At 47.4% G+C, this 133,412-nt stretch overlaps 1 protein-coding gene across 1 annotated transcript; it reads left to right on the top strand.

The window, feature by feature from the left end:
* The first annotated feature begins 17,245 nt into the window (after positions 1-17,245).
* LOC149457608 (uncharacterized) lies at positions 17,246-68,295 on the top strand. The gene is made up of 5 exons (XM_089683461.1): positions 17,246-17,398; positions 22,267-22,554; positions 23,385-23,609; positions 51,107-51,126; positions 67,223-68,295. The coding sequence occupies exons 2-5, from the start codon at positions 22,287-22,289 to the stop codon at positions 67,400-67,402; spliced, it is 693 nt and encodes a 230-aa protein (XP_089539587.1). The 5' UTR covers positions 17,246-17,398; positions 22,267-22,286; the 3' UTR covers positions 67,403-68,295.
* Positions 68,296-133,412: the final 65,117 nt, after the last annotated feature.

Raw genomic sequence — 133,412 nt, 5'->3', positions numbered from 1 at the left:
GCAGTCCTCTCGTCGGGATTCACTAATTCCCCCTCTATTTTTACTGCATTCTCTCGGGCCCTTAGTAATGAGGGGTCCTTCAGTTGTTCAGTGACAAAATTTTCCCTGTGTAGTTCTAAGTCAAACACTAGGGGTGGCTGTTCCACTTCTGAGGATGTAGGCTCCTCCCTAGGCCCTGTTTCCCCAGCAAATACTGTAAAAGGAAATTTCGGGGAATCCTCACCCACAAAGGACTCCCTATGAGAACCTTCAGGTTCTGAAACACTGTTCAACTCTGGGCCATTCCAGAGCTCCCAGAATTTTGGGAAATCCCTTCCCACAATGGCGTCATGCGGTGGTTGGGGCACCCATCCGACCTGATGGCACAGGTTACCCAGGGAGGTCTCAAAGGACACTGTTGCCACCGGATACTCTCAAGTGTCCCCATGAATGCAAATGACTGCCAGTTTTCTAGGGTGCATGGTTTTCCCCCTTACCAGTTCAGTTTTTACTAAGGTAACCAGGCTACCTGAGTCCAACAATACCACAACATTTTTACCCTCAATCCACATTTGGCAAAAAGGTTTCTCCTTTCCCTTTTCAGCAGTGCAAGTAACTGCTGCAAAGAGGGACTGCGGTCTCTCTGTAAGAAAGTCACAGTGCATTGGTTCATCTGTACTTGGGCAATCCGCCGCTACATGTCCCTCTTCCCGGCAGCGGTAACAGATTATCCTTCTGCTCCCCTTTGGTGGGTTGGGCCTTCCAGACCGCTCGCGCCAGATATTGGAAACAGTCCCAAAAGTACCTTTCATTCCCCCTTTTCCATTCTCTCCACCCCCATCCCTTGATGCAATCTTACCCACAGCCGGGGATGGTCTGGTCTTGGGGTGGAAAGTCTGTGAGTCCTTGAGGGAAGATGTAAGAGTTTCAGTCGCTAAATATCTCTCCACAAGGTCCACAAGTTTGTCTGCTGTTTCCGGATCTCCATGACTCACCCATTTCTGTAAGGTAGTAGGGAGAGACCTCAGAAACTTGTCCATCACCGCCCTTTCCACAATCTTTGGTCCAGACAGTGTATCTGGCTGCAGCCATTTCCTGGTCAAATGAATGAGGCCATACATTTGGGATCGAGGTGGTTTTCCCAGTCGATAACTCCAGTTGTGTACCCGATGAGCACGGACAGCCAGGGTTACGCCCAGCCGCGCCAAAATTTCCATTTTTAAACGATCATAGTCCTTGGCTTCCTCAGGCTCAAGGTCAAAATAAGCCTTTTGGGACTCACCGGATAGTAGGGGGGCCACTAGTCCAGCCCACTACTCTTTAGGCCAACTTTCTTTTGCAGCTGTCCTCTCAAAAGTGGTGAGAAACATCTCAGGGTCCTCATCTGTAGTCATCTTTGGCAGCAGATGACTTACACGGAAAGATGGTATGATAGTAGAATCACTCCCAGCCTCCGTCTGCTGCCTCTGCTGAAGCTGTTTTGTGATGGATGCCATTTGCTGTTGATGTATCTGTTCCTGCTGTTCCAACGATTCCCTATGGCGGGCCTCCGCCTGTTCCAGGGCTTGCTGCTGGGCTGCAAGGCTCTGTTGCAAAACTTGCTGCTGAGTTGCAAGGCTCTGTTGCAAAACTTGCTGTTGGGCTACAAGGCTCTGTTGCAAACTTGCATTTGTTTTCTGCTGATTTGCATTTGCTAAAGCAAGCTGTCTTAGTATCTCCTCCATGCTGGCCTTACTTCACATGCCCGCATCCTCCACCATATGTGAGGGATTAGCTCACTAGCGGGTTGTGCTTGTCCCCCCTGGATGGGTCAGAACACCATAAAAAGAGGTTCAGCACGATAGCAGGTACTTAATGAATACGTTTTGTGCGTTTATTTACAAAGTCCAGTGAACACATGGTGCATAAAAAAAACAGCAAAACAAACAAAACAGAAAATAAAGCCTGGCCACACTGGGCTACTAACTACAACACACAGCTTTCCTATCTAGCGGTCTGTATGCAGCCTACCACTGCTCAGACCCAGGGTGTTCACACAGTTCCAAAATCACAGAGATTGTTTCTCACCATAGGTTGGTTTGGTTGCTCCCCAGTCTGTCTTACACAGCCAACTGGTTCCAGGGTGGAGCATTCTCCCTATGCAGCCTGGGAGTTTTATAGAGCCCAGAGCCCTTAATGCACTACACCTGAGCTCCTTAACTGATGAGTGAGCCACACAGGATCACTACACAGCACAACAGGAAAAATAGTCCGTGTAGAGCAGGAACCTGGGGCAAATATATCTCCCATCCTGAACACATCCCCTAGTTCTTCCTGACCTCCTGTCACTATATATATATATATATATATATATATATATATATATATATATATATGAGGAGCCAGGGGAGTGTGTCATCCTTAATAGCCACCCACAGATATTAACCCCTCTGTAGCTAAACAGCTTTAAAACTAAATAGAAAATGTATTAAAAACATAGATAAAGTATTTGCACAATAATAAATAAAATCATATATCAAGTGAGCTTACTACTTACTAAGCAAAAAAAATAAGAAAAGAGAAGATAACTACACAAAAGGAAAAACACATGAAGGTAATGAATACATGCAAGCAGTAGCAAAGAAAAAAATATTATAAGAAAAGATAATAGCAGATGGACACGTAAATTTGGAAATACATAAAAGTACGCATCTCAATTAAATGCATATCAAAATAAAAAGTGCATGTACATTGAAGAGGTAATGTAATTTAATATGGTTAACCCCTGTTAAGGCGTGTTCACTAAATTTATAACTCATAAAAAACGCCTCTATAGCGTTAGACAGGCATTAATGTGATATCATAAAGCGCATTTCCATGTGCTCTGAGGTGAGAGTTCTGTGAGCACTGAGGTGGCACTATATGTTATGTGAGCTTTTTCACTTGATGGTGTTTGGGATATCAGCATAAGAAGAAAACTCATGAATTATGGAAGAATCTTTATTACAAACTGATTTTACATATATGGACTCTTTATGGATGTTTTATTCAGTTATGTTACTCTTTTATTTTTTGTAGCTATTATTTAGCAGCGCTACATCACTTATTTATTTTTAATTTCACAGGCCTTAATATCCATTGTTCTAAGAAGCATTCAATTAACTGTAGGGCTTTAGTGTAGCTTTCTAAGGTATGCATGGAATGAATCCTATATCTAACTTGTCCTTTGCCCATACCTGTGGGTTTATATCATCCAGTTCACCAGCTGCTAGGAAGCAATAAGGTGATTCCGTGTGTCTGTCATCATTAGGGTCTATCTCAATTCTACTCACTAATTTGCCTAATAAGTCCCTTCCAAGTAAATTTACAGGGCAGTCTGGAATAATTCTGAAAGAATGATGTAAAATGTTACCCTTACTATAAAGATTGTTTACCTCAAGGGGTGGGCTCTCCCAGGTACAAGTTAGTACCCCATTTATTCTCACAGAAGGTTCACACTCTGACAGGTACCCTTCATATGATTCTGATTGTATAGTAGTAGACCGGGTTGCTCCCTTGTCAATGATAAAATGGAGGATTATACCATCTATTATTAAAGGTTTTGTTGGATGATCGGAATATTGAGAGGATATCTGAGGGAGCAGGAGGGGACTACCTTCTGGGCAACCCTATTGTGCCAATGTAATGGGTATTTAATGGTCGGCTGCTCTTACCCTGGAGTTGCTGTCTTTGTTAGGGTAGTTTCCAGGATTAAATCCTGAAGTACCATCCTTGGACTGTGGGCATTGGTTCCTCCAGTGTTCTAATTCTCCACAATTAAAGCATCTGTTATTTCTATCTCCTAAACCTCCTCTTCTATTTCATGTATATCCTCCCCTACCTCTGTATCCCCCTCTGTTCCCGTATCGGGAATTCACAAAATTTCCTGGGCTATGCTGAAGCTCTGGAATTGTGCCTTTGATGAGGTTTTGGGAATATCAACACAACCTGCTGAATCCTTTAACATAATTTCCCTCTCAAATCCCTCTATATCCAGCTCAGGCCAATTAGCAACTAGCTGCTTAATCAAGAGGGAAACGTCTGGTTTAAATGCCTGCATAATAGTCTGTGTATATATCATACCTATACTGTATCACCTTCAGTAGTCATTCCCGATTCTTCCTTCCACACCTTTTTCAACTGACTCTTTAGGACCTTGCTTATAGGCTATGGCTGTGGAAATTGATTTTTTAACCTTCCATAATCTTTCATTTCTGCCTCAACTTGATAATCTGCTGCTCTTCCTCTTGGTACTATTAGGTCTAATGTATCTACATTATCCCATCTCCATCCTGATTCCATATCATATCCCAATATGCCATCTATGATTAGTCTATAGTCTTCTATAGAACACTGCCTACCCTTTGTAGCTCTTTTTAAATAGTTTATGGTAGCTGAAGGATATTTTCTAGGATCTGGGGATTTTTTGATAATGTCCATGCAGTATTGCCTCCTCCGCAACCTGAACCCGGCCCCTCTCCACTCTGCAGCTGACCGTCTGTACGACAGTATCCTTCCACTGTCATGCCCTGACCTGGCCACTACTGCGTACAAAGACTCGCTGTCAGCTGCCTTAGACTCCTTAGCACCCCTAACCACACGTAGCATTAGACCCCAAACGCTTCAACCCTGGCAGAACGACCACACTAAAAATCTTAAACGATGCAGTTGTGCGCTGGAGCGATTATGGCGCAAAACCAGATCGTCTCGAGCGTTCTCCCTCTACAAATCCGCCTTCCTCACCTACACCTCCTCCCTCCATGCTGCCAAACAAGCCTACTTCGTAACCCTCATCAACATCCTCTCCACCTGTCCCCGCCGGCTCTTCTCCACTTTCAACTCCCTACTCTCTCCCCACCCAGTACTTCACTCACTGACCACGAAATTGCCAATCACTTCCAAAATAAGACTGACGCAATACGTAAGGACATCGCCAATGCTCAACCTACCTTCCCACCTAGCCTCCCTCCCACCATAACCCCACCAACTCTCCCCTCCTCTGACCTCGCAACCGCCCTACCCCCACCACACCTAACGTCCCGCACACTATAACCTCCCCAACACTCTGCTCCTTCAGCCTTGCTACCACTGAGGAGGTCACTAAGGTCTTCTCAGAAGCCTGCCTCACCACTTGCCCCTTGACCCTGTTCCCACACAGCTCCTCCGTTCACCCTCCCCCTCTATCCTACACTCCCTCACCCACATCTTCAATCTCTCTTTCTCTACTCCCGCATTCCCCTCCCCCCTAAAGCACGCACACATCACCCCCATACTCAAAAAACCCTCCCTGGACCCCACCGACCTGAACAAACTTAGACCCATCTCCCTGCTGCCATTTACTTCCAAACTCCTCAAGCGCTTAGTCTACAATCACCTAAGCTCTCACCTCAACGACAACAACCTCCACGATCCACTACAGTCTGGCTTCCGTCCCCTACACTCCACTGAAATCGCCCTCCTCAAAATCACTAATGACCTGCTAACCGCTAAAGCTAATGGCCACTACTCAGTCCTCTTACTCCTCGACCTTTCCGCGGCCTTCGACACAGTCGACCACCCCCTCCTCCTTAACAAACTACACTCCCTCGGCATCAGAGACTCCGCTCTCTCCTGGCTCTCCTCCTATCTATCCCAACGCTCCTTCAGTGTTACCTATAACGCTACCACCTCCCCCTCTCTCCCCCTCTCTGTTGGGGTCCCCCAAGGCTCGGTCCTTGGGCCCCTTCTCTTCTCCATCTACACCTCCTCCCTCGGCAAACTGATACACTCCCATGGCTTCAACTATCACCTCTACGCCGATGACATGCAAATTTACCTCTCCACCCCTCGCCTCACCCCTTCAGTCTCCGCCCATGTCACCCACCTACTGAACGACAAATCAGACTGGATGTCGCTCCATTTCCTCAAATTGAACCTTTCCAAAACCGAGCTCCTGATTTTCCCCCCCGCCCGTGCCCCCCTCCCCCCCACCCTCTCCATCATGGACAACAACGCCACCATCAGTCCCACCCCACAAGCCAAAGTCCTGGGTGTCACTCTAGACTCAAACCTGTCCTTCCAACCTCATGTCCACTCGTTGGCAAACTCATGCAGGCTGCATCTCCGCAACATCTCCAAAATACGTTTGTTCCTAACCCCAGACACTACTAAACAACTTGTTCACTCCCTTATTATCTCACGTCTGGACTACTGCAACTCCCTCCTCACCAGCCTCCCTCATCACAGACTATCCCCGCTTCAGTCTATCCTGAACTCAGCGGCCAGACTCATCCACCTTACCAACCGCTCCGCTTCTGCCTCCCCCCTCTGTCATTCCCTCCACTAGCTCCCGATTGCCCAACGCATTAAATTCAAACTACTAACACAGACATACAAAGCCATTCATAACGCCGCCCCAAACTACCTCACGACCTGTTACCCAAATACCACCCTACCCGTTATCTTCGCTCCTCACAAGACCTCCTACTTTCTAGCTCCCTGGTCTCCACCTCCCACGCCCGACTGCAGGACTTCTCCAGGACATCCCCCATCCTCTGGAACTCACTACCCCAATCCATCAGACTGTCACCTACCCTCCTCACCTTTAGGCACACCCTGAAAACCCATCTCTTCAGGGAAGCCTACCCCGCCCTCACCTAACAGCCGATCTCCTCCACTCCTCCTACCACTCCATTCTCCACAGCCACTTCCTCCTGTACCTCTATCCCCTACCTCCTAGATTGTAAGCTCGAAAGAGCAGGGCCCTTGTCCCCCTTGTGTATTGTATTGTTACTGTATTGTCTCATGTTCTGTCCCCCATTATAATGTACAGCGCTGAGCATAGCTCAGCGCTATATAAATACTGTATAATAATAATACTGCATGTCCATTGGTTTAACCATAACATCATTACCAACTAAGGTGCTGTTAAATCTGCAGATGGGAAACGGCATACAATGGGGGAAGAGGTACTGGGCCCAGCGATAGGAGGCACTGGGTCTAATCAAAGTACCACTTCTCAAAGTACTAGGAAATGTTAAGGGAACCTGACTAACAAATCCCCCTTCTGTGCTAGCTGCTGCTCCTCCTACCTCCTCAGTAGAGGATGATACCTCCTTGGGCTCCCCCACTTTGTTTATGCCTCACCCTAGGGGCAACAGCTCCTGCAAAACTATCTGCCTGAACTGGTTGTTGGGGAACCCCATCCCTGCCATCCCGCTGTACTGGCAGGGTCCTGGAATCCCGAGGCCGAGGATGATTTGCATGCAGTCTAAAAACTGCTGCATCCTCATCTTCTGCTATTAACTGTGATGTTAGAGGTAATTGTGGGTATATCTGTGTATAATTAGGTGGGTCTGGGAGCATCACCTTACCTTGGAAATTTCCCATCCTATAGATACAAAAGAGCGGCTGCCATCCACACAATCCTCCCTCTGTCCTGAGGCTCCTGGGCTGAGCAACCTACCGTTGGGTGCAGGATCATGTGTGATCCTCCAGCTTCTGGGAATATACAGGTGAAACTCGAAAAATTAGAATATCGTGCAAAAGTTAATTTATTACAGTGCAGCAACTTAAAAGGTGAAACTAATATATGAGATAGACTCATTCCATGCAAAGCAAGATAGTTCAAGCCGTGATTTGTCATCATTGTGATGATTATGGCTTACAGCTCATGAAAACCCCAAATCCACAATCTCAGAAAATGAGAATATTGTGAAAAGGTGGAATGTTCTCGGCTCAAAGTGTCCCACTCTAATCAGATAATTAAGCCATAACACCTGCAAAGGGTTCCTGAGCCTTTAAATGGTCTCTCAGTCTGGTTCAGTAGGAATCACAATCATGGGAAAGACTGCTGACCTGACACCATCACTGATACCCTCCATAAGGAGGGAAAGCCTCAAAAGGTTATTGCAAAAGAAGTTGGATGTTCCCAAAGTGTTGTATCAAAGCACATTAATAGAAAGTTATGTGGAAGGGAAAAGTGTGGAAGAAAAAGGTGCACAAGCAGCAGGGATGACCACAGCCTGGAGAGGATTGTCAGGAAAAGGCCATTCAAAAGTGTTGGGGACTTTCACAAGGAGCGGACTGGGGCTGGAGTCAGTGCATCAAGAGCCACCACACACAAATGGATCCTGGACATGTGCTTTAAATGTCGTATTCCTCTTTTCAAGCTGCTCCTGAACAACAAACAATGTCAGAAGCGTCTTACCTGGGCTAAAGAAAAACAGACCTGGTCTGTTGCTCAGTGGTCCAAAGTCCTCTTTTCTGATGAGAGCAACTTTTGCATCTCATTTGGAAACCAAGGACTCCGCGCATGGAGTAAGAATGGAGAGGCCCAAGGACCCCGAGTATGGAGGAAGAATGGAGAGGCCCAAGGACCCCGAGTATGGAGGAAGAATGGAGAGGCCCAAGGACCCCGAGTATGGAGGAAGAATGGAGAGGCCCAAAGACCTCGAGTATGGAGGAAGAATGGAGAGGCCGAAGGACCCCGAGTATGGAGGAAGAATGGAGAGGCCCAAGGACCCCGAGTATGGAGGAAGAATGGAGAGGCACAAGGACCCCGAGTATGGAGGAAGAATGGAGAGGCACAAGGACCCCGAGTATGGAGGAAGAATGGAGAGGCACACACTGCAAGATGCTTGAAGCCCAGTGTGAAGTTTCCACAGTCTGTGTTGATTTGGGGAGCCATGTCATCTGCTGGTGTCGGTCCACTGTGCTTCATTAAGTCCAGGGTCAACGCAGCCGTCTACCAGGAGATTTTGTAGCACTTCATGCTTCCTTCTGCAGACCAGCTTTATGGGGATGCTGACTTCATTTTCCAGCAGGACTTGGCACCTCCCACACTGCCAAAAGCACCAAAACCTGGTTCAATGACCGTGGGATTACTGTGCTTGATTGGCCAGCAAACTCCCCTGACCTGAACCCGATAGAGAATCTATGGGGCATTGCTAAGAGAAAGATGAGAGACATGAGATCGAACAATGTAGAAGAGCTGAAGGCCGCTATTGAAGCATCCTGGTCTTCCATAACACCTCAGCAGTGCCACAGGCTGATAGCTTCCATGCCACACCGCATTGAGGCAGTAATTGCTGCAAAAGGGGCCTAAACCAAGTACTGAGTACATATGCAGCTTCTACTTTTCAGAGGTCCGTTATTGTTCTATGTACAATCCGTGTTTTATTGATTGCATGGAATATTCTCATTTTCTGAGATTGTGGATTTGGGGTTTTCATGAGCTGTAAGCCATAATCATCACAATGATGACAAATCACAGCTTGAACTATCTTGCTTTGCATGGAATGAGTCTATCTCATATATTAGTTTCACCTTTTACGTTGCTGCACTGAAATAAATCAACTTTTGCACCATATTCTAATTTTTCGAGTTTTACCTGTATGTCTCTCCTCTCCACTGGCTTAACGATGTATGAATCTGGACACTCCTACATGTCATGTTTTTGAACTCAACATTAAAGTGTATTTTGATTTTAGCTGTTCCTGAATTTGTGACTCTATTGACTTCCACAGGGTTGGGAACGCTCCTTTATTTGTTGTTTTGTGCTCAGGTCTCATTGCTGGTCAGATGATTTGTTGGAGCTGCCCATACTGTGGTTATCTACATATCCCCTGTAACCTCATCACGCTTGGTGTTTGCACCTTATCTCATTTCCATTAAGTTGTCCCCCAACTTTTAACCAAGCTAGGGGTTGATCAGGCTCCTTCCACTTTCTGAATGACTCAATGTATGGGTCTACATTCTGGAGACTAAACCTCCCTTCCCCTCTTTTAAAATTTCCAGGTCAGAAAGCTGACAAAATGTACTCAAGGGATTACTAAGGTTATCTTTCATATGACATCCACACGCATTTCACCCCTGTGGGTAGTCCTTGGCCATAGTGGACCATTGAAAAGAGGCTGGGGTGCCCTCAGGTGAAGGGTCTCTCCTAATGTGTACACTTGTGCCACGTCCTAATTTATACTAGTCAGAACAAACAAGGATAATACAAATGGACTTTATAGGCACAGAGACTACATACACGTGTTAATAAAAATTAGTATTGCTTTATTTAACATTATGTCACATATAAACCATAGTGTTAAAAGACTTGTTCAGTGATATCCTCACAATGAATGTCCCAAAGCCCACCATATACAGTGAGGAACAGAAGTATTTGAACCCCCTGCGATTTTGCAAGTTCTCCCACTTAGAAATCATGGAGGGGTCTGACATTCACATTGTAGTCGCATTCCCACTCTGAGAGACAGACTTAAAAAAAAAAATTCAGGAAATCCCATTGTATGATTTGTAAAGAATGTATTTGTCTCGCACTGCTGAACAGAAGTATTTGAACCCCTGAGAAGATCCGTGTTAATATTTGGCACAGAAGCCTTTGTTTGCAATTACAGAGGTCAGACGTTTCCTGTAGTTCTTGACCAGGTTTGCACTGCAACAGGGATTTTGGCCGACTCCTCCACACCGATCTCCTCTAGATCTGTCAGGTTTCGGGGCTGTCACTGAGCAACACGGAGTTTCAGCTCCCTCCAAAGATGTTCTATTGGATTTAGGTCTGGAGACTGGCTAGGCCACTCCAGAACCTTGATATGCTTCTTACGGAGCCACTCCTTGGTTCTCCTGGCTGTGTGCTTCGGGTCGTTGTCATGTTGGAAGACCCAGCCACAACCCATCTTCAATGCTCTGACTGAGGGAAGGAGGTTGTTGCTGAAAATCTCACAATAAATGGCCCCATTCATCCTCTCCTTAATACAGTGCAGTCGTCATGTCCCCTTCGCAGAAAAGCACCCCCAAAGCATGATGTTACCACCCCCATGCTACACAGTAGGAATGGTGTTCTTGGGATCCAACTCATTCTTCTTTTTCCTCCAAACACGACGAGTGAAGTTTAGACCAAAAAGTTCTACTTTGGTCTCATCTGACCACATGACTTTCTCCCATCCCTCCTCTGGATCATCCAGATGGTCATTGGGAACCTTCAGACGGGCCTGGACATGTGATGACTTGAGCAGGGGAACCTCCCGTTCAATGCATGAACTGAAACCATGATGGCGTAGTGTTCTACCGACAGTGACCTTTGAAATTCTGGTCCCAGCTCTCTTCATGTCATTGACCAGCTCCTCCCTTGTAGTTCTGGGCTGATTCCTCACCTTTCTTATCATCAGTGATACCCCACGAGGTGACATCTTGCATGGAGCCCCAGTCCGAGGGAGACTGACAGTCGTCTTTAGCCTCTTCCATTTTCTAACAATTGCTCCAACAGTTGATCTATTTTCACCAAGCTGCTTGGCAATTGCCCCATAGCTCTTTCCAGCCTTGTGGAGGTTCACCATTTTGTCTCTGGTGTCTTTTGACAGCTCTTTGGTCTTGCCCATGGTAGTAGTTGGCGTCTGACTGACTGTGGGGTGGACAGGTGTCTTTAAAGAGCTCAGACAGGTACTACTAAGTTAGATTGAGTGGAGTAGAGGTGGACTTTTTAAAGGCGCAGTAACAGGTCTTTGAGAGCCAGAATTCTTGCTGTTTCTTAGGTGTTCAAATACTTACAGTTATGTTCAAAATAATAGCAGTCAGACATCACTAACCGGATCAATCTCTGTTTTTGGTAGAAATTATATTTCTACATGGCAAAAAATTTCCTAGCAGGTGTAGTAGAGTAATAAAAATCCAACAGACCCAACAGTCATGACATGCATGCTGCTGATTCTGTGTCATTGAATCACTCATTGAAAGGGGCGTGTTCAAAATAATAGCAGTGTGGAGTTCTATTAGTGAGGTCATTCATTCTTTGAAGAACTGGTGGCAATGACTGCCCTTATTTAAGGAAGGAAGGCAGCAAATGTTGTACTCGCTGGTTACAGTGCATTTCTCTCTGAAATTAGGAGGAAAATGGGTCGTTCCAGACATTGTTCAGAAAAACAGCGTACCTTGATTAAAAAGTTGATTGGAGAGAGGAAAACATATAAAGAAGTGCAGAAAATGATCGGCTGCTCAGCTAAAATGATCACAAATGCTTTAAAATGGCAACCAAAACCCGAAAGACGTGAAAGAAAGCCAAAAACTACCATTGGAATGTATAGAAGAATAGCCAAAATGGGGCGGACTCAGCCAACAATCAGCTCCAGGAAGATGAAAGAAGGTGTGACGTTCCCTGTGAGGACTGTTACAATTAGAAGACGCCGATGTGAAGCCAAGCTATCTGCAAGAAGTCCCCGCAAAGTCCCACTGTTGGGGGAAAGACGTGTGCTGAAGAGGTTACAATCTGCCAAAGAGCACATTGACTGGCCTAAAGAGAAATGGTGCAACATTTTGTGGACTGGTGAAAGTAAGATTGTTCTTTTTGGGTCTAGTGGGCGGAGACAGTTTGTCAGACGACCCCCAAACACTGAATTCAAGCCACAGTACACTGTGAGGATAGTGAAGCATGGTGGTGCAAGCATCATGATATGGGGATTAGAGATGAGCGAATCGAACCAGGCGAACCGGAATTCGATACAAATTTCAGGAAAAATTTGATTCGCGTCGAATCCGAATATTTGCCTACTTCGGGTGCGCGAATCGGATTTTTCCCGATCAGCCGGCAAAAGTGTCCCTGCAGAGAGCTCCGCTATTTCTGACAGTTCTCTGACAGAAGGAACACATGTACAGCGGTTGAAACATTGTATCTATTTGTTTCCATTTAGGATACAGATGTTTTTATTCGGAAACAGATGTTTCAACCGCTGTACATGTGAAGGAGCTGTCAGAGAACTGTCAGAAATAGAGGAACTCTGCACATACACTTTTTGCCGGTTTGGAATTCTTATTTTCATCCTACTTCTTCTTCATCCTCATCCTCAGAAGAAGAAGAAGAGGATGAGGATGAAGAAGAAGAAGAAGTAGGATGAAAATAAGAATAATTCCAAGCCGGCAAAAAGTGTATCTGCAGAGCTCCTCTAAGTGTATCTGCAGAATAGAGGAGCTCTGCAGATACACTTTTTGCCGGCTTGGAATTATTCTTATTTTCATCCTACTTCTTCTTTTTCTTCTTCTTCTTCTTCTTCTTCCTCTTCATCCTCATCCTCATCCTCTTCTTCTTCTTCTGAGGATGAAGAAGAAGAAGAAGTAGGATGAAAATAAGAATAATTCCAAGCTGGCAAAAAGTGTATCTGCAGAGCTCCTCTATTCTGCAGATACACTTAGAGGAGCTCTGCAGATACACTTTTTGCCGGCTTGGAATTATTCTTATTTTCATCCTACTTCTTCTTCTTATTATTCATCCTCATCCTCATCCTCAGAAGAAGAGGATGAGGATGAGGATGAAGAAGAAGAAGAAGTAGGATGAAAATAAGAATAATTTTAAGCCGGCAAAAAGTGTATCTGCAGAGCTCCTCTATTTCTGACAGTTCTGTGACATTCACTCCATACAGCTGTTGAAACATTTAATCTATTTGTTTCCATAAATGGATCCATTTATGGAAACAAATAGATACAATGTTTCAACCGCTGTATGGAGTGAATGTCACAGAACTGTCAGAAATAGCCTAAGAAATAGCGGAGCTCTGCAGATACACTTTTTGCCGGCTTGGAATTCTCCTTCTTCTCATCCTTCTTCTTCTCATCCTTCTTCTTCTTCTCATCCTTCTTCTTCTTCTCATCCTTCTTCTTCTTCTCATCCTTCTTCTTCTTCTCATCCTTCTTCTTCTTCTCATCCTTCTTCTTCTTCTCATCCTTCTTCTTCTTCTCATCCTTCTTCTTCTTCTCATCCTTCTCCTTCTTCTCATCCTTCTCCTTCTTCTCATCCTTCTCCTTCTTCTCATCCTCCTTCTTCTTCTCATCCTCCTTCTTCTTCTCATCCTTCTCCTTCTTCTTCTCATCCTTCTCCTTCTTCTCCTTCTTCTCATCCTTCTTCTTCTTCTCATCCTTCTCCTTCTTCTCATCCTTCTCCTTTTTCTCATCCTTCTCCTTCTCCTTCTTCTCATCCTTCTCCTTCTTCTCATCCTTCTCCTTCTTCTCATCCTTCTCCTTCTCCTTCTTCTCATCCTTCTCCTTCTCATCCTTCTTCTCATCCTTCTTCTCATCCTTCTCCTTCTTCTCATCCTTCTTCTCATCCTTCTTCTCATCCTTCTCCTTCTTCTCATCCTTCTCCTTCTCCTTCTTCTCATCCTTCTCCTTCTCCTTCTTCTCATCCTTCTCCTTCTCCTTCTCATCCTTCTCCTTCTTCTCATCCTTCTCCTTCTCCTTCTCATCCTTCTCCTTCTCCTTCTTCTCATCCTTCTCCTTCTCCTTCTTCTCATCCTTCTCCTTCTCCTTCTTCTCATCCTTCTCCTTCTCCTTCTTCTCATCCTTCTCCTTCTCCTTCTTCTCATCCTTCTCCTTCTCCTTCTTCTCATCCTTCTCCTTCTCCTTCTTCTCATCCTTCTCCTTCTCCATCTTCTCATCCTTCTCCTTCTCCTTCTTCTCATCCTTCTCCTTCTCATCCTTCTCCTTCTCCTTCTTCTCATCCTTCTCCTTCTTCTCATCCTTCTCCTTCTTCTCATCCTTCTCCTTCTTCTCAACCTTCTCCTTCTCCTTCTTCTCAACCTTCTCCTTCTCCTTCCTCATCTCCAAGGGCATTTAAATTAAAGGTACAGTGTTCTGCACTAATTTAAAGGCTCTCTGAAGCCTAGAAACCCTTTTTATAAGTTAACTTCGTAGCGAATAAATTCGCATCGAATCGAATTTCTTCCTGAAATTCGGCGAATCAGCCGAATCGAATTTTTGAATAATTCGCTCATCTCTAATGGGGATGTTTCTCATACTACGGTGTTGGGCCTATTTATCGCATACCAGGGATCATGGATCAGTTTGAATCCATCAGAATACTTGAAGAGGTCATGCTGCCTTATGCTGAAGAGGAAATGCCCTTGAAATGGGTGTTTCAACGAAACAATGATCCCAAACACACCAGTTAAAGTGCAACATCTTGGTTCCAGACCAACAAGATGGACGTTATGGAGTGGCCAGCCCAATCCCCGGATCTTCATCCAATAGAAAACTTGTGGGGTGACATCAAAAATGCCGTTTCTGAGGCAAAACCAAGAAATAGAGAAGAACTGTGGAATGTGGTCCAATCATCCTGGGCTGGAATACCTGATCACAGGGGCCAGAAGTTGGGGGACTCCATGCAACACAGATGTACAGCAGTTCTCAGAAACAGTGCGACTACAACCAAATATTCATGAAGTCATTCAAAGGAAAGCAAAATCTTCAAACATTTCTCAGTTTATATAGTGAATGTTGGAGTTTGTAAAGAAGAATACAAACACGGCCATTTTTTTGAACCGTCTAATATTCACTTTTCTTCCATTTTTGTTTAGAGGAACAACACAAATTTGATGTATTTTTCTTCATGTTGTGATTTGGAATAGAATGTGTCGTGTTCCCAATGCATTTGTGTGGATGGAAATAAAAGCTATTAGAAGGATTTTGAGCTTAATTCACTTTTTTCAACACACTGCTATTATTTTGAACACAACTGTATGTTCAGCAGTGCAAGACAAATAAATTCTTTAAAAATCATACTATGTGATTTCCTGATTTTTTTTTTTTTTTTTTTTTTTAATTCTGTCTCTCAGAGTGGGAATACACCTACAATGTGAATTTCAGACCCCTCCATGATTTCTAAGTGGGAGAACTTGCAAAATCGCAGGGGGTTCAAATACTTCTGTTCCTCACTGTAACAGAAGGAACACAACCAGTGATGAGGCATGGAAAGACCACCTGGATGATCCTATAGGGGGGTGAGGGACATTTTAGTGCTGCAGTTTGTCCAACATGTTGCGCAATAGTACCCAATGGGGCGGAAACCATTCAGGGGGCCAGGTATGGGGGCGCAAAAAGGCATGGCAGGCCAGCAACCAAAAGTACCTCAAATGGCTGAATTCCAAATACAAGGGAATAATGAGGGGCCATAAAGAACCTGTTTTCCACCCCATTGGAGGCCTTCTCTCAATGACTGGAGAGGCCGTGACTGTCTGGTGCATAATGATATTTTATGTAAGTGTATTACATACTTTATAAGCCCTGTATTATGTCTGTATTATCTTTTGTTTTGTTGTGTTTATTTAAGTCTTTGTATCTCTTTTAGATATACAATTAGCCATTGAGGAAGCTGTCGTAAAACATGTCGGGCAAACTCTCCAGCGCTAGAATGTCCCTCACCCCCCCCCCCATAGGATCATCCTGGTGGTCTTTCCATGCCTCATCACTGGTTGTGTTCCTTCTATTATATGGTGGGCTTTGGGACATTCATTGTGAGGATATCACTGAACAAGTCTTTAACACTATGGTTTATATGTGACGTAATGTTAAATAAAGCAATACTGATTTTATTGACACGTGTATGTAGTCTCTGTGCCTAGAACGTCCATTTGTATTATCCTTGTTTCTTCTGACTAGCATAGTGGACTAATGGTTGCCTACGGGAGTCGGTCACTGTTAGATGTAAAAAACAAATAGGAGTTTGTTGACTTTTACTCAGTAGGCCATGGGGGGAGGGTTAGGGCACCCATGGACCAGCAGACTGGAAAAGTACCCCTTTTTAGTCATTCACCAAAAACAAGATATGACCGGTTCATTCGCAGATCCACCGAACTGTGAACAGGCTGGCTTCGGATCAAACAACCGGATAAATACCATAGACCTATAATTCCTTCCGGAGGAAAACAAAGTGACATCTATGAGATGGCGGGACAGGATGGCAGCCAATAGTTCTCTCCCAGCCAGGGGCGGACTGACAACTCATGGGGTCCCCGGGCAATAGGGGATCATGGGGCCCCTGTGTCCTTGCCCACACCCAAAAAAGCCTAAGAAAACGCCAATGAAAGGTACCAGAGGCATCTCATGGGGTCCCCTACTGAACTCGGGCCCTCGAGCAGTGCCCTAGTGCTCGAATGGTCAGTCCTAAACCCTTTCTGTTCCGATAATGTCCAGGCCCTACAGCTTCAGCGCCCTACAGCTTCAGCGCCCTACAGCCCCAGTGCCCTACAGCCCCAGGCCCTACAGCTCCAGGGCCCTACAGCTCCAGCGCTCTACAGCTCCAGGCCCTACAGCTCCAGCGCTCTACAGCTCCAGGCCCTACAGCTCCAGCGCCCTACAGCTCCAGGCCCTACAGCTCCAGCGCCCTACAGCTCCAGGCCCTACAGCTCGAGCGCCCTACAGCTCCAGGCCCTACAGCTCCAGCCATCCATGGTCCTGGATTCTCGGTTACATAAAGCACATTACAGAACTTGTGTCCTCGGAGTAGGACGTCCCTTCATATAGCAGCTCGGCAGGTTTTCTGGAAGGGCCGCGTCTCCTTTCACTTTGTACAGAGTTGGGCGACGCCTCAATATTATTCTACAAGGAAGACAATCTCCAGCAAAAGGCAACCCGACCACAGACTACACGGGAGGTAAGTCGGGATATGCAACGCTGAATATCAGCTCCTGTCCATGTGACTGACATGTATTATACAGGGGATGGAAATGTTACATTGTAGTAGTGTGTATAATACAGAGAGAGGGAATGTTACATTGTAGTAGTGTGTATAATACAGAGAGAGGGAAATGTTACATTGTAGCGGTGTGTATAATACAGAGGGAGGGAATGTTACATTGTAGCAGTGTGTATAATACAGAGGGAGGAAATGTTACATTGTAGTAGTGTGTATAATACAGAGGCAGGAAATGTTACATTGTAGCGGTGTGTATAATACAGAGGGAGGAAATGGTACATTGTAGCAGTTTGTATAATACAGAGGGAGGACATGTTACATTGTAGCAGTGTGTATAATACAGAGGGAGGACATGTTACATTGTAGCGGTGTGTATAATACAGAGGGAGGACATGTTACATTGTAGCGGTGTGTATAATACAGGGAGGACATGTTACATTGTAGCGGTGTGTATAATACAGGGGGGACATGTTACATTGTAGCGGTGTGTATAATACAGAGGGAGGACATGTTACATTGTAGCGGTGTGTATAATACAGAGGGAGGACGTGTTACATTGTAGTAGTGTGTATAATACAGAGGGAGGACGTGTTACATTGTAGTGGTGTGTATAATACAGAGGGAGGACGTGTTACATTGTAGCGGTGTGTATAATACAGAGGGAGGACGTGTTACATTGTAGTAGTGTGTGTAATACAGAGGGAGGACATGTTACATTGTAGCAGTGTGTATAATACAGGGGGGACATGTTACATTGTAGCAGTGTGTATAATACAGAGGGTGGACGTGTTACATTGTAGTAGTGTATATAATACAGAGGGAGGACGTGTTACATTGTAGCAGTGTGTATAATACAGGGAGGACATGTTACATTGTATCAGTGTGTATAATACAGGGAGAACATGTTACATTGTAGTGGTGTGTATAATACAGAGGGAGGACGTGTTACATTGTAGTAGTGTGTATAATACAGAGGGAGGACATGTTACATTGTAGTAGTGTGTATAATACAGAGGGAGGACATGTTACATTGTAGCAGTGTGTATAATACAGAGGGAGGACGTGTTACATTGTAGCAGTGTGTATAATACAGAGGGAGGACATGTTACATTGTAGCAGTGTGTATAATACAGAGGGAGGACATGTTACATTGTAGCAGTGTGTATAATACAGAGGGAGGACATGTTACATTGTAGCAGTGTGTATAATACAGGGGGGACATGTTACATTGTAGCAGTGTATATAATACAGAGGGAGGACATGTTACATTGTATCAGTGTGTATAATACAGAGGGAGGACATGTTACATTGTAGTAGTGTGTATAATACAGAGGGAGGACGTGTTACATTGTAGTAGTGTGTATAATACAGAGGGAGGACATGTTACATTGTAGCAGTGTGTATAATACAGGGGGGACATGTTACATTGCAGTAGTGTGTATAATACAGAGGGAGGACATGTTACAATGTAGTATTTGCTCCTTTGTGCTCTGACAGATGGGCCGGCCCCCGTATACTGTAGTTTCAGGACAATGCTGGTATACTCTAATTTCAGGTATTAACCCCAAATACTTTCCACAATACAATATTTGTAGCTGCTGGTTTGCTTTGATATTTCAGGGGGGGGCGCTGTGCCGCGAAGGGGGAGTTGGCGTAGAAGGAGGGCGTTTCATAAGTTTACGTTTTTGTTTGGTTCTGAATTGTGATAGTGTGGGGGGAGGGGGGAGAAGGTCCCCGGCTCACTGTCTTGGGGTTGAGGGGAGTGCGGTCAGGTGACACGTGTTCCACCCTACACACGGGTTTAACATGTAACATGGTGATAAGGTGAACTTATTCTTTAAGGACAAACATGGATTTCTTTCTTGAAATTTCTTTCTTGAAATCTCTAAGATCTTAGGCAAAAAAAGTAAAAAAAAAAAAAAATTAAAAATACACTTTTTTTCCCAGTGTAAGTTTTAAAAAATAGTTTTACAATAAATAACATTTTATTTTGTTATTTGTCCTGTTTGAAACAACAGTAAAATGATTATTCCGGTACAAAGCATTGCAAAGCGGCAAAAGAAATACCGAGGTTTTTTTTGCAACCTTGCACTTTTTTTTTTTTTAAAGTCACTCAATTGACAAAACAAATAAAAGTAAAAAAAAAAGAAAATCATCAGGAAAATAATATCTGAAGGGAGAAGAAGTTAGAGTAAGCGAAGGGTTAAAAGAGAAAATCAGGAATGTAGAATAACAAACAACTGTACTCATCTAGGTGGATGCTGCATCTGTCCCGCACCTCCTCTAAGACTGAGAACTGAGTGATCAAACACTGCTGATCGCTCAGGCCTCCGTCTTCAGTGAGCAGAGGGCCGGTGACTGTCAAACAATCAGCCAGGACCGGGACAAGGGGCGGCAGGAGTGCCCTGGGAACTGCTGTAATACAGTCAGGTCCATAAATATTGGGACATGGACACAATTCTAACATTTTTGGCTCTATACACCACCACAATGGATTTGAAATGAAACGAACAAGATGTGCTTTAACTGCAGACTGTCAGCTTTAATTTGAGGGTATTTACATCTAAATCAGGTGACCGGTGTAGGAATTACAACAGTTTGCATATGTGCCTCCCACTTGTTAAGGGACCAAAAATAATGGGACAGAATAATAATCATAAATCAAACTTTCACTTTTTAATACTTGGTTGCAAATCCTTTGCAGTCAATTACAGCCTGCAGTCTGGAACGCATAGACATCACCAGACGCTGGGTTTCATCCCTGGTGATGCTCTGCCAGGCCTCTACTGCAACTGTCTTCAGTTCCTGCTTGTTCTTGGGGCGTTTTCCCTTCAGTTTTGTCTTCAGCAAGTGAAATGCTCAATCGGATTCAGGTCAGGTGATGGACTTGGACATTGCAGAACATTCCACTTCTTTGGTTGCTTTTGCAGTCTGCTTTGGGTCATTGTCCATCTGCACTGTGAAGCGTCCAATGAGTTGTGAAGCATTTGGCTGAATATGAGCCGATAATATTCCCGAAACACTTCACAATTCATCCGGCTGCTTCTGTCAGCCGTCACATCATCAATAAATACAAGAGAAGCAGTTCCATTGGCAGCCATACATGCCCACGCCATGACACTACCACCACCATGCTTCACAGATGAGGTGGTATCTTAGGATCATGAGCAGTTCCTTTCCTTCTCCATACTCTTCTCTTCCCATCACTCTGGTACAAGTTGATGTCGGTCTCATCTGTCCATAGGATGTTGTTCCAGAACTGTGAAGGCTTTTTTACATGTCGTTCGCAAACTTTAATCTGGCCTTCCTGTGTTTGAGGCTCACCAATGGTTTCCATCTTGTGGTGAACCCTCTGTATTCACTCTGGTGAAGTCTTCTCTTGATTGGTGACTTTGACACACATACACCTACCTCCTGGAGAGTGTTCTTGATCCGGCCAACTGTTGTGAAGGGTGTTTTCTTCACCAGGGAAAGAATTCTTCGGTCACCACAGTTGTTTTCCGTGGTCTTCGGGGTCTTTTGGTGTTGCTGAGCTCACCGATGCATTCCTTCTTTTTAAGAATGTTCCAAACAGTTGTTTTGGCCACGCCTAATGTTTTTGCTATCTCTCTGATGGGTTTGTTTTGTTTTTTCAGCCTAATGATGGCTTCACTGATAGTGACAGCTCTTTGGATCTCATCTTGAGAGTTGACAGCAACAGATTCCAAATGCAAATAGCACACTTGAAATGAACTCTGGACCTTTTATCTGCTCATTGTAATTGGGATAATGAGGGAATAACACACACCTGGCCATGGAACAGCTGAGAAGCCAATTGTCCCATTACTTTTGGTCCCTTAACAAGTGGGAAGCACATATGCAAACTGTTGTAATTCCTACACCGTTCACCTGATTTGGATGTAAATACCCTCAAATTAAAGCTGACAGTCTGCAGTTAAAGCACATCTTGTTCCTGTCATTTCAAATCCATTGTGGTGGTGTATAGAGCCAAAAATGTTAGAATTGTGTCCATGTCCCAATATTTATGGACCTGACTGTATGTGAGGTAGAGGGGAGCCATAAGGAGATTGGAAGAGGGGATTTGTGGGAGGAGTGATTTTGGAGGCGGTAGAGGGTAAGAATTGTTCTAGGAGGGGAAATTTGGGGGGTGCTAGGAATAGTAGTTTGGGGGAATTTGTGTTGGAAGGGGGGATGGGGAAGGTGATTTGTGTTAGGAGGGGGGGATTTGTGCTAGGAGGGGAAATTCTATTTGGGGGTTTGTGCTAGTAGGAATGATTGGGGGGTATTTGTGCTAGGAGGGGGATTGGAGGGGGGAATTTGTGCTGTGAGGGGGAGGGGGATTTTGAGTTTTGAGAATTTGTGCATGGAGGGAATATTTGAGGGGTAGAGGATTTGTGCTAGGAGGGGTGATTTTTTTTTTGGGGGGCATTCATGCTGCAGGGTTTGACCTCTGAGGGGGGGAAAGATTTGTTCTGGGAGGGAGGGCTTCCAGAAGGGGGGGTTGATTTGTTCTGGGAGGAGGGGACATTTATGTGTAGGGGGTAAGCAGATTAGTGCTCGTTTGTTATTTTTCATAGGGGGCGCAGTTTGGCACATTCACCCTGGGCTCCAGATGGCCTTGTCTCGGCACTGCAGTCAGCTTCCAGGATTTTTTTTGGCATAGCTTAATTGGACAAATTGAAGTTAGATGCTGATTGGCTAACATGCACAGCTGCACCAGATTTTGAGTGCTCCAGTGTTAGTAAATCTCCCCCCTTATGTAGGTTGGATGATAATGTAATTTTCCATTACCAATTTTGGGGTTGATGCTGAACTCTATGTTTCAGGAAGTCTCTTTGGACTGAAGATGTGTGATGAGAAGGGCATGCTGGGAATCTTCTCCAGAGATGACCGAAGCTGCTATCAGTGGTTAAGTCAGTCTTTGCAGGATTCTTCACTACTGCAATCTGTGAATCATTGTTATATATCTAACGACTTTTCAGAATTCCAAAAGAAGGTCAGAAATTGCACATTTGCCATCTTGTACCACACCAAAAATCGTGGAAGATTGAATCTCATCGGTGTCACTGACTCTTTGTATGATAAGGAACTATTGTATCTCCATCAAATGTTAGGTGAGATAAACCTCATACTTACTGCTTGTAACACATTACGCTTTGAGTGTATGTATTTATTTACTGATAGTTTAGGCCTAAGAAAAAATGATGTGGATGCCTGAACCATCACACCCACGTTTGTTACCAAAAGAATCTAGCCCCCCCCCCCACACACAAAACCACCACCACCTCCGAATGGGTTCAGGTGTTCCCAGTGAGGGTGTTGTTACTGCAGCATGAACGTCATTGTTGCTAACCGTGGTCTTCCAACCTTGGGGTACCAGTTTGGTGGAGACTCTTTTCTGTTCCACCATAACGATGCTCCTGTGTACAAAGCCAACTCCATAAAGATATAGTTTGGCCTCGGTGTGAAGGAACTCAAGTGTCCTCTACAGAGCTGTGCCCTACTGAACACCTTTGTGATGAATTGGAATGCTGATTGTGAGCCTGGTCTTTTATCCAACATTAGTACCTGAACTCGCAAATGGGACAAATTCCCACAGACACCCTTCAATATCTTGTGGAAATTCTTCCCAGAAGAGAAGAGGCCATTGTACCAGCAAGGACTGAGGAAGGGCAGGTTGGAATGGATGTCCACCATATCATATCGGTGTGATGGTCAGGTGTCCACACACTTTTAGCTACATAGCATATCATTCCCTACTGTGTGTTTAGCTGTTTCTTTAGATTTCATTTTCATATCTTGGAGCCAAGTTGACATCTGCAGGAAAAAGAAACTCAGTTTTATAGCTTCATGACCATTTATTTTACAATTACTGCATTTCATAATGTAATCATAAATTAACAATATATGTTTTTTTTTTCATGGACTTCCTTTTTTTTCTCAGGAAAGAGCAATGTCATTGTGGTGATTGATAATGTGGATGACCCCGAAGATGCAAAGAGCCAAATCCTGGAACAACAGCCCAGTATTCTCAAACTGGCCGACGCCTTGTTCTTGTTCAGTGACAACGATAATAGGACCTATAACAGTGGAGATATTGAGAATTCTCCTCTTCTGACTTCCAGTAACAAGGAAAGAAAGCTTGAACAGATTTTTACAAAAGTTCAAGGTAAGGGCACTAAAAAATGCCACTGGAGTGGTAAGGGGTTAGTCTCTGTCAGGTTTTATCTGATGTCACACTATGAAGGATATTTATTATCCATTCGTCCTGATAACTGGTGTCACTAGGACAGAAAATGTGGGAAAATCCAAAACTTTGGAGTTGTTGTCAAAAGAATAGGGTACATTTTCCATTGGGGACCCCTGGTCTGGTGACAGATGTCTAAGAAGGGTTTTCCCTCACTTTGTAGACTTTTCCTCTAACATCCTTTTTCATCTACAGAAGAGGAAGTGAAGGGAAATCTCCTTATTAGGAAACAGATGGAAAAAAAACTCATAGGGATTGTAATATCCCTTTCCCTATCCAAAGTGAAGACAAGCATTTAGCCTTTAGATATACACTCACTGGCCACTTAATGAGGCACACCTTGCTAGTCCCGGGTTGGACCCCTTTTTGCCTTCATTCTTCATGGCATGGATTCAACAAGGTGTCGGAAACATTCCACAGATTTTGGTCCATATTGACATGAGTTACTGTTGCCTTTCTATCATCTTGAACCAGTCTACCCACTCTTTTCTGACCTGGCATTTTCCTCCACACAACTGCCGCTCACTGGATATTTTCCCTTTTTTGGACCATTCTCTGTAAACCCTAGAGATGGTTGTGCGTGAATATCCCAGTAGATCAGCAGTTTTTAAAATACTCAGATCAGTCCTGCCACGTTCAAAGTCACTTAAATCCCCTTCCTTCCCCACTCTAATGCTCGGTTTGAACTTCATCAAGTTGTCCTCACCGTGCCAAGATGCCTAAATGCATTGATTTCCTTCCATGTGATTGGCTGATTAACAATTTGTGTTACCAATCAATTGAACAGGTGGACCTAATAAAGTTGCCAGTGAGTGTATTGTAAGCCCCTAAGTGAGCAAATGTACCACCCCACACACATATCGCCCTCCATCTCCCAGCCATTAAAAAAACTCCTCTTCTTTAACCACTTGCTGACCGCAGATAGCCAAATGATGGCTTCACTGCAGCCGGCCAGTTCTGGGAGGGCATCATATGATGTCCTCCCAGAACACATCCTACAGACACAGCTGATTATGTGATGTGGTAAAGGGCCAATCACAGCGGCCTTTTACCACGTGATCAGTTGTGTCCAATGACACAGCAGATAACCGGGAAATGCAGTTGCCGGTTATCGGCTGCACTTTCCTTGCGCTACTGCCGATAACTGGCAATTGTCAGAGGAGGGATCAGCACCGATCATCAGGACACTGATGATCAGTGCCCTAATGATCAGTGCCCAGCAGTGCCACCTACAAGTGCCCATCAGTGCCACCCACCTGTGCCCATCAGTGCTGCACAGCAATGCCACCCATCAGTGCCACCCAGCAGTGCCCTGCAGTGCCACCAGTCAGTGCCACCAGTCAGTGTCACCCATCAATGCTGCCTATCAGTGCCCATAATCAGTGCCGCCTATCAGTGCCCATAATTAGAGATGAGCGAAGTATTCAAAAATTTGATTCGACTGATTCGGCGAATTCGTGAAAAAAATTTGATTTGAGTAGAATATATTCGCTGCGATTTTAACTTATAAAAAGGGTGTTTCTAGGCTTCAGAAAGCCTTTATATTAGTGCAGAACACTGTACCTTTAATTTAAATGCCCTTGGAGTCTGCTGGGGAAGAGAAATAATACTGTCAGTCAGTATGACATGCAGAGGAGTGCCGTCGATCTTAGAATCACCGCACACTTCACTCATTTGGCCAGTCACGAGGCCAAAACCAGAGTGTGGAGCCACAGTGTGGCGGTGGAGGCAGCAGCAATGGGAGGCCATACAGCACCCTATGACAAAATGGAACCCACCAGCAGTGTGAGGAGACCTGAAAGTGGCACATGGCAGAGTGTGGCGATGGAGACAGCAGCAATGGGAGGCCGTACAGGGACCCACGCTGCTGGTGGAGCTGCCACTGCTCCTACCACCCCACCCCTCCCCTGCTGCCATGGCAGCGGAACGCGAGCGCACAGGGCCCACAGTGTCTGAGGATGGACGTTGGCGCAGAAAGGCAGAGACCAACTGACTACATAGGTGGTTTTTATAGTACGTAATTTTGGCCTCCCTCTCAGCAGGTGTGAAAAAGGCCACCATTTTGGAACGGTAGCGAGGGTCCAACAAGGTGGACAGCCAAAAGTCATCCCTCTGTCTGATGGTTATTATTCGGCTGTCGCTACGCAAGCAACCGAGCATGCTATGGGCCATTTGTGCCAAGGAATGCGAGGGACTCCCTGCCTCCATCTCCACAGCATACTGCCACGGTGCGTCTGGGTCCTCTGTCTCCTCCTCCTCTACCAGATGCTCCTGCTCCTCCACTCCTGTCCGCTGAGTGGAAAAACCACCCATTTCACTCAATAATTCCTGAGCACCAATGTCCTCCTCTACCTCCTCCTCTTCTTCCTGTCCTGCCCCCACAGGGGTCATGTGGCGTTGAGATCTGTGCGCCACGTCTACCGCACCCTGACCAGCCATTGTTAACAGCATTTGTTCCAGGACGTGCAACAGAGGAATGACGTCGTTCATCCCATAGTCCTGCCGACTCACGAATAGCGTGGCCTCCTCAAAGGGCCTGAGCAAGCGGCAGGTGTCACGCATGAGCTGCCAATGGCTGACATCTAAGTTACACAGGGGAGTACCTTTATCCGCTTGTAACAATAGGAAATCGGTGATGGCCTTTCGCTGTTCGTAAAGGCGGTCTAACATATGTAGGGTTGAATTCCACCTTGTTGCAACGTCACAGCATGAGTCGGTACAGGGGCCCATGGCAGATTAGGGGCCTGGCCGCAGCAATGTGAGGCCCGTAATCTGCCAGCACCCTATGACAAAATGGAACCCAGCAGCAGTGTGAGGACACCTGAAAGTGGCACATGGCAGAGTGTGGCGATGGAGACAGCAGCAATGGGAGGCCGTACAGGGACCCATGAGACACTGTGGACCTGGCAGCAGCGTGAGGAGGCGGTACAGGGGCCCATGGCAGATTAGGGGCCTGGCCGCAGCAATGTGAGGCCCGTAATCTGCCAGCACCCTATGACAAAATGGAACCCAGCAGCAGTGTGAGGACACCTGAAAGTGGCACATGGCATGACACACTGTGGACCTGGCAGCAGCATGAGGAGGCGGTACAGGGGCCCATGGCAGATTAGGGGCCTGGCAGCAGCTATGGGAGGCCCATAATCTGCCAGCACCCTATGACAAAATGGAACACACCAGCAGTGTGAGGAGACCTGAAAGTGGCACATGGCAGAGTGTGGCGACGGAGACAGCAGCAATGGGAGGCCGTACAGGGACCCATGAGACACTGTGGACCTGGCAGCAGCGTGAGGAGGCGGTACAGGGGCCCATGGCAGATTAGGGGCCTGGCAGCAGCTATGGGAGGCCCGTAATCTGCCAGCATCCTATGACAAAATGGAACCCAGCAGCAGTGTGAGGACACCTGAAAGTGGCACATGGCATGACACACTGTGGACCTGGCAGCAGCATGAGGAGGCGGTAAAGGGGCCCATGGCAGATTAGGGGCCTGGCCGCAGCAATGTGAGGCCCGTAATCTGTCAGCATCCTATGACAAAATGAAATCCAGCAGGAGTGTGAGGAGACCTGAAAGTGGCACATGGCAGAGTGTGGCGATGGAGACAGCAGCAATGGGAGGCGGTACAGGGACCCATGACACACTGTGGACCTGGCAGCAGCGTGAGGAGGCGATACAGGGGCCCATGGCACATTAGGGGCCTGGCCGCAGCAATGGGAGGCACGTAATCTGCCAGCATCCTATGACAAAATGGAACCCAGCAGGAGTGTGAGGAGAACTTAAAGGGGCACATGGCAGAGTGTGGCGATGGAGACAGCAGCAATGGGAGGCGGTACAGGGACCCATGACACACTGTGGACCTGGCAGCAGCGTGAGGAGGCGATACAGGGGCCCATGGCACATTAGGGGCCTGGCCGCAGCAATGTGAGGCCCGTAATCTGCCAGCATCCTATGACAAAATGGAATCCAGCAGGAGTGTGAGGAGACCTGAAAGTGGCACATGGCATGACACACTGTGGACCTGGCAGCAGCATGAGGAGGCGGTACAGGGGCCCATGGCACATTAGAGGCATGGCCGCAGCAATGGGAGACGCCCGTAATCTGCCAGCATCCTATGACAAAATGGAATCCAGCAGGAGTGTGAGGAGACCTGAAAGTGGCACATGGCATGACACACTGTGGACCTGGCAGCAGCATGAGGAGGCGGTACAGGGGCCCATGGCACATTAGGGGCCTGGCCACAGCAATGGGAGACGCCCGTAATCTGCCAGCATCCTGTGACAAAATGGAATCCAGCAGGAGTGTGAGGAGACCTGAAAGTGGCACATGGCAGAGTGTGGCGATGGAGACAGCAGCAATGGGAGGCGGTACAGGGACCCATGACACACTGTGGACCTGGCAGCAGCGTGAGGAGGCGGTACAGGGGCCCATGGCAGATTAGGGGCCTGGCCGCAGCAATGGGAGGCACGTAATCTGCCAGCATCCTGTGACAAAATGGAACCCAGCAGGAGTGTGAGGAGACCTGAAAGTGGCACATGGCAGAGTGTGGCGATGGAGACAGCAGCAATGGGAGGCCGTACAGGGACCCATGACACACTGTGGACCTGGCAGCAGCGTGAGGAGGCAGTACAGGGGCCCATGGCAGATTAGGGGCCTGGCCGCAGCAATGTGAGTCCCGTAATATGCCAGCACTCTATGACAAAATGGAACACAGCAGCAGTGTGAGGAGACCTGAAAGTGGCACATGGCATGACACACTGTGGACCTGGCAGCAGCATGAGGAGGCGGTACAGGGGCCCATGGCACATTAGGGGAATGGCCGCAGCAATGGGAGACGCCCGTAATCTGCCAGCATCCTATGACAAAATAGAATCTAGCAGGAGTGTGAGGACACCTGAAAGTGGCACATGGCATGACACACTGTGGACCTGGCAGCAGCATGAGGAGGCGGTACAGGGGCCCATGGCACATTAGGGGCCTGGCCGCAGCAATGGGAGACGCCCGTAATCTGCCAGCATCCTATGAAAAAATGGAATCCAGCAGGAGTGTGAGGACACCTGAAAGTGGCACATGGCATGACACACTGTGGACCTGGCAGCAGCATGAGGAGGCGGTACAGGGGCCCATGGCACATTAGGGGCCTGGCCGCAGCAATGGGAGACGCCCGTAATCTGCCAGCATCCTATGACAAAATGGAATCCAGCAGGAGTGTGAGGACACCTGAAAGTGGCACATGGCATGACACACTGTGGACCTGGCAGCAGCATGAGGAGGCGGTACAGGGGCCCATGGCACATTAGGGGCCTGGCCGCAGCAATGGGAGACGCCCGTAATCTGCCAGCATCCTATGACAAAATGGAATCCAGCAGGAGTGTGAGGACACCTGAAAGTGGCACATGGCATGACACACTGTGGACCTGGCAGCAGCATGAGGAGGCGGTACAGAGGCCCATGGCACATTAGGGGCCTGGCCGCAGCAATGGGAGACGCCCGTAATCTGCCAGCATCCTATGACAAAATGGAATCCAGCAGGAGTGTGAGGACACCTGAAAGTGGCACATGGCATGACACACTGTGGACCTGGCAGCAGCGTGAGGAGGCGGTACAGGGGCCCATGGCAGATTAGGGGCCTGGCAGCAGCTATGGGAGGCCTGTAATCTGCCAGCATCCTATGACAAAATGGAACCCAGCAGGAGTGTGAGGAGACCTGAAAGTGGCACATGGCAGAGTGTGGCGATGGAGACAGCAGCAATGGGAGGCCGTACAGGGACCCATGACACACTGTGGACCTTGCAGCAGCGTGAGGAGGCGGTACAGGGGCCCATGGCAGATTAGGGGCCTGGCAGCAGCTATGGGAGGCCCGTAATCTGCCAGCACCCTATGACAAAATGGAACACACCAGCAGTGTGAGGAGACCTGAAAGTGGCACATGGCAGAGTGTGGCATTGGAGACAGCAGCAATGGGAGGCCGTACAGGGACCCATGACACACTGTGGACCTGGCAGCAGCGTGAGGAGGCAGTACAGGGGCCCATGGCAGATTAGGGGCCTGGCCGCAGCAATGTGAGTCCCGTAATATGCCAGCACTCTATGACAAAATGGAACACAGCAGCAGTGTGAGGAGACCTGAAAGTGGCACATGGCATGACACTGTGGACCTGGCAGTAGCGTGGGGAGGCGGTACGGGGGCCCATGGCAGATTAGGGGCCTGGCAGCAGCTATGGGAGGCCCGTAATCTGCCAGCACCCTATGACAAAATGGAACACACCAGCAGTGTGAGGAGACCTGAAAGTGGCACATGGCAGAGTGTGGCGTTGGAGACAGCAGCAATGGGAGGCCGTACAGGGACCCATGACACACTGTGGACCTGGCAGCAGTGTGAGGAGGCGGTACAGGGGCCCATGGCAGATTAGGGGCCTGGCAGCAGCTATGGGAGGCCCGTAATCTGCCAGCACCCTATGACAAAATGGAACACACCAGCAGTGTGAGGAGACCTGAAAGTGGCACATGGCATGACACTGTGGACCTGGCAGTAGCGTGAGGAGGCGGTACGGGGGCCCATGGCAGATTAGGGGCCTGGCAGCAGCTATGGGAGGCCCGTAATCTGCCAGCACCCTATGACAAAATGGAACACACCAGCAGTGTGAGGAGACCTGAAAGTGGCACATGGCATGACACTGTGGACCTGGCAGTAGCGTGAGGAGGCGGTACGGGGGCCCATGGCAGATTAGGGGCCTGGCAGCAGCTATGGGAGGCCCGTAATCTGCCAGCACCCTATGACAAAATGGAACACACCAGCAGTGTGAGGAGACCTGAAAGTGGCACATGGCAGAGTGTGGCGTTGGAGACAGCAGCAATGGGAGGCGGTACAGGGACCCAGGACACACTGTGGACCTGGCAGCAGCGTGAGGAGGCGGTACAGGGGCCCATGGCAGATTAGGGGCCTGGCCGCAGCAATGTGAGGCCCGTAATCTGCCAGCATCCTATGACAAAATGAAACACACCAGCAGTGTGAGGAGACCTGAAAGTGGCACATGGCAGAGTGTGGCGTTGGAGACAGCAGCAATGGGAGGCGGTACAGGGACCCATGACACACTGTGGACCTGTCAGCAGCGTGAGGAGGCGGTACAGGGGCCCATGGCAGATTAGGGGCCTGGCCGCAGCAATGTGAGGCCCGTAATCTGCCAGCACCCTATGACAAAATGGAACACAGCAGCAGTGTGAGGAGACCTGAAAGTGGCACATGGCATGACACTGTGGACCTGGCAGTAGCGTGAGGAGGCGGTACGGGGGCCCATGGCAGATTAGGGGCCTGGCAACAGCTATGGGAGGCCCGTAATCTGCCAGCACCCTATGACAAAATGGAACACACCAGCAGTGTGAGGAGACCTGAAAGTGGCACATGGCAGAGTGTGGCGTTGGAGACAGCAGCAATGGGAGGCGGTACAGGGACCCATGACACACTGTGGACCTGGCAGCAGCGTGAGGAGGCGGTACAGGGGCCCATGGCAGATTAGGGGCCTGGCCGCAGCAATGTGAGGCCCGTAATCTGCCAGCATCCTATGACAAAATGGAACACACCAGCAGTGTGAGGAGACCTGAAAGTGGCACATGGCATGACACACTGTGGACCTGGCAGTAGCGTGAGGAGGCGGTACGGGGGCCCATGGCAGATTAGGGGCCTGGCTGCAGCTATGGGAGGCCCGTAATCTGCCAGCACCCTATGACAAAATGGAACACAGCAGCAGTGTGAGGAGACCTGAAAGTGGCACATGTTTGGGGCATGATTCATGGCCGATTTAGTCAGTTGTGTCAGGAACTGGTGGTTTGAAATCCAGACTAATCCACGCCTGATTCATTTTCACAAACGTGAGTCTCTCCACACTTTGGGTGGACAGTCGTGTCCTCCGCGGAGTTACAATACCTCCTGCCGCACTAAACACGCGTTCCGATGCCACGCTGCTGGCCGGGCATGACAGCCTTTCAAGGGCAAATTCAGCTAGTTGGGGCCAAAGGTCAAGTTTTGTTGCCCAGTAGTCAAGGGGATTGTCTACCTCGGTTGGCAGGGTGCTGTCCAAGTAGGTCCAAGCCTGTTGTTTGAGCTCCTGCTCCAGGTCCACCTGATGCTGCTGCTGCTGCTGCTGCTGCGGCTGGTTAGTAGTTTCCTCACTGCGCTGGTGAAGAAAGCTACTCATCATCGACTGCAGACTGAGGCAGCCGCTGCTGGTGGAGCTGCCACTGCTCCTACCACCCCACCCCTCCCCTGCTGCCATGGCAGCGGAACACGAGCGCACAGGGCCCACAGTGTCTGAGGATGGACGTTGGCGCAGAAAGGCAGAGACCAATTGACTACATAGGTGGTTTTTATAGTACGTAATTTTGGCCTCCCTCTCAGCAGGTGTGAAAAAGGCCACCATTTTGGAACGGTAGCGAGGGTCCAACAAGGTGGACAGCCAAAAGTCATCCCTCTGTCTGATGGTTATTATTCGGCTGTCGCTACACAAGCAACCGAGCATGCTATGGGCCATTTGTGCCAAGGAATGCGAGGGACTCCCTGCCTCCATCTCCACAGCATACTGCCACGGTGCGTCTGGGTCCTCTGTCTCCTCCTCCTCCTCCTCTACCAGATGCTCCTGCTCCTCCACTCCTGTCCGCTGAGTGGAAAAACCACCCATTTCACTCAATAATTCCTGAGCACAAATGTCCTCCTCTACCTCCTCCTCTTCTTCCTGTCCTGCCCCCACAGGGGTCATGTGGCGTTGAGATCTGTGCGCCACGTCTACCGCACCCTGACCAGCCATTGTTAACAACATTTGTTCCAGGACGTGCAACAGAGGAATGACGTCGTTCATCCCATAGTCCTGCCGACTCACGAATAGCGTGGCCTCCTCAAAGGGCCTGAGCAAGCGGCAGGTGTCACGCATGAGCTGCCAATGGCTGACATCGAAGTTACACAGGGGAGTACCTTTATCCGCTTGTAACATCAGGAAATCGGTGATGGCCTTTCGCTGTTCGTAAAGGCGGTCTAACATGTGTAGGGTTGAATTCCACCTTGTTGCAACGTCGCAGATCAGGCGATGCTGTGGAATTCCGTTCTGCCGCTGCAGCTCAATGAGGGTGTGCTTTGCGGTGTAGGAATGGCTGAAATGCATGCAAAGTTTACGTGACATTTTAAGGATGTCTTGCAGTGGGATGGTGGATTTTAGGAACCGCTTGACAACCAGATTGAACACGTGAGCCATGCATGGCGCATGGCAAAACCTTCCTTGACGCAGAGCAGACACCATGTTCTTTCCGTTGTCGGTCAACATGGTTCCGATTTTCAGTTTGCGCGGAGACAGCCATCTGTCGATTTCTCTGTTCATTACACTCAGAAGTTGCTCCCCTGTGTGACTACGTTCGCCAAGGCATACCAGGTGCAGCACAGCGTGACACCGTTGCGCCCTGCACATGTGATATGCCGGTCGGGTAATGGGACTTGGCACGGGGGTGGCGGCTGAGGACACGGCGGAAGAAGAGGTGGTAGAGGCGGACATGTTTGCTGGACCAAGGACGTGCAAACGTGGAGGCAAAAGCGTCGTGACCTGTCCAAGTTGCTGGTGCGGCTGTGCCGGCACCACGTTCACCCAGTGGGCCGTAAATGACATGTACTGTCCCTGACCGTAGTTACAGCTCCACACGTCGGTGCTGCCGTGCACTTTGGCAGAGACTGACATGCTCAAAGACTGGCCCACCATCTCTTCTACATGTGAATGCAGGGCTGGCACTGCCTTTTTGGCGAAGAAATGCCGGCTTGGCACTCTCCACCGCGGCGCGGCACAAGCCATCATTTCTCGGAAAGGTGCTGAGTCCACCAGTTGGAAAGGGAGGGACTGCAGCACCAGCAACTTGGACAGGAGGACGTTCAGCTTTTGCACCGTCGGGTGCGTGCTCGCAAACTGTTGTCTCTTGGAAACATATTCCAAAAAAGACTGCTGACGGAATCCGTGAAGAGGAGTAGCAGGAGAAGGAGCATCTGAACGAGCGGAACAACTCCCCTCAGCAGAGGTGTTGGAGCCTTGACTGGCTGATAGAGGGCGATTGACGTCGGGTGACGGAGCAAGTAACGGAGCGGGTGATGGAGCGGGGGCTGGGGCAGGCAGAACCGCCGTATCTTTATCACGGTTTTCCCAGGCCACCAAATGGCGACGCTGCATATGCTGACGCAACGCTGTAGTCCCAACATGGGCCCCCTGGCCACGCTTGACTTTCTGGCCACATAGTCGACATACGGCTGCGTTTACTTCCTCGGGCGGATTGACGAAAAATTGCCACACCGCCGAGTAGGAAACTTTGCCCCCGCTACTCCTCACTGGCTGACTGCTACTTCCTCCGTGCACACCGGCACCACTACTGGCCGTGGTGGTAGGCTGCAGTGGAGCTGGTGCTCTACTCTGTGGCCGTTTGCCTCCACTGACACTGCTGCGACCCTGCTGCCTCCTGGGCAACCCACCGACTGTTTTGCTCGCTGCCAAGCTGGCACCCTCTTCTCCTGATGATGCGGAAGAAATTGCCTGATGACGACGAGGCTGCCAAGTGCGATCAACCTCCTCATCATCAAGTAGGGTCTCCGCCTCACTACTAGCCCCCTCGGCTGCGTCTGGGTCAGGAGACAGACCTGTCTCTAGAACGGCTACCGAGCCACTCTCCTCGCCAGTACTTCTTCGCCTGGCTGCTGAAGAGGCGGATGTCTCCCCCCGTTCCTGACCTCCCTCTGTTAGCTCTTCCTCACTGTACAGTGGGGCTGAGCCCACAGCATGCAATACTTCGCTTGGTGAGGGAACAGCAAAGGACAGGGGCAGGTAGAGGACACGTGATTTCAGTGGGCTTGTTCCCGGGCAATGCCAACTAACGGTTGTGTCTGACGTACACACCAACCGTTGGCTGTAGGTGTCAGAGGTGACCTGGGAAGAGGAAGATGACCGAGCCAACCAATCGATGACGGCAGGGTTGTCGGTGGAGACACGACCGCTGGATGACACCGGGAGCACTGGCCTCTGGCTGCGACTAGTGCTGCCTCGACCCCTTCCTCTACTGCCACGTCTGCTCGCTCCTAAAACATTGCCTCCTCTGCCACTCCTCTGCATGTTGTCTGACATACTCTTTAATTCAACGATTATGTGTCCCTGAGTAACAATTCTGTGTCCCTGAGTAACAATTCTGTGTCTGTCCCTGAGTAACAATTCTGTGTCCCTGAGTAACAATTATGTGTCCCTCAGTAACACTTCTGTGTCCCTCAGTAACAATTCTGTGTCCCTCAGTAACAATTCTGTGTCCCTCAGTAAAAATTCTGTGTCTGTCTCTGAGTAACAATTCTGTGTCTGTCCCTGAGTAACAATTCTGTGTCCCTCAGTAACAATTCTGTGTCCCTGAGTAACAATTCTGTGTCCCTCAGTAACAATTCTGTGTCTGTCCCTGAGTAACAATGCTGTGTCCCTGAGTAACAATGCTGTGTCCCTGAGTAACAATGCTGTGTCCCTCAGTAACAATTCTGTGTCCCTCAGTAACAATTCTGTGTCCCTCAGTAACAATTCTGTGTCTGTCCCTGAGTAACAGTTCTGTGTCCCTGAGTAACAGTTCTGTGTCCCTGAGTAACAGTTCTGTGTCCCTCAGTAACAATTCTGTGTCTGTCCCTGAGTAACAATTCTGTGTCCCTCAGTAACAATTCTGTGTCCCTCAGTAACAATTCTGTGTCCCTGAGTAACAGTTATGTGTCCCTGAGTAACAGTTCTGTGTCCCTCAGTAACAATTCTGTGTCTGTCCCTGAGCAACAATTCTGTGTCTGTCCCTGAGTAACAGTTCTGTGTCCCTGAGTAACAATTCTGTGTCTGTCCCTGAGTAACAATTCTGTGTCCCTCAGTAACAATTCTGTGTCTGTCCCTGAGTAACAATTCTGTGTCCCTGAGTAACAATTCTGTGTCCCTGAGTAACAATCCTGTGTCCCTCAGTAACAATTCTGTGTCCCTCAGTAACAATTTTGTGTCTGTCCCTGAGTAACAATTCTGTGTCCCTCAGTAACAATTCTGTGTCTGTCCCTGAGTAACAATTCTGTGTCCCTGAGTATCAATTCTGTGTCCCTGAGTAACAATTCTGTGTCCCTCAGAAATTCTGTGTCCCTGAGTAACAATTCTGTGTCCCTGAGTAACAATTCTGTGTCGCTGAGTAACAATTCTGTGTCCCTGAGTAACAATTCTGTGTCCCTCAGTAACAATTCTGTGTCTGTCCCTGAGTAACAATTCTGTGTCTGTCCCTGAGTAACAATTCTGTGTCCCTCAGTAACAATTCTGTGTCTGTCCCTGAGTAACAGTTCTGTGTCCCTGAGTAACAGTTCTGTGTCCCTGAGTAACAGTTCTGTGTCCCTCAGTAACAATTCTGTGTCCCTCAGTAACAATGCTGTGTCTGTCCCTGAGTAACAATTCTGTGTCTGTCTCTGAGTAACAATTCTGTGTCCCTAAGTAACGGTTCTGTGGCCCTCAGTAACAATTCTGTGTCCCTGAGTAACGTTTCTGTGGCCCTAAGTAACGGTTCTGTGTCCCTGAGTAACAATTCTGGGTCCCTCAGTAACAATTCTGTGTCCCTCAGTAACAATTATGTGTCCCTGAGTAACAGTTATGTGTCCCTGAGTAACAGTTCTGTGTCCCTCAGTAACAATTCTGTGTCTGTCCCTGAGTAACAATTCTGTGTCTGTCCCTCAGTAACAATTCTGTGTCCCTCAGTAACAATTCTGTGTCTGTCCCTGAGTAACAATTCTGTGTCCCTCAGTAACAATTCTGTGTCCCTGAGTAACAGTTCTGTGTCCCTGAGTAACAATTCTTTGTCTGTCCCTGAGTAACAATTATGTGTCCCTCAGTAACAATTCTGTGTCTGTCCCTGAGTAACAATTCTGTGTCCCTGAGTAACAATTCTGTGTCCCTGAGTAACAATTATGTGTCCCTGAGTAACAATCCTGTGTCCCTCAGTAACAATTATGTGTCCCTCAGTAACAATTATGTGTCTGTCCCTGAGTAACAATTATGTGTCCCTGAGTAACAATTCTGTGTCCCTCAGTAACAATTATGTGTCCCTCAGTAACAATTATGTGTCTGTCCCTGAGTAACAATTATGTGTCCCTGAGTAACAATTCTGTGTCCCTCAGTAACAATTATGTGTCCCTGAGTAACAATTCTGTGTCCCTCAGTAACAATTCTGTGTCCCTCAGTAACAATTCTGTGTCTGTCCCTGAGTAACAATTCTGTGTCTGTCCCTGAGTAACAATTCTGTGTCCCTCAGTAACAATTCTGTGTCTGTCCCTGAGTAACAGTTCTGTGTCCCTGAGTAACAGTTCTGTGTCCCTCAGTAACAATTCTGTGTCCCTCAGTAACAATTCTGTGTCTCTCCCTGAGTAACAATTCTGTGTCTGTCTCTGAGTAACAATTCTGTGTCCCTAAGTAACGGTTCTGTGGCCCTCAGTAACAATTCTGTGTCCCTGAGTAACGTTTCTGTGGCCCTAAGTAACGGTTCTGTGGCCCTCAGTAACAATTCTGTGTCTGTCCCTGAGTAACAATTCTGGGTCCCTCAGTAACAATTCTGTGTCCCTCAGTAACAATTCTGTGTCCTTGAGTAACAGTTCTGTGTCCCTGAGTAACAGTTCTGTGTCCCTCAGTAACAATTCTGTGTCTGTCCCTGAGTAACAATTCTGTGTCTGTCCCTCAGTAACAATTCTGTGTCCCTCAGTAACAATTCTGTGTCTGTCCCTGAGTAACAATTCTGTGTCCCTCAGTAACAATTCTGTGTCCCTGAGTAACAGTTCTGTGTCCCTGAGTAACAATTCTGTGTCTGTCCCTGAGTAACAATTCTGTGTCCCTCAGTAACAATTCTGTGTCCCTGAGTAACAATTCTGTGTCCCTGAGTAACAATTCTGTGTCCCTGAGTAACAATTCTGTGTCCCTCAGTAATTCTGTGTCCCTGAGTAACAATTCTGTGTCCCTGAGTAACAATTCTGTGTCCCTCAGTAACAATTCTGTGTCCCTCAGTAACAATTTTGTGTCTGTCCCTGAGTAACAATTATGTGTCCCTGAGTAACAATTCTGTGTCCCTGAGTAACAATTCTGTGTCCCTCAGTAACAATTCTGTGTCTGTCCCTGAGTAAAAATTCTGTGTCCCTGAGTAACAATTCTGTGTCCCTGAGTAACAATTCTGTGTCCCTGAGTAACAATTCTGTGTCCCTCAGTAATTCTGTGTCCCTGAGTAACAATTCTGTGTCCCTGAGTAACAATTCTGTGTCCCTGAGTAACAATTCTGTGTCCCTCAGTAACAATTCTGTGTCTGTCCCTGAGTAACAGTTCTGTGTCCCTGAGTAACAATTCTGTGTCCCTGAGTAACAGTTCTGTGTCCCTGAGTAACAGTTCTGTGTCCCTCAGTAACAATTCTGTGTCCCTCAGTAACAATTCTGTGTCCCTCAGTAACAATTCTGTGTCTGTCACTGAGTAACAATTCTGTGTCTGTCCCTGAGTAACAATTCTGTGTCCCTCAGTAACAATTCTGTGTCTGTCCCTGAGTAACAATTCTGTGTCCCTGAGTAACAATTCTGTGTCCCTGAGTAACAATTCTGTGTCCCTCAGTAATTATGTGTCCCTGAGTAACAATTCTGTGTCCCTGAGTAACAATTCTGTGTCCCTCAGTAACAATTGTGTGTCCCTCAGTAACAATTATGTGTCCCTGAGTAACAATTCTGTGTCCCTGAGTAACAATTCTGTGTCTGTCCCTGAGTAACAATTCTGTGTCTGTCCCTGAGTAACAATTCTGTGTCCCTCAGTAACAATTCTGTGTCCCTCAGTAACAATTCTGTGTCTGTCCCTGAGTAACAGTTCTGTGTCCCTGAGTAACAGTTCTGTGTCCCTCAGTAACAATTCTGTGTCCCTCAGTAACAATTCTGTGTCTGTCCCTCAGTAACAATTCTGTGTCCCTCAGTAATAATTTTATGTCCCTCAGTAACAATTCTGTGTCTGTCCCTGAGTAACAGTTCTGTGTCCCTGAGTAACAGTTCTGTGTCCCTGAGTAACAGTTCTGTGTCCCTCAGTAACAATTATGTGTCCCTCAGTAACAATTCTGTGTCCCCCAGTAACAATTCTGTGTCTGTCCCTGAGTAACAATTCTGTGTCTGTCTCTGAGTAACAATTCTGTGTCCCTCAGTAACAATTCTGTGTCCCTCAGTAACAATTCTGTGTCTGTCCCTGAGTAACAGTTCTGTGTCCCTGAGTAACAGTTCTGTGTCCCTGAGTAACAGTTCTGTGTCCCTGAGTAACAGTTCTGTGTCCCTCAGTAACAATTCTGTGTCTGTCCCTGAGTAACAATTCTGTGTCCCTGAGTAACAATTCTGTGTCCCTCAGTAACAATTCTGTGTCCCTCAGTAACAATTCTGTGTCTGTCCCTGAGTAACAGTTCTGTGTCCATGAGTAACAGTTCTGTGTCCCTGAGTAACAGTTCTGTGTCCCTGAGTAACAGTTCTGTGTCCCTCAGTAACAATTCTGTGTCCCTCAGTAACAATTCTGTGTCCCTCAGTAACAATTCTGTCTGTCCCTGAGTAACAATTCTGTGTCTGTCCCTGAGTAACAATTCTGTGTCCCTCAGTAACAATTCTGTGTCCCTCAGTAACAATTCTGTGTCTGTCCCTGAGTAACAATTCTGTGTCTGTCCCTGAGTAACGTTTCTGTGGCCCTAAGTAACGGTTCTGTGGCCCTAAGTAACGTTTCTGTGGCCCTAAGTAACGTTTCTGTGGCCCTAAGTAATGATTCTGTGGCCCTAAGTAACGTTTCTGTGGCCCTAAGTAACGTTTCTGTGGCCCTAAGTAACGATTCTGTGGCCCTAAGTAACGTTTCTGTGGCCCTAAGTAACGATTCTGTGGCCCTAAGTAACGATTCTGTGGCCCTAAGTAACGTTTCTGTGGCCCTAAGTAACGTTTCTCTGGCCCTAAGTAACGTTTCTCTGTCCCTAAGTAACGTTTCTCTGGCCCTAAGTAACGTTTCTCTGGCCCTAAGTAATGTTTCTCTGTCCCTAAGTAACGTTTCTGTGGCCCTAAGTAACGTTTCTCTGTCCCTAAGTAACGTTTCTGTGGCCCTAAGTAACGTTTCTCTGTCCCTAAGTAATGTTTCTGTGGCCCTAAGTAACCTTTCTCTGTCCCCAAGTAACTTTTCTGTGTCCCTAACTCTGTCCCTAATACAGAGAGGTCTGCCTCTCTTGAATGACTGGAGGCAAATGGAGAATTCTAAAATGGCCGCCATTTATAGCTCGACCATTACACAGTGCTGGCTGGCTGGCTGGCTGCTGATTGGCTAATGCGATCACATGTCATTAATGAATGCATTATGGGTCAGCGCGCCTTGTCTGCGCGCCTTCCCAGACATCCCCGCTCCGTCGCCGCACATGTCGCCGCCATTTTAGGAAAAATTTTGATTCACGCATCCGAAGTATGCTAATTTTCGGATTCGGCGCGAATCGAAATTTTGCTATTATTCGAAACGAATTCCACTTTGCCTACTTCGATTCGCTCATCTCTACCCATAATCAGTGCCACCTCATCAGTGCCGCCTATCAGTGCCCATCAGTGCTGCCTCTCTGTGCCACCTCATCAGTGCCACCTATCAGTGCCAATTAGTGCCACCTATCAGTGACCATAAGTGCTATCAGTGTAGCCTCATAAACGCATATCAGCGAAGGAGAAAAATTACCTGTTTGCAAAATTTTATAATAGAAAAAATCAAACTTTTTTTTCAAATGTTTTGCTTTTTTTTTGTTTATAGTGCAAAAAATAAAACACACAGAGGCAAGTACATACCACCAAAGGAAATCTCTATTTGTGTGAAAAAAATGATAAAACTTTCATTTGGATACAGTGTTGCATGACCGTGCAATTGTCATTCAAAGTACGAAAGCTCTGAAAGATGAGAATTGGCCTGGGTAGGAAGGGGGTATAAGTGTCCAGAAGGCAAGTGGGTAGGGGTTCTTTCTTGTAGTATTCCATTTACTGTCTAAAAGATGGTTTTCTTGACTTTGGAAAGATTTCCTTTCACAGAACAGGAACATGAAGGAATGGGACAGAAAGTGAAGGGAAAGCCTCTCAGTGGAAGGGAAAACTTGCCCTGAAAGGAGTCTTAACTCTTTCCTACTCAATAAAAACTAAATACAACATGTTGGCTTTAAATATATTTTAATGAAGAACCTTGTCGTATCCGAAATCTCCATACTGTTCCAGTCAGGCAACTAATTATTTTCAAAAAGGGTCAACAGCAGCAGAAGTGATACCTATTTTATGACATTTATACAGTAATAAGGAACATTTTGAAGGTAATTTTTGTCTAGGAGACAAAGTAAACATTATAAACAAATATATATATACATGGATATGCCTTTCCTCTTCACTCTGAAAATCAGTTCTCTGCATGGCTTAAAGAATGTTATTTTAAAACCCATGTCCTTGTCCACTACCCTATAACCCCCTACCACCCTCTAACTGATCCGTGGACTTAGAAGACTCCAGCAGTGTGATAACATCCCAACATATGGCAGGTCTTTGTCAAGCCCTGACTGCAGTGTAGGATCACCAGTCTTTGTTCCCAGAAGAGGCGTTTTGGAGGGTCATGTGATGGAGAAACTGCAAACGTAACCACTTGCCTACAGGGCACTTCTACCCCCTTCCTGCCTACAGGGCACTTCTACCCCCTTCCTGCCTACAGGGCACTTCTACCCCCTTCCTGCATACAGGGCACTTCTACCCCCTTCCTGACTACAGGGCACTTCTACCCCCTTCCTGCCTACATGGCACTTCTACCCCCTTCCTGCCTACAGGGTACTTCTACCCCCTTCCTGCCTACAGGACACTTCTACCCCCTTCCTGCCTACCGGGCACTTCTACCCCCTTCCTGCCTACAGGGCACTTCTACCCCCTTCCTGCCTACCGGGCACTTCTACCCCCTTCCTGCCTACAGGACACTTCTACCCCCTTCCTGCCTACCGGGCACTTCTACCCCCTTCCTGCCTACCGGGCACTTCTACCCCCTTCCTGCCTACAGGGCACTTCTACCCCCTTCCTGCCTACAGGACACTTCTACCCCCTTCCTGCCTACAGGACACTTCTACCCCCTTCCTGCCTACAGGGCACTTCTATCCCCTTCCTGCCTACCGGACACTTCTACCCCCTTCCTGCCTACCGGGCACTTCTACCCCCTTCCTGCCTACAGGACACTTCTACCCCCTTCCTGCCTACCGGGCACTTCTACCCCCTTCCTGCCTACCGGGCACTTCTACCCCCTTCCTGCCTACCGGGCACTTCTACCCCCTTCCTGCCTACAGGGCACTTCTACCCCCTTCCTGCCTACCGGGCACTTCTACCCCCTTCCTGCCTACAGGACACTTCTACCCCCTTCCTGCCTACCGGGCACTTCTACCCCCTTCCTGCCTACCGGGCACTTCTACCCCCTTCCTGCCTACAGGGCACTTCTACCCCCTTCCTGCCTACAGGACACTTCTACCCCCTTCCTGCCTACAGGACACTTCTACCCCCTTCCTGCCTACAGGGCACTTCTATCCCCTTCCTGCCTACCGGGCACTTCTACCCCCTTCCTGCCTACAGGACACTTCTACCCCCTTCCTGCCTACCGGGCACTTCTACCCCCTTCCTGCCTACCGGGCACTTCTACCCCCTTCCTGCCTACCGGGCACTTCTACCCCCTTCCTGCCTACAGGGCACTTCTACCCCCTTCCTGCCTACCGGGCACTTCTACCCCCTTCCTGCCTACAGGACACTTCTACCCCCTTCCTGCCTACCGGGCACTTCTACCCCCTTCCTGCCTACCGGGCACTTCTACCCCCTTCCTGCCTACAGGGCACTTCTACCCCCTTCCTGCCTACCGGCACTTCTACCCCCTTCCTGCCTGCAGGGCACTTCTACCCCCTTCCTGCCTGCAGGGCACTTCTACCCCCTTCCTGCCTACCGGGCACTTCTACCCCCTTCCTGCCTACAGGGCACTTCTACCCCCTTCCTATCCAGGCCAATTTTCAGCTTTCAGTGCTGTCACACTTTGAATGACAATTGCGCGGTCATGCAACACTGTACCTGACGGGGAAACCCAAAACTCATGGGTTTCAGTAACATTTTGACTGCTGAAGCCGGATTGAAAAGTAGATGTTTATTATACAAGCATGTAGCTAGACCTCCATGCAGGGAGAGCAGAACAATACATGGTGTTGGATTCAAAGAAATGCTCTATCTAACTAGGGCTTTCTAATACAATTTATATGCTCTACAGTGGGTGGTACCCAGCTATCTGATCTTTCTTTGAAGAGTCATCTGTGTCTTTGGTGTAACTCATTGAGATGAGAATAGTTATCCAAATGTTATTGTTACTTCCATTGTCCTTTGGGTTTGACAGGTCTTCAAAGGCTGTGATAATAATCTTGTAAACAATAGGTGATGTGAATGCTAAGGAACTGGAAGTAGAAATGCCAAATGTTGAGCCAGCAGGAGAGGGAAATAGGTTGTTAGGCCATCTAATTCAATACCAATGTATTTCATATTTATATCTAGAAATGGCTGCTCCATTTTCCCTTACAAATATGAAACCAAAATGAAGAATACGGGGACATGACCTCAAACGGACAGGAGGAAAGTTCAAAACTAATCTTAGAAAGTATTATTTTACTGAAGAGGTAGTTGATGCTTGGAATAGGCTTCCAGCAGAGGTAGTGAGCCAGTCAACAGTAAATGGCTTCAAACATGTAAACACCGACAAAAAAAAAAAGTAACAAAAAAAAAAAAAGAAAGAAAAACCTAAAACATAAATAAGTTAAAAAAAAAAGAAAAGAAAACACGGGGAGACTGGACGGACCACTTGGTCTTTTTTCTGCTGTCACTTTCCTATGTTTCTATCTTAACTCAACCAGGGAGCTAAGCAATGTGTGACGTCACTTGTTCAGATCTGTACATTACATTTACCAGTTTATTAGCCTTTCTTGCAAATAACTCTAAAAAGGAACAGTCCCATGTTAAAACAGTTTACCGAGGACAACTCTTTGTTCAGAGGTTAGGTGCACTGCAAACCCCAGTTGGTGCCCCAATCCAAATGCACGGAAAACCTAAAGTGATTCATTTTTGTTCTTTTTGATGCTTAACCCCTTCATGCCTGAGGGTAAAACAAATATTAAAGCCTAAGTCAAATTGTACAACTTTGACACGTGTTAGTAAAACCGTTCATCCCATTACAGCTACTGTGTACATTCAGGTGAATTAAACCTTGTTTTTTTCAGGATAAATTGGGCTTTCATTTGGTGGTGAAAGGTAATGGATATCTTTTGACTTTTTTTATTATCAAAGGAAAACTGCCCCAAAATAGTATTTTTTTTTTATTTAGCTGCGTGTTTCTTGTTACTACCATTACTTACCACCAAAGAACAACCCAAAAAAAAAAGGTCCAGCTCTTGACGATCGCAGCGATACCATATATGTGTATGTTATTTGTTGTTTATTACTACAGCCCAGAAACAATAGTGCGCATTTAGTTTTTTTTACCTAAAGCACATTGACACTGACACTAAGTGACACTCATGCCCTGACCTTTGACCTTGACCTTTGATTCTGACCTTGACCCAAACACTAACCCTGGCACTGAACTAGATCAGACCTTGATCTAGTTATTTTTTTCTTTATTTTTTATTTTATTTTTTAATATTTATTTATTTATCTTTTTGTTTTACAAACAGTTGTTTATTTTTTTTTCTTTCTGCCAGGAGAGAGAGAGATACAATGTATTCAGAGAGAAAAAAAACAAGGGGGGTGGGCTTCATAGTGACTGATCCCTGTGAAAACCAATCAGAGGCTATCTCAGCAATCATGTCACCCAGAATAAGGAGTCTTGGCTCCCGATCATTAGAATGCGACCTGGGGCTCTCAGTGTCACCCCGGTCAGTACGGCGCGCTCCCAGCACACAGACAGGTAAGCAAATATGCATCCCCATGGAAAAAATCCCAGTTCTGTGAGGTCACATATCTGTGTGATGGCGGCGTGAAGGGATTAGGCCTACTATGGACCATAGGTCATAGATCATGTTTGAGCAGACTGAATGTACTTGAGCTGATCGATCGATCAACTTGGGTACAACCAGCCTGTCAAATTTTATGTGCGATTATTTCCCCCCCTGCGGGAGAACACAATGGCTCCTGCTACCAGTGGTTGCAGGAAAGATAATGTCTCCATCTCTGTCCGGCTTTAGTGTTTGATTAATGCTCACATGAGAACTGAGCGGGGTGTTGGTGATGATGCCGTTATTGAACCTCCATGAATTATACAATTATAACCGATTATTGTGACCAGCATGCATGACCAGCCCAGCATTGCTGAATATGCCCGGGATCTCTTCCTCTTCAGCTCTACACGTAAGACAAATTCACCAAAGAACCAGAAAAATCTACGAGAGATCCAACGCATCTTAGAAGGTAATTAAGGGTAAAGCAAACTCAGCTGATCATTGGAGTTTTATTGGGCCGTCATTTCAGATCAAGGCACATTTTTTACCTGCTTGCTGCTTATTATTTCTCGATACATGTCATGTATAAGTGTCGGTTCACATCACTGCGACCTGAAAGTAGCGCGACTTACAGTGCGACTTTGTCAGGCAACTGGAGTACTATTTTAAAGTGACTTTGAAGAAGCTCTGAAGCAACAGCACAGGGGCTAAATGGTTAGCGCTTCGCCTGGCAGTATTAGTATCATTGGTTCAAATCTGTACCACCTGCCTGGAGGTTGCATGTTCTCCCTGTGCCCATGTGGGTTTCCTCCCACACTCCAAATACTACATGCTGAGAGGTTAACCACTTGCCCTCCAGAGGATTTCCCAACCAGGCCATTTTTTGCATTACAGTGCTGCGTTATTTTAACCAACAATTGCGCGGTCATGCAATGCTGCATCCAAATAAAATTTACATATTTTTTCCCACAAATTGAGCTTTCTTTCAGTGGTATTTGATTGCCTGTGCATTTTAAAAAAATTTTTGCGCTATAAAAAAAAAAACTATTTTGAGTAAAAAACAATATTTTTGACTTTTTGCTATTAAACATGTTCAGTAAAAAAAAATTTAAAAATCCAATTTTCGTCATAAATTTAGGCCGATTTGTATTCTGTGAAATGTCTTTGCTAAAAAAAAAAAATGTCAATACGTGTAAATGAATTGGTTTACGCGAAGGTTATAGTGTTTACGTTTGGCAGTATATATACTGGAATCTTTTTTTTTAAAACTAGTAATGGCGGTGATCAGAGACTTATAGTGGGACTGCAGCGGGTATTCTGACACTGGGGGGGAACTGACATCCCCAGTGACACCAATACAGTGATCAGTGCTAAAAAAAAGTACTGACGCTGTACTAATGGCACTGGGGAGGAAGGGGTTAACATCTGGGGCCATCAAAGGGTTACCTGTGTGCTTGGAATGTTTTACTAGGGTGCGGGGTCTGTGTGCTTCACTGTAATCACACTGCTCTGGATGGCTGTGCTGTGCAATGTGCCCGATCTGACAGGGAAGAGGAATGTTAGTAAACAAAACACTCCTCCTCCCCATTGGAGAACCTCAGTAATCACCGGGTGCTGGTGGGTAATCACCAGCCAGGATTTGGTGAACGACAGCCGTGGCCGCGATGGCGGCATGCGCATGCATGCAAAATCACGTAATATATATATATATATATGTGATTTTGCGCACCCCTACTGCCCTGTTGCAGTATATCTGCTATAGGACGGCGGGGAAGCGGTTCATTGGATCCTGCTTGTATTGTCCCTAGTATGTGTATGTATGGATGTAAGTTAGGGACCTTAGACTGTACGCCCCTTGAGGGTTAGGGACTGATGTAAATGTACAATATACAGTTGTGTCCAAAATTATTCAACCCCCACTGAAATTGAGTGTTTTGGCCAGTTTGACATTGCTTTTGATCATTCAGTCATCTTGCTTACATTTACATTAAAGAGGCACTTGTAGGTCAGACAAATATAACATAACAGTTATAATGAAATAACCACAAATGTCTTTTCTGTGCTCACAGCATTATCAGTTTTATTCAACCCCCAAGTGACATTCAATCTTAGTACTTAGTACAGCATCCTTTTACAGTTATAACAGCTTTTAAACGTGAAGCATAGCTTGACACAAGTGTCTTGCAGCGATCTACGGGTATCTTCGCCCATTCTTCATGGGCAAAGGCCTCCAGTTCAGTCACATTCTTAGGCTTGCGCACTGCAACTGCTTTCTTTAAGTCCCACCAGAGGTTCTCAATCGGATTTAAGTCTGGTGACTGCGATGGCCACTCCAAAATGTTCCAGCCTTTCCTCTGCAACCATGCTCTAGTGGACTTGGAGGTATGCTTGGGATCATTGTCCTGTTGAAAGGTCCAACGTCTCCCAAGCCTCAGGTGTGTGACGGACTGCATCACGTTTCCATCCAATATCTCCTGGTACTGAAGAGAATTCATGGTACCTTGCACACGCTGAAGCTTCCCTGTACCTGCAGAAGCAAAACAGCCCCAAAGCATGATTGACCCTCCACCATGCTTCACAGTAGGCAAGGTGTTCTTTTCATCATAGGCCTTGTTCTTCCTCCTCCAAACATAGCGTTGATCCATGGGCCCAAACAGTTCTAATTTTGTTTCATCAGTCCACAGAACACTATCCCACAACTTTTGTGGTTTGTCCACATGGCTTTTGGCATACTGCAGTCGACTCTTCTTATTCTTTGGAGACAGCAAGGGGGTACGCCTGGGAGTTCTGGCACGGAGGCCTTCATTACGCAGTGTGCGTCTTATTGTCTGGGCTGAAACTTCTGTACCCACATCTGACAAATCTTTTCTCAGTTCCTCAGCAGTCACACGGGGACTTCTCTCCACTCTACGCTTCAGGTAGCGCACAGCAGTCGAAGTCAGCATCTTCTTTCTGCCACGACCAGGTAGCGTTTCAACAGTGCCCTTTGCCTTGAATTTGCGAATGATGCTTCCTAAGGTGTCTCTTGGTATGTTTAACATCTTTGCAATCTTCTTATAGCCATTGCCCTTCCTGTGAAGAGAAATCACCTCTTCTCTTGTCTTCCTGGACCATTCTCTTGCCTTCACCATGTTTGTAACCACACCAGTAAATGTCTAGAAGGAGCTGAGTATCACAGTCATTTTAAAGCTGCCTAATTGGTGCTTATTATGCTTGATTGCTGCTCGGTGACATCCACAGGTGTTTTCAATACCTGATGGAAAGCACCTGTATGAACCTCTGTTCTTCAGAGTGGTAGTCTTTAAGGGGTTGAATAATTGTGGCAATGAAGAAACCACATAAGAACCATTTACTACTGTATTACATAAACAATTGATGTCATTTTAGTTGCATTTGGGTAGTTACAACGTCCTTGTAGGATTTGATTCTGAATACAATTCCAAATGTACACTATAGTCCCTAAACCCCTTTACAGCATTGGGGGTTGAATAATTTTGGACACAACTGTATATGTAAAGCACTGCAAAAATTGACAGCTCTATATAAGTACCTGAAATAAATAAATAAATAACAACTCTGAAGCAACTTTCAGGGAAGGCCTGGACAATCTTCCTGCAATGTTGGATCCAAATCACATCAATGTAGATGAGGATCCATCTTGGAGGTGACTTCCATTAAAGTCTATGGGCACACGTTGGATAGAAGTCGTCTTTAAGTAGTACGGGAACCTTTTCCAAAGTCGGAGCGACTTCAGTGGTGCTGATTAGGACGGCTCTCATTGACTAACATGGGATTTCACATGTCATGTGACAAGTCGGATCCCAAGTCGCAGCGGTGTGAACCGAGCCTGAAGCCCTATTAAATTTGCAGTTTACATTAGTTTAATACATTCCAGGGGCCTCAAAACAAAAGGTGTGCCAAATATTAACATTGTTTTGTTTTCAAAAAGCAGCCTCATCTTTTGTATGAAATCCTGGTCCTTCCCCAGACACTGAACCCTTCCTCACTGTGTGGAAACAGTAGTCTCTCTGCAGAGGTCTGACTCGTTGGGGGTTTCTTTTCAGCAGGCAACTATTGAGCTTTGCTGATTGGAGAGCTCTGGCTCTGACTCATCAGGTATCATGTCAGATCTTTGCAGAGATACCTCTGCTTACACAGATAGCAAGGATCCTTCATGCTGCATGCTGTTAGGGGACAAGCTTCTCTACCTAGCAATCCTCTGATCCTCATTTTTCCTAAAATGCCTGACTACAGTAAAACAGTCTGCTCAGGTACAGTGGAGTATTTAGGTTTCGTGCTGCCCTAGGAAACACAAAAATCAGACACCCCAAGGTGCGGACTGACCATTTGGAAACTTGGGCACTGCCTGAAACAACAGTTGGACTCTGCATGCAACATCAAGCAGCTTGAAGCCTCTCTCGAATCCCACCTGGTTCCCATTCCATAGATGTCCTTCTTCCAGGGGGCAGTGCTGCCCCCCTAAATAATACCGCCCTAGGCAAATGCCTTGCTTGCCTTGTGGTAAATACACCCCTACTCAGGTATTTCTCATTCTAGATACAGTGAGGAACAGAAGTATTTGAACCCCCTGCGATTTTGCAAGTTCTCCCACTTAGAAATCATGGAGGGGTCTGAAATTCACATTGGAGGACATTCCCACTCTGAGGACAGAATTCAGGAGATCACATTGTATGATTTGTAAAGAATGTATTTGTCTCGCACGGCTGAACAGAAGTATTTGAACACCTAAGAAACAGCAAGAATTCTGGCTCTCAGAGACCTGTTACTGTGCCTTTAAAAAGTCCCCCTCTACTCCACTCATTCATCTAACCTAATAGCACCTGTCTTAGCTCTTTAAAGACACCTGTCCACCCCACAGTCAGTCAGACGCCAACTACTACCATGGGCAAGACCAAAGAGCTGTCAAAAGACACCAGAGACAAAATTGTGGACCTCTACAAGGGTGGAAAGGGCTACGGGGCAATTGCCAAGCAGCTTGGTGAAGATAGATCAACTGTTGGAGCAATTGTTAGAAAATGGAAGAGGCTAAAGAGGACTGTCAGTCTCCCTCAGACTGGGGCTCCATGCAAGATGTCACCTCGTGGGGTATCACTGATGAGAAGAAAGGTGAGGAATCAGCCCAGAACTACAAGGGAGGAGCTGGTCAATGACATGAAGAGAGCTGGGACCACAGTTTCAAAGGTCACTGTCGGTAGAACACTACGCTGCCATGGTTTCAAATCATGCATTGCACGGAAGGTTCCCCTGCTCAAGTCATCACATGTCCAGGCCCGTCTGAAGGTTCCCCTGCTCCAGTCATCACATGTCCAGGCCCGTCTGAAGGTTCCCAATGACCATCTGGATGATGCAGAGGAGGCATGGGAGAAAGTCATGTGGTCAGATGACACCAAAGTAGAACTTTTTGGTCTAAACTTCACTCGCCGTGTTTGGAGGAAAAACAAGAATGAGTTGCATCCCAAGAACACCATCCCTACTGTGAAGCATGGGGGTGGTAACATCATGCTTTGGGGGTGCTTTTCTGCGAAGGAGACAGGACGACTGCACTGTATTAAGGAGAGGATGAATGGGGCCATTTATTGTGAGATTTTGAGCAATAACCTCCTTCCCTCAGTCAGAGCATTGAAGATGGGTCGTGGCTGGGTCTTCCAACATGACAACGACCCGAAGCACAGAGCCAGGAGAACCAAGGAGTGGCTCCGTAAGAAGCATATCGAGGTTCTGGAGTGGCCTAGCCAGTCTCCACACCTAAATCCAATAACCTCTTTGGAGGGAGCTGAATCTCTGTGTTGCTCAGCGACAGCCCTGAAACCTGACAGATCTAGAGGAGATCGGTGTGGAGGAGTCGGCCAAAATCCCTGTTGCAGTGCAAACCTGGCCAAGGACTACAGGAAACGTCTGACCTCTGTAATTGCAGACAAAGACTTCTGTACCAAATATTAACACGGATCTTCTCAGGGGTTCAAATACTTCTGTTCAGCCGTGCGAGACAAATACATTCTTTACAAATCATACAATGTGATTTCCTGAATTTTTTTAAAATTCTGTCTCTCAGAGTGGGAATGCACCTACAATGTGAATGTTAGACCCCGCCATGATTTCTAAGTGGGAGAACTTGCAAAATCGCAGGGGGTTCAAATACTTCTGTTCCTCACTGTACATATGGAAGGTAAAAGACATTTATCTTAGTTGAGGTATTGTGGTTTTTCTGGCATTTAACATAATACTATATTATGGGTTAGGGACTGATGTGAATGTACAATATATATGTAAAGCGCTGCGTAAACTGACGGCGCTATATAAGTACCTGAAATAAATAAATACTAAATATTTTGTGATACAGACTTGTAATTGTCTGTTTTTGTTTCTTACAGCTCACAATAGAAGCCTCCTGGTAAGTACATCCAAATATACAAGGTGTGCACTTTAAAGCAGAACTCCAGGAATGTTTTTTCTTTTTTGTTATCATGCAGTGGGGCTGTGCCCTCACTGCATGGATTATTTCTAGGGGGGAGTGGAAAGCCTATACTCACCTTACCCACCAATGCACCGGAAAACTGCACTCCCCCACGGTCCAGCAGTGGACTGTTCCTGTCTGTGGAGCAATCCAATGCCACTGGACTGTGAAGTGTGTGTGTGTGGGGGGGGGCAGAAACTGAAAAGGACTGGTCCTGTGCTGAGTGCAGGTGAGTATATTTTCAGGTTCCTCTCCCCTAGAGCAAAACAAGCATTTAACCTATGCAGTGCCGCCAAAAAAAAAAAAAAAAAAATTCTGCTTTAAAGCAGAGAGAACCATGACTGAGTCGCTCACACACTCCACTAGGGGGACCATTTCAGAACAGGGCTGAATAAGGCCTAAACAAACCAGCCAATGGCAGTCCACGGCCCACAAAGGCCACCTTTCTGCCAAGTTTGCATGAAAAGCGAGTTCTAAACCTTTTATTGATCATTCTCCTGGTCACCATTAGCAATGATCCACCTATGGCTGGGGATACTGCTTGTGAAAGGCCTTACATCTTCTCCATGGTTACAGGATAGACTTCTGATAGTCCAACTAACACCTGAGGCCCATGTGATAAAGGGGGTCCAGATCACTTGCCTTGTGCTACATAGAGGAGATCAGCTCATTGCCAGCAAGAGGGTGGCTTCATCACCTATCAAGCACCAGCTCCAACCCAACCAGATTTGAACTAGTGTAATCTCCCTTCAGGATCCTGTATCCAGCAATGTATACCTTCCATGAGATATCCACTGCTGGGTCCTCACAATGTGCAGTCACAACTCACACTCTCACAGATAGAAGGCATCCACTTGATTCACCAATATTCAGCCAGAGGCTCAGTACGTTTCCATTTTGTTTGTACTTGAGGTAGTCAATCAGTAACAGTCTTTAGTAATGATTAATCCCCAACACAGTGATACAGAACAGGTCCTCTTTAAGTAGGCAATGTACCTTCCATCACTCCGTATTGGGGGTTCCCATCCTTTGGTTCCAATAAATTGGTTTTAGTTCTTCAGTGCATCTCTCTAATCAGGCATCTCCATTTCCATCAGCCTACTCCTCTAACCAAGGTCCCCCTAGACCAGGTATCACTAAATGGTGGACCGCAGTCCAAAAACTGACCGCATGACAGTCAATTCCTGGACCGCTGCTCCACTCCTTCCTCCACCCCTCTGCTCCATCACCCCGCTGCCCCATTGCCCCTCCACCACCTTCATCTCCAAACAGCAGGTAGAAGGAAGAAGGTGCAGCATGTCTGGACGGAGGACAGAAGCTGCCCAAGTTAACAAATATGTGATCTATTGCTAGGGGCAGCCCTAGCAACCAATCATCTGCCTGTTAACATAAAAGGTTGGGCAGCTCCCGCCCTCTGCCCGGACATGCTGCACCTTCTGCCTTCTACCTGCTGTGTAAGGGGGATTGAAGGATTGTGACTGACAGGAGAAAATGTGATGTAAGGGAGGGGGCATTCACATAAAGGGGACCGGGTTGCAAAGAAGGAAGGGGGCTGTGAAAAGGACCAGGATACAAGAAAGGGGGGCTGTGAAGGGGACTGGGATTCAAATAAGTGGGGCTGGGAGGGGGACTGGGGTGCAAAGAAGGGGGACTATGAAGGGGACTGGAGTGCAAAGAAGGGGGGCTGGGAGGGGGACTGGGGTGCAAAGAAGGGGGACTATGAAGTGGACTGGAGTGCAAAGAAGGGGGGCTGTGAAGGGGCCTGGGGTGCAAGGAGGGGGGGATGTGAAGGAGACTCAGGTGCAAGTAAGGGGGGGGGTGGGGGGCTGTGAAGGGGTTTGAGATACAAGAAAGCAGGGCTGTGAGGGGGCTGGGGTGCAAGTTAGGGGGGGTGTAAAGGGGGCTGTGATGCAAGGAGGGAAAGCTGTGAAGGAAACTGGGATTCAAGGAAGGGTATTGTTAAGGGGACATGGATGCATGGCGGGGGCGACTGTGAAGAAGTCACAGAGGACACTGATGAGAAGGGGAGGGGATTGTGAGGTAAGGAGGGGAGCGGTGATGTGAAGAGGGGATTGAGGGAATTTATGTAAATGGGGGGCTGTGATGTAAATTGGGGGCACTTGGATGCAAAGGGGTCTGTAATGTAAAGGGGGGCTGTATTGTAAAGGGAGAACTGATGACACTGCTGTAAAGAGGAAACTGTCATGTAAGGGGGTGGGGCTGTGACATGAAGGATCCGAGTCATAAATTTGAATTCAATACCCCGCCTGAATTCTATACTATTCTTTTCTATTCTGTTCTGTTTGAAATTAAATTTCAGAAGACAGTTATATTCTTTCTATTTTATTATTTTTCAATCTATTCTATTCTTTTATATTGTATTCTATTCTATTGTTCTATTCTGTTCTAGTCTTTTATGTTCTATTCTTTTCATATTAAAATGTTTGTCAAATTCAATTTTAAATCAAAGTTGATGCGAATTTCATGCGAGTTTAATTTCATTATTTCAGATTTGTTACTTCTCATAATTTTATTACGTAACTCGGACATTTGGATACATCTGAATTACGAAAAAGTTCTTTGAATTTTGAAATAGAAACAAACTACACATGTTCACCCATTACCAAATATCTTGTTCCTTCCTTGGAATCCGCCTTCATTTGTGTCTCATGCTCCCCCTCCCAGACACTGCAGCTCACAGTGGGAGGCAGTGCTGTCATCCCAGAGATCAGTGGGTGGGACTAGGAGTGGCCAGGTGCTGAGTGACAACCATGCCCCTTGTAACATTTGTCCGTTCTGTATTTGTATAATCAGAGTTTTCCATATACAATTGCAAGAAAAAGTATGTGAACCCCTTGGGATTCCGTGGAGTTTTTCATGAATTGGGCATAAAATGTGCTCTGAACGTCATCTAAGTCACAACAATAGAAGAACACAGTCTGCTGAACATAATACTACACAAACATTAGATGTTGCCATGGTTTAATTGCACATAACATGTAAACATTCACAGTGCAGGGAGGAAAAAGTATGTGAGGCCCTAGCTTAATGACTTCTCCCAGAGCTAATTGGAGCCAGGAGTGAGCCCACCTTGACTCCAATCAGTGTGATGATATTGGATGTGTTGCTGACAGCTGTCCTGCCCTTAAAAAACACACACCTGTTTTGGGTTTACTGGTTTCAAGAAGCACTGTCTGATGTGAACCATACCTCGCAGAAAAGAGCTCTCAGAAGACCTACGATCAAGAATTGTTGACTTGCATGAAGCTTGAAAGGGTTACAAAAGTATCTCCAAAAGCCTTGATGTTCATGTGTCCATGGTAAGACAGACTGTCTACAAATGGAGAAGGTTTAGCACTGTTGCTACTCTCCCTAGGCGTGGTCGTCCTGTAAAAATGACTGCAAGAGCACAGCGCAGAATGCTGCATGAGGTAAAGAAGAATCCCAGAGTGTCAGCTAAAGACCTACAGAAATCTCTGGCACATGCTAACATTTTTGTTGACACATCTACAATAAGGAAAACATGAAACAAGAATGGAGTACATGGGAGGACACCACGGAGGAAGCCATTGCTGTCCAAAAAGAATATTGCAGCACGTTTGAAGTTTGCAAAAGAGCACCTGGATGTTCCACAGCACTACTGGCAAAATATACTGTGGACAGATGAAACCAAGATTGAGTTGTTTGGGAAGAACACACAACACTATGTGTGGAGAAAAAAAGGCACAGCACACCAACATCAAAACCTCATCCCCACTGTGAAACATGGCGGAGGGAGCATCATGGTTTGGGGCTGCTTTGCTGCCTCAGGGCCTGGACGGATTGTTGTCATTGATGGGAAAATGAATTCCAGAGTTTATCAAGACATTTTGCAGGAAAACGTACGACCATCTGTCCGCCAACTGAAGCTCCGCAGAGGATGGGTGATGCAACAGGACAATGACCCAAAGCATACAAGTAATTCAACAAAACAATGGCTGCAACAGCACAGAATACGCCTTCTGGAGTGGCCCAGTCAGAGTCCTGACCTCAACCCGATTGAAATGCTGTGGCATGACCTTAAGAGAGCGATTCACACCAGACATCCCAAGAATATTGCTACACTGAAACAGTTTTGCGAAGAGGAGTGGTCCAAAATGACTCCACATCGTTGTGCAGGTCTGATCTGCAACTACAGGAAACGTTTGGTTGAGGTTATTGCTGCCCCAAAGGAGGGTCAACCAGTTATTAAGTCCAAAGGTTCACATACTTTTTCCTCCCTGCACTGTGAATGTTTACATGTTATGTGCAATTAAACCATGGCAACATCTAATGTTTGTGTAGTATTATGTTCAGCAGACTGTGTTCTTCTATTGTTGTGACTTAGATGACGTTCAGAGCACATGTTATGCCCAATTCATGCAAAACTCCACGTAATCCCAAGGGGTTCACATACTTTTTCTTGCAACTGTATATTGTACATTCACATCAGTCCCCGCCCTCAAGGAGTGTACAGTATAAGGTCCCTAACTCACATTCATACATAATAGGGCTACTTATCTACCAACATGTCTTTGGGGTGTGGAAGGAAACTAGAGAATTTGTAGGAAACCCACACAGGCAAAGGGAGAGCATGCAAACTCCAGGCAGGTAGTGCCATAATTGGGATTCAAACCAACAACTCTGATACTGCCAGCCTGAAGTACTGGTCACTAAGCAACCATGCTGTCCATCAGTGGCATCCCTAGGGGTGTGCGGGGGGGTGCAGGTTGCACCTGGTGACACCATTATAGGGGGTGCAGGAGCAGGATGCCAGCACAGTGACAGCTGCCCCCTCCCCAATGTAGCGGTAAAATGAGTATCCCTTGAAGAAACTGTGCATTTGCCGGTTTCAGGCCAAAGAAGCCGATCACTGGCTCTGTGCTAAAGTTGGAGATCAGCTTCTTCGGCCTGAAACCGGCAAATGCGCAGTTTCTTCAAGGGATACTCATTTTACAGCTACACCGGCACCGCTCCTTCCTCTCTGGAGGGGTGACACCACGTGTTACCGCACCGGGTGACACCAACCCTAGGAATGCCACTGCTGCCTATACAGCTCTGTTCTGAATTTAGAAGCAGTGCAGCATCGTTGCCACCAAATCACAGAAAGCTGTAAGGTGGGCTTCAATGACAGGATCAACAAGTAATCATGGGACATGGTAATGAAAGGCCATAGCTTTAATTTAATTTAACATTGACCTATTATAATTAGAGATGAGCGAAGTATTCAAAAATTCGATTCGACTGATTCGGCGAATTCGTGGAAAATATTTGATTCGAGTCGAATATATTCGCGGTGAATTTAACTTAAAAAAGGGTGTTTCTAGGCTTCAGAGAGACATAATATTAGTGCAGAACACTGTACCTTTAATTTAAATGCCCTTGGAGTCTGCTGGGGAAGAGAAATAATACTGTCAGTCAGTATGACATGCAGATGAGTGCCGTCGATCTTAGAATCACCGCACACTTCACTCATTTGGCCAGTCACGGGGCCAAAACCAGTGTTTGGAGCCACAGTGTGGCGGTGGAGGCAGCAGCAATGGGAGGCCATACAGCAACCTATGACAAAATGGAAACCAGCAGGAGTGTGAGGAGACCTGAAAGTGGCACATGGCAGAGTGGGAGCAATGGGAGGCGGTACAGGGACCCAGGTCACACTGTGGGCCCAGCAGCAGCGTGACCAGGCAGTACGGGGGCCCATGGCCGATTTGGGGCCTGGCAGCACCTATGGGAGGCCTGTAACCTGCCAGCAACCTATGACAAAATGGAAAACCGCAGGAGTGTGAGGAGACCTCAAAGTGGCACATGGTAGAGTGGGAGCAATGGGAGGCGGTACAGGGACCCAGGTCACACTGTGGGCTCAGCAGCAGCGTGACCAGGCGGTACGGGGGCCCATGGCCGATTTGGGGCCTGGCGGCACCTATGGGAGGCCTTTAATCTGCCAGCAACCTATGACAAAATGGAAAACCGCAGGAGTGTGAGGAGACCTCAAAGTGGCACATGGTAGAGTGGGAGCAATGGGAGGCGGTACAGGGACCCAGGTCACACTGTGGGCTCAGCAGCAGCGTGACCAGGCGGTACGGGGGCCCATGGCCGATTTGGGGCCTGGCGGCACCTATGGGTGGCCTTTAATCTGCCAGCAACCTATGACAAAATGGAAAACCGCAGGAGTGTGAGGAGACCTCAAAGTGGCACATGGTAGAGTGGGAGCAATGGGAGGCGGTACAGGGACCCAGGTCACACTGTGGGCTCAGCAGCAGCGTGACCAGGCGGTACGGGGGCCCATGGCAGATTACAGGCCTGGCAGCACCTATGGGAGGCCCGTAATCTGTCAGCACCCTATGACAAAAAATGGAACACACCAGCAGTGTGTGAGGAGACCTGAAAGTGGCACATGGCAGAGTGTGGCGATGGAGACAGCAGCAATGGGAGGCCGTACAGGGACCCATGAGAGACTCTGGACCTGGCAGCAACATGAGGAGGCGGTATAGGGGCCCATGGCAGATTAAGGCCTGGCAGCAGCAATGGGATGCCCGTAATCTGCCAGCACCCTATGACAAAATGGAACCCTGGGCTGGGGCAGGCAGAACCGCCGTATCTTTATCACGGTTTTTCCAGGCCACCGAATGGCGACGCTGCATATGCTGACGCAACGCTGTAGTCCCAACATGGGCCCCCTGGCCACGCTTGACTTTCTGGCCACATAGTCGACATACGGCTACGTTTACTTCCTCGGGCGGCTTGACGAAAAATTGCCACACCGCCGAGTAGGAAACTTTGCCCCCGCTACTCCTCACTGGCTGACTGCTACTTCCTCCGTGCACACCGGCACCACTACTGGCCGTGGTGGTAGGCTGCAGTGGAGCTGGTGCTCTACTCCGTGGCCGTTTGCCTCCGCTGACACTGCTGCGACCCTGCTGCCTCCTGGCAGCAGCAATGGGAGGCCGTACAGGGACCCATGACACACTCTGGACCTGGCAGCAGCATGAAGAGGCGGTACAGGGGCCCATGGCAGATTACGGGCCTGGCAGCAGCAATGGGAGGCCCGTAATCTGCCAGCACCCTATGACAAAAAATGGAACACACCAGCAGTGTGTGAGGAGACCTGAAAGTGGCACATGGCATGAGAGACTGTGGACCTGGCAGCAGCATGAGGAGGCGGTAGAGGGGCCCATGGCAGATTAGGGGCCTGGCAGCAGCTATGGGAGGCCCGTAATCTGCCAGCACCCTATGTCAAAAAATTGAACACACCAGCAGTGTGAGGAGACCTGAAAGTGGCACATGGCAGAATGTGGCGATGGAGACAGCAGCAATGGGAGGCCGTACAGGGACCCATGACAGACTCTGGACCTGGCAGCAGCATGAGGAGGCGGTATATAGGGGCCCATGGCAGATTAGGGGCCTGGCAGCAGCTATGGGAGGCCCGTAATCTGCCAGCACCCTATGTCAAAAAATTGAACACAACAGCAGTGTGTGAGGAGACTTGAAAGTGGCACATGGCAGAGTGTGGCGATGGAGACAGCAGCAATGGGAGGCCGTACAGGGACCCATGAGAGACTCTGGACTTGGCAGCAGCATGAGGAGGCGGTATATAGGGGCCCATGGCAGATTAGGGGCCTGGCAGCAGCTATGGGAGGCCCGTAATCTGCCAGCACCCTATGTCAAAAAATTCAACACACCAGCAGTGTGAGGAGACCTGAAAGTGGCACATGGCAGAGTGTGGCGATGGAGACAGCAGCAATGGGAGGCCGTACAGGGACCCATGACAGACTCTGGACCTGGCAGCAGCATGAGGAGGCGGTATATAGGGGCCCATGGCAGATTAGGGGCCTGGCAGCAGCTATTGGAGGCCCGTAATCTGCCAGCACCCTATGTCAAAAAATTGAACACAACAGCAGTGTGTGAGGAGACCTGAAAGTGGCACATGGCAGAGTGTGGCGATGGAGACAGCAGCAATGGGAGGCCGTACAGGGACCCATGAGAGACTCTGGACTTGGCAGCAGCATGAGGAGGCAGTATATAGGGGCCCATGGCAGATTAGGGGCCTGGCAGCAGCTATGGGAGGCCCGTAATCTGCCAGCACCGTATGTCAAAAAATTCAACACACCAGCAGTGTGAGGAGACCTGAAAGTGGCACATGGCATGAGAGACTGTGGACCTGGCAGCAGCATGAGGAGGCGGTACAGGGGCCCATGGCAGATTAGGGGCCTGGCAGCAGCTATGGGAGGCCCGTAATCTGCCAGCACCCTATGTCAAAAAATTGAACACACCAGCAGTGTGAGGAGACCTGAAAGTGGCACATGGCAGAGTGTGGCGATGGAGACAGCAGCAATGGGAGGCCGTACAGGGACCCATGACAGACTCTGGACCTGGCAGCAGCATGAGGAGGCGGTATATAGGGGCCCATGGCAGATTAGGGGCCTGGCAGCAGCTATGGGAGGCCCGTAATCTGCCAGCACCCTATGTCAAAAAATTGAACACAACAGCAGTGTGTGAGGAGACCTGAAAGTGGCACATGGCAGAGTGTGGCGATGGAGACAGCAGCAATGGGAGGCCGTACAGGGACCCATGAGAGACTCTGGACTTGGCAGCAGCATGAGGAGGCGGTATATAGGGGCCCATGGCAGATTAGGGGCCTGGCAGCAGCTATGGGAGGCCCGTAATCTGCCAGCACCCTATGTCAAAAAATTCAACACACCAGCAGTGTGAGGAGACCTGAAAGTGGCACATGGCAGAGTGTGGCGATGGAGACAGCAGCAATGGGAGGCCGTACAGGGACCCATGACAGACTCTGGACCTGGCAGCAGCATGAGGAGGCGGTATATAGGGGCCCATGGCAGATTAGGGGCCTGGCAGCAGCTATGGGAGGCCCGTAATCTGCCAGCACCCTATGTCAAAAAATTGAACACAACAGCAGTGTGTGAGGAGACCTGAAAGTGGCACATGGCAGAGTGTGGCGATGGAGACAGCAGCAATGGGAGGCCGTACAGGGACCCATGAGAGACTCTGGACTTGGCAGTAGCATGAGGAGGCGGTATATAGGGGCCCATGGCAGATTAGGGGCCTGGCAGCAGCTATGGGAGGCCCGTAATCTGCCAGCACCCTATGTCAAAAAATTCAACACACCAGCAGTGTGAGGAGACCTGAAAGTGGCACATGGCATGAGAGACTGTGGACCTGGCAGCAGCATGAGGAGGCGGTACAGGGGCCCGTGGCAGATTAGGGGCCTGGCAGCAGCTATGGGAGGCCCGTAATATGCCAGCACCCTATGTCAAAAAATTCAACACACCAGCAGTGTGAAGAGACCTGAATGTGGCACATGGCAGAGTGTGGCGAAGGAGACAGCAGCAATGGGAGGCCGTACAGGGACCCATGACAGACTCTGGACTTGGCAGCAGCATGAGGAGGCGGTATAGGGGCCCATGGCAGATTAGGGGCCTGGCAGCAGCTATGGGAGGCCCGTAATCTGCCAGCACCCTATGTCAAAAAATTCAACACACCAGCAGTGTGTGAGGAGACCTGAAAGTGGCACATGTTTGTGGCATGATTCATGGCGGATTTAGTCAGTTGTGTCAGGAACTGGTGGTTTGAAATCCAGACTAATCCACGCCTGATTCATTTTCACAAACGTGAGTCTCTCCACACTTTGGGTGGACAGTCGTGTCCTCCGCGGAGTTACAATACCTCCTGCCGCACTAAACACGCGCTCCGATGCCACGCTACTGGCCGGGCATGACAGCCTTTCAAGGGCAAATTCAGCTAGTTGGGGCCAAAGGTCAAGTTTCGTTGCCCAGTAGTCAAGGGGATTGTCTACCTCGGTTGGCAGGGTGCTGTCCAAGTAGGCCCAAGCCTGTTGTTTGAGCTCCTGCTCCAGGTCCACCTGATGCTGCTGCTGCTGCGGCTGGTTAGTAGTTTCCTCACTGCGCTGGTGAAGAAAGCTACTCATCATCGACTGCAGACTGAGGCAGCCGCTGCTGGTGGAGCTGCCACTGCTCCTACCACCCCACCTCTCCCCTGCTGCCATGGCAGCGGAACGCGAGCGCACAGGGCCCACAGTGTCTGAGGATGGACGTTGGCGCACAAAGGCAGAGACCAACTGACTACATAGGTGGTTTTTATAGTACGTAATTTTGGACTCCCTCTCAGCAGGTGTGAAAAAGGCCACCATTTTGGAACGATAGCGAGGGTCCAACAAGGTGGACAGCCAAAAGTCATCCCTCTGTCTGATGGTTATTATTCGGCTGTCGCTACGCAAGCAACCGAGCATGCTATGGGCCATTTGCGCCAAGGAATGCGAGGGATTCCCTGCCTCCATCTCCACAGCATACTGCCACGGTGCGTCTGGGTCCTCTGTCTCCTCCTCCTCCTCCTCTCCCAGATGCTCCTGCTCCTCCACTCCTGTCCGCTGAGTGGAAAAACCACCCATTTCACTCAATAATTCCTGAGCACCAATGTCCTCCTCTACCTCCTCCTCTTCTGCCTGTCCTGGCCCCACAGGGGTCATGTGGCGTTGAGATCTGTGCGCCACGTCTACCGCACCCTGACCAGCCATTGTTAACAGCATTTGTTCAAGGACGTGCAACAGAGGAATGACGTCGTTCATCCCATAGTCCTGCCGACTCACGAATAGCGTGGCCTCCTCAAAGGGCCTGAGCAAGCGGCAGGTGTCACGCATGAGCTGCCAATGGCTGACATCGAAGTTACACAGGGGAGTACCTTTATCCGCTTGTAACATCAGGAAATCGGTGATGGCCTTTCGCTGCTCGTAAAGGCGGTCTACCATGCATAGGGTTGAATTCCACCTTGTTGCAACGTCGCAGATCAGGCGATGATGTGGAATTCCGTTCTGCCGCTGCAGCTCAATGAGGGTGTGCTTTGCGGTGTAGGAATGGCTGAAATGCATGCAAAGTTTACGTGACATTTTAAGGATGTCTTGCAGTGGGATGGTGGATTTTAGGAACCGCTTGACAACCAGATTGAACACGTGAGCCATGCATGGCGCATGGCACAACCTTCCTTGACGCAGAGCAGACACCATGTTCTTTCCGTTGTCGGTCAACATGGTTCCGATTTTCAGTTTGCGCGGAGACAGCCATCTGTCGATTTCTCTGTTGATTACACTCAGAAGTTCCTCCCCTGTGTGACTACGTTCGCCAAGGCATACCAGGTGCAGCACAGCGTGACACCGTTGCGCCCTGCACATGTGATATGCCGGTCGGGTAATGGGACTTGGCACGGGGGTGGCGGCTGAGGACACGGCGGAAGAAGAGGTGGTAGAGGCGGACATGTTTGCTGGACCAAGGACGTGCAAACGTGGAGGCAAAAGCGTCGTGACCTGTCCAAGTTGCTGGTGCGGCTGTGCCGGCACCACGTTCACCCAGTGGGCCGTAAATGACATGTACTGTCCCTGACCGTAGTTACAGCTCCACACGTCGGCGCTGCCGTGCACTTTGGCAGAGACCGACATGCTCAAAGACTGGCCCACCATCTCTTCTACATGTGAATGCAGGGCTGGCACTGCCTTTTTGGCGAAGAAATGACGGCTTGGCACTCTCCACCGCGGCGCGGCACAAGCCATCATTTCTCGGAAAGGTGCTGAGTCCACCACTTGGAAAGGGAGGGACTGCAGCACCAGCAACTTGGACAGGAGGACGTTCAGCTTTTGCACCGTCGGGTGCGTGCTCGCAAACTGTTGTCTCTTGGAAACGGATTCCAAGAAAGACTGCTGACGGAATCCGAGAAGTGGAGTAGCAGGAGAAGGAGCATCTGAACGAGCGGAAGATGCCAACGAGCGACAACTCCCCTCAGCAGAGGTGTTGGAGCCTTGACTGGCTGATAGAGGGCGATTGAGGTCGGGTGACGGAGCAAGTAACGGAGCGGGTGATGGAGCGGGGGCTGGGGCAGGCAGAACCGCCGTATCTTTATCACGGTTTTCCCAGGCCACCGAATGGTGACGCTGCATATGCTGACGCAACGCTGTAGTCCCAACATGGGCCCCCTGGCCACGCTTGAGTTTCTGGCCACATAGTCGACAGACGGCTACGTTTACTTCCTCGGACGGCTTGACGAAAAATTGCCACACCACCGAGTAGGAAACTTTGCCCCCGCTACTCCTCACTGGCTGACTGCTACTTCCTCCATGCGCACCGGCACCACTACTGGCCGTGGTGGTAGGCTGCAGTGGAGCTGGTGCTGTACTCTGTGGCCGTTTGGCTCCACTGACACTGCTGCGACCCTGCTGCCTCCAGGGCAACCCACCGACTGTTTTGCTCGCTGCCAAGCTGGCACCCTCTTCTCCTGATGATGCGGAAGAAATTACCTGATGACGACGAGGCTGCCAAGTGCGATCAACCTCCTCATCATCAATTAGGGTCTCCGCCTCACTACTAGCCCCCTCGGCTGCGTCTGGGTCAGGAGACAGACCTGTCTCTAGACCGGCTACCGAGCCACTCTCCTCGCCAGTACTTCTTCGCCTGGCTGCTGAAAAGGCGGATGTCTCCCCCCGTTCCTGACCGCCCTCTGTTAGCTCTTCCTCACTGTACAGTGGGGCTGAGCCCACAGCATGCGTTACTTCGCTTGGTGAGGGAACAGCAAAGGACAGGGGCAGGTAGAGGACACGTGATTTCAGTGGGCTTGCTCCCGGGCCATGCCAACTAACGGTTGTGTCTGACGTACCCACCGATCGTTGGCTGTAGGTGTCAGAGGTGACCTGGGAAGAGGAAGACGACCGAGCCAACCAATCGATGACGGCAGGGTTGTCGGTGGAGACACGACCGCTGGATGACACCGGGAGCACTGGCCTCTGGCTGCGAATAGTGCTGCCTCGACCCCTTCCTCTGCTGCCACGTCTGCTCGCTCCTAAAACATTGCCTCCTCTGCCACTCCTCTGCATGTTGTCTGACATACTCTTTAATTCAACGATTCTGTGTCCCTGAGTAACAATTCTGTGTCCCTGAGTAACAATTCTGTGTCTGTCCCTGAGTAACAATTCTGTGGCCCTAAGTAATGGTTCTGTGGCCCTCAGTAACAATTCTGTGTCCCTGAGTAACAATTCTGTGGCCCTAAGTAACGGTTCTGTGGCCCTCAGTAACAATTCTGTGTCCCTCAGTAACAATTCTGTGTCTGTCCCTGAGTAACAATTTTGTGGCCCTAAGTAACGGTTCTGTGGCCCTCAGTAACAATTCTGTGTCCCTGATTAACGTTTATGTGGCCCTAAGTAACGGTTCTGTGGCCCTCAGTAACAATTCTGTGTCCCTGATTAACGTTTCTGTGGCCCTAAGTAACGGTTCTGTGGCCCTCAGTAACAATTCTGTGTCCCTCAGTAACAATTCTGTGTCTGTCCCTGAGTAACAATTCTGTGGCCCTAAGTAACGGTTCTGTGGCCCTCAGTAACAATTCTGTGTCCCTGATTAACGTTTATGTGGCCCTAAGTAACGGTTCTGTGGCCCTCAGTAACAATTCTGTGTCCCTGATTAACGTTTATGTGGCCCTAAGTAACGGTTCTGTGGCCCTCAGTAACAATTCTGTGTCCCTGATTAACGTTTCTGTGGCCCTAAGTAACGGTTCTGTGGCCCTCAGTAACAATTCTGTGTCCCTCAGTAACAATTCTGTGTCTGTCCCTGAGTAACAATTCTGTGGCCCTAAGTAACGGTTCTGTGGCCCTCAGTAACAATTCTGTGTCCCTGATTAACGTTTATGTGGCCCTAAGTAACGGTTCTGTGGCCCTCAGTAACAATTCTGTGTCCCTGAGTAACAATTCTGTGTCTGTCCGAGTAACAATTCTGTGGCCCTAAGTAACAGTTCTGTGGCCCTCAGTAACAAATCTGTGTCCCTGAGTAACATTTCTGTGGCCCTAAGTAACGGTTCTGTGGCCCTCAGTAACAATTCTGTGTCCCTGAGTAACAATTCTGTGGCCCTAAGTAACGGTTGTGGCCCTCAGTAACAATTCTGTGTCCCTCAGTAACAATTCTGTGTCTGTCCCTGAGTAACAATTCTGTGGCCCTAAATAACGGTTCTGTGGCCCTCAGTAACAATTCTGTGTCCCTGATTAACGTTTATGTGGCCCTAAGTAACGGTTCTGTGGCCCTCAGTAACAATTCTGTGTCCCTGAGTAACAATTCTGTGTCTGTCCGAGTAACAGTTCTGTGGCCCTAAGTAACAGTTCTGTGGCCCTCAGTAACAATTCTGTGTCCCTGAGTAACAATTCTGTGGCCCTAAGTAACGGTTCTGTGGCCCTCAGTAACAATTCTGTGTCCCTGAGTAACAATTCTGTGGCCCTAAGTAACGGTTGTGGCCCTCAGTAACAATTCTGTGTCCCTCAGTAACAATTCTGTGTCTGTCCCTGAGTAACAATTCTGTGGCCCTAAGTAACGGTTCTGTGGCCCTCAGTAACAATTCTGTGTCCCTGAGTAACGGTTCTGTGGCCCTCAGTAACAATTCTGTGTCCCTGAGTAACAATTCTGTGTCTGTCCCTGAGTAACAATTCTGTGGCCCTAAGTAACGGTTCTGTGGCCCTCAGTAACAATTCTGTGTCCCTGAGTAACGTTTCTGTGGCCCTAAGTAACAATTCTGTGGCCCTCAGTAACAATTCTGTGTCTGTCCCTGAGTAACAATTCTGTGTCCCTAACTAACGTTTCTGTGGCCCTAAGTAACAGTTCTGTGGCCCTCAGTAACAATTCTGTGTCCCTGAGTAACGTTTCTGTGGCTCTAAGTAACAATTCTGTGTCCCTGAGTAACAATTCTGTGGCCCTAAGTAACGGTTGTGGCCCTCAGTAACAATTCTGTGTCCCTCAGTAACAATTCTGTGTCTGTCCCTGAGTAACAATTCTGTGGCCCTAAGTAACGGTTCTGTGGCCCTGAGTAACAATTCTGTGTCCCTGAGTAACGTTTCTGTGGCCCTAAGTAACGGTTCTGTGGCCCTCAGTAACAATTCTCTGGCACTCAGTAACAATTCTGTCTGTCCCTGAGAAACAATTCTGTGGCCCTAATAACGTTTCTGTGGCCCTAAGTAACAGTTCTGTGGCCCTCAGTAACAATTCTGTGTGTGTCCCTGAGTAACAATTCTGTGGCCCTAACTAACGTTTCTGTGGCCCTAAGTAACAATTCTCTGGCTCTCAGTAACAATTCTGTCTGTCCCTGAGTAACAATTCTGTGGCCCTAATAACGTTTCTGTGGCCCTAAGTAACAGTTCTGTAGCCCTCAGTAACAATTCTGTGTCTGTCCCTGAGTAACAATTCTGTGGCCCTAACTATCGTTTCTGTGGCCCTAAGTAACAATTCTCTGGCACTCAGTAACAATTCTGTCTGTCCCTGAGTAACAATTCTGTGGCCCTAATAACGTTTCTGTGGCCCTAAGTAACAGTTCTGTGGCCCTCAGTAACAATTCTGTGTCTGTCCCTGAGTAACAATTCTGTGGCCCTAACTAGCGTTTCTTTGGCCCTAAGTAACGATTCTGTGGCCCTCATTAACAATTCTGTGTCCCTGAGTAATGCTTCTCTGTCCCTAAATAACGTTTCTCTGTCCCCAAGTAACGTTTCTGTGGCCCTAAGTAACGATTCTCTGTCCCGAAGTAACGTTTCTGTGGCCCTAACTCTGTCCCTAATACAGAGCGGTCTGCCTCTCTTGAATGACTGGAGGCAAATGAAGAATTCTAAAATGGCCGCTATTTATAGGTCGACCATTACACAGTGCTGGCTGGCTGGCTGCTGATTGGCTAATGCGATCACATGTCATTAAGGAATGCATTATGGGTCAGCGCGCCTTGTCTGCGCGCCTTCCCAGACATCCCCGCTCCGTCGCCGCACATGTCCGCCGCCATTTTAGGAAAAATTTTGATTCGCGCGTCCGAAGTAGGCTATTTTTCGGATTCGGCGCAAATCGAAAATTTTCCAATATTCGACTCGAATTCCACTTCGATTCGCTCTTCTCTAATTATAATGTATCATACATCGTGCATCACTCACTTGTGTCGATTATACAAAAACCCAACGTACAATAATACTTCTTCTTGTTTTTAGATCAAACGCATGAGAGAAATAATAATGAAACATCGTCTGACTATAATATTGGTGTTTATTATTGTGGTTCTTATTATTGTGATCATATCAATGGCCGTGTATCAGAAGCAGCAGAGCTGTGTGCCTCAGACTACAGCGAGTCCCTGGAATATCACCGCCAACACCACCGCCACAATATAAACCAACAGAAATGGCCACGGAAATTCCTACACTACTGAGCTCTGTATACTGTATATATATATATATAGAATGGGTAACAGTTGGAGGAAAGCAGCATAATAACAATTACAATAGACATTCATTTCTGCTGTTTTGCAGCACATATAAAGCCTTGCTGTAGAACATGTGAGGACTAAAGCTAGGCAAGGCTGGAATATTGTTAAAAAATGTTCATTATTAAAATGTGTGCGCAATATTCTGATGGTTAATGGGGACACATCGATGATTATTTTTGACTGTTGTGATGAGAAAAATCAAAGCCAAAAGATGGAAAAGGTTTCTTTTTCCTTTATGTGAATGAATACAATTCTGTTAAAGAGATCTCTGTGGTCCAGAAAAATTGTAATATGTATGTGCTAGGAAAGGTTTATTCCAGAATTAGAACTTTCATGTTTATGAAGATTTGTGCAAAATCATTATAATTGAAATGATTAAGTATGTGTATAAAAATATATGAAAGAACGATACAAAGGTTTACGTAAAGCACATGCAAAATTGGATTCATAAGTAGATTCTAACATATACGAGGGGTCTTCAAAATGTTTCCGCACTTTTATATATAGTATATATTATGTACATAAATGTATGGGTGACAGGTGGAGAGAAAAGAAAAAGATCCTAAGTAGAAGTCATGGGTGCAAATATTTTTTTAAAATCTATAAAAAAAAAATAAAGGAAAGTGTAATAACATATCCTGTATACGGTATATACCACACATGTTGAGTTGGTTAATGCAAAGCTCAGAATCCTTTATCAAAGGGAAAAATGGGAGAATATATCATTGTAAATTTGCATGTTATACCTGATATTATATAAGTACCTGTAAAAATTAAAAAAGTAAATATATTAATGGATTTGATGTGTTATGAGAGGTTTGTTTCTAATTGAAACTTTTTTTTCCTTTAGATGCCAGACTAAAATATTGTTCCTTCCCTTTCTCTTACTTCCCTTCTAAATCTCTTCTCCTACCCCTCCCCTTTACTTCCTCCTTTCCTTTCCTTTCATTTCCTTTCCTTTCCTTTCCTTTCCTTTCCCATCCATTACCATTTCCCCTTCTCTTCCCTTGCTCATCTCTTTCCCATCCCTTTCCTTTACTTCCCTCCCCCCTTCTTCTTTCCCTTCCCTTTTTCTTTATCTTCTCCTTCCTTCTCTTTCCTTTTCCCTTCCCTTTCCCACAGAAAAGTAAAAATATATTTATATTAGAACACTCTAGAACAGGGGCCTCCAAACCCTTTAGACAAAGGGCCAATTTCCTGTCCTTCAGACTTTAGAGGGGGGACAGACTGTGGCCACTGGGAGTAGAAAAGGTCCTGATGTCAGTGGGGAAGAAAACAATGCCCCATCTTTAGTCAGTGGGAAGAATTGTGCCCCATTGTTGGTGCCAGTGAGAGGAAATGTGCCCTATCAGTGGGGTCATTGGGCCCCCCCTTGTTGGTGTCATTGGGAGAAATTGTGCCCCATTATTGGTGTCATTGGGAAGAATTGTGCCCCATCGTTGGTGTCATTGAGAAGAATTGTGCAGCATCATTTGGTGTCAGTAGGGGGAATTATGCCCCATTGTTGGTATCAGAGGAGGAAATAGTGCCCCAAGGGCCAAATTAAAGCAAGCAAAGGGCTGCATCTGGCCCTCGTGCCACAGTATGGAGACGACTGCTCTAGAGTAATCAATAACTGACATCTTACTTTTACCTGCCTTTCATTGGAGGAAATTCCTTCAGCCACCGTGAAAGGATTTGGAATATTCAGTGCAGGCGTCACTGTAGCTCATCATTACAGGAGATATTCCAAGTACAGATAACCATAGATCAGCCTTTCTCAACCAAGGTGCCCAGGCACTCTGGGGTGCCTTGAGAATTCTTCAGGGGTGCCTTGGTAAAATGTCGAAAAATTGCCCAAAACTTGTATACAAGCTTGCAGGTGGAACAAGCTGGCCTTTTAGTTACGCAAAACCCCAGGTTTTCATTGTGCGCCATTAGGACCTTCTAACCACCGGCGTCCTGACAACCAATGACCTCATCAGTTGATAGGGAGGATGTCAGCTGCCTGCACAGCATCCTAGTTTGACCTTCCCCCGCCCCTCTCCATCAGTGTTGGGGTCACATTAGCTCAGTGATGGAGAAAAACTGAGAGAGAAGAGAAACACTGGAATACTAGTCAGTATCAGTGTGCAAAAGTGTATTTGTTTTGGAAGAATAAATCACCTGTAATGTTGGGTGTCCTACATGTGTGCATGTTGCTGCGTTATATAAAACCATTAGAATAGTTTTTCACATTTTAGGGGCGCCTCAGGACTGTCTGGTGACTTTGTATCCTGCCCAGAGTTCCAGGATTATAAAGACGAGAGCAGGGGCGGACTGACAACTCATGGGGCCCCCAGGCAATAGGGGATCATGGGGCCCCTATGTCATCACCCACACTCAAAAAAAGCCTATAAAAAAGGTACCAGGGGCATTTCATGGGGCCCCCCTACTGACCCCGGGCCCTCAGGCAGTGCTCGGATGGTCAGTCTGCCCCTGGACGAGAGTTATTACCCCGAATGTTCGGTGATGTGGGGTTCAGGGTCAGCTCTGATTATCAATACAGTTACAGTATGTAAGGAGATCTGGAATTGTGCTGATAATTAAGCACAGAACTATGTGTGATAAAATGTGTGTATTTTATATTGATATAGGCAGCAGCATTAGTTCTCTTGGGAAATATGAGACACCCTTATACTGTGTTCTATGGTAAGATGTCCTTATCCTGGGTGCAGAGGAGGAGGGTATGAGGTGTAATCCTAGACTCCCATCTGTCCTTTCAGCTCCAAATCCAATCACTGTCCAAATCTTGTAGACTTCACCTCCATAACATCTCCAAGATACGCCCGTTCCTAACCTCGTAAACCACTAAGCAACTTATTCACTCCCTGGTTATCTCGCCTTGACTATTGTAACTCCCTCCTCATTGGCCGACCTCATCGCAGGCTATCCCCTCTTCAGTCTATCATGAATGCTGCTGCCAGACTCATCCACCTTACTAACCATTCTGTATCTGCCACCCCTCTCTGCCAATCCCTCCACTGGCCTCCACTCAGTGTCCTCCATCCCTCTCTGCCAATCCCTCCACTGGCGAACATTCAGTGTCCTCCACCCCTCTCTGCCAATCCCTCCTCTGGCCTCCCATTGCCCAACTAATAAAATTCAAAACATTAACAATAACATATAAAGCCATTTATAACTCCGCCCCAACTTACATCACCAACCTTGTCTCCAAATATCACGCAAACCGTCCTTGTACCACCTCCTACACTCTAGCTCCCTTGTCTCCTCCCATGCTCATCTCCAGGACTTCTCCAGAGCCTCCCCCATCCTCTGGAACTCTCTATTCCAATTTATCAGACTATCGCCTAATCTGCCCACTTTTAGGCGATCTCTGAAAACCATAAAAGTCTAAAAGGAAAGTGAGTGCTCTTCAAAATCAGCAGCTAAGGCACCAAAGGTAACCAAATAAAACAAAATAGTATAACAGATAAAATAGGTGCAGCGCTAAAGCAATTAAATCACTTTTAAAATTTCCATAAAATATGCAAAGTGCCAGCAAACGCAGATCTAAGTAAAAGGTGACAAGCAGAATCCAACTGATGGTGCTCCAAAGATATAGCAAAATTACGCATTCACCAGATGCGTAACGTAAATACGTATATGTATGTATAAAATTGTATGTAGAGGTCCCCTTAAGGTACAGGAAACTATCCCTCTCCGGGAATGGTCCTCCATCTAGGAATGGTGGAGTTTTCAGGAATACTCAGGAATACTGGATCCAGGTGCCCAGAGATCCCTTTAAGGGATGGATGGGTGTGAGTGTCAGCTTTAAAGGAACTCTCTGGATGCTGATGGATGGCTGGATCAGGGTGGGCTCTAGAAACAAATGGCTCCAAGAAGGAGACCATAAAGAATGCCCATAGTGTAGTAAGGTAAGTAATACTCGATTTATTAAATTGGTGTAAAAAGAATTTGCAAATTCCAGGTTAAAATCAGCAATGAAAGATGTAACATCAGATGTGACAGGTATATGGACTAACCGTCCAGACAGAAAGATGGCTCCAGCAGTGTGACATCACGGTGTCCATCTTTGGCTCCCTCTAACGCGTTTCGTGCGCACGCACTTCTTCAGAGGGCAGATAGCAATGACGCCATGATGTCAATGGAATCTATTTATAGTCAAAATGGTGCCTGCGCATTACGTCAGCACCATTTTGTCGAAGGTTGGGATACAACGGGTGTCCGCGCACATGTGCAGCGCCACTTTGCCATGGATTTTAATAGACAGAAAAAAATGTATGGCTGTTTAGCCAAATAAAAAAAGTGTATATAGGTAAGTAAGGTGCGTTAGTGAAGATCATTCCAGCGAACTTAAACCACTGGACAAGGGCTTGAAATATGCCCCTAAGTCACAGATCAATAAATTTCAAACATACGTTAATGTTCAGAAATTTGCCAGACGTTTAGCAATTAAGAGGTATTTTACTAATAATCCGGTTACACGCAACATTAATAGCAACCATTCACACCTATGTAATGCTTCCACTTTTTTTTTTTTATATTAACAATTTTTATTAGTTTTCAAGTAAATCATGCGTTACAAAAAACAAAGAGAAGAGAAAAAAAAACAAAAACAAGAAAAACAGAAAGATACATCGATGGCTAAGATTACATTTGGTCAAGACCAGTGGAGTCATATAGTAACAGTGCAAGAAAAATCAGGATCTTACAATTTGGGCTGGCATAGAGGAAGAGAAGGTATCCCACGGGAGCCAAATCATCTCAAATACAGCAAACGAACCACTATGTGAAGCAGTCAAACACTCCATCTGTCTTACATCGGTAATAAGTTTATATAAAGTTGGCAATGAAGGTGGGGTAGAGGATAACCAACACATAGGAATACTTCTCCTGGCCACGGTTAGCACATGTGCAGCAAGTTTTTTGGCTAGTTTAGGTAGACCCGGGAATGGCAAGCCCAGCAAAAAATGCAGTGGGTCAAATGGGAGAGAAACATGCAACAACGATTGCAACAAGGAGCGGACCTCTTCACAAAAAGGAGCAATGGAGCTGCAGGTCTAAAAAATATGATAAAGAGAGCCAGAGGCTCTACCACAGCGCCAGCAGGCAGAAGCACTCGGATTATAAACATGAAGAACTTCCGGTGTTTTGTACCACAACATCATAATCTTGTATATATTTTCCTTAAAAACCACACAAATAGAGGATTTAGATGCATTATCCCATATTTTCTTCCACGTTAATAAGTCAATATCACGTTGTATAAATTGAGAACAACTACGCATATAAAGGTGAGTATCATTGGACAAAGGGGGGCCTCCATAAGAAGTTTATAGGTGCTAGAGACAATACCCCTTTGGTGGGGACCTTCCATACATAGACGTTCGAAGGGGGTAGGTTTCCCCAAGCTCAATGAGGGTGATAGAGTAGAGAAAAAGTGGCGTATTTGAAGGTATATATAGATGACGAGAGGGTAGAGAGGCTTTCCTCTGGAGATCCAAGAATGAATGTAACTTACGGGTCACCGGGTGTACCAAGTGACGTAGTTGAAAAAGGTTAGATCCTACCCAGAGAGACATCCGGGACTTGGCCATATTGTCTGGAAGATTAGGGTTATAAAGGATATTTGTCAGTGGGGAGCATTGAGAAGCCAATGTGAATTTAGCCTTACATTTCTGCCAAACAGTCAATGAAAAAAGCATGGGGCCTAGGAGTAAGTGGCGAAAAGAAAGGACATCCACCGCCGAGGTCGACCAGAGAAGGAAACATGGATGAACTGGGGACAATTGTAAAGACTCGATCTCAGTCCATGTATTGGGAGGATATTGAATGGACCATGACATGAGAAAGCGAAGGTGGGTTGCAAGATAGTAGTTTATTATATCCGGTGCTCCCAAGCCTCCCCTAGAATGTGGGGAAAGCAGAACAGAACGAGCAATCCTGTGCCGCCTGTTGTGCCAAATAAAATGTAAGAAAGATTTCTGAAGGGAGTGAAGCTTGGACATAGGAACGGGTACGGGGAGGGTTGCAAACAGATATAAAGGTTTGGGAAGCATGGTCATTTTTAAGACATTAATACGACCGAGGAAAGAGATAGGCAAGGCATCCCAGTGTTTCAGGGAGCGAGAGATTGCTATAAACAGTGGGGGAAAATTGGCCTCGTATATGGATTGGTAAGAGGAAGTAAGGTTGGTGCCTAAATATTTTAAAGAGTGGGTGCACCACCGGTAGGGAAAGGCTGCCTGAAGGGAGGAAAGAACGACAGGAGAAACATGTATTGGAAGTGCCTCAGTTTTGGACGTGTTGACCTTATAGTCTGATAAAGCCCCAAATTGTTTCAAAGTTTTGTGCAAAATCGGTAAAGAGGTGTGGGGACTCGTAAGTGTAAGGAGAATGTCATCTGCAAATAACTATAATTTGTACTCATGAGAATGGGATTGTATCCCCTGGATATCCGGATTCAACCTGATGGCAATAGCCAATGGCTCCAGGCTGTCAAGGTCCTACCTTTTCCCAGAGGTTATGTTACTCCATGTGCTGGCATCCATCTTGGATTTCTGCTGAGCATGGTGGGAATCTTTTATGCCTTCAGGTCTCTGAGGTCCATCCCCCTGAGGGGTGTGGCTGAGTACATATAAGCCTGTGATCCGCACATGCTCTTTGCACTTGTGTCTTGTGTCTTTGTCTTGCTACAGCTCTGTGTATACGCTCGTGACTCTTCTGGTATCTGACTCGGCTTGTGACTAAGACCATTCTCTGTTTTCCTCTGATCTGACCTTCCGTTGCTGAACCCGGCCCGTGACCTGTGATTCGCTGTCTACTGTTCTGTACCGTTTGGTCCCGTTGTTGTCGACTCGGCCTGCCTGACTACGCTATTGTCATTCTTACCAGCTACACGCCATTGGCGGTGGCCATTACCGCAGCCGGGGTGTCTCGGGGGCCGCGACCTGGTTCCTGGCTGCGTCAAGTCCATCCCCACCATCAGGGGCCCTGGTGAAGGGCAGCCTGGGACTTAGACTCCGTGCCCTGAGGGACTTCGGTCTGTGGGTGGTGGTTGTCATCAGTCAGTGCGTTACCCTGCCACTAGGCCTACCTGTCCATTCCACAGCCCTGCCCTGACACAGGCAGAGAATGAACAGTAGGGGAGAGAGTGGACAGCCCTGACGAGTGCCATTTGACATCTGAAAGGGGGGTGAGAGAAAGGAAGCTAATCTGACCTGTGAGAAAGGGGATGAATAAAGGGCCTTCAAAGCTGCTACAAATGAACCCCTAAAACCAAATCTCTCCAAAACCATGAACATGTAAGGCCAGCTCAAACGGTTTTGCTCAAAGGCTTTTTGGGCATCCAAGCTCAATAACACAGCAGGGGTAGAGGAACGGTTGACCAGATCAACCAGATCAATAGATCTCCTGGTTTTATCTGCAGCCTGTCTGGCAGGTACAAAGCCCACCTGATCTCTGTGTATGAGCTTGGAAATAATACCGGACAGTCGATTGGCCAAGATTTTAGTAAAAATCTTATAATCGGAATTAAGTAGGGCAATAGGGCGATAGTTATCTACGATAGAGTGATCCTTATCAGGCTTAGGAATAACCGAGATATATGCACGAGAGAAATCAGTCTGGTGTATGATTCCCTTAAAAAGATCTCGGTAAAGGGAGAGGAGATGAGGGGCCAGAATACCAATAAAAGATTTATAGTAGGAGTAGGGCAGTCCGTCCGGTCCCAGAGCTTTACAAGAAGGGAGGTCTTTAATTGTATCCAATAATTCCTCTAGCGTAATGTCCGCATTAAGAGCGTCAATGTCTGAGGATGATACTCTCGGAAGTGACAAGGGGTCAAAAAACTTGTCAAACGATGGTTGTGTGAGAGGAGAGTGAAGGTCCGGGGTCAAACAATTATACAATTTCCCATAGAATGAGCCAAAAAGGGTTGCCATGGCCCGAGGGTCATAAGTAGGGCTTCCATCTGGCTGTATTATATGGTTGGGCATCATAGAGGGGGACTGGGCTTTGAGACGGTTGACTAACATACGGTGTGGCTTGTTAGAAAATTTGTAAAATTTCTGTTTAACCCAAAGGAGGGAAGGAGGGATTGTGCAGTCTTACTGGAGTCAAGAGCTTTAATTCGGTCACGTAGAGATGTTACCCTCTGAAGCCCTGAAATAGATGGCTTATTCAGTAACCGACGTTACGCCAACGAGAGCTGTTGTATGAGAGAGGCCCGAGCGCTCGCCGAGGACTTTTTTAAACGAGAACCCATGGAAATACAGAGTCCACGAAAAACCGCCTGTGGGCCTCCCACAGAGATGAGGAAGAAGTTACGAAACCGACATTAAGAGTAAAGTATGAATCGAGTCCCCGTGACAATTCATCCCTAAGATGATCTGTGGAAAGAAATGTCTCATTAAGGCGCCAGTGACACGGTTTGGGCATAGCAGGGGGAAAAAAAAGATTTAAGGTCAAAGAGGCATGGTCAGACCAAGTGATGGGATTGATTTCAGAGGAAACCAAAAGTGGGAGCAAAGAGGCAGAGATGAAAAAATGATCTAAGCGGGAATAACTACGGTGAGGGTTGGAGTAAAATGTAAATTGTTTATGGAGGGGGTGTTTAATCCGCCAAGCGTCAAAGAGACGATGCTCCCTAATCAATTTATGAAAAGATTTTGAAGAGGAGCATTGCCGCTTCGAGGGGGTGGACTCAAAAAGCACTTTCCTGTCTTTATGGGGGGAAACAATCAGATTAAAATCACCCCCTACAATCACCTGTGAGGTAGTAATGGAGTCCAGATTAGCGAGCGTTTGGGATAGGAATTGCAGTTGACCCGTATTGGGAGCATATAAATTCAACAGAACAAGGAGAGTCTCGCCATGCATACACTCTAAAATAATAAAACGACCCTGACGGTCAACCTTGGAGGAAACAACCCGAAGGGAGCAGTGTGACCCAATAAGGATTGCCACCCCGGCCTTCCCAGAAGGATTAAAGACCGAGTAAGCTTGGGAAAAAAATCTCGAGGCAAAAAGAAAGGAGCCATTCGACTTGAAATGGGTTTTTTGGACAAAAATAATGTCCGTTCCTGAGGATTGGAATTCCTTCAAAGCCATCCACCGTTTTTGAATGGAGTTGAGGCCCTTGACATTATATGACAGAAACCTCAACGCCATTATGAAATAACGACAACTGACTTACATGTAATAGCATGAAAAATGAATGGAATACCATCGATGTAATATAATGAAAAACAAAAAACATAAAACAGTTGAATAACACAGTACAGTGCAAGGTAATAGTATAAAGAACAAAAAACAGAGAACTAACACTAGTAAGTATCCGCAAGGATATAAACTCGGGGACAACAATGTGACCCAAGTCGTCTAGGCCTATGGCTAGACAGAATCGGGAGCAGCACGACAACCAGGACATCAGAAAGGTCGTCAAACTTGGCCAGAAAAGAAAAAACAATCAAAAATGAAAAAAACACCCAACAGTTTGGCCGGACAGATAAGGGAAACCTGTGGGAAAATTATGTAGAGACAAAAAGAAAAAGAACCAAAAACCCAGGAGGGAAGATTCATCACCGGATTCAGAAGGGCGCCCCAGAGAATCGTCAAGCAGGTGGATCAGTTGACCGAGGATGACGCAAACGTTGTGGGGTATGGGAAAGTCTCTTCCGACCTCTGCGAACTGGGGTCCAGATCTTGTTGGGGGTGGCGGATGGACGAGACGGAGTTGGTGGCAGTGGGGACACATCTTCTGACAGAGGTGGAAGTCCCAGGCGTTTTAAGAAGGAGTCCGCCTCATGAAGATCACGGAGCACAACTTGGGTATTGTCCCTGGTTACAATCAGCCAAAAGGGAAACCCCCAGCGGTAAGGGACACGGTGTTGTTGAAGGTGTGTGGTGATCGGTTTCAGGTCTCATCGCTTAGCCAGTGTAATCGGGGACAGGTCGCAGAAGAGTTGGAGTCTGTCCCCCTGAAATTCCAGAGATGATTTGTGGCGAACAGCAGAAAGTAGAGCTTCTTTGCTTTGAAAAAAATGAAAGCGAACAATAACGTCGCGAGATCTGGTGCCTTCAGCAGGTTTTGGGCCCAAGGAGCGGTGAGCCCTATCCATATGCCAATCTGCTTCTGGAACCAAGGGGGCAGTTGCGGTAAAGAAGGACAGAAGATAACGGTGCAACTGTGCATCTGCAATAGACTCGGACATACCGCGGATACGGTATTTTGATGCCGTTCCCTGTTTTCCAGATCCTCTTGCTGGAGCTGCATTTGGGACATGGAGTGCTTCAGATAAGCGTTATCCTCTTCCAGCACATGGACGTATTGTACCAGATCCTCAAACTCATTTTCCAATCTGTCCGTGCGGTCTCCAATCCGGGCAAGGCCAGCTTTCCAACCTCAGCGGATATGGACGCGGTAATGTTGCGCAAAAAATTTTGTAGCTTGTCATCCAAAGCTGACAATGTGAGGGAAGGTGACTGGGTGGCCTGTTGAGATGTCTGGGTGGAGGAAGGATGCTTCCCTGAGGCAGAGTGCTCTGCAGACCCCCAGTAGCATACTGGGGCTCATAGTCCTCCAGCAGGAAATGTGTCAGGGCAGAGGCTGGAGTGTCTGTGGGTTCAGTACCCTCCGCGACCACCGAGGGGCCGCAAAACCTCCCTGGGCTCCTGGCCATACTAGAGACCGGGGATTGCGGCCTGGAGAGAAACCTCCGGAGCGGCGAGGGCCGCGGGTCACGTGGTTGCGGGGAGGGGGGCCTCCAGCGCCCTATCTTCCCCATCAAGCCTCCTCTCACCGGGTGCAGAGTACGGATGACTCACCCGCAGCTGAAGAGGAGCGGAAGCGAGTGTCGGGTGAGTCTTTGCTGGCCGGGGATGAGCGGAGCTCACTTAAGGTGCGGCCGCCATCGTCCCTGGCCGCGCATGCGCCCCCAATGCTTCCACTTTTAACCCTCCAACTAATTCATCTATAGGATTGTTCAAGGAGAATGTTTTGAAAGATTTAAATAACCTTCATCCTAAAAAGACCTATTCTGACCCTTCTGTTAAAGAAGCAGTTAAATCTCTCCTTTATAAAAAAAGACCTTGTCATCAGACCTGCGGATAAGGGTGGTGAGGTAGTTATACTAAATAAAAGCGACTACAAGGAGGAAGTTTATAACATTCTAGGTGATACCTCTACATACGTGCCACTGCCTAAAGACCCTTTGGTTAAATATAAATACTCTCTTAAAGCGATTATTAAAACAGGATATGAAAACAACATTATTAATAAAAAAGAGAGAGAAAACCTATGCCCTAAAGCACCTAGTTTACCTGTTTTATATATATTACCAAAGATACACAAAGACCCTGTTAAGCCTCCGGGCAGACCCATTGTTAGTGAGATTAACTCTTTATGTCCTAGGTCAGGAGCCTATATTGATCACTTCTTACAACCTTTTATAACACAAACCCCTTCCTATCTTAGGGATACTAAGCAAGTTTTAAATGTTATTAAGAACATTGTTTTAACACCCACTACATTTCTTGTCACTGCCAATGTAGAAGCTTTATACAGCAATATTGACCATAACGATGGCACAAAGGCAGCTGACTATTTTTAAAAAAAATGAAAGTTCGCTATCCTCAGCACACATTGAGTTTATATTAGATTTACTTAATTTTGCAATTACCAAAAATTACCTGTGGTTTGATGGAAAATATTTTTTACAAACAAAAGGGGTGGCGATGGGAGCCAAATTTGCTCCGAGCCTAGATAACCTCTTCATGTCCTTTTGGGAAGAGGATATTATCTACGCTAGGGATTGGCCGGAGTTGATGCTATACAAGCGCTATATAGATGATGTTTTATTGATATGGACTGGAGATGAGCAATCTCTAATCAACTTCTTCTGTACACTTAATAACAACAGCATCAACATTAAATTGTCCTATAACTATAGTGGCGCAGAAATCAATTTTCTAGATTTGACTCTAATGAATTTTAATGGCAGACTCACTACCAAACCTTATTTTAAACCTACCGACTAGAATAGTTATATTCCGGTCGACAGCTGGCTAAAATACCTAAAGGTCAGTTCCTCAGAATTAGGAGGAACTGTACCGATGTAGATTATCATCAAAAGGCCTCCATTCTCAAAACTAGGTTCCTCGAGAAAGGATATGATATAAATACCCTTGATGATACTCTTATGCTTGTTGCTAACATGAATAGAGACGAGATATTGGATAATACTATAAAGCCAGCCAAAAATGTAGTCTGCCTGTTTATTACTACTTTTTCTACTCTACATAGGGCTATACGTCACATTATTAAAAAAAAACTGAAATATATTAAAAGCAGATCCGGTAGATCAGAGTTATTACCAGACAAAACAAAGGTAATTTATCACAAATATGGCACACTTAGGGATAAATTATCCCCCAATGTGGTTAATCCACCTATGAAACCCCCCATGCTTTTTAATTTGAAGGGCTTCTTTCCTTGCAATAAGTGCATTATATGCACTTGTAATAATACAAGGAAAAAGAACGTTACCACATATAAATCAAACAACACTGGAAGAACATACAACATTGATAAATTCATTTGTTGCAATAGTAGGTATGTGGTCTACTTACTGGAAATGCCCTTGTTCCAAACAATATGCAGGAAGAACCACTAGGAGATTAAGAGACCGCCTACAAGAGCATCAAAAGAGGCTATAAAGAACATTCCTTATCTTTGCACTATAGGCAACACCATAATAGAGATCCATCCTCTCTTAAATTCATAGGCATTGATGTGATAACCCCACACTGGAGGGACACACATAGAGTTAGGGCGGTCTCTCAATTAGAAACCAGACTCATTTATGAACTTGGTACTCTGCATCCTAAGGGGCTTAACATTGAAATAGATATCAATTGTTTTATTGACAATACAGTAGTTAATATTGTATACACTTGATATTTTTATAGTTCTTAGTCCCTTTAACGTTTATAGCTTTAGTTCGCATTTTACCCTTTTCTTTGTACTTATATCATTTATATGTTCTACATATTTTATTCACTATTTACATTCGTATTATGTGGTTTTACATTCTGGACATTCGTTTAGGCTCATTCATTGTATATGTGTTTATATTATTTACATTGTTCTTTTGCCATGGTTTTTATCCACTTATTTGGACTTCTATTGTCCTTTATTATTTAATTATTTTATTGGTGATTATACGTTTCATTATAGGTGCTTTCGTGTCCCCCCTTTTTTTACTTATCAACATTATCTCTCATTTTATTACTATTTATTATTTATAATTTATCGGCTTTTTTGGTGAGAATTTTTATCATTATTAGTGTCTCACTATTTTTCCATATAATCCATTATTTTATAGTTTTTTATGCATTAATTGTCTTTATACATTGTGTCTTATTTATGAGGCCGATCCTTATCACTGTCATTGGCTATTCTCATTCATTCATTATTTTCTTCCCTGTTTTTGTGCCTGAGAATAGAGCTTCACAACACCCTCTGTTGGACATCTTGTTGTAAATGATATGCACTAACGCACCTTGCTTACCTATATACACGTTTTTTATTTGGCTAAACAGCCATACATTTACTTCTGTCTATTAAAATCCATGGCAAAATGGTGCCACGCATGCGTGCCGACGCCTGTTGTATCCCGACCTTCGACAAAATGGCGCCAACGTAATGCGCAGGTGCCATTCTGACTATAAATAGATTCTATTGACATCATGGCGTCATTGGTATCCACCCTCTGAAGAAGTGCGTGCGCACGAAATGCATCAAGAGGAGCCAAAGACGGATACCGTGACGTCACGCCGCCGGAGCCACATGGAGGCCCGGCGGCCATCGTTCTATCTGGACGGTTAGTCCATTTACCTGTCAAATCTGATGTTACATCTTTCATTGCTGATTTTAACCTGGAATTTGCAAATTCTTTTTACACCAATTTAATAAATCGAGTATAACTTACCTTACTACACTATGGGCATTCTTTATGGTCTCCTACTTGGAGCCATTTGTTTCTAGAGCCCACCCTGATCCAGCCATCCATCAGCATCCAGAGAGTTCCTTTAAAGCTGACACTCACACCCATCCATCCCTTAAAGGGATCTCTGGGCAGCTGGATCCAGTATTCCTGGGCATTCCTGACAACTCCACCATCCCTAGATGGAGGACCATTCCCGGAGGGGGATCGTTTCCAGTACCTTAAGGGGACCTCTACATATATACTTTTTTACATTGCGTATTTACGTTACGCATCTGGTGAGTGTGTAATTCTACTATATCTTTGGAGCACCATCAGTTGGATTCTGCTTGTCACCTTTTACTTAGATCTGCGTTTGCTAGCACTTTGCATATTTTATGGACATTTTAAAAGTGATTTAATTGTTTTAGCGCTGCACCTATTTTATCTGTTATATGATTTCTGAAAACCTCTCTCTTCAGGAAAGTCTATCCTGCCCTCAGCTAATAATGGAACCTTCTATTCCTCCAACCAGTAAATTCTATACAGATACTACCTTTTGTACCACCAGCCCTCTTGTATTGAACTGTATTGTTGCTGTATTGTCTCCCGTTATATTGTAAAGTGATGAGCAAACTGTCGGTAATATATAATAATAATAAAAATAATAATATTTCTCTACTTCATGTTTCATTGCTCCATTGTATGTCATACCTGTATTTGTGCTGAGACAATTACTAGGATTTTATATGGCAGCCCTGAAGTGAGAACGTTTTCCAGAGGTAGAGAGCAGCCAGTAAGCAGGCATTGTGTGCTACCATATCTGCATCTGTTAAAATACAATGTAGATAATTGTACATCATATTTCTGGGCTGCCCCCCCCACAGTGACAATGGTGGACCATGCCTGTGATAAGGAGATCAACGACCTCTACTCAGGGTTGAAAGATGTGAAAGTTTGTTTAAAAGAGAAAAGGTACAAAGTAAAAGTAAAGCTTAAAAAGCAGAGAGATTAATGCACACGGAGGCTCTGGGCAGGGCTGCTGTTAGAAACCACGGGGCCCCATACAGCCAACCTGACAGGGCCCCCTTAAAAAAAAAAAACAGTTTACTACACTTCAGTTATGAATGAACACAGTGATTGATAAACACCGACCACTCATTGTGTTAATTCAGGAGAGGAAGGGGCTGGTTAATGTGATATATTTACCGGACCCTTCCCCCACTCTCCATCCTGAAGGAGAAAAGGAGAGAAGCGCCTCTAAGTGCAATAAGTCTTTTAATTCAAGTCTGAATGTAGAAACGCTCACATGTGTGAAGTAATCATAAGCTTAAAAACCGTGGTTACCAATAGTTACCGGGGGGTGGCGATCTGGGGGAAGAGCTGGCATCTTACTGCGATGTGGGGAGGTCAGCTCTCAGCTGGAACAGCGTAGTGGCTGGAGGGGAACAGCGGTGAGGCCGCCCGGCGTGCACGTCCTCCCTCAGAGCCGGATGGAACGCACGCTGGAACGCAGCAGCGGCGTGGCCGTGATGACGTCAGATCCCAGGGCTCACTGCGACACGTTTCGGAGCATGCGCTGGTCGTGGAAGGCGGAAGTGCGCTCTTTTTTCAAGCAGGGGGAGGTGGATGAACAGGGGTGAATATATAGGGAATGTAAATCTAATTGATCAATTAACCAATTAACCAGTGATTGATCATTGCTGTAAGGTGAATAGTGTAAAGTCATGGATGGTAAATGGGGGGGGTAAAGGAAACCAAATGGAAAAAAGAGAGGATGTAATAAATAAGAAAAAAAAGAAGAAAGAAAAATGATGAAATGAAAAAAATGATGAAAATGAAAAAAAGAAAGAAACAATGAAAAAAATGAATGAAATGAAAAATGACATTTGATTTTTGAACAGTTGAAAATCGAAGAAGCTATGTGAAAAAAGTTGATGGGGGTAATAAGAATACAGAATAAAAAAGGAAACAGAGCTAAAAAAAAAAAAATCAAAAAATTAAAGAATTAAGAAATTACAAACTTAAAAAATGTATAGTGGTATATATATGTTATAAGATTAAGATTAAATTATTAAATTTACAAAATTTGAGAAAAAAAAAAATAAAATTCGATAAAAAAATTTGATTAAAAAAAAAAATTATATTCTGGGAGATTAGTGGGGTAAAATGTTCACCTTGCAGCACTGGCACATCAATTATGTAACAGTAGTGAGCAGATATTTAGTGGTAATACAGCATGATTGCAGGGTGGGATATGGTTATGGCTCTACAGGAGCTTCATAATAATTATAACATATATACATGTTGCTAGCGGGTATATTGACAATGGGTGTTAACATGGTAGGATGATAAACATATTGGTAATAGTACATGCAAATGACATTATAGAGTAAATTACATTGTAAAAAATGGTAAAAAATAGAATAAAATACAAATAATGAACAAAAGGTTATAAATAATAAACTAAAAATTGGATTGAAAAATTAAAAAATGAATTAAAAAAAAATTTGATAAAAAAAGTTCGATAAAAAAAAATTTGATAAAAAAATTTGATTAAAAAAAAAAAAAAAAAAGGAAAGTATCATTGTGAGTGTTGAGTGGCTATGAATGGGAGATTGTAGTGTTTATAGTATAGTGTTAATGTCTAATCCTCGTTGAGTCCACCTGGGGACAATGTATCTAATGTAAATATCCAATAGGTTTCTTGTGAACAGAGTTTTTTGAAACGATCAGACTCAGAGAGATTGTTGTGTATGGATTCTAAGACCCATATTGTAGGCCAGGCATGTCCAAAGTCCGGCCCGCGGGCCATTTACGGCCCGGGGGTCGGTTTAATACTGCCCTCCAACAGCCCTCCCTGCTCTGTGTAATGTGGCCCTCCCACGGCCCTCCCTTCTATGGCAGACAGTCTTCTGCTTGAGAGCAGTGCGCATGCGTGACTGCGCCGCGCTGGGAGCGACAGAGGGCGGTGACGTCAGGGCCGGGCTTCCAGCGTGAAGTGTGTTTCTCTTCCCCTCCCGGCTGCCAAGCAGAGACTTCAGCTCCAGCTACCTTTTTCACCCTTCACATTAGTGCAGGTAAGTTTTTTTAAATTTATTTTCAATACATTGTGAAAACTCAGCTGTCAGTTGATCTTAATGTTATGAAATGAAAAGTATGTCGTTTGCAATTAACTTGGCATAAAATAATTTATTTGCATTTAATTGTAATGATTCAAAGAATGTTCGGAAACATGTTCGGCCCCCCACCATGTTCACTTCATCCAATCTGGCCCTCTTTGAAAAAAGTTTGGACACCCCTGTTGTAGGCCATCAGTGGATTTTTGGTGATATTCAAGGAAGTGGCGGGGAATGCTATGTTTGTCTTTACCATCTTCAATAAGACATCTATGCTCGCCAAACCTGGCACGGAGGGGTGTGATGGTGCGTCCCACATATAGGAGGCCGCAAGGGCAGGATATACAATAGATCACATGATCAGTGGAGCAGTTGTAAAATTCTTTGAATGAATAGGTTTTTCCTTTTGTGGTGAAGTTATTTTGTCCGTGTTTAACGAATTGGCATGTTTTGCATAGCACTTTGTTGCATCTATACATGCCGACAATGGGTATGAGGCAGATTGTGTTGAGTGTGTTGGTGGGTGGGTTGTATTTGCTGGGGGCAATCTTGTTTTTAAGGTTGATGGCTTTGCGGTAGGTGTATTTTGTTTTTTTATCTAAAATGTCTATTAAATGTGGATCCTGTAGTAGTATCGGCCAATGTCTATTGATGATAGACTCCATTTTGTGAAAGTTGTTGTGGAATTTGGTTATAAATCTGACCTGGTTGGGAGGCTGTGTGTTATTGTGTGTTTGGGGTCTACCCTTGTGGTAGAAGGGCAGGGCCTCATCTACTAGCTTGTGTGGGTAATCTTTGTCTAGGAATTTCTTTATTAGAATGTCGCTCTGGAGATTGTAATCTGAATCTGTGGTGCAGTTTTGTCTGAGACGACAGAATTGTCCTTTAGGTATATTTTGGATCCATTTGGGGTGGTGGCAACTGTTGAAGTGGAGGTATGAGCTGCCAGATACGGGTTTGAAGTGGTTTTTTGTTAATATTTGGAGATTGTCATGGTATAATTCGAGATCTAGGAATACAAGAGTATGTTTGTGGTGAGTGGAGGTGAAGAACAGTCCAAAAGGATTTGAATTGCAATGGGTTATGAACTGGTCTACGTGTAATATTGGTCCATCCCAGATGACGATAATGTCATCTATGTAGCGGCCGTAAAAGATGATGTGGGCGGCAAAGGGGTTGTTGTGCCATATGTATTTGTCCTCCCAGAACCTCATAGTCAAGTTGGCATATGAGGGTGAAAAATTGGCTCCCATGGCTGTACCTTGAGTTTGTAAGTAGGTTGGATGTAAAGTAACTGTGTTTGAGGCAAAATGAGGTGGCGTCTACTATAAAGGATGATTGTTTGGGGTTGAGTGATGGATCCAAGGATAGATAGTGCTGGATGGCGGTGATGCCTACATCATGGGGTATCGAGGTGTATAGGGAGCAGACATCTAACGAGACCCAACAATAGTCGGGTTCCCAGGAGTATGTTTGGAGTAATTCTAGCAAGTGTCCGCTGACCCGGATATATGAGTGTTGAGCCTGTGCCAGGGGTTGTAGGAAGTGGTCGATATATTGGGAGAAACCGCTGGTAATGCTACGATTTGGTCTTCCTGGTGGTTATATGGATTTGTGTGTACTTTGGGGAGAAAGTAAAAATATGGGGTGTTGTAAAAGTCTTTAGATAGAAAGGAGGCTTCCTGCTTGGTGATGACACCATGAAGTAAGGCTGTGTTCGTTAGTAGTAGTGCGTCCTGTTTGAATTCGGGTAGTGGGTCTTTAGTTAATCTGGTATACGTGGATGTGTCTGAGAGGAGTCTGAGGGCTTTGTCTATGTAGTCAGTGGTGTTAAGAAGTACAATGCCGCCACCTTTATCGGCGGGCTTGATAATAATGTCCTTATTGTTTGATAAAGTGGTAATGGATTTTTTTACAGTGTTTGGTAGATTAGAGGCGGAATGGTGTTGGTTGGGATTGCACAATTTGATGAATTCTGAGTAGACTACTCTATAAAAACTTTCCAGGTAGGGGCCCTTAGAATGTGTAGGATTGAATACTGATTTGGGTCTGAGCGTCCATCCTGAAGGATCCTATTGTGTGCTTGCAGCTGCCGGTGAGATGGAGGGAAGCCGACACTGTGGGGGCCCAGGCAGCTGGGTGAATCAGCTGTGCACAGGGAGGGCGATTGGCATGGTGGGTGGGGGGCAATTACCGGAATTGATTCCCAGCAGGAGGGAGAGGAGAAGGATCTGGTGATACCCCCTTATCCACAGCCCTGGTTCTGGGGATAGTAAGTGAAGAAAGGACCTAATGTCTTTGTCTAGCGCCACCTCTGGAGGGTCACTGTAGTTTGACAGGTTCTTTCCCAAACAGTGCAGAGGCAGCCAGGCACACAGCAACAGTCCATTCACTCCAGCTCATTAATCAGTCTAGGGCAGTGCCCAGGCACCCTGGGACACCTTCAGGCTTCTTCAGGGGTGCCTTGGCAATATTATTATTATTATTATACAGTATTTATATAGCGCCAAAGGGTATGCTCAGCGCTGTACAGTAGCAAAGGGGGCAGAACATGAGACAAGACAGTAACAATACAATACATGAGGGGTTCGAGGGCCCTGCTCTTTTGAGCTTATAATCTAGGAGGGAGGAGAAGGTGGTACAGGAGGAGATGGCTGTGGGGGATGGAGCAGTGGGAGGAGTGGAGGAGGTTAGTTGTTAGGTGAGGTCAGGTGTTAGGTGAGGTTGGGGTAGGCTTCCCTGAAGAGGAGGGTTTTCAGGGTGCGCCTGAAGGTGAGGAGGGTAGGTAACAGTCTGATGGATTGGGGTAGGGAGTTCCAGAGGATGGGGGAAGTCCTGGAGAAGTCCTGCAATCGGGCATGGGAGGAGGAGACCAGGGAGCTAGAGAGTAGGAGGTCCTGTGAGGAGCGGAGGGCACGGGTAGGGTAGTATTTGGGTATCAGGTCAGTTATGTAGTTTGGGGCGGCATTGTGAATGGCTTTGTAGGTCAGAGTTAGCAGTTTGAATTTGATGTGTTGGGCAATCGGGAGCCAATGAAGGGATTGGCAGAGGGGGGAGGCAGATGTGCAGCGGTTGGTGAGGTGGATGAGTCTAGCCGCTGAGTTTAGGATCGACTGGAGTGGGGATAGCGTTCGTTTGGGTAGGCCGGTGAGAAGGGAGTTGCAATAGTCCAGGCGTGAGATGATGAGGGAGTGTGCGAGTTGTTTGGTGGTGTCTGGGGTGAGGAATGTGCGTATCTTGGAGATGTTGCGGAGGTGGAGCCTGCAAGATCTAGATAGCAGTTGGATGTGGGGTAGAAAGGAGAGATGGGAGTTCAGGGTGACACCCAGGACTTTGGCGTGTGGGGTGGGAGAGATGGTGGCGTTGTTAGTAGTGATGGAGAGGATGGGGGGGGAGCACAGAGTGGGGGGAAGACCAGGAGCTCGGTTTTGGATAGGTTAAGTTTGAGGAAATGGAACGACATCCAGTCTGATATGTCGTTTAGGAGGTGGGCGATGCGGGCAGAGAGTGAGGGGGTGAGGTGGGGGGAGGAGAGGTAAATTTGGGTGTCGTCGGCATAGAGGTGGTAATTGAAGCCATAGGAGTGAATAAGTTTGCCAAGGGAGGAGATATAGATGGAGAAGAGGAGGGGCCCAAGGACAGAGCCTTGGGGGACCCCGACAGAGAGGGGGAGGGAGGGGGAGGTGGCAGTGTTGTAGGTGACGCTGAAGGAGCGTTGGGAAAGGTAGGAGGAGAACAAGGAGAGAGCAGCGACCCTGATGCCAAGGGAGTGCAGTTTGGCAAGGGGGAGAGGGTGGTCAACAGTGTTGAAGGCCGCGGAGAGGTCGAGGAGCAGGAGAATAGAATAGTGGCCACTGGCTTTGGCGGTTAGCAGGTCGTTGGTGATATTAAGTAGGGCGGTTTCGGTGGAGTGCAGGGGACAGAAGCCAGACTGTAGGGGGTCAAGGAGGTTGTTATCAGTGAGGTGGGCTCTTAGGCGATTGTAGGCCATGCGCTCAAGGAGCTTGGAAGTGAAAGGCAACAAGGAGATGGGTCTAAGGTTGTTAAGGTTAGTGGGGTCAAGGGAGGGTTTTTTGAGTATGGGGGTGATGTGTGCGTGTTTAAGAGGGGAGGGGAAGGTGCCGATAGAGAGGGAGAGATTGAAGATGTGGGTGAGGGAGCGAATGATGGAGGGGGGGTGACTGGAGGAGCTGTGAGGGGATAGGGTCCAGGGGGCAGGTGGTGAGGCAGGCTTCAGTGAAGACCTTAGAGACCTCCTCGGGGGTAGTTGGGCTGAAGGAGCGGAGTGTTGGGGAGGTGATGATGTGCGGGGCATTAGGTATAGTGGGGGGTAGTGCGGCTATGAGGTCGGGGGAGGGGACGGTTGAGGGGTTGAAGGAGGGCGGGGTGCAGGGTGGAGAGGTGGATTGTGAGTTGACAATATCCTTACGGATTGCGTCAATCTTGTTTTGGAAGTGATTGGCAATCTCGTGGGCGGTGAGTGAGGTGCTGGGTGGGGGTGGGGAGGGAGAGAGCAGGGATTTGAAAGTGGAGAAGAGCTGACGAGGACAGGTGGAGAGGGTGTTGATAAGGGTTATGAAATAGGCTTGCTTGGCGGCGTGGAGGGAAGTGGTGTAGGTAAGGTAGGCGGCTTTATAGAGGGAGAACTCGCAAGGGGATCTGGTTTTGCGCCATAAGCGCTCCAGCGTGCAACTGCGTAGTTTGAGGCATTTCGTGTGGTTGTTTTGCCAGGGTTGAAGCAGTCGGGGTCTAATGCTACGTGTGGTTAGGGGTGCCAGGGGGTCAAGGGCAGCTGACAGTGAGTTGTTGTATGAAGTAGTGGCCAGGTCAGGGCATGACAGAGGGAGGATACTGTCATACAGACGGTCAGCTGCTGGGTGGAGATGGGTCGGGTTCAGATTGCGGAGGTTGCGGGTGATGGTTAGACGCTTCGGGGGGGGGGAGTTGAGGGAGGGGGAGATGGAGAATGTGAGGAGGTGGTGGTCAGAGAGGGGGAAGGGGGTGTTAGTGAAGTCGCGGGGGGTGCAGAGGTGGGAGAAAACGAGGTCCAGGGTGTTTCCGTTGGAGTGGGTGGAGGACTGAGTGTGCTGTGTGAGCGCGAATGAGGAGGTTAGAAGGAGGAGTTGGGAAGTCGCCGGGCTGTTGGCGTTGATCGGGATATTGAAGTCACCTAGGATGATGGTCGGTAGCTCGGAGGAGAGGAAGAAGGGAAGCCAGGCGGTAAAGTCCTCTAGGAAGGGGGATGCGGAACCAGGAGGCCGATAGATTACCGCAATCCTTAGGGGGGGGAGAGAAGAGCCGGATGCAATGGGCCTCGAAGGAGGAGAAGGATAGGGAGGGGGGTTAGGGAGGACCTGGAAGGTGCCCAGCGGTGGTAGGAGCATACCGACCCCTCCGTCTCTAAGTCCGCTCGGTCTGGGTGAATGGGTCCAGACGAGGCCTCCATAGGAGAGGGCAGCAGGGGAGGTGGAGTCAGTGGCTTGGTTTCGGTGACCGCTAGAAGGCCGAGGGAGTGGGAGACAAAGAGGTCATGGATGGCGGTGAGCTTGTTGCAAACCGAACGGGTGTTCAGGAGTGCAACCGAGAGGGGAGGGGTGGATGTGGGGAGGAGGGGAACAGATATGAGATTGAGGGGGTTGCGGTGGTTGGCATGAGTAGCGGGGTGCGGGGAGGGGGAGTGGGGAGATGGGGGGCCAGGGTTCGGGGAGATGTCACCGACGGTTAGGAGAAGGAGAAGGGTGAGGAAGGTGGCATGGGAACGGGAGGTGCAGGAGCGCGTGGGTCTGTTGGTGGTGGTATGTGGGTCGGCGGGGGAGTGGAGTATCAGGAGGAGGTGGTGAGAGCTGTAGATGCTCTTTTTTTAGAGGAACAACACAAATTTGATATATTTTTCTTCATGTTTTGATTTGGAATAGAATGTGTTGTGTTCCCAATGCATTTGTGTGGATGGAAATAAAAGCTATTAGAAGGATTTTCAGCTTTAAAATATACCTAAACATTGCTCAAAAATTGTATACAAGCCAGAGGGTGGAAAAAGCTGGCCTTTTAGTATGCAAAGCCACAGGTCTTCATTGTGCGCTCCTATGCCCTTCTAGCTGCCAGCATCCTAACACCCAAAGATGTCATCAGTTGATATAGAGGATGGTGGGTGCCTGAATGGCATCCTTTTTTGCCCTTCCCCCATCCCTCTCCGTCAGTATTGCGGTCACATAAACTGAGGGAGAGAAATTGAGGGTCAGTAGCAGTGAGCAAAGGTAGAAGAATAATTCCTCTAATGTTGGGTGCACTACGTGTGTGGATGGATAATGTGCTGCATTATGTAAAACTAGTAGAATAGTTTTATACATTTTAGAATGGGGCGCCTCAAGATTGTGCAGAATGATAACCGCTTCCCCGCTGCCCTATAGTAGAATTACTGCTACAGGGCAGTACAGCTTTGCAAAATCACGTATATATATAAATACAGTTGTGCTCAAAATAATAGCAGTCAGACATCACTAACCGGATCAATCACTGTTTTTGGTGGAAATTATATTTCTACATGACAAATAATTTCCTAGCAGGTGTAGTAGAGTCATAGAAATCCAACAGACCCAACAGTCATGACATGCGTGCTGCTGATTCTGTGTCATTGAATCACTCATTGAAAGGGGCGTGTTCAAAATAATAGCAGTGTGGAGTTCTATTAGTGACGTCATTCATTCTTTGATAAACAGGTGGCAATTATTGCCCTTATTTAACCCCTTTGCGCCGGCCGCACGCAGATGTGCGGCCTCCCGGCGTCTGGGCCTAGACGCCGAGCGGCCGCACATTTGCGTCCATGGAACTAAATACATATGTGCTAAGAGCGCGCGCCCTGCGCGCTCCCCGCACACATGTGTAGTACTCACGGAAAGGTCCCGCTCCGCTCTTTCGAACGGGACCTTTCCCGATCATGTGACCGCCGTGACGCGTCATCACGGCGGTCACATGATTCCTAAACCACGCCCCCACCGCCCCGCCTCCCGACGTCAGAATCTCTTAAAGGGCCGGGAGGCGTCGGCGGGAAGGGGTTAAGGAAGGAAGGCAGCAAATGTTGGACATGCTGGTTACAGTGCATTTCTCTCTGAAATTCTGAGGAAAATGGGTCGTTCCAGACATTGTTCAGAAGAACAGCGTACCTTGATTAAAAAGTTGATTGAAGAGGGGAAAACATATAAAGTACCGTATTTTCCGGCGTATAAGACGACTTTTTACCCCTTGAAAATCTTCTCAAAAGTCAGGGGTCGTCTTATACGCCGGTAACGGCATGCTGACACTTTTTAGGGGGCGGCGCGGTGCCGCTGCCGCCCCCCCCTTCCAACAGAAGGGAAACTAAGTACAGGGGTTGGCAGGGGCTGCTGTCTCTTACCTGGCTCCAGTCCCACGACGATCCGGTCCAGGAAGCGCGGCTGCTCCTTCCTTCGGTTCATCCACTGGATGTTTGCGCGGCTGCTCGGCTCCACCTCCTCACCGGTGATTGGCCGCCAGAACTGTAGCTCAGGAAAGGCACACAGGCGGCCAATCACCGGCGAGGAGGCGGAGCTGAGCGGCCCTGCGAAAATCGAGTGGAGATGCAGGTAAGTGTGCCGTGCTTAGGTGCTGCTGCAACCACATATGCTGGCTGCAGCAGCACCGTACTGGAACAGGGGTCAGCAAGTGTCATTGATAGGAATAGTGCCCCATCATTGCTGTCACTGATACCAATGATGGGGCATTATTCCTCAAACTGACACCAACAATGGGGCACTTTTCCTCCCCCCCCACTGACACCAACGATGGGGCACTATTCCTCCCCCCCCCACTGACACCAATGATGGGGCACTACTCCACCCCCCCACTGACACCAATGATGGGGCACTATTCCACCCCCCACTGACACCAATGATGGGATACTATTCCTCCCCCCCCCCACTGACACCAACGATGGGGCACTATTCCTCCCCCCCCCACCACTGACACCAGTGATGGAATACTATTCCTCCCACTGACACCAAAGATGGGGCACTATTCCACTGACACCAATGATGGGGTGCTATTCCCCCCAATGATACTAATGATGGGGCACTATTCCTGACACTGATACCAATGATGGGGCACTATTCCTCCCACTGACACCAATGATGGGACACTATTCCTCCCACTGATACCAATGATGGGACACTATTCCTCCCACTGACACCAATGATGGGGCACTATTCCTGCCACTGATACTAATGATGGGGTGCTATTCCTCCCACTGACACCAATGATGGGGCACTATTCCTGCCACTGATACTAATGATGGGGCACTATTCCTGCCACTGATACCAATGATGGGGCACTATTCCTCCCACTGACACCAATGATGGGGCACTATTCCTCCCACTGACACCAATGATGGGGCACTATTCCTGCCACTGATACTAATGATGGGGCACTATTCCTGCCACTGATACCAATGATGGGGCACTATTCCTCCCACTGACACCAATGATGAGGCACTATTCCTCCCACTGACACCAATGATGGGGCACTATTCCTCCCACTGATACCAATGATGGGGCACTATTCCTCCCACTGACACCAATGATGGGGCACTATTCCTGCCACTGATACTAATGATGGGGCACTATTCCTGCCACTGATACCAATGATGGGGCACTATTCCTCCCACTGACACCAATGATGGGACACTATTCCTCCCACTGATACCAATGATGGGGCACTATTCCCCCCACTGATACCAATGATGGGGCACTATTCCTCCCACTGACACCAATGATGGGGCACTATTCCTCCCACTGATACCAATGATGGGGCACTATTCCTCCCACTGATACCAATGATGGGGCACTATTCCTCCCACTAATACCAATGATGGGGCACTATTCCTCCCACTGACACCAATGATGGGGCACTATTCCTCCCACTAATACCAATGATGGGGCACTATTCCTCCCACTGACACCAATGATGGGGCACGATTCTTCCCACTGGTGTGCACTGGAAGAGGGGTAGTCTTATACGGCGAGTATAGCCCAAACACTACATTTTAAACAGGAAAAGTAGGGGGTCGTCTTATACGCCGGAAAATACGGTAGTACAGAAAATGATCGGCTGCTCAGCTAAAATGATCGCAAATGCTTTAAAATGGCAACCAAAACCTGAAAGACGTGGAAGAAAGCGAAAAACTACCATTCGAATGGATAGAACATTTTGTGGGCTGATGAAAGTAAGATTGTTCTTTTTGGGTCTAGTGGGCGGAGACAGTTTGTCAGACGACCCCCAAACACTGAATTCAAGCCACAGTACACTGTGAAGACCGTGAAGCATGGTGGTGCAAGCATCATGATATGGGGATGTTTCTCATACTACGGTGTTGGGCCTATTTATCGCATACCAGGGATCATGGATCAGTTTGAATCCATCAGAATACTTGAAGAGGTCATGCTGCCTTATGCTGAAGAGGAAATGCCCTTGAAATGGGGGTTCCAACAAGACAACGACCCCAAACACACCAGTAAACGTGCAACATCTTGGTTCCAGACCAACAAGATGGACGTTATGGAGTGGCCAGCCCAATCCCCGGATCTTCATCCAATAGAAAACTTGTGGGGTGACATCAAAAATGCCGTTTCTGAGGCAAAACCAAGAAATAGAGAAGAACTGTGGAATGTGGTCCAATCATCCTGGGCTGGAATACCTGATCACAGGGGCCAGAAGTTGGGGGACTCCATGCAACACAGATGTACAGCAGTTCTCAGAAACAGTGCGACTACAACCAAATATTCATGAAGTCATTCAAAGGAAAGCAAAATCTTCAAACATTTCTCAGTTTATATAGTGAATGTTTGAGTTTGTAAAGAAGAATACAAACACGGTCATTTTTTTGAACCGTCTAATATTCACTTTTCTTCCATTTTTTTTAGAGGAACAACACAAATTTGATGTATTTTTCTTCATGTTGTGATTTGGAATAGAATGTGTCGTGTTCCCAATGCATTTGTGTGGATGGAAATAAAAGCTATTAGAAGGATTTTCAGCTTTATTCACTTTTTTCATCACACTGCTATTATTTTGAACACAACTGTGTTATGTATGTACGTATATGTATGCGTGTGATTTGCATGACCAAGTAGGAGGTGCACATGGGCATGCCGCCCTGCCCATTATTTTGTTGAAGTGTTTTTTCTTCTATTGCAATGTTCACTGGAAGATTCTGCTTAAAGGAGACTGTGCTATCCTGCTATCCCCGGATTACAAATACTCTCTCATGCAGAGAGTGAGCGTTCTTCCATTGCTTAAAGGGCCCCAACGTTGAGAGACTTCATTTTCATCCCACTGGCCAGGGGTTAGGTAGGACATTTCTGCTCTAGATAGTACCGCTATAGCAAATGTCAATAAGCTGCTACAGTGTGATACTAATCAGTTTTTGGAGTCTTTGGCGAGTGAATTGTGACTTCTTACTAACTGTGTTATGCAAAGTGGTATCTGTGTTTTATGTACATTACCTGTGTTAAATCAGCCAGTTCTTTTTCAGGGTTTGTCTTCTTCAATAAAACCCATAAAAAATATTTTCAGAGTGTGGAAGTGTTCTGGGTATAATCGGAGGTGTCACCAGATTCAGGTGAGAGCTGAACCTATATATCTAGCCAAACATCACCCAAGGGTATGCTACATTTGGGGGCTCGCCCGGGATATTTAGCTCCACCTACCTGATTTAGCTATACCTAGCTCACCCCAAAGACGTGAGGTTGGAGCCTGCCAAAGGGTCAAATATACCTCCTAGTGCAAATACTGCTCAGGCTGAATCTGATTCTTCACCAGCTACTGTTGGCTTAGAGGTTTTGAATACTCTTGGGAATCTAGTGGAGAAGTGTTTGACATCTATTCCATTGAATAATAGATCTGAATATCGCCAATTGCGATTCTTTTCTGGAAAGCACCCTACCCAAGTGGGAGAAGATAATTTTGAGGAATGGATGGAACAGGTCATACAGGCATTAGATGAATGGGATGTCTCTGAGACATAAAAGAAACAGCGAATCTCTGAAAGTTTAAGGGGAGCAGCTTCAAGGGCAGTGCGAAACCTAAAGCTCAGCCAACCAGACTGTACTGGCCAGGACTATCTCAGTGTTTTACAAGATGTTTTTGGGAAGACAGATAAGATCTCAGATCTTATGTACAAATTTGAACGCACCTATCAGGCAAAAGGAGAGAAATTAATAATAGAGTAATAAAGCGAGCGCTAAACCTAATTAATAGAATAAGCAGCTGAACACACTAAAAGGTGAACCACAATGCCTTCAGATAACAGAATAAATATTGGTGCAGTGCTAGATGTTGAACAGAAAACCTAATATATGTCTTATAGACGCATGTATGAAATAAATGCGTTATGCATATATGTAGTAAACATCAATAGTAACAGAAGTACTCTAGAAGTGAACGAATAAATTAGTATGTGAATGTTCATGAAAAATGCATGATCATGACATGCATAGAAGTAATATAAAGTCCAAATTATCTTTACGTCAAGTGCAATCTTCAAATAACTTCAAACACTGACCATCGTACCTCGGCTCTTTGAGGAAGACCATCCACCCCCAGGCTGCACCTCTGACCATACTTGAGGGACCCCTGTACACCAGGAGTACAATATACAACACGCTTTTTATTAGCACATCTGGAAAGTGCGCACTCTGTATATTCATTATATCACCCAAGGAGAAAAAACATTCTGGGACTTCATACAAGTTATTTGAAGATTGCACTTGACCTAAAGATAATTTGGACATTATATTACTTCTACGCATGTCATGATCATGCGTTTTTCATGAACATTCACATACTAATTTATTCGTTCACTTCTAGAGTACTGCATAACGCATTTATTTCATAGATGCGTCTATAAGACATACATTAGGTTTTCTGTTCAACATCTAGCGCTGCACCAATATTTATTCTGTTACCAAAAGGAGAGAAATTGTCTGAGTATATAATTCGCCTAGATGAGATTATACATCAGCTGTTAACAAAGAAAGGTATCAACCCCAACACAGTAGACAAGATCAGAGTTCGGCAGGTTCTACAAGGAGCACAGTCCTTAGACCCTATTATGATCAGGTGAGGACACGGACATACAACAAAAACTTAAAATACAGTTGCAAGAAAAGTATGTGAACCCCTTGGGATTACGTGGAGTTTTGCATGAATTGGGCATTAAAATGTCCTCTGAACGTCATCTAAGTCAGAAACATAGAACACAGTCTGCTGAACATAATACTACACAAACATGATGTTGCCATGGTTTAATTGCACAAAACATGTAAACATTCACAGTGCAGGGAGGAAAAAGTATGTGAGGCCCTAGCTTAATGACTTCTCCCAGATCTAATTGGAGCCAGGAGTGAGCCAACCTTGACTCCAATCAGTGTTGCTGACAGCTGTCCTGCCCTTAAAAAACACACACCTGTTTTGGGTTTACTGGTTTCAAGAAGCACTGTCTGATGTGAACCATGCCTCGCAGAAAAGAGCTCTCAGAAGACCTACGATCAAGAATTGTTGACTTGCATGAAGCTTTAGCACTGTTGCTACTCTCCCTAGGCGCGGTCATCCTGTAAAAATGACTGCAAGAGCACAGCGCAGAATGCTGCATGAGGTAAAGAAGAATCCCAGAGTGTCAGCTAAAGACCTACAGAAATCTCTGGCACATGCTAACATTTTTTTGACACATCTACAATAAGGAAAACATTAAACAAGAATGGAGTACATGGGAGGACACCACGGAGGAAGCCATTGCTGTCCAAAAAGAATATTGCAGCGTGTTTGAAGTTTGTAAAAGAGCACCTGCAATATCATCACACTGATTGGAGTCAAGGTTGGCAACATCTAATGTTTGTGTAGTATTATGTTCAGCAGACTGTGTTCTTCTATTGTTGTGACTTAGATGACGTTCAGAGCACGTTATGCCCAATTCATGCAAAACTCCACGTAATCCCAAGCGGTTCACATACTTTTTCTTGCAACTGTATCCTGAGCTGATCAGAATAGTAAGAGAGGAGGAAGCAAGGTTAGAAGAAAAAAATAAATACTCTGGACCATATCCAGCTGTTGGGGTTGGGTTAGCAAGTACAACAAATACTCACTCTGAAATAGCCTCATAGGCTCAGGTGTCTGAACTGAGGGAAATGATTGCCATGCTGATGTCCTCCAAAGGGGGTGAAGCGGTACAGCCTCAGATCAAGACAAACCCCACTCTAGCTGGAAACAACAAAAACCCTGTAATTTGTTACAATTGTGGTGGTGCAGGCCACTATAGAAGCAGCTGTGTAAGTCCACCTAAAGGGAAACTTCAGGGGACCTTAGTAACGGATCCAGCCAAGTATCCAATTGTGAAGAGCTCCAATAACACAAAAAGATTCAAATCCACTGATTGCTTTTTTAGGGTCCCTGTCAAGAAGGGTAGAGAGCCAACAACTAAAGTTACCTCAGATCCACCTAAATGGGTTAGAAACCAAAGGAGAGTAATGCAGAGAGAGAGTCTCTGTCAGGGCCTGGACTTGAACCTGGGACTTTTACTGTGTCAGGCAGTAACTCTTCTCACTGAGCTACCTGGGAAGCTGGACAATGTTCTGCCTGATCTATTAGATAATCCTGCCTTGTGCCTTGTTTTCTCTTGTACCTTGAACTCCTTGCTCCTCCCATGAACTTCCTATAAAAGCCATGTCCATGAACTTCTTCCTTGCCAGTTTATTGTGCCTTCCAGACAATATCCCGCTCATCCTTACTGCTGCCGTCTATATCGTTTGTGACTGACTTTGCTTTTGTCTTATCCCTAAACTGTTTGATCCGCTCTTGGTTTCCAGCTTGCCTGTCAGGAATGGACTGGCCAGCAATGGTGGGACTCACCTGCCTTTCGATCTGCAGTACCAGGGCTGGCCAGCGGATGCTCCCAGCAATCAGAGACTCAACCTTTCAGCCAGCTAACACCTGGAACTGATGATACTGGTGTATTTAAGGGATGGCCAGACTTGCAGACTCTGCCTTGGTGTTGTGTTTGTCCTGGGCCCTGTATCTGTCCTGCATCCTGTTTCTGTTCCTTTGCTACCTGTTCTGATCCCTGGCTTGTGACCCTGACCATCCCTCTGCCTGACCCTCTGTACTACGCTGCTTGCTACCTGCTGAACCTGGCCTGTGACCCCGACCATTCTCCGCTTGCTCCCCCTGTACCTACCTGCCCAATTGATATTGACCCGGCCTGCCTGACGACGCTTGCTTGTATGTACTGTTATCTGTGGGTGGTTTGGTTGGGTTTTTTTTGCACTGTATTATGTTTAGTATTGCACTGCGTTTATGTTTGTATTCGTGTTAATAAATTACATTGTTAATCACATATCTGAAGTCTGCGTTTCCCTGCTTCAGTCACACACCTCTGGTCATACCTGGGAGCCCTGACATTACACCAAGGCCAATCCTGACCAGAAGTGGCTGCACAGGGAAGCCATCTTGGCTTGTTGATGGGAAGGATGGATCTGGATGAGGTTGCGTATTTATATCTGCTAGTGTTTGATGACAGGGAGTATGCTTATCAGACTCTGAATGAGTATCCCCGGGATGAACTGCTAGAATGTATACGGCTCGCTCATGTTCTAGTAGATCAGGGCACAGAGTTCTCTGAGGTGCAGCCTTTGATTGAGGTTTGTGCTGAGTTGGTTTCATCTGGTTCCCCCGAATGCAGGGATGAATTTTTGCCACCATTTAGTGCAGACCAGGTAGAGTCCCTGGTGTGGTTATTAGAGGATGATGTGGGTTACTTTCTGGAGCGTTATTCCACATGTTCACCACAGACACTAAGAGATTGTATAAACGCAGTGCAGTCATTGACCAGACAGGCTTTGTGTAAGCTCAGCTTTGTTCAACCCATACTGCAGACATGGACAGACTTGTTGCACCCAGCCTCAGTCAGCTTACAAAAACCCAGTCCTGCTTCTAACTCTACTCCTGTATTCCCACCAGCTCCTCCAGTTACAGCCCAGTATACTTGGCTATCTACCGCATGTCAGTACCCTGTTCCCACTCGCTGCACCTATCCTGCCTTTAACCCTGTAAAAAAGCCCTCTGTAGCAACTGCTCCCTCTCCTGTTCCATCCTCCAGTTCTTCTCTGTCTCCAGCTGCTCCATTCGTTTGCAGACCTGCGTTTACTTGCAGTGCTCCAGTAGTTAAAACCAGAAAAAAGCGAAAATTCTTTCCAACCAATACCATCCTGCCAGTGTCCAAACCGGTGAGCCTGCCTTCCGTGGTTCGGCCTGAAGCCTCTACTCGGCCTGAAGCCTCTACTCGGCCTGATGCCTGTACGCAGCCTGATGCCTCTCTTCAGCCTGATGCCTCTCTTCAGCCTGATGCCTCTCTTCAGCCTGATGCCTGTATGCAGCCTGATGCCTGTATGAAGCCTGATGCCTCTATTCGGCCTGAAGCCTCTACTCGGCCTGAAGCCTCTACTCGGCCTGAAGCCTCTACTCGGCCTGAAGCCTATACTCGGCCTGATGCCTCTACTCGGCCTGAAGCCTCTACTCGGCCTGATGCCTCTACTCGGCCTGAAGCCTCTACTCGGCCTGAAGCCTCTACTCGGCCTGAAGCCTCTACTCGGCCTGAAGCCTCTACTCAGCCGGCCGCCGGCATTCAGCCTGATGCCTCTACCCAGCATGATGAACTGATCCAGCCTGACGATCCTATTAGGCCAGTTGACTCGATGCCCGCTGTTGATCCAGATGATCCGGTACCTGATCCGGTGCCCGCTGTCGTGCCAATTGACTCAGAGCCCGCTGTCGTACCTGGTGACTCGGTGCCCACTGCCTTGCCAGATGACGCGGTGCCCGCTGGCGAGCCAAATGACCTGATGCCTGGTGACCCAGTGCCCGCTGTCATACCTGGTGACCCGATGCCCACTGTCGAGCCAGACGATCCAATGCCTGGTGACCCGATGCCCACTGCCTTGCCAGATGACGCGGTGCCCGCTGGCAAGCCAAATGACCTGATGCCTGGTGACCCAGTGCCCGCTGTCATACCTGGTGACCCGATGCCTGCTGTCGAGCCAGACAATCCGGTACCTGATGACCCGGTGCCCACTGTCGTGCCTGTTGACTCGGAGCCCACTGCCTTGCCAGATGACGCGGTGCCCGCTGTCGAGCCAAATGACCTGATGCCTGGTGACCCGATGCCCGCTGTCCAGCCAGACGATTCAATGTCTGCCCCAGTGCCCGCGGTCATGCCAGTTGACTCGGAACCCACTGCCTTGCCAGATGACGCGGTGCTCGCTGTCAAGCCAAATGACTTGATGCCTGGTGACCCGATGCCCGCTGTCCAGTCAGACGATCCAATGTCTGACCCAGTGCCCGCGGTCATACCAGTTGACTCGGAGCCCACTGCCTTGCCAGATGACGCGGTGCCCGCGGTCGAGCCAAATGACCTGATGCCTGGTGACCCGATGCCCGCTGTCCGGTCAGACGATCCAATGTCTGACCCAGTGCCCGCGGTCATACCAGTTGACTCGGAGCCCACTGCCTTGCCAGATGACGCGGTGCCCGCTGTCGAGCCAAATGACCTGATGCCTGGTGACCCGATGCCCGCTGTCCAGCCAGACGATCCAATGTCTGACCTAGTGCCAGCGGTCATGCCAGTTGACTCGGAGCCCACTGTCGTGCCTGGTGACTCGGTGCCCGCCGCTCCGCCTGGGGGCCCGAGACCTGTCGCTCCGCCTGGGGGTCCAGCGCCCGCCGCTCCACCTGGGGGTCCGGCGCCCGCCGCCCCGCCTGGGGGCCTGAGACCTGTCGCTCCGCCTGAGGGCCCGAGACCTGTCGCACCGCCTGGGGGTCCGGCGCCCGCCGCTCCGCCTGAGGGCCCGAGACCTGTCGCTCCGCCTGGGGGCCCGAGACCTGTCGCTCCACCTGGGGGTCCGGCGCCCGCCGCTCCGCCTGAGGGCCCGAGACCTGTCGCTCCACCCGGGAGTCCGGCGCCCGCCGCTCCGCCTGAGGGCCCGAGACCTGTAGTTCCGCCTGGGGGTCCGGCGCCCGCCGCTCCGCCCTGGGGCCCGATGCCTGTCGCCCCGCCTGGGGGCCCGATGCCTGTCGCCCCGCCTGGGGGCCCGATGTGCCTGTCGCTCCACCTGGGGGTCCGGCGCCCGCCGCTCCGCCTGAGGGCACGAGACCTGTCGCCCCGCCTGGGGGCCCGATGCCTGTCGCCCCGCCTGGGGGCCCGATGCCTGTCGCCCCGCCTGGGGGCCCGATGCCTGTCGCCCCCGCCTGGGGGCCCGATGCCTGTCGCCCCCGCCTGGGGGCCCGGTGCCTGCCGCTCCGCCCGGGGGCCCGGTGCCTGCCGCTCCGCCTGGTGGCCCGCTGCCTGCTGCTTCGCCTGGTAGCCCGATGTGCCTCTGCCCGGAGTCCTGCCCGATGTGCCTCTGCCCGGAGTCCTGCCCGATGTGCCTCTGCCCGGAGTCCTGCCCGGTGTGCCTCTGCCCGGAGTCCTGCCCGATGTGCCTCTGCCCGGAGTCCTGCCCGGTGTGCCTCTGCCCGGAGTCCTGCCCGGTGTGCCTCTGCCCGGAGTCCTGCCCGGTGTGCCTCTGCCCAGAGTCCTGCCCGGTGTGCCTCTGCCCGGTGTGCCTCTGCCCGGAGTCCTGCCCGGTGTGCCTCTGCCCGGAGTCCTGCCCGGTGTGCCTCTGCCCGGAGTCCTGCCCGGTGTGCCTCTGCCCGGAGTCCAGCCCGGTGTGCCTCTGCCCGGAGTCCAGCCCGGTGTGCCTCTGCCCGGAGTCCAGCCCGGTGTGCCTCTGCCCGGAGTCCAGCCCGGTGTGCCTCTGCCCGGAGTCCTGCCCGGTGTGCCTCTGCCCGGAGTCCTGCCCGGTGTGCCTCTGCCCGGAGTCCTGCCCGGTGTGCCTCTGCCCGGAGTCCTGCCCGGTGTGCCTCTGCCCGGAGTCCAGCCCGGTGTGCCTCTGCCCGGTGTACCGCTGCCCGGAGTCCTGCCCGGTGTGCCAGTCTTTGATATCCCGCCAGTTACCAGACCCGGGCGGTGGAACATTTTTCCCAGCTAGGACTGTTTGGAGCGTCCTGAGGCCGCTCCTTGAGGGGGGGGGGGGTACTGTCAGGAATGGACTGGCCAGCAATGGTGGGACTCACCTGCCTTTTGATCTGCAGTACCAGGGCTGGCCAGCGGATGCTCCCAGCAATCAGAGACTCAACCTTTCAGCCAGCTAACACCTGGAACTGATGATACTGGTGTATTTAAGGGATGGCCAAACTTGCAGACTCATCCTTGGTGTTGTGTTTGTCCTGGGCCCTGTATCTGTCCTGCATCCTGTTTCTGTTCCTTTGCTACCTGTTCTGATCCCTGGCTTGTGACCCTGACCATCCCTCTGCCTGACCCTCTGTACTACGCTGCTTGCTACCTGCTGAACCTGGCCTGTGACCCCGACCATTCTCCGCTTGCTCCCCCTGTACCTACCTGCCCAATTGATATTGACCCGGCCTGCCTGACGACGCTTGCTTGTATATACTGTTATCTGTGGGTGGTTGGTTTGGTTTGTTTGCACTGTATTATGTTTAGTATTGCACTGCGTTTATGTTTGTATTGTTCGTGTTAATAAATTACATTGTTAATCACATATCTGAAGTCTGCGTTTCCCTGCTTCAGTCACACACCTCTGGTCATACCTGGGAGCCCTGACATTACACCAAGGCCAATCCTGACCAGAAGTGGCTGCACAGGGAAGCCATCTTGGCTTGTTGCTGGGAAGGATGGATCTGGATGAGGTTGCGTATTTATATCTGCTAGTGTTTGATGACAGGGAGTATGCTTATCAGACTCTGAATGAGTATCCCCGGGATGAACTGCTAGAATGTATACGGCTCGCTCATGTTCTAGTAGATCAGGGCACAGAGTTCTCTGAGGTGCAGCCTTTGATTGAGGTTTGTGCTGAGTTGGTTTCATCTGGTACCCCCGAATGCAGGGATGAATTTTTGCCACCATTTAGTGCAGACCAGGTAGAGTCCCTGGTGTGGTTATTAGAGGATGATGTGGGTTACTTTCTGGAGCGTTATTCCACATGTTCACCACAGACACTGAGAGATTGTATAAACGCAGTGCAGTCATTGACCAGACAGGCTTTGTGTAAGCTCAGCTTTGTTCAACCCATACTGCAGACATGGACAGACTTGTTGCACCCAGCCTCAGTCAGCTTACAAAGACCCAGTCCTGCTTCTAACTCTACTCCTGTATTCCCACCAACTCCCCCAGTTACAGCCCAGTATACTTGGCTATCTACCGCATGTCAGTACCCTGTTCCCACTCGCTGCACCTATCCTGCCTTTAACCCTGTAAAAGAGCCCTCTGTAGCAACTGCTCCCCCTTCTGTTCCATCCTCCAGTTCTTCTCTGTCTCCAGCTGCTCCATTCGTTTGCAGACCTGCGTTTACTTGCAGTGCTCCAGTAGTTAAAACCAGAAAAAAGCGAAAATTCTTTCCAACCAATACCATCCTGCCAGTGTCCAAACCGGTGAGCCTGCCTTCCGTGGTTCGGCCTGAAGCCTCTACTCGGCCTGAAGCCTCTACTCGGCCTGATGCCGGTACGCAGCCTGATGCCTCTCTTCAGCCTGATGCCTCTCTTCAGCCTGATGCCTCTCTTCAGCCTGATGCCTCTCTTCAGCCTGATGCCTGTATGAAGCCTGATGCCTCTATTCGGCCTGAAGCCTCTATTCGGCCTGAAGCCTCTACTCGGCCTGAAGCCTCTACTCGGCCTGAAGCCTCTACTCGGCCTGATGCCTCTACTCGGCCTGATGCCTCTACTCGGCCTGATGCCTCTACTCGGCCTGAAGCCTCTACTCGGCCTGATGCCTCTACTCGGCCTGAAGCCTCTACTCGGCCTGAAGCCTCTACTCGGCCTGAAGCCTCTACTCGGCCTGAAGCCTCTACTCGGCCTGAAGCCTCTACTCGGCCTGAAGCCTCTACTCAGCCGGCCGCCGGCATTCAGCCTGATGCCTCTACCCAGCATGATGAACTGATCCAGCCTGACGATCCTATTAGGCCAGTTGACTCGATGCCCGCTGTTGATCCAGATGATCCGGTACCTGATCCGGTGCCCGCTGTCGTGCCAATTGACTCAGAGCCCGCTGTCGTACCTGGTGACTCGGTGCCCACTGCCTTGCCAGATGACGCGGTGCCCGCTGGCGAGCCAAATGACCTGATGCCTGGTGACCCGATGCCCGCTGTCCAGCCAGACGATTCAATGTCTGCCCCAGTGCCCGCGGTCATGCCAGTTGACTCGGAACCCACTGCCTTGCCAGATGACGCGGTGCTCGCTGTCAAGCCAAATGACTTGATGCCTGGTGACCCGATGCCCGCTGTCCAGTCAGACGATCCAATGTCTGACCCAGTGCCCGCGGTCATACCAGTTGACTCGGAGCCCACTGCCTTGCCAGATGACGCGGTGCCCGCGGTCGAGCCAAATGGTCTGATGCCTGGTGACCCGATGCCCGCTGTCCGGTCAGACGATCCAATGTCTGACCCAGTGCCCGCGGTCATACCAGTTGACTCGGAGCCCACTGCCTTGCCAGATGACGCGGTGCCCGCTGTCGAGCCAAATGACCTGATGCCTGGTGACCCGATGCCCGCTGTCCAGCCAGACGATCCAATGTCTGACCTAGTGCCAGCGGTCATGCCAGTTGACTCGGAGCCCACTGTCGTGCCTGGTGACTCGGTGCCCGCCGCTCCGCCTGGGGGCCCGAGACCTGTCGCTCCGCCTGGGGGTCCAGCGCCCGCCGCTCCACCTGGGGGTCCGGCGCCCGCCGCCCCGCCTGGGGGCCTGAGACCTGTCGCTCCGCCTGAGGGCCCGAGACCTGTCGCACCGCCTGGGGGTCCGGCGCCCGCCGCTCCGCCTGGGGGCCCGAGACCTGTCGCTCCGCCTGGGGGCCCGAGACCTGTCGCTCCACCTGGGGGTCCGGCGCCCGCCGCTCCGCCTGAGGGCCCGAGACCTGTCGCTCCACCCGGGGGTCCGGCGCCCGCCGCTCCGCCTGAGGGCCCGAGACCTGTCGCTCCACCCGGGGGTCCGGCGCCCGCCGCTCCGCCTGGGGGCCCGATGCCTGTCGCCCCGCCTGGGGGCCCGATGCCTGTCGCCCCGCCTGGGGGCCCGATGCCTGTCGCCCCGCCTGGGGGCCCGATGCCTGTCGCTCCACCTGGGGGTCCGGCGCCCGCCGCTCCGCCTGAGGGCACGAGACCTGTCGCTCCGCCTGGGGGCCCGATGTGCCTCTGCCCGGAGTCTAGCCCGATGTGCCTCTGCCCGGAGTCCTGCCCGATGTGCCTCTGCCCGGAGTCCTGCCCGGTGTGCCTCTGCCCGGAGTCCTGCCCGGTGTGCCTCTGCCCGGAGTCCAGCCCGGTGTGCCTCTGCCCGGAGTCCAGCCCGGTGTGCCTCTGCCCGGAGTCCTGCCCGATGTGCCTCTGCCCGGTGTACCGCTGCCCGGAGTCCTGCCCGGTGTGCCAGTCTTTGATATCCCGCCAGTTACCAGACCCGGGCGGTGGAACATTTTTCCCAGCTAGGACTGTTTGGAGCGTCCTGAGGCCGCTCCTTGAGGGGGGGGGGGGTACTGTCAGGAATGGACTGGCCAGCAATGGTGGGACTCACCTGCCTTTTGATCTGCAGTACCAGGGCTGGCCAGCGGATGCTTCCAGCAATCAGAGACTCAACCTTTCAGCCAGCTAACACCTGGAACTGATGATACTGGTGTATTTAAGGGATGGCCAGACTTGCAGACTCTGCCTTGGTGTTGTGTTTGTCCTGGGCCCTGTATCTGTCCTGCATCCTGTTTCTGTTCCTTTGCTACCTATTCTGATCCCTGGCTTGTGACCCTGACCATCCCTCTGCCTGACCCTCTGTACTACGCTGCTTGCTACCTGTTCTGATCCCTGGCTTGTGACCCTGACCATCCCTCTGCCTGACCCTCTGTACTACGCTGCTTGCTACCTGCTGAACCTGGCCTGTGACCCCGACCATTCTCCGCTTACTCCCCCTGTACCTACCTGCCCAATTGATATTGACCCGGCCTGCCTGACGACGCTTGCTTGTATGTACTGTTATCTGTGGGTGGTTGGTTGGGTTTGTTTGCACTGTATTATGTTTAGTATTGCACTGCGTTTATGTTTGTATTGTTAGTGTTAATAAATTACATTGTTAATCACATATCTGAAGTCTGCGTTTCCCTGCTTCAGTCACACACCTCTGGTCATACCTGGGAGCCCTGACATTGCCCTTTCCCTGGTGGGGTGATCCTGAGATCTGTGACCTGGTATTTACACGCAGCCAAATCGATCTCCACCATTAGGAGCTCTGGTGAAGACCGGTGGATACTTAGGCCCCGCACCTCAGGTGAGCCTGTGTCATTCCCAGGTTGACCCACTGGTGTACCTATTTTATGGGATCCTGGCGCCTCGGCGGTGCGCGCATGCGCAGAGCGCTGACTCGTCCGAAACGGCGAGCACTGAATCCTAGGTGATCGCAGCGGCGGCCGTGCATGTGCACTAGCGATCGCGGCCACACCAATGAGAGCACAGGGCGGCCTATTTAAACCTGCCCTGTGCATCTCCAAATCGCCTTATGGTCTTGTTCCTGTTCCTGTGTTCCTGATTACTCCTGTGTTCCTGATACCTTGTTGACGACCCAGCCTGTTCCTAATACTGCTGCCTTCTCCTGCTCTGACCCCTGGCTAGTCCTGACTATTCTCTACCTGTTCCTGATTGCCTGACCTCCTGTTACTGAACCCGGCTTGTGACCTATTATTCTTCTGCCTGCCGCTCTGCACTGTCTGCTCCGCTGTTACTGACCCGGCCTGTCGGACCACACATACCTCTTCACATCTGGCTCTCAGCTGCTCTACGCCATTGGCTTCCGCCTCTACCACAGCTGGTGTTCCTCGGGGGTTGTGACCTGGTCTCAGGCTGCTTCAAGTCCATCCCCACCATCAGGGGCTCTGGTGAACCAGCAGACTGAGGCTTAGACTCCGCGTCCTGAGGGATTCCGGCCAGTGGGCTGCTAGAGGCTACCGCCAGTTGGCCGCTGACAGAACCATAAGGCCTTGACTGAGCCAGGAAGAGGTCCCTCACCCTTGGACGAAATCTTCCAGCACCTGGCGGCACTTACTGAGGTGATGAAAACACTTCAAGAGGGGTACATGCATCTGGAGGGACGAATCCAGACTCTAACCGCTCCATCAGCCACGCCATCTGCCACAGCGAGCATATCTCTGGCCCAGGATTCCGCGGAATCCACCGCCAGTGTGGTCGTAACCATCCCTCCACCAGAACCTAGAGTACCTACGCCTGAGCATTTTAATGGGGATCGGAAGCGGTTCAGGGCCTTCCAGAACTCCTGTCTGCTTTACTTCAACCTGCAACCCCGAACTTTTGCCTCAGAATCAGTACAAGTGGGATTCATTATTTCACCTTTGCAGGGGGAACCTCAAGGCTGGGCCCATCGCTTGATGGAGGATCATCATTCACATTTAGACTCTGTGTCATCATTTTTCCAGGCAATGTCACAACTGTACGATGATCCACAATGATCCACCTCGGCCGAGGCGACTTTACATACACTGCAACAAGGTCGCCAGGCAGCGGAGGATTATGCAGTAGAATTCACGTGCTGGAGCAGGGATACACAGTGGAATGATGCAGCTCTACGTCACCAGTTTCGGCTGGGCCTGTCCAAATCTCTTAAGGATGAGCTGGCCAGAGTCGATGTACCCAACACACTGGAAGAGTTGATTCAGGTGGCCATCCAAATCGACCGAAGGCTGCGGGAACGCCGGCAAGAAAGGGCCAATTCAAATTTCAGACCAACATAGACGTTACCCCGGGTTCCGTTTTAATCTACTCCCCCAAGCGGGAATCAAGGTCAGGAAATGGCTGATGGGCCCGAACCGATGCAGATCGGAGTGATGCGGCCCTCTCTGACATTTGAAAAGCGCCAGAGGCGCCGGCTGAACAACTTATGTATATACTGCGGAGCAGCCGGCCATATCGTTCGTTCTTGTCCAGAGAAGATACGGAAGTGTGCTTCAGTGGCCTCTGCTGTGTCTTCTTTATGCCTACGCAATGCGACTCACGTTTCTGTGCCTGTCTCGTTCCAGCTCCCCGGGAGAATCGTACCAGCGATGGCCATTATCGACTCGGTAGCATGTAGCTGCTTCATTGACCTTGGCTTTGCAGCTCACCAGCAAATCCCGTTGTAGACCAAGGAGCGAGGTCTGAATATATTTCTGGCAGATGGGTCCCAGATAAAGTCCGGACTAGTAGATCGAGAAACCACGCCGATCCACACTACAATAGCTGGACACCACCAGGAGTACCTCCGTTTGGACACTATCGCATCCCCCCTGTTTACAGTGATCTTGGGACTTCCTTGGCTACGAGCTCATGACCCTCACATCGACTGGAGAACAGGGGCAATTCAGTTCATGTCCTCGTATTGTCAGGAACACTGTGGCCTCAAGACACCCGGAGTCACTCGGTCCCTGTGCTGTGTAACCACGGAGGAAGAATTAGCCCAGACTATTCCTGCGGCCTATCACGCCTATCTTGATGTTTTTAGCCCACGAGGAGCGGACATCCTTCCCCCGCACTGGACATATGATTGCCCAATTGATCTCTTGCCGGGTTCTGAGATTCCGTTTGGCCGAATCTTCCCTCTATCAGAACGGGAGTTGGGGGCCTTGAAAGAGTACATTGAGGAGAACCCGCGGGTGCCGGAATTTTCTTTGTCGAAAAGAAAGATCAGTCGCTGAGACCCTGTGAGGACTACCGGGAACTAAATAAAATCACAGTTAAGAATTGCTATCCTCTCCCCTTAGTCCCCGAATTATTCCAGAGACTAAAGGTGGCCTCCATCTTCACAAAATTGGATCTCAGGGGCGCCTACAATTTGGTCCGTATCCGGGAAGGAGATGAGTGGAAGATGGCTTTCCGCACCCGATTTGGGCACTTTGAGTACCTGGTTATGCCATTCGGGTTGTGCAATGCCCCAGCCACATTCCAACATTTTGTCAATGACATCTTCAAGGATTATCTGTATATCTTCATAATCGTTTACCTGGATGATATCCTAATCTTCTCAGCATCCCTGGAAACACACCGAGGTCACGTTCGAAATGTACTGGAGCGACTTCACCAGCACGGACTTTTTGCTAAAGCAGAAAAAGGCAGCTTTGAGCAAGACAGCATCCAGTTCCTGGGGTTGGTCATCTCCACCTCAAGAATTGCAATGGACCCCTAGAAAATTTCCACAATTCTGGAATGGCCGGTCCCAACAGATAAGAAAGGGGTGCAGCCCTTTATCGGTTTCGCAAACTTCTATAGAAAATTCATTAAGAATTTCTCAGGGTTGGTGTCACCTATCACCCAACTTACCAAAGCAGGAATACGATTCCATTGGACACCGGAAGCGCAGGCGGCCTTCGAGACCTTGAAGAAGCTGTTCACGGCTGATCCCATCTTAAGCCATCCAGATTCATCCCGGCCATACATTCTGGAGGTAGACGCATCCGAAAATGCAGTCGGTGCTATTCTATCCCAAAGAGGAGGCGTAAAAGACCTCATGCACCCAGTCACTTTTTTCTCCAGGAAACTCACGCCGGTGGAGAGAAATTATGACATCGGGGATCGGGAACTCCTGGCAATTAAAGCCGAGATACCTCCTGGAAGGAGCCCTGCATCCAGTTCTGGTCTATACCGACCACAAAAACTTGGAGTACCTTAGAATGGCTAAGCGCCTTAGACCTCGGCAAGCTAGATGGGCGCTGTTCTTCTCTAGGTTCTCCTTTCACATAACCTACCAGCCTGGCCCCAAAAACACAAAGCTCGATGCCCTGTCAAGAATGTTTGAAGACCCCAAGGAAGTTCCTAAACCCGATACCATCCTGCCAGCCGGTAACTTCCTGCTTTTACAGTCTGAGCTCTTGTCCAAGTTACAGGCAGCATCCATGAGAGCCCCTGACCCACCTGGGGTCTCGGTCCAAAACAAGGAAGGGTTGCTATGGAAGGGTGAACAGATTGTGGTTCCCGAAGAGGCTCGAACTCTGGTCTTGGGATACTGTCACGATCATCCGCTGGCAGGACACTTCGGGATAAGCAAGACATTAGAGCTGACCCAGCGCATTTTTTGGTGGCCAAGTATGGCCAAGGACTGTGAAGTATACGTCAAAACCTGCCCCATATGCAACAGGAGTAAGCCGACACGGAGCAAAGCTTGGGGCCTACTACGACCCTTACCAGTGCCCGACAGACCTTGGAGTATGGTGTTGATGGATTTTATCGTAGATCTGCCACCTTCTCAAGACCACACTGCCATATTCGTGGTGGTTGACCGCCTATCTAAGATAGCTCATTTTCTACCGCTTAAGAACACACCCTCTGCTCTCCCAGCTTTTCATCAAAGAAGTGGTAAGGCTCCATGGAGTTCCTAGAAACATAGTATCAGACCGGGGAGTCCAATTCACGTCAAGATTTTGGAGAGCCCTATGCGAAATACTAGAGATCAAGTTGTCATTTTCCTCAGCATACCACCCGCAGACAAATGGGTAGACGGAGCTAACCAACCAGACTCTAGAACAGCAATGGGCAAACTACGGCCCGGCGGACCTTTTAATCCGGCCCGCGGAGCTAGGCTCCCGCTAGGCTCCTCTCACAGTCCGCCGTGTAGCATGAAAATCTGTCTCCTATGAGGATCTGTCCCCCTCGACGTATCTGCGCATGTGCCGGAGATCGCCGATCGGCTGCTAATGCCTGAAACTGGCACAGATACGTCGAGGGGGATAGATCCTCATAGGAGACAGATTTTCAAGCTACACCTGAACGGCGCGGGAACACGCCTAGAGGAACGCGAGGAGCAAAGGTAAGTGAATTGACACAGGGGGGACTTGGGGACTTAATATGGGGAATTAATTACTATAGGGGGGATGAATTACTATAGGGGGGATGAATTACTATGGGGGGTGAATTACTATAGGGGGGATGAATTACTATGGGGGATGAATTACTATGGGGGATGAATTACTATAGGGGGGATGAATTACTATAGGGGGGACGAATTACTATGGGGGATGAATTACTATATGGGGGATTAATTACTGTATGGGGGATAAATTACTATATGGGGGATAAATTACTCTATGGGGGATGAATTACTATGGGGGATAAATTACTATATGGGGGATGAATTACTATGGGGGATGAATTACTATGGGGGATGAATTACTATATGGGGGATGAATTACTATATGGGGGATGAATTACTATGGGGGATGAATTACTATATGGGGGATTAATTACTGTATGGGGGATGAATTACTATATGGGGGATGAATTACTATGGGGGATGAATTACTATATGGGGGATGAATTACTATGGGGGATGAATTACTATATGGGGGATTAATTACTATGGGGGATGAATTACTATATGGAGGATTAATTACTATGCTTACTATGGGGGAATATTACTATACTTACTATGGATGACACATACACATCATTCATCTACTTTTGGTCCGGCCCCCGGGTCCAATATATGAACCCATTGTGGCCCTCAAGTCAAAAAGTTTGCCCACCCCTGCTCTAGAACAATACCTGAGGTGCTATACCTCTTTCCTACAGGACAACTGGTTGGCACTCTTACCTTTAGCAGAGTTTGCATACAACAACGCAAATCACTCCGCTACCAAATAATCTCCATTCTACGCCAACTATGGGTTCCACCACACCTTCCTTCCGGAATTGATTCCAGAAAACCCAGTGCCAGCAGCACAGGACACCGTGAATTTCTTCACGACTAACAACAAATTATTACAAGAAGCAGTAACAAAGGCTCAGGAGGATAATAAAAGAGCATAAAAGAAGAAGGGGGGAACTGGCCATACAACCAGGAGATCAGGTATGGTTAGCAACAACCAACCTGAGAATGGCCTGTCCATCAAAGAAGTTGGCACCCAAGTTCATAGGCCCGTTTTCGGTGAAACGAAAGATCAACGAGGTAGCCTTCGAATTGGCACTACCCGAATCCTTTCATATGCACCCAGTATTCCACGTATCTCTATTGAAACCTGCAACTCCTGATCCATTCCCGGATCGCAGATCAAGCCCTCCAGTAGCCTTGGACATTGACGGGGAAGAAGAGTTTGAGGTTGTAGTGGTTTATGTAAGAATTTATTCTACTTCTGAAGGGCGGTGTCCCTTTCACTTAAATAAAATATTACAGTGCCTCCAGCCGTTAAAATACGGCAAATATTTAATGAACCAATAATTTGGACACCTTGATAATTTGATCACCACTTATTATTATACCTTGAGTCCTTTTAGCCAGTATGATTTCGTACCATACACACAAAAATTGCCTTATAATAAATAAATATATAAATTTATTTATGTACAAAAATTATATATATATTAACACAAAACGCAAAAGACTGGTGATGAATGGATACTGGTACACACGGTCAAAGATATACTATACCAATATCATACACGATACAATATTCTAAATAATGATAATCAAGATTACAATATTTCTAGATAATAATGATTACAAATTAAATTTAGTAATACATGTTAATTTAGAGTATCTCAGAGGTAATTTTCTCCCAAAACGTGGCTATAGGAATGGGAGAAAATATTCCCTGATAAATTATACTCTAACCAATAAAAATTAATGATTTATGAAATATGTAAATTTTTAAAATGACACCAAACAATTTTAGCAGTAATACAGGATCTCTCTATATATATATGAACACCCAATGCAGTTATTATCACTCTAATGTAATTCTTATCACTCTAAGCAACAGAGGAAATATGCAATACAATATTAGATCTAAACAGTCTCACCACACCCAAAACCTGGATGATGCCTCCCCAGTGGATTCAGCTGGCAATGGAAACGCCTTCAGAATAATGGCCGCGGGGGCAAGTGAGAGATAGGTGGTAGTGTTGGAAAATGTAGGATGGTAGAAATTCAGAGGTTTAGAAGTTTAGTAGAAAGTTTGAAAAGTTTGAAAGAATGAAGTAATGGTTCTTCAGATGGATTTCAGCCTCGTCACATTTCTTCAGCTTGCTGTTTTTTTCTTAGCTTGTTCTTTTTGTGTGTGTTTCTCCAGTGTGTTTTTCAGTTGTTTTGTTTTTTTTTAATGAGGTGCATGGCTTTTTTATACCATCCAAACCTTTGTTTTAAAAGACCCTGCCAACAGGCTTTTTGATTGGCCGATCGAGAAGTGTATGTACCTAAGCTATCTCTCACCTGTCCACCAGGTGGCAGTCAGGGATCACAAAACAATTTGAGTATTTATGATGACTCATACCTCGGGTGGAGCCCAAGGGTTTTAGGTATTAACCACCTCCCGTCCGGCCGTTGTATATAAACGGCCGGACGGTGGCACTGCAGGGTCGGGTGGCCGTCTATAAACGGCCTCCCCGCACCCTGCTTGTGCGCGCTCCCTGGGAGCGCGCAGCACCGCGATCATGTGCCCGCTGTGTCCTCTGGACACAGTGAAACACCGATCGTCGGACGGGACCTCTGTACGAGGTCCTGATCATGTGATCACTGATTGGCCAATCAGTGATCACATGCAAAGTAGTAAGCAAGATGTCACTTCTGACATCATTGCTTACTATGTGTGAAATCTGTGAATGATCACAGAGGTCACATGGTACAAGGCTATTCACAAAAGCCTTGTACCATGTGACAAGCTGTGACCAATCACAGCTCACTCAGTACTTCTCAATGAGTGCAAGAATGCAGACAGAGAGAAAGAGAAATGATTGTTTTTACATCCTATATGGGTGTAAAAGCAATCAGTGTAAAAAAAAAAAAAAAATCTTCATCACCCCCCACAAGTAGTACAGTGTCACCATGGTGACACTGTACTGCTAGGGTGACAGTATGTAAAAAAATAAAAATAAATAAAAAATAATAATATAAAAAAATAAAATAAAAATGTAAAAAAAAAATGTTTAAAAATTATAATTTTTGCTTATAAACTAATTTGGATTTTTTTTTTTTTACTAAAAAGATAACGGAATAAATTTTGGCTAAGATTTATGATGAAATATTATTTATTTGCAAAATTTTATTAAAAAAACACTTTTTTTCAAAATTTTTGGACATTTCATTTACATAGCAAAAAAAATACAAATCCCAGCGGTGAATAAATACCACCAAAATAAAGCTTTATCTATCTCAAAAAAAATGGTAAAACATTCATTTGGGTACAGTGTTGCATGACCGCGCAATTGTCATTCAAAGTGTGATAGCGCTAAAAGCTGAAAATTGCCCTGGACAGGAAGGGGGTAAAAGTGTCCGGACTGGAAGTGGTTAAGTAGACGTCTCATCAAAATATATATAGTGATTCTACTTATAATGTCCTGGATAGGAACCATAGAAGATATATGTGTATTCAGTTATTCATTTCCCTGAAATACAAACTTGTGTGAAAACATTTGCCTTCTGATAGAAATATATAACTGATACCAATTCACAAAATATCTTACTTTTCACCATTTCATACTCAATTTAGTGATATACAATCCCCAACTCTGCTGAATATATTTTTGTTTGAGAAAGCGTGTGAATAATGTGTCTTTCTTTTAATGTCTTTGTGGGTAAAATATAAGTTCTGAGTTTCAACTTTTGGTCTTAAGAATGACACAGGAAACTGCTGTTTACGTGTCTATTGTAAAGGTAATAGGGTAAACAACCAGTTGTCCTTGTAGCTTTTCCTTTGACAAAGTCTGTTGGCTTATCACTCTTCCCACAGTTTTGTTTAAACTTCTCAGACTTACAAGTATGTCTTATGTATTGTTAACTTGGTCGGTGTGGTGACTCACTGTTTGGAAGTCCAACGTTGTATTTGACTGTCTAATTAACTTTTGTAGTTGCAATCTCCTCAACCCTGATGGATAAATAGCATTTGTTGAGAAGATACACTTTAGCTGGTCTCATAATCGCCAACCTAAGCTCCCAGGATTGTCTGTCTTGGACCACCTGTAGATATTCAAATAATCCATTGTCTCTGGAAAAAGCCCCTTCTATTTACTGTGCATGTGATTTCATTAGAAGGTCTTTTGAATTCCAACCAAGAAACAGTTAACCCTTAACAGACGGCTGGGCTGGTTTGCTGTTGGAATGAAATTATGTTTTTTTTATAAATGGTCCCCAAAAGCACTACAAGGTAGCGGCAATCTTGGATTGTAGGAAGAGAGGAGGTCAGGTTCAATACCTGATTAAATGGAAAGGCTACGACCTGGAGGAAAATTCATGGGATCCAGCCCAGAATGTTCACTCTCCCAGATTAATCCGTGAGTTTCAGAGCAACCACCCACAAAGGAGATGTTGTTTTGGCATCCGGAGGCTGCCCGTAGGGGGGGGCAATGTCAGGGATCCCGGTGCCTCGGCGGTGCCATCACCATCAGGGGCTCAGGTGAAGGGCAGCCTTGGACTTAGACTCCGCACCCTGAGGGACTTCGGTCTGTTGGTGGTGGTTGTCGTCAGTCAGTGCGTTACCCTGCCACTAGGCCTACCTGTCCGTTCCACAGCCCCGCCCTGACACCCTCTTTGTGAGTGACAGACAGGGAAAGCAGGACTGTGCTCTAATTGGTTGTTGCTACAGCTGAGAAGGATCCACCCATAGCAGCACTGTTGCAGCTGAACTTATGATTGGCTGTGGAGGAAAGGAGAGAGGAAAAAGGAAGAAGAAGCACATGTGGGGAGGCAGACATTTTCAGGGGACTGCATGGAGCAAGGGCTCCTGGTGTAAAGTCACAGAGTCTCACTCTCTGTGCTGCTAGAGCCCATGTGCTGGGCTGAGAGTGTGTAGCAGAGGAATTGTTGCAGGTGGACAGTGTGCAAATCAAGGATTGTCCTGCCTGACACTCAGGATTACAGCCACTCAAGTGCATGTGTCTCTCAAAGTCTGGAGTTGCTGAAAGAGAGAGGATTTCTACTGCTGTCTAATGCTATATAGAGGACAATCCAGAAACAGTGAGTACTCTGTGATGAAAGAGGATTTTGATATTGCTGCATTTGCTGTTCATCTCTGGTCATGATAAGCCTGCTCTCTAATTCTCAGAGTGACACAGATCTTGGAAAGCCCAAGCTGCTCAGAATTAGCTATTCCTGCTGCCGATTGATGAGAGAACTCTGTCTCTGTATATTACTGGTGATTGTCTCCTCAAAACTTGTGCTGTGGCTGAAGAGTGTGTTTTAGTCCCAAATCCCCACAGAAGCTTGCTGTTTTAAATACACTGAGCAAGTGTTAATACATCAGGATTTCACCTGTATGGTGAAGACTTTGTTGAAGTGTTGTTCTTTTCTATTGCAATGTTCTCTGGAAGATTCTGCTTAAAGGAGACTGTGCTATCCTGCTATCCCCGGATTACAAATACTCTCTCATGCAGAGAGTGAGCGTTCTTCCATTGATTAAAGGGCCCCAACGTTGAGAGACTTCATTTTCATCCCACTGGCCAGGGGTTAGGTAGGACATTTCTGCTCTAGATAGTACCGCTATAGCAAATGTCAATAAGCTGCTACAGTGTGATACTAATCAGTTTTTGGAGTCTTTGGCGAGTGAATTGTGACTTTTTACTAACTGTATTATGCAAAGTGGTATCTGTGTTTTATGTACATTACCTGTGTTAAATCAGCTAGAGTGTCGAAGTGTTCTGGGTATAATCGGAGGTGTCACCAGATTCAGGTGAGAGCTGAACCTATATATCTAGCCAAGCATCACCCAAGGGTGTGCTACAGTGGATATAGTGAATGCAAGGTCCGGGGAGAGCGGATATAGTGAATGCAGGGTCTGGGGAGAGCGGATATAGTGAATGCAGGGTCCGGGGAGAGCGGATATAGTGAATGCAGGGTCCAGGGAGAGTGGATATAGTGAATGCGGGGTCCAGGGAGAGTGGATATAGTGAATGCGGGGTCCGGGGAGAGCGGGTAAAGTGAATGAGGGTCCGGGGAGACCGGATATAGTGAATGCAGGGTCCGGGGAGAGCGGATATAGTGAATGTGGGATCCGGGGAGAGGGGATATAGTGAATGTAGGGTCCGGGGAGAGCGGATATAGTGAATGCGGGGTCCGGGGAGAGCGGATATAGTGAATGCGGGGTCCGGGGAGAGCGGATATAGTGAATGCGGGGTCCGGGGAGAGTGGATATAGTGAATGTGGGATCCGGAGGGAGCGGATATAGTGAATGTGGGATCCGGGGAGACCGGATATAGTGAATGCGGGGTCCGGGGAGACCGGATATAGTGAATGCGGGGTCCGGGGAGAGCGGATATAGTGAATGCGGGGTCCGGGGAGAGTGGATATAGTGAATGCGGGGTCTGGGGAGAGCGGATATAGTGAATGCGGGATCCGGGGAGAGGGGATATAGTGAATGCAGGGTCCGGGGAGAGCGGATATAGTGAATGCGGGGTCCGGGGAGAGCAGATATAGTGAATGCGGGGTCCGGGGAGAGCGGATATAGTGAATGCGGGGTCCGGGGAGAGCGGATATAGTGAATGCGGGGTCTGAGGAGAGCGGATATAGTGAATGCGGGGTACGAGGAGAGCGGATATAGTGAATGCGGGGTCCGGGGAGAGCGGATATAGTGAATGCGGGGTCTGGGGAGAGCGGGTATAGTGAATGCAGGGTCCGGGGAGAGCGGGTATAGTGAATGCAGGGTCCGGGGAGAGTGGGTATAGTGAATGCGGGGTCCGGGGAGAGCAGATATAGTGAATGCAGGGTCCAGGGAGAGCGGATATAGTGAATGCGGGGTCCAGGGAAAGCGGATATAGTGAATGCGGGGTCCGGGGAGAGCGGATATAGTGAATGCGGGGTCTGGGGTTTAGTAACACTTTAAGCAACATGCCTAAAAGGTAGCACATAAATAGCAGCAAATTACAAACAAATCCCCATTTGAAATTTCCATTCAACTTTGAAAGTAGCTTCTCACCAAGCAGTGACTTGGCTGGTAACTCAATCACATGAGCTGCCTGGATTGCTGACATCATAGAGGTTCCAATAGTAGGTGTAGCTCCAGTTGGACATACCTTCATCCTATACCCCTGAAGATGGGCGTTGGGTTTGAGGTGTGTTGCCACAGGTCGTGCCGCCATTCCTTGTTGGTCTGTGGCCTCCTGTGTAACTTTTGTACAGAGGCATACAGTATGTACTTTTATATATATTTTTGTAAACCATTTTTTTATTGAAATGTCGCACTCATTTTCGATTTCCATTAAAGGGACTACACTGCGAGGAATGTTTCAGTTTAATCGGTGTATCCTTTGTGGCAGTGCGGTATCCTGCCACGGTGGAAAGCACGATGCTGACCCAGGATTCTCAACCATAGAGGTTGAGGGGCTCCAGGCAGATCTCCTAATGCAGAGGAAACTGGTTTATCAGTTTCCTCTTTGGTTTGTAAAGCCTGTTTTGGGACCTGTAGCCTGGAGATTTCTTAGAGATTTGGGAGGGATGAAATCTCCAATCCTGGGCCCATATTTTGGGAGCAGCCAGCGTGCTGATTGCACAGGTGTGTGCAGGCCTTTTAGTGGAGGCCAGTCCATGATTCTGGGCTCCACCCCGGCAGATAGGAGTCAGGAGGATTCCACCCCGGCAGACGGGAGGTCTCTGCCGTGGAGTCAGGTGGGCTACACCTAGGAGAGGTGGAAGCCAGACTAGCTGTGTGCTAGTGCCATACTTTGGGAAGAGTCTGCAGGAGGCAGACTTAAAACTGCGTACAAGCCAGGAGGCTGAATACTGTTCATTTGAATTCGTGTGATGGTGGATACCCCTGCGTGGGAAGAATTTTGGTTGTTTGAACTTTCTTAAATAAAAGTGGGCAAACAGGCCCTTAAAAAATAAGCGAGTTGCCGTGTGCTTTAATGAGAAGAGCTCTACCACTTGAAGCGAGTTCCCACATATGGTGGAGGATGCAGTGGGCATAATTGGAGATCCCTGCAAAAGTAAGTTCATCAGTTATATGAACTGTGTTTCTGTGCAATGGACAGCACAATATGGTGTGTGTGCAGGTGAGGAGAACCTGCCTTAAAGAGACAGTACTTCATTTCTTTGTTGCTGGACTGTGCAAAAGTGTTGTGAAGTGACTGTGAAGATGGGGCGGTCAAAGCTCAAAAAAGAAGCAAGATTTGCGGAAATGAGAGACAGAGCCCTGTGGCTGGAGGGGTTGTTATCCCCAGAACAAGCCCCATACATGGATGAACAAAGTTTGCCAAAGTGGGAAGTGCATGTTGTTGCTGCTGGCAACACTGGTGAAAGGAGACCAGCTATGAACGTGCAGAGTCCTAAGCTGGAAAAAGGCTGCAATGTGGGGAGCCTGGACAAGACACGCTGGCAAGAGCGATGCTTGCGGTGCAGGGAGTGGGGGCACACTGTCTCTAAATGCCCTCTGTCTCAGCCTCCATTGCAAAGTTGCATATCAAAGCAAAGGACTGCATCTGTGTTAGGCAAACCGGCTCTGAGTGCAAGGAAGGAGAAGCAGCCTGCCCAAACGTTTAAGGAGAATGTGGTTGCCCATAGCAACACATGTAACTTCAGGCCTGCGGACCCTGTAAGAGGAGTGTCGTCTGCAGAGGATTGTGGCATCGCAGAAATGAGAGTTCAGCACATCTGGAGGAACCCACAAAGTTCAGCTGGGAGAGTGCCATCTCCCATAGCAACAGGAGAAAACCTGACAACCAGGAGAAGGGGCTACAAGGGAGATGTCGTTCCGTATCCCAAGAAGGTTATCGGTGGAACCATACCCTGCCTGGAATGTGGTCAGTTTGGGCATGGTATCTTTTCCTGCCCCAGATTATGGAATACCACTGATGAGGGTGCTACTGAGCAAAAGTCTTCATCTGCAAGCCCAGATTCGTTTTTAAAAATGTTGGCAGCCACCTCTGGCAACAGTGAAAAAGTACCTGTTGTGCCTGCAGGGGGTGCCAAGGAGTCAGAAGTGCCTGCCACAGTATCATCCTATAGCTGCATGGATGAACTGGGTGGCCAAAGCCAAGCAGAGGAGAGACTACGTACTCAAGTGAAGGCTATGACACCTGCTTCAGGAAATGGTAAGACTGTTTCAGTTTGTGGGACTGATTCCAAGGAAGTGAGAGTGTGTCCTTCAGGGAGTTCCACAATACAGATGGACATGGACTGGCTGCTGTGTGCTACCCTGAGTAGTGGGGAGGCGCAGGGAGAAGCCCAACGATCAGTAGGACTAAATATGGAAAAGGACATGGGAACTCTGCATGTGCCTGCTATAATCCAGCAGAAGGCTGGGGAAGGTAACCTAGGGGTGACCAAAACTGCCATGGCACCGTGTTCCCTAGTGATAGGTGCTGCAGAGATGCCCAGGGAAACCTCCCAGGAGCCCGCAGTGACGGAGCAGAAGATTTCCCAGGTCAGCTATGGAGCTGATAAAACTGAATATAGTGTCCCTTTAAAGAGAGAGAGTGCTGTGAAGCATGGCTCACAGGCTGCTCAGCTGAGTCATAGCCAGGGATTACCTGCAAAAGCCATGGTCATGTCTATATGCAATGAGAAGGCTGATGGTCATGCCGACAAAAGTGTTACTGTTGGTAAATGTAATGTTATGGTTGGTGATGAGCTAGCACAGCTCACTAAGGATAACAGTGTTGATATGAAGATGATTGAAGATATGTTGTTGCCCTTTGCAACAGTATCCAAGGCTGCAAAGGTGTCCATGGAAACTTCCTGGGAGCTCTGTGTGTTGGAGCCAGAGGTTGCCTGGGACAACTATGTTGCTGCTCTGGACAAGAGAGTACTTGACCCAAATGATGATTTAAATGCTAAAACTGAAATCTTTGAAAATGCTCCTGGTGATAATGGGTTAATGGAGTCTGTCAGTGCTGACAATACAAGGTATGGAAATGTTCATGAGTTGAATGAAGCGCCATCAGAGTACGGTGGTGAGGGTGTTGTATTGCAACCTGTTGAGGTTAAAAATTTAGTGCCACAGTTTTGTTTGAACAAAAGTGATATATGTGATGTGTCTGCTGAGCCACTCTGTCTTGTGTCTCCTGCTGCAGTTGGTGCGGTACTGCGTAGTACCTCTGATTGGAGCGCAGAGAAAGTAGACTGGGACAGATGGGCTGAAAACATGTTGGCTTTGTTGAAAGGGACCTCTGTTTCCGACAGTGGAGTGGACACGACTTCTGCTGTGCTAAATGGAGGGACTGCAGAGCAGCTTATAGACAAGGGCACACTTGCTGTTGCTGCAGATGGTCTCCCTCCCAATATGGACGGGCCAAGTGAGACTGAGCACATAGCTGAGATCGTGCCCACAACCCACAAAGGATCCAATGGTGTGGGAATGAATAGTGTGATACCAAATGAGCCAGTGTTGGTGGAAGTGTCAGATGGCACAAATCAAGTGATTGGGATCCGTAAACCAAATGTGGAATTATCTTATGATGGTCAGGTGTCAGGACAGTTGCTGGAAGAGGTTCATGTGCCAGTGGAGCTGGTGGATAGCGACGTTGCCATGGGAGACAACCACTCCACGCTGTGCACTTGGTCTCCAGACACTGCCCTGCCAAACGTTGAAATTAATTCTGACAAAGGTGTGGATGTTTCTGACCATGAGGAAAAATGCAAGGCCCTTGTAAATGTTGACATTTATTATGATGAGGAAAAGTGCGATGCACTGGTAAATGTCGAACATTTAGTTTCTGTGGGTGACCATAAACCTTATGATGGACCTGAAGGTCAAGTGGACATGCGTGCTGATAACCCTGAAACATGTGATGTGGTGGGTAATGATGTGGTAGACACAGCTGAGATAAAAGCTGAATTAGGCCCCCTACAGGTTCAGGAGGGTACTCTGGGAAGAGAAACTTTAAATGGCTTATCTGCCCAGAGGGAAAACTTTAAGGAAGTGGATTATTTAAAGAGGTCCCCTGACATAAAAGCATCTGAAGGGCAAGGCAATTGGGCTGTCCTTCAGAAGGAGAGTAGGACATTGTCATCTGAGAATGTCAGTGACAAAAGGAAGCGTGCAGTGTACGGGGGGAAACCAACCGAGCTAGGTTTTGTCAGTAAGAAGATGCATTTACATAGAATGCAGAGAGGGACTAAGGTAACCCCAATAAAAGAGCCCACACTTCTTGTGTTTAAAAGCGTGACCCCTTCAAAGGTAAAGGGAAACCGGCGGTTGAGAGTGCAGCGTAGCTTTAATATTATCCGACACCTAAAGCTCAGGCGTCACCCTCATCCTCAGAAAGGTATTACATTTTGGAAGTTCCTTAATGGGAAGGTGACTTGGGTGGCCCCAAGGAAAATAGAAAGGCAACGCTTTTGGAAGCGAACCCGTAAAAAGGCGCAGTGTCTTTTTAGAGCCCTAGTCCGTGTAGTAGGAGAACACAGGGAAAGTTGCCTCGTAAGACAGGAAGGAAAGTTTCCCTTTGAAAGTGATGTCCGTCAGGAAGGGGCTCATATAGGTGAAAGCTGGCACAGAGGTGCCAAAGTAAAGAGTTTGGGCTTGTGTGTTCTGCCCCCTACGGGATCAAAACAAAGGGGGGGGGGATATGTGGCAGTGCGGTATCCTGCCACGGTGGAAAGCACGATGCTGACCCAGGATTCTCAACCATAGAGGTTGAGGGGCTCCAGGCAGATCTCCTAATGCAGAGGAAACTGGTTTATCAGTTTCCTCTTTGGTTGGTAAAGCCTGTTTTGGGACCTGTAGCCTGGAGATTTCTTAGAGATTTGGGAGGGATGAAATCTCCAATCCTGGGCCCATATTTTGGGAGCAGCCAGCGTGCTGATTGCACAGGTGTGTGCAGGCCTTTTAGTGGAGGCCAGGCCATGATTCTGGGCTCCACCCCGGCAGATAGGAGTCAGGAGGATTCCACCCCGGCAGACGGGAGGTCTCTGCCGTGGAGTCAGGTGGGCTACACCTAGGAGAGGTGGAAGCCAGACTAGCTGTGTGCTAGTGCCATACTTTGGGAAGAGTCTGCAGGAGGCAGACTTAAAACTGCGTACAAGCCAGGAGGCTGAATACTGTTCATTTGAATTCGTGTGATGGTGGATACCCCTGCGTGGGAAGAATTTTGGTTATTTGAACTTTCTTAAATAAAAGTGGGCAAACAGGCCCTTAAAAAATAAGCGAGTTGCCGTGTGCTTTAATGAGAAGAGCTCTACCACTTGAAGCGAGTTCCCACACCTTGTTGATGTGAGTGTATTTGATCCCGGGAAAGCTGGAGATGTGACCAGATGCCCCATTCCTGGCTTCAGAGTGTATGTTATCCGGGACCTTGGGAGGGGGAGAGAGAGATTTTCTATGTTTTAGGCACTCATTGCTGTTCTATAATTAGACAGCAAGTTGTTCTGGTGAGTCTGCATTTTATGTAAAGGTGGAGGCCACACTATGGAGTGTTTATATATCACATGGTGAACACTTTAATTATTTGAACACTGGGACTTTTTCTCTTGCTGCAATCATTGGCTGGCATATTGAACATTGGACACTGGAGGCACTTTTTTCCTTTTTGATTGATTTGAGAGGGTCCGTAGTGATTTGTGTGTATTCTTTGTAGTTACTGTAGCGCTGCAATTTACTATGTGATTTAAACCCTTCATCCTTGCCTGGTGTAGAATTAGTCCACAGAACCTGAAAAGGCTCATCTCAGTGATGCTGCAGAGGCTTGGCAAGGTGTTACTGGACCAATCCCCAGTCTCTGGTACAGAGGTAATGTTGAGTGTCCTTAGTTCAGGATCTGGCAATGAAGAAAATACTTTGGGGACGCAGGTCAGAGTATAAGATTCACATGTATTACTTGTTCAGTTCTAAGCTCTAAAAAGCAAGAGAAAGAATACAGCAAAGTCCAGTCTTAGGATCTTGAATGTACGATTATCTCAAAAGGAGATCAGTTCATAGGGTTGGAGCCTATAGATATTAGTGGCAAACTCGGGGCTTCATCTCATTTTAGACTTGACTGTTCACAAAAGTTTGCTTTTTATTTTTTAAACTTAATTTGTAATGCTCAACATGACCCTTTGCTGTTAGGTAAAAAACAGTTTAAAGCCGCTAATGTCTGCACAAATCATCCATTATCAGCTGCACTACCTGAAACTAAACAATTTCTGACAGCAAATTCCAGGTAGTAGTTGGGCTGTCACTTTTCCAACTAGTCATGCATCTATTCATCTACTGACAGGGGTTTCCTCCACTGGGACTGGTGGATTGGGACTGACACTCAATGGCTACGGGTAGAACTTGCTGCAGGGCTTGTAGTGGAAAGGTATGCTGATAGGGAAGCCACATATTAGACTTATTTTTGCCCTGTGAATTGTGATCACCTTATTTAACTACTTGCCGACCGCAGATAGCCGAATGACGGCTGCGGCTGGCCAGTTCTGGGAGGGAGTCATATGACGTCCTCCCAGAACGCGCTCTCCTGCGCGTTGGGTCCTACGGACACAGCTGATCACATGATGTGGTAAATAGCCAATCACAACGTGATCAGCCGTGTCCAATGACATGCTGATCACCGGGAAATGCAATTGCCGGTTCTCGACTGCACTTTCCTCACGCTGTCATATCGTGAGGAAAGTACTGCCGAGAACCGGCAGTTGTTAGAGCGAGGATCGGCACCGATCATCAGGGCACTGATGATCAGTGCCCTGGTGATCGGTGCCTAGCAGTGCCACCCACAAGTTCCGCCCACCTGTGCCCAGCAGTGCGCCCACTAACTCCGCCCACCTGTGCCCAGCAGTGCGCCCACCTGTGCCCAGCAGTGCACCCACCTGTGCCACCCAGCAGTGTCACACAAGTGTGCCCAGAAGTGCCACCTACCTGTGCCCAGCAGTTCCACCCACCTGTGCCCACCCACCTGTGCCCACCAGTGCCGCCCATCAGTGCAGCCCAGCAGTGCTGGCAGTCAGTGCCCAGCAGTGATGCCAGTCAGTGCCACCTATCAAAGCTGTCTATCAGTACCCATCATCAGTGCCGCCTATCCATGACACCTCATTAGTGCTGCCTATCAGTGCTGCCTATCAGTGCCCTTCAGTGCCGCCTATCAGTGACCATCAGTGCTGCCTCATCAACGCACATCAGTGACGGAGAAAAATTACCTGTTTGAAAAATGTTATAATAGAAACAAAAACTTTTTTTTCAAATTTTTTGCAATTTTGTTGTTTATAGCGCAAAAAGTAAAGTGCCCAGCAGCGATTAAATACCACCAAAAGAAAGCTCTATTTGTGAGAAAAAAAATTATAAAAATTTCATATGGGTACAATCTTGCATGACTGCGCAATTGTCAATCAAAGTGCGACAGCGCTGAAAGCTGAAAATTGGCCTGGTAAAGAAGGGGGTATAAGTGCCTGGTAGGCAAGTGGTTAATGCCTTCAGGTACACTGAGTGTCAGTTTCATCCATTAGGCTACAAGTAGGTGACACTATGATATGCAGCAGATCAATACTCGGCAAATTGAAGGCCCTCCATAGCCAGCAGTTGGACTGCAGCTATTTGCGCACACTTGTAGTCAGGCTGAGGTTCCAGCTGGCTATTTACACTGCCAAGTCAGGAAGCGTTAAGTATGTTCCCAGGTTTTCTGTATGGTGGGTTTTGCTGGTACGGCCCAGGTGTGATATAAATAGGAAAATGAGGGTCCGCACCCAGGAGATAAAGCCTGAGTCTAAAAAAGGGGAAAAGAACAAGGGATTGCCAAAGTCAGATGGGGCCCAGAGATGCAGGGAATGGAATGCTGCCATGCTGTCCTCAGAGTCTGGAGGACCAGAGACTTGCCGGAACCAAAGTTTAACCCCACTATGGATTCATCCAAAATTGGATTTAATCTAAGCAGGTATGCTGGGGCAGCCACAAACCTCTATTAGGGACTAGGGATGCTAGGGGAATGTCTGAACTTTATTATGAACTCTTACTTGTGATTGCCATCATGTTATTTTATTCTTTAAATAAAGCTTTTGAAACTTTGCCCTTGCCTGGTCTGATGTTACTAAAGGGGTGCAATGTAATTAACCGGCACATATAGTCTACAGCTCGGGTCACTAAACACATTTGGGTATGAAGACGTCACTACAAGAGTTAATACAGCATGCAGATACAGTGGTGACCAAGGGTAATAAAGGGTTCACATGAAGTCTGTCATTAAGTGTGTAGATGTGGCAGGTGAGATAACCATTGGCAGTGAGTAAGATGTTCAGCAGCGATCTGTCTCCCATAGCAACAGGACAGGTCTGCACCACTGGGGCCCAGATCCTGAACACAAGTATAGACGACAAAGAGTTAAGTGAAGTGCACACACCCCATACCATTCCTGGGAGTGAGGTAGTGGTGATACACTGGACCGGTGGGGAGGACATTGGCTTTGCATGTCCTTCCTAAATGCACAAGTGACCATGTTGGTGTATATTACATCAAGAGAGTTTACTAGAGTTCATTCATATAGAAGGAAATGTCAAGCGACCGCAACCTAAAAAAGCAGCCGCTAGAACACCAAAAGGTAACCAAGAAAACCTTCCAAAATAAGTATCAATAAAATCCCCAAAGGGCAATTCTCTAGAATCAGACACAATTGTACAGATATTAGTACATATTATAAACAAGTGTCTGTCATAAAAACTAAATTCCTAGAGAAAGGATATGACGAACCCATACTCAATCAGGTTATGGAGGATATAGGGAGGTCTAATAGAAATGTGATGTTAAGTGACAATGTTATACAAGGACCAAAAAAGGTTTGTCCCTTTGTCACTAACTATTCTATTCAACACAAAGCCATTACTAAAGTCATTAACAACAATTGGAAAGTCTGACCCTGTTTTAAATCTTATACTACTTGAAAAACCAGAAATTACATTCAGAAAAGCCACGCCACTTAGAAACAGGATAGCTCCCAATATCCTAAAATGTTATGTTCTTTTCAAACATGAAGGGTTTCTATCCTTGCAAAAAATGTGTAATCTGCCAGTGTAGCAGATTTACAAAGAAACGTAACTGTTTCAGTTCTACGGTAAAAGGTAATACCTTCAATATTGATGATTTCATTACATGCACCAGTAAGAATGTTGTCTGTCTGCTACAGTTCCCATGCAAAATGCAGTATGTTGGACACACCACGAGCCGTTTAAGAGACAGACTGAGAGAACATGTCAATAACATTAAAAAAGGTTATAAAGAACACTCTTTATCACACCATTATAGGATTCGCCACAATAGGGACCCATCCTCACTTATGTTTATGGGCATAGGTATTATTAATGCCCATTGGAGGGGGTCAAACAAGAGAAGAGCAGTGTCGCAGCTCAAATCTAAATGGATATATGAATTGGGCTCCCTACACCCTAATGGGTGCCATATCGACTTTGATTTAAACTGCTTCATAGACAACAGCAAAATTAATTTACCTTTATTTATTTATTAGATTTTGGGAGCCTTGTCTATACACATTATGCATCATATATGTATTTTTTTATATATTTTATATAAAAAGATCTTTATATATATTTTTTATATATTCTATATATTTTTGTGGCTTTTATTTATCGAATACTTTTCTAATGATTTTTAATTATTTTTACCTGGCACTTGTATACTTTTTGATTTGAGTGTCAGATCAAATTTATATACAATTCTTTGTCATCACTTTATCATCTCTGTCATTAATATAAATATTATAAATATGATTTTTCTTTATTTTTCATTCCCATATACATACATGTGATTTACACTATTTTCCTGTTTTTATCTTTTGAAATTTGTACTCATAGGATCTTGACCATTTTAATATACGTCCCATATCTGATTTTACATTTACCTATATGTTTTAACTGTTGGAATCATAAGTATATATTTATGCTATTTTTGTTTATCAGTTCAGTTTTGGCGTTCGACATCCATAATTTAATGTCATGAGGGGAGATATAATTTATTATTTGATACATTTCATGATATTATATACACGTATGTAATATATGATCACACTGTGGTGACTCATACATATGGGTAATGGGTGGATTCTGCATTCTTATTTTTATTATTTTGCGGCATTGAATAAAGTCATCAGGGGTACAATAATAAGGGACGCTCACAAAATCCCCTTTCCCCCATAACACTTAACCAGGATAGTTTATCCTGTATTTTCTAGATTTCATCTCCACGATTCTTAATGATTCACTCTGTCTGATAAATCTGTTTAACTGCTGGCGTCTGAATACTGCCAACAAAATGGCACCTGGGTGCGCGCGCATTTGCTGAGGACAGGGAAATATGCAATCATCCTCGCGGTCCACAGCAAAATGGCACCAGCGCACTGAGCATGTACCGATAGTTGGCAAAATGGCGGGCGCGATCAGCGAGCGCCATTTTTGAATATAAATATAGCTGCAATGACGTCTCCTGATGTAAGCCCGCACCCTATGAGTAACTGCATAGCACGAAACACGTCAGGGGGGCTACAGCATCCAGACGTCACGCCACCGCAGGTGGCCATCCTGAATTTATGGTCAGTGTTCTTATTTTACTAATTTTTACACCTATTTTAATATGGAATAAAGCTATCCCTTATACAGTATCACACTATGTGGTGTCCCGTATTGGGCTCTCCCTGTGAGTGCCGTCATTCGCAGAGCCTACTTTAGAAGTGACCTCAGGCGGTGATACATACCAAGGGACCCAGAGAATCTAACACAGATGTGACCAGACGCTGTGACACCTGTCTAAGGACCCAGTGGTGTATAGGAACCTGGCCTAACCTGGGAGCAGATGACCTGTGTAGCACACCCTTGGGTGGAACTTGGCTAGATATAAAGGTTCAGCTCTCACCTGAATCTTGTAACACCTCCGATTATACCCAGAACACTCCAAAACTCTGAAAATATTTTATATGGCTTTTATTGAAGAAACAAACCCTGAAAAAACTACAGTAGCTGATTTAATACAGGTAATGAACATAAAACACAGATACCACTTTGCATAACACAGTTAGTAAGAAGTCACAATTCACTTGCCAAAGACTCCAAAAACTGACTAGTATCACACTGACTAGGGTGGCATATGAGAGTGACATTGACACATGAAACAATAACTGTTAATGAGATTTAACAGTTTATTGACATTTGCTATAGCAGTACTATCTAGAGCAGAAATGTCCTACCTAACCCCTGGCCAGTGGGATGAAACTTAAAGTCTCTCAACGTTGGGGCCCTTTAAGCAATGGAAGAGCGCTCACTCTCTGCATGGGAGAGTATTTGTAATCCGGGGATAGCAGGATAGCACAGTCTCCTTTAAGCAGAATCTCCCAGTGAACATTGCAATAGAAGAAAAAACACTTCAATAAAATCTTTACCATACAAGTGAAATCCTGATATACTGACACTTGCTCAGTATATTCAGAGCAGCAAGCTTCTGTGGAGACTTGGAACTAAACACACTCTTCAGCTACAGCACAAGTCTTGAGGAGATAAACCAGTAATTTACAGTGGCAGAATTCTCTCATCAATCAGCAGTAGGAATAGCTAATTCTGAGCAGCTTGTGCTTTCCAATATCTGTGTCACTCTGAGAATTAGAGAGCAGGCTTTCTCATGACCATTCTTCAGAGATGAACAGCAAATGCAGCAATATAAAAATCCCCTTTTATCACAGAGTATTCACTGTTTCTGGATTGTCCTATAGATAGCATTAGACAGCAGTAGAAATCCTCTCTCTTTCAGCAGCTCCAGACTTTGAGAGACACATGCACTTGAGTGGCTGTAATCCTGAGTATCAGGCAGGACAATCCTTGATTTGCACACTGTCCTCCTGCAACAATTCCTCTGCTACACACTCTCAGCCTAGCCCATGGGCTCTAGCAGCACAGAGAGTGAGACTCTGTGACTTTACACCCGGAGCCCTTGCTCCATGCGGTCCTCTGAAAATGTCTGCCTCCCCACATGTGTTTCTTTGCTTCTTCTTCCTTTTTCCTCTCTCCTTTCCTCCACAGCCAATCATAAGTTCAGCTTCAACAGTGCTGCTATGGGTGGATCCTTCTCAGCTGTAGCAACAACCAATTAGAGCACAGTCCTGCTTTTCCTGTCTGTTACTCACAAAGAGGGAAAAGAAAAAAAAATGCTTTGCAACTGCTGTTTAAGATTTAAAGCAACCAGCACATTTCTACACCTGATTATACCTGATGAGACAGGATTAATATCAAATGCGTGTTTAAAGCACGCTTCTGGTGAGTGCACACTTTACTTATTCAGACACATCATCTGTCACCCCGGGATCAGATACCCATACACGCGGATTGTGATCTTATATGATCCCCGTTTGGCAATATTATTTGGGACAATTTTTCACTATTAGTCACCATATGGTGATATTATATTTCACACTTTATGTATATTAAGGCATTTATATATATATATGTACAGTTGTGTTAAAAATAATAGCAGTCAGACATCACTAACCGGATCAATCACTGTTTTTGGTAGAAATGATATCTCTACATGGCAAATAATTTCCTAGCAGGTGTAGTAGAGTAATAGAAATCCAACAGACCCAACAGTCATGACATGCATGCTGCTGATTCTGTGTCATTGAATCACTCATTGAAAGGGGCGTGTTCACAATAATAGCAGTGTGGAGTTCTATTAGTGAGGTCATTCATTCTTTGATAAACAGGTGGCAATTATTGCCCTTATTTAAGGAAGGAAGGCAGCAAATGTTGGACATGCTGGTTACAGTGCATTTCTCTCTGAAATTCTGAGGAAAATGGGTCGTTCCAGACATTGTTCAGAAGAACAGCGTACCTTGATTAAAAAGTTGATTGGAGAGGGGAAAACATATAAAGAAGTGCAGAAAATGATCGGCTGCTCAGCTAAAATGATGGCAAATGCGTTAAAATGGCAACCAAAACCTGAAAGACGTGGAAGAAAGCGAAAAACTACCATTGGAATGGATAGAGGAATAGCCAAAATGGCGTGGACTCAGCCAACAATCAGCTCCAGGAAGATGAAAGAAGGTGTGACGTTCCCTGTGAGGACTGTTACAATTAGAAGACGCCTATGTGAAGCCAAGCTATCTGCAAGAAGCCCCCGCAAAGTCCCACTGTTGGAAAAAAGACGTGTGCTGAAGAGGTTACAATCTGCCAAAGAGCACATTGACTGGCCTAAAGAGAAATGGCGCAACATTTTGTAGACTGATGAAAGTAAGATTGTTCTTTTTGGGTCTAGTGGGCAGAGACAGTTTGTCAGACGACCCCCAAACACTGAATTCAAGACACAGTACACTGTGAAGACCGTGAAGCATGGTAGTGCAAGCATCATGATATGGGGATGTTTCTCATACTACGGTGTTGGGCCTATTTATCGCATACCAGGGATCATGGATCAGTTTGAATACATCAGAATACTTGAAGAGGTCATGCTGCCTTATGCTGAAGAGGAAATGCCCTTGAAATGGGTGTTCCAACAAGACAACGACCCCAAACACACCAGTAAACGTGCAACATCTTGGTTCCAGACCAACAAGATGGACGTTATGGAGTGGCCAGCCCAATCCCCGGATCTTCATCCAATAGAAAACTTGTGGGGTGACATCAAAAATGCCGTTTCTGAGGCAAAACCAAGAAATAGAGAAGAACTGTGGAATGTGGTCCAATCATCCTGGGCTGGAATACCTGATCACAGGGGCCAGAAGTTGGGTGACTCCATGCAACACAGATGTACAGCAGTTCTCAGAAACAGTGCGACTACAACCAAATATTCATCAAGTCATTCAAAGGAAAGCAAAATCTTCAAACATTTCTCAGTTTATATAGTGAATGTTTGAGTTTGTAAAGAAGAATACAAACACGGCTATTTTTTTGAACCGTCTAATATTCACTTTTCTGACATTTTTTTAGAGGAACAACACAAATTTGATCTATTTTTCTTCATGTTGTGATTTGGAATAGAATGTGTCGTGTTCCCAATGCATTTGTGTGGATGGAAATAAAAGCTATTAGAAGGATTTTCAGCTTTATTTACTTTTTTCAACACACTGATATTATTTTGAACACAACTGTATGTACATTGCGTTTTAACTTTTCCATTTATTTTTATTCATATACGCATTAATGATGCATACCATGCTTTAGCGCTGCACCTATTTTTATTGATAGAGTTCATTCATGTTTGTCATCTATTGGGTCGTGAGCATGGATTAAGTAAAAGTACCCCATGTGTAAAGCAGTGATGCTGCCTAGCACAGCATAGAAGAACCCACCAAATTTCAATTCGGAATAAAACAAACTGCAAATGTCTAACCCACACGCTGACATGCCTCGCTATAGAATATATGGAGTATAACTATAACTACAATTTTACAAAAACAAGACGTTCCGAGAATGGGGAACAACAAAATGTTCTGATAACATCTCGCCGCAAAGACATTCTCGCAAACAAACCTTTTATTTTGCAAAGAACCTAACATTAGCATATAAGCAAGTTCTATTGTTATTTATTCATTAGTAGTCCGGGCCAGGATCTGACACCTCAAGCTCCGCTGCATCTGGCAGTAGCTCCCCTTGTTCAGCCACCTGGGATGCTGGACAACATCTTGCTTGAATCTTAAGATAATCTTGCCCTTGAACATTGTTTCTTGTGACACAAAAGAATCATCTCTCCAGCGATCCAAAGTGATCGACACCAGAAAGTAGACAATGGGTGAGAGATTCAGAAGTGCAACTAGCCTTGGAACAGGTCTTCCTGAGACTGGAGGATCAAACCACAAACTGGAAAAAGAAGCACACAGGGGGCTCAAACACCAAGCGC

The sequence above is a fragment of the Staurois parvus genome, unplaced genomic scaffold (genome assembly GCF_062004578.1).
Source record: "Staurois parvus isolate SC_StPar_1 unplaced genomic scaffold, SC_StPar_1.0 ptg000311l, whole genome shotgun sequence".
Taxonomy (NCBI): Eukaryota; Metazoa; Chordata; class Amphibia; order Anura; family Ranidae; genus Staurois; species Staurois parvus.
This window is presented reverse-complemented; position numbering and strand designations above follow the sequence as displayed.

Coding starts and splice junctions, on each gene's coding strand:
- LOC149457608 (XM_089683461.1), top strand. CDS start 22,287: ATGTGTGATGAGAAGGGCATGCTGGGAATCTTCTCCAGAGATGACCGA. Junction 22,555..23,384: donor GTATCTCCATCAAATGTTAG/GTGAGATAAACC, acceptor TTTTTTTCTCAG/GAAAGAGCAATGTCATTGTG. Junction 51,127..67,222: donor CTCACAATAGAAGCCTCCTG/GTAAGTACATCC, acceptor TCTTGTTTTTAG/ATCAAACGCATGAGAGAAAT.